Source organism: Aplidium turbinatum, chromosome 7 (genome assembly GCF_918807975.1).
Source record: "Aplidium turbinatum chromosome 7, kaAplTurb1.1, whole genome shotgun sequence".
Taxonomy (NCBI): Eukaryota; Metazoa; Chordata; class Ascidiacea; order Aplousobranchia; family Polyclinidae; genus Aplidium; species Aplidium turbinatum.
This window is the reverse complement of record NC_137478.1, coordinates 31213020-31335107: the sequence shown is the minus strand read 5'-3', so window position 1 is coordinate 31335107 and position 122088 is coordinate 31213020. Positions and strand designations below refer to the sequence as shown.

The following is a 122088-nucleotide window of genomic DNA, read 5'->3' as shown; positions in this document are numbered from 1 at the left end:
AAGGGGGATCATCTTTAACTTTAGATTTTAATTTTAGACAATATTATAGCGTTGGTATCCACGAAAACCGTAGTTGTGGCCATGCGAGCGAAAGAGCCTCGTTTCCAAGTTGATTTCGATTTTTGGTTTTAACATCATTCATTGCTGAAAACGTACATTTGCAAATGTATGTACTTCCAAACATCGAGTGGCCTACAGGTTCAGAACAGCATCTTTTAAAAGGGAAAACTTCTCCTTTGACACTAACTTCCAAAAGCTTGCAGGATTTTCTATTTTCTTTGACAGCAAAAACGAATCGTTCTGAAGTTCACATTTAATTGGAGTTGAAGTTCTGGGGGCTGTGTACTAACTCTCAGGCCCATGGGAAAAAATTTTGAACTTTAAGTGGTATTGTTATGCATCACAAAGAATCATTCACAAATTTTTTTTGTCAATTATATACAATAACAAAGAAACAAAAATTGAAGTGATATTGCTAGATTAAAGCAAAGCTGACTATCAGTTAAGGGCCAAAAAAACGGAGCTCGCGGGCCTGCAGTTGGACCACGCTGGTCTAGATCAGTGGTTCTCAACCTTTTAACAGTGGGAGACCGGTAAAGTTTTTAAAAAATGTTCGCGAACCGGCAACCAAAGATCATGGTGAATAGAAATATAGAATGAATATTTGTAACGTTTTGTTAAAAGTTGTAGTTGCGCACCATAATGCAAGGTTTTAGCATATGATTTGTATTCAGGACAAACATTGGAATAAAACTGCAATCAAATCAAGTCAAACAGAAAAATGTCAACCCATTTGCATACAAAATCAATGTCAGTGGAAAATTTGCTACTGTTACCCTGCCAGCTGGTTTTTTTTTTTCGGTCATTTATCAGTCATTGACCGGTTTTTTAGCAAAATGTCCGAAAAAAATATAGTCAATTTGGTCAAAATGTTCGAAAGAATATATCGACGGTCGAAAACAAGAAAGTCGTATGTGACATTTTGAGAAATTCACTTTTTTGCATTTTCAAAACTTATGCACTTAGGGCTATCTACTACTATTTTACTACTATACCGGTAGTTACAGATAGTAATGCTCAAAGTAAAAGCATTAACAAAATTCAAAAAAAGAAAAAAAAAGTGTTTTTTTTGGCTCTTTACTCCTAAGTGTAAAAATGCCTTACGACTTTTTTGTTTTCGACCGTCGATATAGTCAATTCGGTCAAAATGTCAGAAAAAATATGTACGCACGCAAATCGATTTCAGTGATTGCAAAGAAGCTTCTTGCGCCATTGTCAATCGGAAATACAAGACATAGACTTAGTGTTTGAACGTTGATCCAATGTCTTATTGTATGTGATAACGTAAATACAGAAGTAACATTTCCCGAACGTGAATGACATGGTGCTTTCAAGTGTGACGCAATGTTGCGTTGCCTTGGAAAGGTCAAACCGCTTGGTAGAGATTAATCGGTTCGTTCTATCAATCGGGAAATTTTCTCAGCATGTTGCATATATTATCAGTTTTTGAGGTGGTGGTCAACCCTTTCGAAATATTATTGACCAGACCTTGATAAACAACGAAGTATCCCTTTATACGTTGATCCAATGTCTCATTGCTTGGGATAAACACAAACATGAAAACAACACACTCAACTACACTTCAACTTTCTAGAAATGCCACTGTGTTTTCAAATCTTTCCTTCGAGTCGTGGAAAAAATTGATCTGTCAGTCGGAAAATTATCCTAGCATATTGCATAATGTTGTTAACTTTGGAGCTGGTGATAACCTCTGTGAAATGTTTGACTCTACATCGATAGATAGTGATTTTGTGTGATGGTTTTTGCAACGTCGTACTCCATTGAGTAGACGCAAAAAGCTCTACAAAAATATAACTGTTTATAACTTTTTAATGAGCAGGTGGGAAATCATTTCAATTTAGCTGGAATTTTTTCGTTTTCGGTAAGTATTGAGTAGCTTCAGGGGCGTTTCCTCAATGGAAGCAAGGGAAGCCTCAAACCCTGTCAAAATTGAAAAAAGAGAAGATGATGTTTTTCAGTAAAACGATTTTGTAATTTCTTAACCTGACAATAATACGAATTACAACAGCTTCCAACTCAGGCCTTGACACTGAAGCAGGCCATCGCGAACATGGCCGCGATTAACCTACAAAAACCGACATTTGTCCGCTAGGTCTCGCACTTCCGTCAGCCGCATTTGTCCGCCATGAAGTTCCGAGAAAATTTTACGCAAGCGGTCTTGTAAATAAAGTACTTTGCCACTTATAATCACAAAGGATTAGAAAGCATTCAAAGCACATTATAAATCACAATACACACTGTCTATGCTTAAATTGTTAACATTATTGATTGCGAACCAGGTGACAATTGGCGGAAAGTTTTAACAGTAGCTACGAAGCGTGGCATACATTGACCAAGTTTGGCAGCTATTACTAATGCTTTGCTGACTTTTAATGCAGAGAACGCAACCGTACAACGTGGATTCAGTTTGCTTTCTCAGTTGTGAACTCCAACAAGAAATCGCTTGCGTTGTTTAACTGCAGATACCAGTAACCTTATGTGTTTGAGGTTAAATGCTTGCATCATACAAAAACATTCAATTATGACGCTGTATACGCGCACTGGCACAGTAACGCGAAGCCAGCACGCTATAACGTGAGCGGTGAAATTGTTGAGGAGTTAATTTACTTTGTAATTGCAAACCATTAGAGCGTAATGTGTTTTTTTATTTGGTCATTCTTACTTGTTTTTATTTCTTTCCGTTGTACTGTATTTTTGTTTTGCGTTATTTTTGAACATGTGTTAGTGTGCAATAAAAGATGTCTGCGGCCGGGTGTTGCAAGGTTGAGTTTCGCTGATGAACGTTGAAGAAACGTTTGTCTGTTCTAACTTTTCTCAGATAAAACACGACAACGTTTCTCAGCGAAACTTAATGTTGTAGCTAGTCAGGAAGTGCAATTTTTTTTGTATCAGCTACTTGAAAGGTAGCTGATACGGAAGTATATTCATCAGAAAAAATGACCAAAATAAATAAAAAATGACCGAATTTTTTCAAGTCATTTCGGACAAATGACCGAAAAGTCTCAGCGAAAAAAAAAACCCGGCTGCCAGTAGCCTGTGTGAGGAAAACGAGATATCAAAGAAGTTTCTAAAATACGTAGCTTTGTTTCGGCATCCAGGCGATTTCTTTGCTTTGTTATTAAAGCTAGAGATTAATAAGAATAGTCGTTTCTAAATAGCTAGTTGAAACAATTACCATCAAATTGGTTGTTTTGAAAGTTAGGCACGAATTCGTTTGCAAGACATAACCAGAAGTTTTGACAATGATGTTTTTCGAATCTGGACTGCAAAGTAGAAGCACAACATATGGTAATTCACTCAGACTTTCTTTTTAATGAAGATTAAGGTCACATGTGTTGACATCATCGATGCATGGATTGTTTATCCAAAAGTTTCCATGTCGAGGATCTTCCTGTTACACAAAATGATCGTCAAAATTGTTAGCCAACTCTTTCAAGTGTTGACTCACAATGCTCAGCATTTCTTTTTACTTTTTTCACCACTACATTTCACTAGCATCTTCCACAGCAAATCGGCTTGTCTTCATTCCATTCCGAAGCACTATTTTCCGCATAGTCTTTGAAAAACAAGATCTTTGCTTTCTCAAACTCCGGTTCTGGCAAGTTTCCATTGCAGGCCTGACTTTATCCCGGAACTTCAAATTTATCTTATATCAACTTATCGTCTCCAACAACTTTAAAATTTTTCAAAATCAAGGACAAAATTCCCCATTTGGTTATGTATTTCTGTGTTTCAAAACTTTTTGAAAACTATACGCAATTTGGCACAAAAACATTATCAACGGCACAGAATTAGGTCATCAAAAAGTTTACCTTTATTATCAAACAATTTTACGTGGAGATAGGTTAGTTTTACAGCTGTGCATGTTTCACAGTGTGATCACAATTTTACAATATGCTACCAGTAATGACTCCAGATTAAAATAAGCTTTGCAGAAAGTAAGATCTTCTGCGGACCGGCAAAAAAATTACACGACCCGGCACCGGCAGTTGAGAACCACTGGTCTAGATGACTGCTTATGGTCTTTTGCTGACATCCTGATTGCACCATAATCTAACCAACAGCTATAACATACATTGTTTTGACAATGTCACTTTGCTTGTTTGTTTATATGCGGCGCTATTGAAACAAAAAATTGACTTGACTTGACAGCCGCCCCGATAGCTCAATTGGTTAGCGCGTCACTTCTGGAACAAAGAAGCTTCAAGATCAAGCGGCGCTGGTTCGACTCTCGGGGTGTGCGCTTGAGCAACGCACGTTAAGGACTGCTCTCCATTCAGCGGCATCTAATGAATGGAATAGTTCCCCAGCAACAAGACTTCAACAATCGGAAACTTCACTCTGTCAATCTCGGTGACCGGGCCTGCGTCAGTGATTCAAAGCCTCTACAAGTATGCGAAACTGCCAGGATTAAGCTCTGCAAGAAGCTTTCCCAGTCCGAGGATAAAGATTCAATCAATCAATCCCCTGCACTGCCTACAGTCACTCGACTCAACTCATGCAGTCATGTTGGCAAAAGACTGGCCTAAAACAAGTGTTGCCAGAGGACTGCAAATAAATTGCCCGGATGCCCCCCTGCCCTCAATTCTTCTGTGGATGGGGGGCAGAGGGGAAATGGTGCCCTTTTGAGGCCATGTAAGCTACTGCAAATTTTGCAATATAAAAATTTCTGCTATTCGCTTTCAGCCTAATTATAATCTTTCATTTTTGCTTCATAATAATATTCACGACACAAAATTCTGTATCACAGTAGCTATGTTACATCATTATAACATAGCATGATGCTCTTCTGTGCCATTGTTCTTTGTATATATACCCGACATTTGTATCATTACTTGATAATGAGCTGATAGATCAGCATTATTGCTATATGTTATCCTGAAACTTTAAAAAAATGAGCCTTTCAGCAACAAAAGTGCCAATCTCGGTAACTGGCCCTGTGTCAAGAGCCTCTACCAGTATGCTAAACTACCAGGAATAACCAATCAAGGCTTTGTTAGTCCGAGGATAAAGATTCAATACCAACCAACCAAAAGTGCCCTTTTTTCATAATCTTGCCCCCCCCCCAATCAAAAATCGTTCCGGCGCCCCTGCTTAGACCATGTATTCTGCTAATTTCTAGAGAAATAACAAATGATTTGTGGTAGCCCATTACAAATGTTCAGTTGGTCAAGCGTCTAATTTTACGTAGCCTACGAAGGAACTTCAATCAATCAATCAATGTTTTATTTGTCAGTAATAGGAACATAGGTAGGCCTACATGTTTGAAATATGCAATTAATATACACAATGCAAAAGTTACACAAGTTCCCATACCGACAGGGAGACAACGAGACGACCATACTGTCTACTAGTTAATTGATCAAGTGACGCTGGTTCGACTTTCAAGGTGTGCGCTTAAGCAACGCATTTTAAAAATTGCTGTCTATTCAGTGGTGGCTAAGGGGAAGGGAAGGCAATTTGATACGGAAGGTAATTTGATACACCCCCCTAGAAATGTAAAAAAACGTTTTTTTTTGTTTTTTTAGCGTCTTTTTTTGTTTTTTATCGTTTTTTTTTTGTTTTTTATTCGTTTTTTTGTTTTTTTTACCTATTTTGACATTAAATGTCATAATATGCAGCAATTAGGGTAAACTCATTGCAATAGCGTCTCTTTCAACAAACAAACAGTCTCATAGCTCGTATAACTTACTTCAAATCAGACAATATGTCTGGTATATTTTTTCATTGCAATTTTGTAGATCTCAAGTCTCAACACACGAGCCATAAAGATTTCTCATCGTCTCAAATAGTACGGTAGTAACAGTGTCCTATGGTTGGCACATCTCAAGTATTGTCAGTAATTTGGTCCAGCCAGTTGCTAAATGCAGTACGGTACCACACACGTGTAGCCTACAGTTTTGAAGCTACCTGGGATTTTGGTTGATGGGCATGTTAGGACCAGGTGGTCAGTGTCCTGTTTCTCTGCTTCACAAAGGCTCTTTTGACCAGCACTCCACACCTTTTCCAGTACAACGTTAAGAGGTTATTACAGTTGATGTGCATGTGGTGCAAACTTGATGAAAATCACACAAGCGGTTCTCGGGTTATAAGTGAAATAACATTAGCAACTAGGTGGCTTCATAGATAAGGAGCAATAGAAAAACGGCAATATCTCAAGAACCGCTCAACATATTTGGATAATTTTTAGCTCTACTTTGGGGTGGGCTATCTGTTTATGAACATTAAAACAAGTTTTGGCTACTACTTTTGAGATAAAAATAAATTAACCTCTTTTCGTTACGCACCGATAAAACCATGATGCGCAACTTTAAAAAAAAAACTTTTATTAATTGGATAGAGAAAAGATTGATGAAAAGTTTGGCAAAAGCAGTGTAGTGCTAAAGTCCCAACTTTTAGCCCAAATCACATTAGCAATGTCTTAAATCAAACACTTTGTCGTTTTCTTCAATTCATCAAATAGCCTATTTGCCCCCCCCCTCAAAATTTTTTCTGACTACATCACTGCAGTCTCGGGTAGGCTATGCGTTGCGACAAAGCACGTTAAAGACTGTTCTCCATTCAGCGGTAATTAATGGATGGAATAGTTTCCCGGCAACAACACTTTAATTATCGGAAGTTTTAATCTGTCCATCTCGATGACCGGCCACGCGTTAGTGGTTCGAAGCCTCTACAGTCTACAAGTATTCGAAACTGCCAGGATTAAGCTCTCAAAGAAGTTTTCCCAGTCCGAGGATAAAGATTCAATCAATCAATCACTTCACTCTGTTAATCTCGGTAACCGGCCCAAAAGGCTCTAGATTCTAAAAGTAGGCTATGCCAGGCTGTCAGGAATAATCTATCCAGCCTTGTTCAGTCCAAGGATAAAGATTCAAAACCAACCAAACACAAACACTTCAACAACTAGGGAAAACTTCACTGTCAGTCTCGATGATCTGGCCTGTGCCATTGGTTCAAAACCTCTACAAGAAGTTATGTGAAACTGCCAGCATTAAGCTCTCAAAAAAGCAGGCTTTTCAGTTCGAGAACAAAGTTTCCACAATCAATCGATCATTGTGCTTGGAATTGAAGATTTTATTGAGAGAATGTAAAGAACAATCCACCATTATGGTACTTTTCAGCATGAAACACGTAATCTACTGTGTTTATATGTCATCTGTAACGTAACATTTTGCTAAGAAGATGTTTTGTTTCAATTACGTGAAATTATGTTATCGATGATTGGAAGCTGATCTATATTTTTTTTGCTCACAGAAGTAACTTATAAACTGAAAAGAACCAAACAAGCGCTTTCGTTTTCATCCTTTCGTTAAATTAATAGACTTACCAGTGTTGCCCTTGTAGGTCCTTGTTGATTTCCAGCTTAATTAACTTATCTGCATGTCTTCTTAGTCTAATGTAATTAAAGAAATTCGTTCTCATCACACTACGGTAAACTATGCAAAATTAGCCTACATAGCAAATATATTTTATAGTTGTATTTTTGCACCGCTTCAATGTCACTGCTTTTACTTTTGGATGGTTGTCACTTTCATATGCACGGTTCGAAACCTTAATAGGGTTCCAGTACCCGGCAGGGTCTCAAAATTTTTCCGATGAAGAAATGTAGACTATAGCTGGTGTGTTCTTCAGCACGCCAATTGCATTATTTTACGTTTAGTTACTGCAGATAGTGAATCGAAACTTAACATTTTGCCCAAATTGCAATACTAAGCTTTCAAAATTGTTGATGCCACATTTCATATGGTAGAATGTTGAAAACTTATGGTAAGAATTGATTTGTTCAAATACCGAGATATTTTTGCCCAAATGGATTTTAAAAATAATTACATTAGTAGGATATTGAGAAAAAAAGCAAAAAAACTCATCAAATTACCAGTACCCAGCAGGCTTTTATATCTTACCCGTGAACAAATGCATTATTATTATTTTGTATTAGACTCAAGATGGTCGATATTACAATCAAACATATAAAGCAGAAACAAAGCAGATGCTCAACTGCGAAGAACTGAGTCGTAATGTACCAAATACAAAGATTGATAGTAACAGTCTGTTCGCATTAGTTCATATATCCATTGTTGGAAGACAAGTTACATCGGGTTACATCTTACCTATGTGAAGAAATGCAGCCTACATGTTATTGAATATCAGTTATGAAATTACCTCTGTTCTCCAATTGTGCTCTTTTACACTTATTTTGTGCAGTTGTCGAATCGAAACTTATCATTCAGCCCAAATTGCAATAGCCTATAGGCCTACCACATGCAATAATTTCCAAAATCGATAACACATTTTACATTCATTGGAAAATATTAATGCATCTCATAAATTATAATAATTACGTAAAGTTCCTAATAGTGTGAGCGTAAAATACGAAAATATAGGGCAGCCTGGAATAAATTGCAACCTTAACAAATTTGGTATCGTTGGAAAGCTTAATTCCTCTAGATTAGGATTATCACTCTCCTCCAACCAGGGACTCTTGGCAAAAAACGTTATGGCCGTTTTTTAAGCAGCACCTTGCGCCGCTAGTGGCGCAGCTAATCTAGCTATACTTTCGGCAGAAACATGGTTGAAATTGTAGCAGAATGATTAGGCTAACGGTCAGCAAGCCTTGTAAAATTATGGCAGTCGAAGTTGCTCCGTTGACCACTGACAAGCTTATTAGCCATGAGGTTTGTAAGTAACTAGGGCCACTAGGCAGTACTGAGTAGGTTTGGGACAGCAAAGATTCTTGATCTACCACTCTTGCACTGGCTGCAGTACTAGCCTAAATATCACAGAACTGAGTACCAGGCAAGCCTATAGCCTATCTTTGTACCGTAGGCCCTACCACTTTAATGAAATGACTCTACAATATATAGTAGGTCAACTTAAATTATAAAGTGATCTTGATCTTATTGACTTTCAAGATCACACAAAAAAAGTGATCTTAGATCAAAAACACCGAAGTAAAAGTGATCTTCAAGATCACTTGTGATCTTCAAGGTCAAGTTCACGCCCATCTCTGTCTGCTCTGCAGTCTCGGACGACAATTGTCGTTATACGCACTTAACAGGTTAATGACATAGAACAAGCTCCTTCATCTCTGCAACCTAACTAACTTTTCGATTTTGATATCAAGTTACAAAAAAAGGGTTGTTTAGCATTTAAGTTTGATTTTAATTCGTTTCTTATATTTCTTTTGATAACCACTCAATGACTAAAGTTAAACATATTTTTGTGGTCTGGACGTCCTTATAAGTGTTAATACGCATTTTGGGTATAGTAACTTAAGCAAGAAACCGTTGTGCAAAATTTCATGAGTGGAAGATGCGTATTGAGTTTGAATCGCAATTTTGAGGGTAAAAGAATTCCATTTTTTGGAGATTGTGAAATTTTGCCGTCACCTCAATGATATGCTATTCTGCAAATGCGTGTTATCATTTGTCACTTTTTAAGTAAAAATCCTAAGAACTTCAACCAATAAAACATGGATCTCGTCATTAGAGGGTAGCCTATAACACTTGTACTTATTAGAGATTTGAATACAAAATAGCAAAACAACTCAATCAATAGTTTGAGTTTTTTTGCGTAGTTACTGTATAAACGAAAAGAGTAAAAAACAAGCTTTCCTGTTCATGATTTTGCTTTGTCGAATGGGAGCTCTTATCATTCATTTGTCTCAACCGTTAAGTTTGTGCAAATAATAATTTTCAAAATTTTCCGAGATTCTTGAATAGAATTAAATTTTTCCTGTTTTGCGGGCTCATAAAAATCACGAGGGCGTTGACGAATTCTTCTGGAGTGAAATTAATAACTCTACATTTACCGTGCTGTGCAACTGAAGTTACCACAGCATAGCCTACCTTTTCAGACTGGATAGACGTAGACGTCTATCAAATATCCATCACTTTGTCACACCATTTTTCCAGCATTTTTTAAAAGTCAATTCAAATGCAAGTGTGTATTTTTTGTATATTAAATGGAGGAAATTATCACAAACATAGTTGTTGTGGGCTCAGTCTTCAACATATTGCGCAGTCAGGAGTTACCGGGAGTTACAACGCAGAAGTCTTGATGAAAAGATTCATCCTACTCCTTTCGAAACATGCATCTTTGTTAATCCTTCTTTAAATAAGTTTTTTTTTTTATTTATTTTTTTTTTTTATAAAATGGCATCTGCTTCATGAAGATTTGTCGAAGTACTGAAGTTTTACAAGCTCTTTTGTTTTTTAAAAATTTATCAAACTTTGCGATAGGCCTACGTCAGTGTTACATAGGCCTACGTCAGTGTTACATAGGCCTACGTCAGTGATACATCTTGAAGTTATCTCCAAGTAGCCTACAAGAATTATCTGTAATAAAGTATACTTTGGCCACTGCGTGCGGTTGGCCTAACTTTGTTGGTTGTTTCTTGGGCTAATCTTATATTGTTCCCTGGTTTTATAAAAGTTGCACTTTCTGACACTTTGTCAAACTAGACCAGTGGGAAATTATTGATTTCACTGTTATCGCCTAGAATTCTGCAGAACTGATAACAGAAAAGTTCCTGCATAAAAAAAGCGAAACTAGCATTAACAATTTGATAGGCCAAAAGCTTGCAATGTGCCTTGTTGAAGCTCAGTTAGCCTAAGTAGCTTATTCAACAGCTTGCAAAAGAAGGCAAGTACAATAGCTAACTTACTTGTAAAATTTAGATGATAGTTAGCCTACTGATAATTAAAGTTTTCAACAGTGGCCAGGCACATTCTAATGTTTCAGTGGTTGGTATTATCTTCGTTGTGGGATTTCGTTGAACTTTCTAAAAAAAGGAGTGAGTACTGAGATGTTTAGGACAACTGGAAAACTAGGTTGTCATCATTAAGTTAGCATCAAATTATGTTAAACGAACGTTTAAGTCAATAAAGTTGTTTTCATAAGCACCAACATAACGCCATGCATTGTAAAGATCATTAAACTTGTATGGTTTGCAATCATAATGATCAAGGCTGAATGATTCCAAACGAAATGATTCCAAAGATTCCAAACTGTCTGCAAGATGCGTAGGCTAAGTAGTCTATCTGCCTATCATTATCCGTTTCCAAGAGCTATCCAACTTTTTGTGAATGATTTGATAATCCCTGTGTTTGGAAACAGTCTATATCAGTGCTTCCCAACCGGTGGATCGCAAAGCTGTTTTAGGTGGGTCGCGAAGCATTTCTAATGTTACTGATTGCATTGTCAGCCCCGATAGCTCAGTTGGTTAGCGCGTCACTTCTGGAACGAAGAAGCTTTAAGATCAAGCGGCGCTGGTTCGACTCTCGGGGTGTGCGCTTGAGCAACGCACGTTAAGGACTGCTCTTCATTCAGCGGCATCTAATGGATGGAACAGTACCCCGGCAACAAGACTTCAACAATTGTAAACTTCACTCTGTCAATCTCGGTGACCGGGCCTGCGTCAGTGATTCAAAGCCTCTACAAGTATGCGAAACTGCCAGGATTAAGCTCTGCAAGAAGCTTTCCCAGTCCGAGGATAAAGATTCAATCAATCAATCAATCAATGCTAAATTTTTCTAAAAAATACCGACATTACTATGGATCTCACAAGCCGCAGTTTGGTCTTGAACACTTGAACAGTACTGCGCTTTAGCCATCGCCACTTTTATCTTCATTTCACTTGTTGACTTTCCATTTTTATGAATTGTCACCCTGTTTTCTATTAGATCGGGGAAATTATTGCATTATCATTACGTAATAATTATGCAACAATGTAACAAAATTAAATGTGTTATGTCGCATTAACTATTTCAGTGCGTACGTCAGTAGTAAAGATGCCATAATAATAAAGATGTCATATCTCATTGTAGGTCGCACAATAAAACTTGCATTAAAAATGGGTAGCGAACTGAAAAAGGTTGGGAAGCACTGGTCTAACTCTATATGACACCATTCGCAGAGGATTTCCCGTTAGTCACGAGAGAACATTGAGGTGTGTCAACTTGAAATACGATTCAATAAACTCTTCAAACGGCTTAAAATAAAACACCCTCGGGAATGAAATTGAAACTTTGAAGATATTTTCTTTTGTGTTTGTTTGAGATAACCAGTTATCATATTTTAAATAAATTTTTTTTAGGCTGCTACTTAATTTTATTATTGACTTGATAAAAGTGCTTTCACATTTATTATTTTACAGGTTGTAGCTAAACTTGTTTAGTTGCATCAATTTTCAGTGTAATATTAAAATGAGGGTGTTTGCCGGGGCAGTAGTTTTTATTTTTTTTATCCAAAGTAATGTCATCGGAAAAAGGCTAAAAATAAAGACCATTTTTCGCTGAGGAAACGGAATTTTGAGCGATGACCCAGTACTTGAAGTAGAACCTTTGCCTCCAGATGTAGTCAGAGGAGATTGCACCTGCGTATGCTGTAAACCCCCTCCAAAAAGTAAGCGAAGATGCAGTAAATTAATAAAACGTTTAGCTTTTTCTCCATAAAATCGCAAACTTAAATCTACTGTTAAATAACTTTATTGATAAATTTAGGCTATACAGAATGATTGATAGTGCGGTATGTTTTGTGTGGATTATATGGTTTCTGTGAGGGATTGTAGGCCCACTAAGGGTCACTCTGCTGGTTTCGAGAAGTGTTTGCATCTAGCTGCAAAGCCTAATCAATTTGCTCAGATGAATACAGGAGGTGTGTCTCAAATCAATAAAATCAAGCTTTTGGTAGATTGCTTGACAGTCTGGAAACGCTGAATCACTGTCAAAGGGCTGACGCAGTGGCGTAGCAGCCACTTGGCGGTTCTAGCTCTGCGCCAGGGGCGGCAGGCTGCAAGGGGGCGGCAAAATGAGGCTGCACAGTGCACACAGCACGAGAAATGAAGTAATGCAAAAATAAATAAAAAGTAAAACAAGAAAATGATTTACAAAGAGACAGCTAGCACACCTCAAAGCTCAAAATGATAAAGTCGTATTTACGTTCTACCATGAATGATGTTCGGCTATCAGCTCTATCGATTCTTTCTATAGAAAGGGACTACGTTCAAAAACTTGATTTTAAAGATATTATCGCTGATTTTGCTTCGGCGAAAGCTCGAAAAGTTCAATTTTGAGGCGGCTATTGATCTTTTATTTGCCTAATACATTTGTTGTCCATTTTTTGTCTTTTATTTTTGGCCTTAACGCTGAGACAGTGAGGCTTCTTTCTCAAGCAATATAGAACTTCTGAGACGCGGCACATTTATTTGTAATTATTTTTATTGAAAAGTTTGCTTTGAACATGAAACTATTTCAAAATTTGCTGCAGTCTACTTAGGGCGGCATTTTCAACGAAAACCAGGGGCGGCAGCATATTATGCTCCTACGCCTTTGGGCTGACGTATAGCTGGGTAACTGCCAAAACTGCAACTTGTGTTATTTTGCTTTCTGCCAATTTTGAAAACAATACCCATTTACTGGTAAACAAACAATTAACACTAAGGCAAAGCTTGTCAAGCATTGAGCGTTAATAGTTAATATTTTCTAGGAAATAATAATATATCGATACATTTTTTTTACTTCTTGCACTGAAACAATAACTCCTGTTTTTCAGAGCTTATACAACCAAAATGTGCCAACGATGTCGTCATAGCTGTTGATAGCAGTGCTTGCTTCAGGGATTACCATGGCCGCATGATGAAGTTCTTAAAAAAACTTCTTCGTCGGATTGGACGGACAAATAACATTCAATATGGAGGAGACGAAACGAGACTCGCAGTGATGCAGGTGACTGGAAAGTCAATATGTTCCACCGGATGACGCAATAACCACACATGACTTAAAGAAATTTAGAACATGAGTTTTAAAATAATAATGTGCATCTTTTGCACGTTGTAACTTGAATTTGGTGGCGGTAACTTAAACTAGATGTCAAGGCAGGTATGAATGTATTTGTTGTCTTCATCCACTTCGAGCACATCCTCACCAACTGTTCCTTTAGCCTTTCCTGTGATAACAATGACCGAAAAGACAATACAGACAATGCTCTTATCTGGTGGTTACACTTGTCTAGTGTGACAAGCTATGAATAAATCCACTTCGAGCTAGCCTTGCGCTTCTGAGCTAGCCGTTTGTTTGTCCACATCACACTCCCTGATCTCAGAACGTGCTATACCCTATTTGTTCTTAGTTAATGGAAACAATTTTAACGTCGGAGAGTACTGTAGGTGATTGATCAGCATTGAGGCTTTCATAGGGAGAGGCCAACGCCGGGAAACAGTAAAGTTTTGGAGTTCTTCAGTTTTTCTGCCTCTGCGTGCTCTATAAATGACTCACTCCGTCACTTCCACTTACAATCAGATCTTAGAAATTTTTCGTCATAAGCGGACTTGCTCAGGACCAATGACTGTTTATACAAAAAGGTTTAAATCTTCAAACTTTCTTCTTTTTAAAAAGGTTTAAATAAAAGAAGAAAAATCCTACTAAGCCTTCGATTTTTTTTAATGTGAAACTATATAGACTACCTGTACAGCAAAATTGCTAGTTTCACATTTAACTTGCATATGTCTTTCAGTTGGAGGTTTATCTTTTGCTACGTAAAACAGACTTTGTTGTTAAGTTTACAGCACCAAAGTCTTACTGGAGATATTTTTGGATCTGCTAACGTTAATAATTATGCAAAAGGAGAGTTGGTTATGTAGTAGTTGTGTATATACGTGGATTGCTATTATTTCAGGGCCTAAACTTACGTACGACAAAAAGTAAAAAAAACTCAACGCACACATATATTAAATATACTTCTTTGCAGTTCAGCAGTGATATTATATTTCCTCTTGAACTGTCCTCCTTTGAAGATTATACAAATCCCTCCACAAGAAAAGAGATTATGGATAGGATCAACACAGAACTGGAAAAACTTAAATTTCTTGGAGAAGGAGCATTCCTCAACAAAGGTGACGTTTAACCGGAGTAATGTTTCTCATCATCTTGTTAAACGATTCTTCTATGTTAATGCACTTTTGCAACCAAAAGTGCAATTAAAAAGTACATCGCCTCTTGTGTAACGTACACTGACAGTATCTCGATTGACCAATTTAAAATCATCTTTCGGGGCAGATCTGAATTTCAGACTAAGATCATGGAAGCCTTAACCCTTTGAAGGTTGGGGGGGGGCTGTCAATTCAACTTTTTTGTATCAACAGTTGTATCTCTAAAACCACTGAGGCTGCGACTACGAGATTTCTTGACTTTTCCTAACTTTTATTCACCTCTATTGAGCTGAAATTTTGAGCGAATAAAGGTTATAAATTGAGAGATATAAGGCATTTCTCAGCACATCCTCTGAAATATTTCTAATTCTATTGTTCAAAATTTTCCCACCAGCTTGATGAAAGCAATTAATTTGGCCCATGTCTTGTTAATCAAATGATTTAAATTGAGATTATGTAAAAAAAATTTCATCACAACATTGCAATGCATGTTTTTCATTACTCTATCAAAAAATACCAAATAATTCAAACGTCATAAGTCACATCAACATTTCAACGTATATAAGCAGTTCTAAAATTTGCATAGTTTTAATTTTCGGATATGCTCTGCGTGAATAGTTTTACAAAGTGAATCCCAAATTTTGAAACCGTACCTTAAAAAATAACAGAGATATCACTCCTAAAGCATAAGAAGAATTGACAGCCCCCCCCCCAAACTGAGCAAGACTCCAGGAGCCCAACCGCCTAAGGGTTAAGAATCAAACGTAATAATCCGTCTCTCAACAGGCAGTTATTCGCCTGTGGCTCATCGTTCCTTTTGTGTGTGTTCTGTTTGTTTGTCACATGATTGTAGTTTACACCTCAAGGGATCTGTTTCCCGCTATATAGTTTACTCGCAATCATTCCTGTATCATTTGTTCAGGTTGTGCTTTTCAGTCCGAAGTGTCGTTACAGTTATAGTGCATAGTCAGATTTATTTTATAATTTTCATTTCATGTATATCGGAGATTTAAGTAATTTGTGATGAGGATGCACGTACGTGTCGAAAACGTTTGAGTTGATTTTTTAATTATGTTATATCTCTTTGTAACAAAACATGTTAAACCAGTTAAAGTTACGTTGTTTTGTCTGTCTATGGTTCAACAAAACCAAGTCTCTTCTAAAGCTTTGTTATTTATTTAAGCACCCCAACCGATCATCCTTCACTCGCCATTTGTATTTTTTAAGGAAAAGTAGCCTATCTATGCAAATTTTATAGAAACAGTATGGTCACAATATTTTAACAACAACGACAATTTGATTTGTGTTTTGAAGAGCTTTATTGCTTCTCAAAGACAAAAAGTTACAGTTCATTAATGTTAAATTTCCATTTCAGCAATTAACGCTACTGTGAACCAAATCCAAACTCAACCGAGACCTCAACGTCTTTTAGACGCAATTTCTCCAACAAACCCTCGGCCGGTAAGTCTGTCCTCCTTGTTTCGGTCTTTCAGTTTCTAAACAGTCAAATACAAGTTGGGGTTGCTAACGTTATAGGCTGGTACTTTTTAACTTTTTTTTTACAACTTTCGGCATTTCAAGCTTTGTTTTGCTTTTCAAGCTTTTCGAGCTTCAACACGTGTTTTTTTTCTCTTTTTATGGAAAAAATCAGATAGGGTTAGTTGGTTAGTTGTTGAATCTTTATCCTCAGACTGACAAAGCCTTCACAGGTTATTTCGGTAGTTTCGCATACTTGTAGAGGCTCTTGACGAAGAGCCAGTTACCGAGATTGGCAGAGTGAAGTTTTCGATTGTTGAAGTGTTGTTACCGTGAATTATTCCATCCATTAGATGCTGCTGAATAGAGAGCGGTCCTTAACGTGCGTTGCTCAAGCGCATACCCCAAGAGTCGAAACAGCGAACAGCGTTCACAAAGTCACGCGCTAACCAACTGAGCTAAAGGGGTGAACGATAGGGTATTGAATGTAATTGACAGCTATAATTTCTGATCTTGACAAATTTGAATAATGAGCACATTTTTACTGTAGGCTAACTATGAAGTATAAACATTTGTGCTTAGAGAATAGTCCTGGATTGAAATGTTTGAGAATATTATCTTGTCTTGTGTGCCTTGGAAAATCTTTCAAACAAAAGCAGTTGGTGTTGCTTTCAGTTCTGATAACTATCATTCCAGATCGTAATTGTGATGACGAATGGCAACAGTCATCCAAACGTGACAATGAACGACATCGAATATTCGATTAAGGATCTACGACGAGCGGGAGTCACGGTGATACCTGTCTCTGTCACTAGAGAGTGCCAGTAAGTGACAGGTTTGAGACAATGTGCATATAGGGAGTCGATAGAAAGAAACAATGACGCAGAAAGGAGTTTACATATTTGTCGTGTCTATCTTCTATTATTATGAAGCAATTATTTTGATAAGTTATCGTATTTGTTTAATATTGTTTTGACACCTGAAAACTAATTACAATATGTCATAAGGAATTGATACAAATCTATTGCTTTCAAAGATGTAATTGTTATCATTGAAGAACTAAATGTTTTGAAATTTAAAAACATTGCCGGCCCTTGTCAATAGTCAGGATACTATTAGCAGAGTAGTAGTAGTCCAGTTTTAATCCGGTGATGTCTGCGTTACTGAGGGTGGCCGGATTCATCTCTAAGTTACGCAATCACCTTCACACGCTGCCTCCAGATCGATCTGTCTAACGCGTCCTCTCTTGTCAAGCCCACCTTGCTGCTTTCCTCTTCAACTTGCCTTTTCCACGTTTTCTTAGGTCTTCCTTGTTTTCTACGACCCTCCACTCGTAACTCCAGCGCCCTTCTCAAAACATGCCCATACCAATTCACTCCATTCGCATTCCCATTTCCAACGCAAGCAAATTCATAAGTTTTTCGGTATTCCTTTTTCCATCAGCTTCACATCACACATTGCCCTCACCATCGCTCTCTCAATTCTTCTTAAAAACGCCAACCCGTTTTTCCGTAAGCACCATGTCTCACTTCCGTACAGCATTGCAGACATCTCATGCAATAGTATAAATTCTTCCTTTAATTTTGAACGGAAATCTTCTACCACAACAACTCTCGACATTCTATGAGTTTCACCCATCCAAACATTACTCTTGCGGTCACTGCCGCTTCACAACCACCACTGACATTCAATCTATGTCCTAGATAGCAAAAGGCATTCATTGATTCAACTTTGTCATTCAGTTTTTCTATTGTACCAACCAATCCTTCTTCAATCTTCTTGCATATTTTACATTCAAAACCATCTCCGGATCTACATTTACTCTCTCATCTTTGCACATCTTTCATGCACCCACTTCCTGCATTTCTTACACATAACAGAATTTGTCCCTACTCTTTTTCCACGCTACGAAAGTCGATTTTGCTCATTGTGGGTACCCCTTCCCTTCAATCTTTGTCTTTTTGACATTGACAAGCATAAACAGGGGCGTATCCTCAATGGAAGCAAGGGAAGCATTGCTTCCCCTGTCAAAATTGAAAAAAGAGAAAATTATATTTTTCAGTGAAACGGTTTCGTAATTTCTTTACCTGAATACAAATTAGAACGGTTTCTAACTCATGTCACCGTGTGATTTCAGCTCGGTTTTAATTTTAAAAAAGTTGGAAGCTTACGGAAGCGAAGATTCGTATCGCTTCCCTTGCTCTCGTTTTTGGTACACTAAGAAACAAGTGAGAGACTAAGGAAAAAAAGCAGAGCAAAGTTTGCGCGAGTTACGTTTCTTTTAACTAATCCATGGAAGCAACTTTTCAATCGCTTCCGTGTCGCAGAGTTACCAGATTGGCTAAATTCCTCAAATTAGGCTTTTTTAAAATTAATTCTTCAAAATGCATAATATAATCAATATTTCTCAAATATTGTAACCCTACCAGATGAAACCATGTTCACCATTATTCAATATATGTTCTATACTTGTTTAATACTCGTAATGTGGCGGATTAAAACTCATCCGCTACAGTCCTTTTATACTTGCTACTTTTCGGGCTATACTTGCAAAATTATTTTTGCTACAATTTATTGAAATCCGCTACAAGTCATAAAATGTATGTACATTTTATTATTTTGAATAGAAACAGAAATACATCCATTTGGCCCTTTTGTCTAATATTTTCCTTGTTTTGGCCTATTTTTGTATTATTTTAGCTTTTAGACCTTATCATTGTCTGGCTGGCAACTCTGCTCTGTTGGATGTTGCGTCGTGGGCTAAAAATGAAAAAATTTAAAGCGCTGTTATGGTTATAATATCGGCCTAGTAAGCAAAAGTTTGAGCCAAACGTTGGCTTTACACTGCTATCCTGGCTGGATAAACTTTGGCATAAGACAGGATATGTGAGGTCGAGGCTAAACTTGACTGAAATGAATTCTGGCTCAAGCTACTACCGTACAGCAGTAGGTAACTGTAGCTGAGTTTTTGGTGTTTTCCAATTTTAGCCGTATTTTTAGCCCGTTCGTGCGTAAGAGCTACCATTAATAAGTTAATACAGTAGCTGTTTATCTGCTTATAAATTTCATACAAATTTTACCCTAAAAGTGTTTCCAGAAAGCACTATAATCCATTATTTGAGTGTAATTTTGCAAAAAATTTTCCGGGGGGGGCATGCCCCCGGACCCCCCTAGAAAACACGTGCCTTCGGCACGCTCTGATCCCCCACGAGTTTTATTGCTTCCCTTGCTCAACCAACCAGGATACGCCACTGCTTTACATTGAAGCGACTCCTTCTACTTCTCAAAATTCTCTGTCAGATCCAGTGCTTCCACTTCTGACAATTGATAAATCCTCTTCAATTTCCTTTTTTGTCCTGAAAAATCCCTTTTTTCTCAGTCGGAAATCCTTCAAAATTTCCTTGATAGGCAATGTTATTTTTGACGTTATTTAAGTTAAAAAAGGTGCCAATACAACTTTAAAGTTTTTAATCTCACCTAAGTTACGTTTTAACCTGAAAGAACAGAAAATCAGTGAATTGAAGAAGTGGTACGTACTACGTAGGTTATTCAAATTGCTACAAAAAACAACACCTTGCAGGCAGTAGCATGGCTGATTTAGTTGACAAACCCAATCTAATACCATAAATTTGACATATTAATGTCCAGTGGCATTATGGCAGGAAATATAAATAATACACCACACAAGAAGTATCTCAACACATAGTATAAGCACCACATGATAACATCATAGGAGCACAGTAACACTCAGTTAATACTCTTAACACTCAGACTCAGTTATTAAAAACATTAGCCTACTAATTGTGAACAGTGAACACTGGCACTGCATGTGTAGCTTAAGTGGTGAAAAAAAAGGCAAAATGAGCCAAAATACACTCATTCAGGCTACAGAGGAACAATAGTCATTGGAATAGACTAAATAGGTGATAATCTTGATACAAAATTAAATTTCTAAGACTGACTCTGCATCAGCGTTGCCCTTGCTGTTCATGAAATGTATTACCCACTGGTACTTCAAAAGTATGACCTGAATAAAGGTTGTCATTTTAGTTATTACAAGAAATTACACATATTTCATAACTTTATGAATCAGAACATACTGTTGAGTAGGCCTGCTATAGGATGGAATTTGAGCATCATTTTATTTCAATGTCATTAGATTTAGTGCCATTATTTCTTTCGAACATTGCCGAGACGCCTACAGTGTTTCTTGCCGAATTAAAGTTAGCTTGATGCTTTTCTGTAGCAGCGTACCGAATTAACCCTGTTTTGGTACAGTACACAAAAGTGCCACTTACTTTGCAATATGGTTTGCTGTCTTTATTCAATATCCAGCCTGAAAACCGCTTGTCAGTTTGCCATCCTTTAACAAATTTATTTTTGTATGCAGTTTTGGTTTTATTTGATGCACTAACTTTATCAACTCTACATCTTTTTTCTCTGTCTTCATCAGTAACATATTCACAATCATCTGAAGCTGATGAAAATTCAGGCCTAGGCCTATTCATGCCTATTGTTTATAGCTCAATATGTCGAAGCAACGTTGTTTTACTAGAATAGTAGGCTACACATATTTTACAATAACATGGTTTACTTCCTTTGTTCACTGTCCAGCCAAAAAACTGCTTGTCAGTTAGTCGGTTCTGGGACATTTACCACCTGGAGTCCTGGACATCATTTACCAATTACGGTGCCGGTACCACTCTAATCTTTCCCACCCAGACTCCTAACTTCTCCCTAACACTGAAAATGTACAGGTGGTAAATGTCCAGTAGCCTAACGAATTACCGTATCCAATATCCATCCATTAATCAATTTATTTTTTGTGTCTAGTTTGGTTTTCCTTGATGTGCTAACTTGTTCAACTCTATAGGCTAGGCTATCTCTTTTTTCTCCTTGTCAGTAACATCTTCACAATCATCTGAGACTGATGAAAAACTTTAAGATACTAGGCCTATTCATGATACTGACTCGGTCTGACTGTGTACACTATACATATCGTACACACAGCCTAGCTAGCTCTAGTATTATCACGCCATAATAGATTAGCATAGGCTATAACTAACTTTTCTAAACCGGAAGGATACCACTAGCCTAAGCCTATCATGCCACTGTACGTCGAAGCTCACTAAACTTTGTCATTGCTATTCAAATTCAACCGTAAATCAACGGACTACCAAATTTTAGCTAAAAGAATTAAAACTAACTCACTCACTGAACTTGCGTCTAAACTCCAATTCCCAAAATGCCAAGAATAGAAATCAACCAAGCGAGAAGCGACGGAAAGGCGAGAATGGGTGAAAGAAGCGAGAATGAGAGGGTTTCCGGATGGCGAGTGGCGACGGAAACCAGCTGATCATCGTTACTCCAGACATTTTTAGAACTTTTGAAAGGGAATATGAATAAAATTTTCTTTAAAATTGCTAAAAAGAACAAATCCCTTTTTTAGACAAAATTTCCATGTAAAATTGTTAAAAATCCCTAAAAAATCCTTCTTTTCTTCAAATCCCTTTTTTATCCTTCGAAGCGTTGAAAAATCCCGATTTCGGGATAAAATCCTTCAAAGTGGAAGCACTGGTCAGATCTTTCATGGTGTCACTCAACAAAACCGCATTATCGCGCTATTGTTTGGAAAGTATTTTGAATGCTTCAATACTCTTAAACTGGCTTTTGTTGATAACACACTCATCTTTCCAATGCGGTACTGTTTTATTAACTTTTCAGTTTGTTATGTTTTCAGTTTTATCAACATCAAATGAAATCAAATGCTTTTTACTAAATGACGAGTTTGTCCTTATGTGCTTTAAAGGCTCATACTCGCAATATGGTGGGTCTTCTATTGTGCAATAATATCATTAAAAAACGAGGAATCTTTGACGTTGTTGTAACGGCTGCCAAATCACACGCGATTTTGAACTAAAAGCTTATTTTTTAGAAAAATAAACATAAAACAATAAACGTGATTTTATTGACTTTATGTCTGGCTTTGTTTGGAGAGTTTACCTTTGTAATCAACTGAAGAAAGGACTAAACTTTAACACAGCGGATTTCCATCGTATGGCTGGAACGAGGGGCTGTGCCCAAACACAACTATTCTTAACAAGTTGGCTAAAGTTGGGAGACCTGATACGTCCACTTTTATGGAAATGACTTCCTTCGAAACAATGGCTAACATTATTAATGTCTTGGAGGTAAGCTAACAAAAGCGGCAATCAAAGCAAACGTCAATCGGCTTACTTGTAGAGCCGATTTTGTTGGCAGAAAGACCTTTGCTTTGACTTCCCAGACATCAAATCAACCGTTTTTTTACATTGATTTAACGTATTCAGACGTTGAATTGGGTTGTTTGTGTGTCTAACATTCCCGTAAGATGAAGTAATAGCTCAAATTTTGCTTGATTGAGCTCACTAGTCCAAGGTTCAGCAGCTTCTTGCTCAATGAAGTCCATCAAAAAGAACCAAACTTTTCGCTACAGTTTTGTTAAAGCATTTGTCACGTAACAATGACTTTTGTGAATGATTATGAAAATAGCCTTAATGACTGTCCGTAGATTGATTTTGTTTGGAATTTTTATATGCTAGATTGCATTTGAAAACTAAACTGATAGTAAGACAGCTTCAAATGTGGTTAGTTTTTACATAAAACTGTTTAAAATCGAATTTTTATTTTTCAGGCGGTGAGTCAAGATATCTTTGAAACTTTCTGGGCACACCATTGACAAATTATTGGAAAACGCTCTATAAAGATGCAGAGTGTTAAAGTTGACAATTTTGTTTGTTCATAGTTTGATAAAGCTTCGTTTTGCACCAAAGTTTTGTTGCATCACCTTTGTCTAGTTCTAGAATAATAACTATTTTCAGCTCTCCAGACTTTTAAAAATCAGTCTTTTTGTTGATGTTAACTTTTCGTATTAAGGAATACTATTTTTATAATGATAGTGTTACCCAAAACCTTCTGGAATTACTGGAAATTATTGCAACAATTGCACCTGCTCTTGTGAGGTAAGAAGCATGCTTAACTTGTTTGCAAAGTTGATAGAAATATTATAGAAAGGTTAAGTTATGCTTTTTCAAGCAACTCCATTTTGTAGGCATGTTTGGATGCTTACTGTAGCACTAGAATTCGCACAAAAATACCTTGTAGTTGCGATAATGAACATACATTCATACACGTGTTCATGTTTCATTTTAATGCACTATAAAATGTTGACCAAGCGTTTTGAGTGCCCAGCATTTCTCTTGAAATAAAATTGCAAAGTTTTTAAAATAAAACATTTTTCCGATGTGCTCACTTCAGCTTCCAGTTGGACCACGAGGACCTTCGGGACTTAAAGGACCCCCAGGAAAGTTTATTCAGGTAATGTTAAGTGTTCATAAAGCATTTGAGATGATCATTTTTGTTAGTGTTGTTTTCAAATGATTGTTCCGAGTTCTTTACATAACGTATGGTAGTTTGGAGGCTTTCATGATGAAATTTTACAGCTTGTTTGTCTTTATTGTGTTTTTTACGTTCTTTTGACAAAACTGTACCGTAATCCGTTGTGTTATGTTTTAAATGCTCACTCAATAAATTTATGGGTACAAACAAATGTAAATAAATTATAATATGTCGAAATCCACTGTTTCGACAAGTAACATTTTAATGGCCTTCCTTGTATTATATGTCAAGTTGTATGCATCTGTTGGCCTGATGGAAATAAGTAATCCTTTAATAATAATAACTAATGATTAAAAAATGAGGATTTTCTGGCAGCATCAGGTTAACCTAGCAAGTAAAAGATCACACAGCAGTAGCCTACTAGTGCTCATAGCTAAAAAGCATAATTTTGATGCGTTTTTTTTAACTACGTTATGAGTAGCCTACATATAAAACAACACCATAAGAGAAGTTCCTTATGGCAGAATATATGGTGGTTATTGGAAAATGCAGCATGATATTAGTTTGCTACATTGACTTTTATGTTCAGGGTCCTCAAGGCAAGAAAGGAGAAGTCGGACCAAAAGGCAACCCTGGATTTGACGGTCCACCGGTAAAATTGTTTTTGTTTTTTTGTAAATACATCCAATACAATAAAAACGTACAAATAAGTAGCAACCTTTGTAGGTGGATTTAGCTACTACTGTGGTTCCTAATATTTTTTTTTCCGTTTAGACTGACAATAGATAACAAATATCTTAAAGTAGCTTTTCAAAGTTGTGACGTTGAAAAAAGTGATGTCATTAAGCAGGATTCCATATCAGTTAATGAAGCCATTTGAATATTAAATTTATATCATTAAATGTCAAATTATATCATAACTGAATTTAGATTGACTTGACAACGTAATACGAATTAAGGCAGTTGATCTATAAATGTAAGTAGGTTATAGGTAACAAGTTATGGCACTTAAATGTCAGCACACAAGAAAATCAAACATTCAAACATTAATTATTTGCATCATGAAAAGTTATCCTTGCTCGTTTATTCGATGAACCATTCTTCTTTGTAGAACTAGCTACTAGATCAATAACCTTGCCCGAATGAGACCACGCCAATGTTTCAAACACGTTGGGAACATTCCTGTTTTATTGGGGTGTATAATGGTTTAACTCACTTTGGATCGGTTGGTTAAACGTTTGTGGAGATAAGCTAAGAGAGCGACAAAAACCACGACAATAAAGCAATGTCATCGCTTGGACATAGATCAAACGAAGCGGCAATAATAATAAGAAAATCATTTTCAATTGCTTTCACTGTAGCAACATGTAGCATAACACTGCGAATTATATGCCACACAACAGACAAATGATACCAGCGAAAGGCTGGGCGTCAAGTCAGCTGATCCCAATTTTGACATGCTTGGGTAAGGACCTTGCCAATGCACAGATACGTACTCTCTCGGGCGGAGTCAAACCGCCTTCCTGCGAGTGTCATACAGGCACTCCCACCACGACAAGTCAAGGCAGATGTCGATCAAAATCGAGATCTAGTCTAGAAAATCAATAAATTAATATAAAAACATCTCTTTGTGCAGTAGCACAATTACTTAACTTTACGAAAGAATTTGAAAAGCTTTTGATTTTTGTGTTTTTTACTTTGTTTCAGGGCAATAAAGGAGACAAAGTAAGTAGGATCGTTATGTTTCATATTTTATGACATTCTTTATGTTTGTTTGCTTTGAGCATTTTCATTGCACATTAAAGTTCAAACCGGCGGAAACCAATTGGTTGGATTAATTTAACCATGTCTAGAACGCCGTGACTTCGTGTAGTAGGCTAGACTTTACTTTTGCCAATTTTAGTTCCAATTGCTGCTTTATTATGTTTGCATGAATGTTTATGTCACTCTATAAATTTTTCCCCTGTAGGGTTCCTTTGGAGACAAAGGAAATGTTGGACCGAAGGTGAGTTAAAAACATTCTCTTTTTATTGCATTGTCCTGTAGTTTAGTTTAAGTATAGACAATTGCAAACAAAAAAAGTTCCATAATTATGTTAATCTTTGCTGCTGGAATTAGTTTGAGGTTAGGTTGGTTATGAATAAATTTTACATTCCGGATAATGGATGAATCAAGATATTTGTATTTTAAGTTGATCAGTTAAGCGGATAATACACAAAAGTATCAGACAACCTCTTTCCCTGCATTTACACATAGTATAATAATCGGTTATAAAATCATCTAGCTTTCACACAGTTTATTGTAGCTTATGTCCACACATGCCGTGTTTGTCCGCTCCGTTAGCTCAGCGGTTACGCGCCCGGCTCAACATCACGCAGCGCTGGTTCGACTCTCGGAGTGTGCGCTTGAGCAACGCATTTCAGGACTGCTCTCCATTCAGCGGCACCTAGTGAATGGAATAATTCCCCGCAACAACACTTCAACAATGGGAAAACTTCACTCTGTCAATTTCGGTAACCGGCCCTGCGTCAAGAGCCTCTACAAGTATGCGAAACTACCAGGAATAACCTATCAAGGCTTTGTCAGTCCGAGCCTCCGAGGATAAAGCTTCAAAACCAACCAACCAAACAAAACGAATCTCGCATATGTTGTTGTTGATTACAAAATGGCCACCAATAAGGAAGTTCCTCGGCCACCGATAGAGGACATGCCATGATAATCATGGCAATAGATTGAAACCTAAAATGAATCCAGATCAAACGGACAGGTAAGTATTCGATACACTAGCCAGCCTACCTCTCAGATGGTCTCTACTTTATGTTAAATTAAAACTGAATATCTTCTGCTATGTCTTAATATGAGCTACCGGTAGGCCTACCTTTAAATAGCTTGACATTTTCGACACAAGTCTGTTCAAATACTTTGTGCTGTTTTTTGTGATTCAAGTAAATATTGAAACCAAGTATATGTAGATCAACTTTATGTGTGTTTTTATTTTACCTCAGGGCGATAAAGGCTTCATTGGACCTGAGGGCGGCAAGGTACGACTAACTTTTGTTTCTTTGCGTACATTGTTTTCAAAATTAGGCTACATCGCAGATCATAGATGAAGGCAATGAATATAATTTTAAATTGCAATATGCTCTTTATTATAAGCGATGAATATTTAGCAATCAATCTATCAAGAATATTTTTGGAGGCTATATCTTCACATCGCGGTATATAGTTCATACCAAACAGAGCATATGATACATAACTAGCCTACTGTCAAAAATACTGTTAACTACTTTAACTACTGTTAACTACTGTAAAACTACTGTTAATTACTGTTAACTACTGTTAACTACTGTAAAACTACTGTTAATTACTGTTAACTACTGTTAAACAACATGATGTGAAGTACCGAAATAGCCTTGTGGTTATCTGTGTTTTTCCCAGGAGATTATGTTGTTGTTTTTCTGTGTTGCGGCATTACTGCAGCATTTGCTCAATTTCTGTAGCGTGAAAAATAATAAGTTTCGGTCAACAATTTTCCTTAGGGAATGATTGGACCTAAAGGAAATGTTGGAGATAAAGGAGGATTTGGAGAGCCTGGTTTACCTGGGCCAAGAGGACGGAAAGTAAGTTAAAAGTTAAGTGCCTTGAGATCATGACGCGTTGCAGAAAGAAAGTAGGCCACGTTTTTAATCTACATTTTTGGCGTTTGTTGTATCTCACATTGGAACCAAAACGACCCTACTACATAAAACAATAAGTTGACTCTGCTTATAGTTAGACCAATAGTATTTGGTTTCTATAATGCTTTCCTTAATGCAATGCATAAAGCATCATCATCTTCGTATCTTGGTAGGCTACTTAAACTTTTGAAAGGCAATTTGGAGTCAACAAAATAATGTTATGACTTGTTTCTTTAACAAAAAGTTGTGTAAAAGTTATTGAGTTATAAAATACATTTTTGAATTGTTAAATTTTAAAGGGAGACGATGGAGAAAAAGGAATGATTGGTCCCAAGGGTGAAGTTGGAGACAAAGTAGGATTTACTACGTGGCTGTGTATTAGGGTGCATCATCTGCCCCTCATTTTTTTGTTTGGTTTTCTGCAGTGGATTAAAATGTTCCTTTTTATGATTGTTGAAGATGTGAAACTTTTCAGAAGAATTCATTAACATCTAGGGGTACCACAATTGGATTAAATTATGTCATTTTTTGTTATTTTGGGGTAATTCCATGGCTACTGGTACAGTTGTTGAACCATATGCCGTAGATGTTTATGACATTTCATATGTGGAATCTTAGTGCAATTCTGAGAAAAGTGATACCAATTTTACCAAAATCGGCCCACTACTTTTTGAGATATCGGCGATTGAAAATTGGCCCTTTTCGTGATCGCTCATGCATAAAATTTAACTGCAAATTTTGTTTGACCTATTATGAAGGTGTTTCAAATGGTAACTTGAAAATTCCAATGCATATGAGTTATCCAAAGTAAGGAGATTCTGAAAAGATATATTGTTTGTTTGTTTTTATATCACTATAGGCCACCAAGTGGCTAGTTTCACACATGACTATTTGTGATCAGTCATGCATGACGAAACTTTGATCGCCTATAGCAAAAAACACTCTACTTCGATTTTTCTGCAACTTGGCTTTAATGAAAGGTAATTTTCTTGGCTTTCTACCTTCCAAATATGAAGTGGGATATTTGAGTAGAAATGAGGTAATTTGCTGTAGTAAGTGTACCATGTATTTTATAAAGTGAAGGAAAGATAGGTAGCACAGTTTAAACAACTGACTGAGGGGAGACGGTAAAACCAATTCCGTGACCGGTTACAACGTCTTATACAACAGTTACAACGTTAATTGGGATTCTCATAAATTAGACAAACACAAACTGAATGGGTTCGGGAAGCTCTTCCCAAAACGCACCATTTTGGTCTTAATGTGCAAAATTTTGACAAACCAATCTTCATATCTGGTTGTCTCTTTTTAAACTCCTGATGCAACTCATTTAGTGTCACCAAAACCTCAACCACATTATTGATTCTGTTTTGAAGTTCCATGAAGATGATGAATTTAATAGGTTACTGCCAGGTCAAAAGGATAAAGTGTGTGTGGGCAAAAAATGCTATCAACAAAAAAGATTGGTTTTGGTGACACTAAATGAGTTGTATCAGGAGTTTAAAAAGAGACAACCAGATATGAAGATTGGTTTGTCAAAATTTTGCACATTAAGACCAAAATGGTGCGTTTTGGCAGGAACTTCCGGAACCCATTTAGTTTGTGTTTGTCTAATTCATGAGAATCCTAAATTACTGATAGAGGCGGCAAACTTGGCAGAATCTTTCAAAGACTTGCTTTCTTTAATGGTCTGTGATATTACCTCAAGAGAATGCATGTTTTGCAAGTGTGACCAATGTCCATCTTTAGAAGTTTTGAGAAGCCACCTTAACTCGCTGTTTGAGGATCATTATGAAGACATCACTTTTGAACAGTGGACGACAGTTGATAGAGCAGAAATTGTTACGATGATCAGGAGTGTTTCGGATTTCATAGAAAGCTTGATTGAGATGCTGGTCTAACTTCTTCCACATAGTTATGTGTCCAAAGCACAATCAAAATATTACAAGTCCAGAAAAGAAAATTTGCAAGAAGGTGAAGTTTTGATTGCAATGGACTTTTCAGAGAATTATTTCTTTCATGTGCAAAATGAAATCCAGGGCTTTCACTGGACACACGCCCAAGCAACTATGCATCTAGTAGGCTACTTTGCTATTACAAAAACACCAACTCCGACATGGTTGAACACTTATCCCTTTGCTTTCTATTAGACATACTGGTTCATGACGTGCAAATGGTGTATTACATTCAAATTGCAAAGTTTAAACGTCTTGTCAAGTTTATCTTGTCGTGCTATGGCTGGTACTGGTTTTTAGCACCGTGCCAAACTGCCAAGTCAATGCACCAACAAATGACTTGCGCTTTATTGAAGTCTTACACCAATACAAAGAAGAAGACAAGCTAGTAGCAGAAGTAGCGCTCAAGTATTTCATGCTACACACGTGGTACTTGTCTGGGTTAACTTGCTCCCTTTGCCCTTTTCAGCTTCAAGACACTGCCAGCTGAGAAAGCAGCAATGGCAAGAGCAATATTAAAGAAAATGAAAAGTTTCAGACAGCCATTAAAAAGATTTGGAGAAGGTTTTGGAAAGCCAAGGTTGATTCCAGTGTTGCCAGCCACGAAGTTGGCTGATCTAATCAATGAAGATTCCTGGTTCCTTTTTGCAGCACTAAAGCTTGGCCATTGTACAAGTTTCATGGACGAAGATGTTCTTCAGTGAGACAGATGTCCTTCATATGCAGCTTGCTGCACAGTTGTAAGGCAGCTGAGAGTAGTGAATGATGTAGCTGAACGGGGCGTCAAGCTTGGATGCGACTATCTTTCATCGGCAAAGTCTGAACAGAGATTCCAAACTGTTCTGCAGACTGTTAAAGGCAGCTATCGGCAGTGCCGAATTTACGGAAGAAGGAAATAAACAACAATGATCAATGGATACTGCATATTTAGTTGAACAGGAAACTGTGCCTTTTCGAACTGTGTTATTTCAATTCGGAAAATACAGAATTTTGCAAATTCGGCAAAACAATGTGCATTTATTGGTGTTTTGTGACCAAAACAGTGAATGCTAAAGTTTAGATAAAGTTCAACGAATATTTTTTTGCAATAAAATGATCAAAAGGTGTGCAGTTTAGATAGAAAAACCCTAAAATGAGTGATTTAACGCTTTTGGACTAACGGTACATATGTGTACCACAGACATGCCATCTGAAACTAGGGTTTTCTCATTTTTCGCTTGACGTCTATATGTTAAAAATTCATTCGCAATGTGGTACCCCTAGATTCAAATCATTTCGCATAAAACTTCACAGGTGTGTTTACTTTGACAAAAGGAACACTTCTGACAACTGCAGAACAAAATTTAAACGAAAAAGGGCAGATGATGCACCCTACTGTGTATATATGTGGTTCTAATGTTAATAGCAGCACACATTATTGATGTTTTTCTGTATCTACTGCAATAGAATTTTGTCGACTGCAATATGCGCTACTAAACATATAGCCTATCTTAGCCAAGTAAACTGAAATGACAAGTTCAAGAGACAATGGTTCGAATCCTATGGTGTGTCGGAGAATATCGCTGCAAAAGACATTCTGTCTAAAGTTTCAATTACGGTAAAATAGTTGTTTGCAAACAAAATACACACAACATGACCTAGAATGTGGTTGGTAACAATGTTGTTATGTTGATGATGGCTACCTCACCTCGATATCACAGTAGGCTATTTGGGAAAGGTTTAAAATATAGGCTAAAACAATCCATAAAAAAATGTACAGATGGCAATTGTACAGCTAGGAATTCAAAGCAAAACAAGCGTGTTCAGTAACCTAAGTATTTTATATGGATTAAAGCTTTTTATTTTGTTAAGATAACTCCGTCATTAATCTTATTCATATAAAATCAAATATTCTAACTGTTTTTAATTTTGTAGGGAGAAATCGGATCGAAAGGAAGTCCTGGAGAAAAGGTGAGATTCAGAAATGGCGTAAATTAAAGTCGCCTTTTCAAAGTAGAAATTTTATCAAATCATAACTTCACCTTTCGTTGTTTCAGATATCTTTGTTTATGCTTTGACTTTTTTTTTGTGCTAACTTTGCATCAGTTCAGGCTGTCAACGTTACAGTTTGTCAGGCTCTTGTTTAAGCATGTGTGAGTTTGAAACTGCAACATTTTCGTACAATATCAATGCAATTATAATCTTGTAATGCATGGAAATGTTTGGTTTAGCTGCAGTCAACAATCAATTTATCAAAAACACGAACAATACAAAAGTGATACAAAACTAATTCTCAGGTCAAAGATTTGGTTTTTGTGTTCATGAGTGGATAATAATGAGTTTAGATTGTTTCTTACTGCTTTTCAACATGGTTGGATAACAAGTCGAAAATCCCAACAATATGCTTTATTTTTATTGAAGGGCGATGAAGGAATGATCGGACCTAAGGGAGAAAAGGGGAAAGGAGAAAGGGTAAAATTTTTGGATCTATTTCATATCACTTACTTGGTGTCAATTTAAGAAGAAGAATAATTTTTACACAAAAAATTATTATTGGAATTACTAGATAAAAATACAGAAATAATCGTTTTGCTTAGAGAAGTATATTTATTTTCAAATTTTTGCTCCGAGGTAGGCTATAGCTTACTTTACAGCTCGAAATCATTAAATTTTAGGGAGAATCCGGCGTTCCAGGCCCACAAGGACCAAGTGGTGAACCCGGACGTGAGGGTAAAGGAGGACCAAAGGTATTGCTGATTTTCTCTTTAGTTATTGATTTTCTGTTTCTGTTTTTTTTGTTTTGAAACGTAAAAATAATCCAATGTGTACTACAGTGAGATCTTGCTCATTAAAAGTTGCCGTCATAAACAGAGTGACACATTGTCGTTTCAGATCAGTATTATCGTATTTGTTTTAGTTGTTCATATCGCTAAAGAATCAAAAAGAAATTTAGTTCTTGAGTTACGGTATCGCATTTTTTCAACAGCAACTTTTAAAATGAAAATTCAAAAGGCAAACTGAAATGATATCACGAATAAAAACACTTTATTTACACATATAGTGAACGCTTTTGTTGTTTATGGCTACCCTGCTTGTACGGAGTGTGACAAATCTTCTTGATCTGATTCTTATTTCGTTCTGGCAGTGGTTGCTTTCTTTTTAGCGCTATTGATGCAGACGAAAGTTTGAACACATGATAAGTTTGAGTGGTTGTTTTACTACTTTGCATCATTCAGGGCATGTGTGGGCCTCCTGGATTATGCGGAAAGCCAGGTCCTGCAGGAAAACCGGTTAGTTTATTTCATTTACAGCACTGCTTAGAACATTATATTTTGTTTGCAAGGAAAATGTTTTATAAGACTTTGTTGTGACAGTGCATAAAATCGGTATTTACAACATTAATGTTCTTTAGCAATTTCAGTTATCATAAAATCACAAAAGGTTTTTATACGACCAATGCCATATTTCTTAGGCTGTTAGCGATGAAAAAGAAGTTAAAGTAGCCGTTTAATCATTAATCATTATATTACTTTTTGAAATATAGACTCTTGTTGTAACAGTGCATAAAATCGGAATTTACAACATTAATGTGCTTTAACAATTTCAGTTATCATAAAATCACAAAAGGTTTTTATACGACCAATGCCATATTTCTTTGGCTGTTAGCGATGAAAAAGAAGTTAAAGTAGCCGTTTAATCATTAATCATTATATTACTTTTTGAAATATAGACTCTTGTTGTAACAGTGCATAAAATCGGAATTTACAACATTAATGTGCTTTAACAATTTCAGTTATCATAAAATCACAAAAGGTTTTTATACGACCAAAGCCATATTTCTTAGGCTGTCAGCGATGAAAAAAAAAGTTAAAGTAGCCGTTTAATCATTAATCATTACATTACGTTTTAACCCTATCTGTAGCGACACGGGGCTTTATGAGGACGCCCCACTCTAGTAGTGAAATGTTTCTCAGAAGGAAATATGCTAGAAATGTGAGATTTCTGGACTTTTAGTTTTTGTTCCTTTCGATTTTTCTAAACCTACACTGGTAATTTTTCTACCTTCTTGCTATTCACAATAAGCATTTCGTCTCAGGTGGCTACACATTTTCGTGCAATGCTAGTTATACAAATGTTAATGTTAGTGCAATATAACTGTTAGTGCAATTACTTTGAAATGTAAAAACGCCCAAAAATGCCTTATATTTATGAGCAAAATTAACTTTTTGTTTAGTTTAGCATCACTTTATGTTATACAGTAATTCAAAAATTTTAATTTTGAAGTTATTTTTGGGAAAGTAGAATAAAAACCGACTTTTTGACGTCTTTTCATTTCAAACACTTTATTCCAATAAATTTGTTGGGTAAAAATTAAATTTCTATACGCACAATACACATGGCTATTATCTTGTAAAATATTTTGGCTCTGTGATTTTCATTGCTCCCGTTATTAGCGATTAATTACATAACACGGGGCTAAGATAGCACGTTACGTGCTTTCCGCGTACGAAAACAGCTTGTATTAAGATAGGGTTCATATATATACACAATGCTGCTCATTGCCAGCAATAAATCTCTTTCTTAGATATCACAAAAAGAGTTCCAATAAACAAGCAAATTAAAATTTTGCTAAAGATATATTTCATATTCTTATACTTGTGCAACATTATTCGTTCATTTTGTCTTCACTGGTACAGAATAATCACAGCCTACCATCGCATTCAGGATAACGTTTCCAAAACGAGTTACTAATGTGTGATTACTAGTTATGCCGGTCTGCTGCATAGCCGAGTGGTGAGAGCCCTGGAACGGCAATCGAAAGGGCGCCGGTTCGACACCGCTCAAGAGCATGCGGCTGTGTCTTTGGCAGGACACTTAAAGGCATGCCTGAAGGTAGACACGAAGATTGGCTTCCTTGCCTTCCCGTCCACTTAATCTAAATCTTCAACCACCGGGTGTAAGCCTGGATACGACAAACAAAACAACTAATTATGCTGAAACATATTCCCACCTTTTCTTACCGACATTATTGAAGAGTAGCTCTATATTTTGTTTTCCAGGGTAATGAAGGCATTGGCGGAGTAGACGGAGTCGACGGTCTACCTGTAAGTTTTCCTTACAAGCATGCTTGAATATCTTCCTGTACTGCAACGATGCAAATGGTGAAATTACATAAATCTTTCGCATCCACCGGAGATTAATATCTTTATATCTTTGCAAGATTTCGTTTCATTTGCATTTTTTTTTTTAAACATTTTTTTTTTTAAATCCTTAAGCTTTGTTGGTTTTATGAGAAAATTGTGGAAAGCGTGGTGTTTCACAAGTTTACGATAATAATGATTGCCGTTACTTGTTTTGCTTTGCTTTTCGGAACCCAGTCTTCAAAACGTATCTTTTCAGAAAATTTTGTAGTGCAAAGTAAATTGTTTTAAAATTTTGAAGTCTCCTAAAAACACTTTATTTAATAATTGTTTAGGGACCTCCTGGAATACAAGGCCCAAGAGGAGAGAGAGGAGAAGATGGGGACAAGGTAAAATGTTGCTTAAAATTTACAGATTTTACATGTTTTCAGCGAAGATCAAAGGTTCATAATTTTCTTATTCGACGGTTTGCAAGTTTTTACACTTCTAAGTTGCATTTTGTTTGGTGGGTTATGATTTAGATTTGCTTTATGTTAGACGAGATTTCTTTCAAATTTGATTTAAATGTCTGTAGCAATATCAAAATATTTCTACAACTTGCGTCAGATGATAGTTTCAAATTGTCGTTTGTGTCTTATGCAGGGTGAACGCGGTGATGTCGGTCTTCCAGGAAGCGATGGAAGAAGAGGTTTACCTGGTGAGAGGGGACCTTCCGGGCCCCAGGTCAGTGGTAATTGTAATTAGTTTTTGAAGTTGTTGTAAATTTATTTAAGATATTTTATCAGCTCAACTGTTGCTCACAACCAAACTGCAGTTTCGAAATTTCATTTTTACAAGTTTAATTTTACAATTTTACAGTTTAACTCAACGCAATGCGCAATGTACTGTAATGGTTACCAAACCTGATTGTTTTGTTTACTAATAATAATGTATCATGCATTGATAAACCAGTATTGTGGGTATAGGGTGGAAGAGGAGAGAAAGGAGGAAAGGGGGAACCTTCCAATGAACTCGGACCTCAAGGAAACCCTGGTCAACGGGGTAGGAAGGTAAATTGGGTCAAAAAATATTAAAAAGACATTTCAATCACATTAGACAGATGATTGATGCTTCCGTCTGGTTGTAATAGATCGACATGTCCATTGATTGTAAGAATCTATTGGGTGTAACATTTCAACAGTTTCAATCTTTTTTAGAGCAAAACTATTTATTTAGGGCGAGCGAGGTCGTAACGGAATAAATGGTTTGAACGGCCCAGAAGGGCCTCCAGGACGCCAGGGTCCGAGAGTAAGTAAAACCTCTAACTATTTAGTGAAAAAACGTCACAAAATTATTTCATTGTGTTATTGTTCTGAAGTATTTTAACTCATCAAGTCTTCCGTTTCAGCATGCAGCATAATGTGTTCGCTTTGAATGTTTGCAACTACAGAAATGTGCAACAGTATTTTGTCATGATGGTAGTCCCAGTCATCTTCAATTTCGTTACTGCAGGGTGAACAGGGGCCAAAAGGACCTCCTGGAAAATTTGATGTCGAATATTTACGTCCGGTCATCATTGAAATCATCCGAGAGCTTCTTCCAGGAGGTACGTAGATTAACATAGCCTAATGTATTCTTTGGATGATTTGCTTTGAGTGTTTTGAGATTTGCTTGTGAGATTTGTATGTTGGTCTACTTTCTATGTGGAAAATTTCCGAACATTGGAAAGTCGTCTTTCTGTTAATATTCCTTTAGTTGTGTGCGTCAGCGATCTATTCCAAATTGTTGAAACAATATGCATTTCTTTACTTTCTGACATAAATGTATAGACAGGTATCTAAGTTCTGGCAAGCTATCAGCTTAGTTTAAGCTATTATATTTAGTAAACTAGACGTGTTATTTTTGATGTGTGACGCTGTTAACCAACTTTAGCCGCAACATATTTTATCTACCCTACGTTGTTGGATTTATTGAGTAGAATTGTTTCTGCCATTCTCTTAGGCTTGCTGTTTAGTTCAGTTTGGTTTTATTTTTGACTATCGCAACGAAAAACAATATCCTGTATGCCAACTATAGCAGACAAGGTAAAAAAAAGGAAGAAATAACAAAGTGAAAACGTTAAGACGTGCTTGGGACCGCAACAGGGTAATCAAAATCTATTGTTCTTTTTCAGATTGCGGTGAGTGAAAATTTTACTTACAAGTGTTCAAAAATTGAACACAAAAGTAGAAGAATGAAGGATGGGGTGACATTAGTTACAAAAATTTTAACACTGTTTCAAAAAGATTTTTTTACAATGCTTGTGTGTGTCATAAGATGCATGATGTATTGTTATGAAAGCAGCTGTGCTGTCTACCTCGTCATCAGTTACTTGCACCCTGCAATTAGCTAACACGTCGTGGATGTGAATTTGCTTGTACACTTAGAGTTTTAGTTTGATTCACTCAAGCTAATTCACGCTAGTCAACAAAAAATTAACAAAAGTTTTTGATGGGAAAAATTTTAAAAGAATTTTGAAAACCTGGTTTCAGTAATATCTTTGGTTTTAGTCAAATTGGTGGGCTTTCCACCGAAGACTTACGTTTTTGACATTTATTGTCAGTTTAACCTTTTGAGTTTAACAGTTTAACCTAACCCTAACCCAAATTTTTTTTCCGATTTTGGTCCGTTGAGGTCCAAATTTTTTTTTTTCAAATTTTCAAAATTTCCCAATTTTCAAAAATATCCCACAGAGATGCTTGGACCTTGTTCAGCAAAAATTTGTAGACATCATCCCAGGGGTGACGTTGGACCATATTACATAATTTTATTTTGCATCCCAGGGATCTAACTTGGACCGCAAAAGGTTAATGTCATAGATTTGTTTGCGGTACGAACAACAGTAGGCTATAGTGAAGAAAGGCGTTCTTCCCGGCTATCAGCACAAGGCTGATTACTCACTAGCACAGCGAGCTGCAGTGACGCTTCGCTAACCAGAACGGTGTAGCTTCCACGCCAGCCATTGAGACCTCCAATTAAACGTTTAAGTTATTTTGGCAGCCGATTGTGCTTGTGCTGATAGCCGGGAAGAACGCCTTTCTTCACATTGACCTACCCCTGGCACCTGCTAGTTGTGTTGGCTCTTTCTTTCCACAAAGATAAGAGTTAAACTGACTGGTAAAGCGGCGGTCGATTACTCAAGTGGCAAGAATACGGTGCGATACTGATGAGCCCAGCCTCATGGGCGAAACACGTGTCTATCGCTGTCTATTCGATGCTACAATCGGCTGCCAAAATAACTTAAAAGTAGGCTATAGCTTTCTGCGGCAGCACTGGAAATTTAGGACTTAATTCACTGTCAGGATAACAATCTTGATAAACAATTACCCAAAGTCTATTGGTATCAGATGAAACTTACACCAACAACTTCAGTGTAATTGTCTGCACAGTAAACTTTTCTTCATAAAATATATAAATAAAACCGGGATGAAATGGCGCAGTGGATAAGGAGTTTGTTTTTCAATAATGCAAACTTGGTTCGACACCCTGCTTTAGCTGGTTGTTGAAAAATACCGCTCATCTCTACCCAGGGTGTAATGAATTGGGTGGGCGTAGTTGCTGAAGGAAAAGAAGCCGAAAGGAACTGGCCACTCTACTCTCGTTAGTGCCGAAAGCTTAGTGTAATGTGAACCTCATCTTCTTACTCCCCCAAGCTCAGTAATTGAGTACGAGACCCCCTTTACCTTAATAAATAAAATATATGGCCTATCTACGTAGTTTTTTATTTTTTATTTCACACCCGGTGGTTGTAGATTTAAATTAAATAGACAAGAAGAAAAAAAGTTTCTACCTTTTTTTGGGCATGTCATTAAGTGGCTTGCCAAAGGTACAGCCGCATGCTCTTGAGGGGTGTCGAACTGACGATCTTGTTAGCGTCGAACTGAGGCTCTCACCACTCGGTTGTGCATAAGAAAGTATTTAAAGATGGTGTGACAAGTTATAAAAAAAAAGCTGAAGTTAGATCTGAAATCAGCGTGAAAGATTATTTCAAACTGTTTGCTTTTAGAGTTGGCTAAAAGTGTTTTTTTTTTGACTAGTGTAATTGCTTGTAAGATAGACAGATGAACCTCAAAAATGAACCTGATTACTATCTTCTTTAGATAAACATTTTAACGAATTTTTATTTGAAACCAAAATCCCTTTCTATACTTTGGTAGTTTTCCATTATCGAGGTGATTATCAAATTAGAATTTGTTTATTTCATTTGAAATACACAGTGACTACACTAACATTAAATCTATTGAAGACTTACGATATAGCCTACCAGTGTACAATTTTGCAAATTCACGTATTTTATGGTAGATTACTGTACTCCGTTTTCTGAATGCTGGTCTAAACTTTTACTTGATTGAATTAAAATTAAGCTTTCAATTGCAAATGCACTTCAGTATCTTCAGCACCCTGCACCCCCAATGATCCTCCTAGCTGCCAAGAATCTGGCATCGATCTTGCTTTCCTCATTGACGGATCTGATTCCATCAATCGAGAAGATTTTGATAGGATCAAAAAGTGGATCTTGCTGACAGTTGATGCTTTCCATCCAGCAGTGCGAGAGATTTCTCCATTTGTTTTTGTTGTCCAGTTTTCTGAAAGAAGTGAACTGGAATTGTCTCAAATGGTTTTCAACAATTCGAAAGAAATTTCCAAAAAGGTTAACGCCATCGAACAGATGAGATCGGGCACGATGACGTATAGTGCTCTGCAATTTGTCAATCAAGTGGTTTATCCTACAATGAGAAGCAATGCTATTAAGATTCTCATCACAATGACTGATGGAGATGCCAGTGAAGATAGAAATATTGCTGCTATCAAGGCGGCTCAGAGGAGTTACGACATGATGGTTGCGGTTGGGGTTGGGTCCAAGGTCATTAATGACGAGCTGCAGGATTTCAGCACTCGTGGAAATGTGTTCAATGTCGACAACTTTGGCGTCTTGGAGGGGATCATATCAGAGATAGTGGAGAATATTTGCTCAGGTAGCTTGGGTACGGATAGATTGCCAAGCAGCAATGTTTTACCAGTTTTATCGAATATATTTTATTAATAATTGTAGCCTGGTAGTCAAAACGTGATTGATAACTTAATTTTGTTTTGCAATGAAACGCACTCTTCATGATGCAATAATTAGGCTTAATTCTTATAACTTCAAAAATAGTGAAATTCAACTCGGTTTTCTTTTAACTTTAGTAGAAGTGCTCTATGATTGCCAGCACTTTGAAATGCGTCTTTTAGTAATCTCATTGAAAAAAAAACTATTTAACTACTGTAGATAAAATTGATAACTTAGGCTAAATTTCATATGTCTGTAAATTTTTTGATTGTCGTTAATTTTACACGAGTAGAACAACAATACGATACAATCAGGACACCCCAATTGTAGTATTGATCTAATTTCTTGTGCTTTTTAGACTTAGAAGCATGGGGTTAAGACTTTATGGTCTCAATGTATCTGTCTTTAAAACTGCACTCTTCAATTGTCTTTGTGTATTGCATGCAGCGCAGCCTACACTATTGCATGTCTCTCAATTTCAAGATAAAAATTGTCTTTGATTGGACCTTTGAATCACTGTGCGGTGGTTTGTGATTGCATGATGGAGCAACACAAAAAAAAACAAGACATTGGTGTTGGCCCGTAGGAACAGATTTTGAAAATGGCCAATGAATGTTACAAAACATCTTAATTTTTAAAATCGGAAGAATCAATATTTTCAAAACTACTTACAGTATATTTGGCCTAGAATACATTTTTTCCTGGTCTGAGCAGTTTTAATCTGTGCAACTTATAGTGGTAGCTTGTGTGAAAGTGGATTTACTTATCAAACAAATGATCAGTTAACAAATAAAAAAATTCAAAGTATAATCTTTTTTGGAAATAAAACAATTTGTAGCCTAACAGCGTTAAATTTATCATTTTTAACATTTTCAACTGAATGGTTGCCCTGTAGGCTAATAACGCTGCCACCGAGTAAAAGACCTTTTACATTGTACTTTTTTGATCTTCTCACATCCTTTGCTAGCTGGATTACTTCAAAGATTGGTTGTGCTTTCTCAAATACCTTATGCTTTGTTAATTTTTACTCTCTTTGAAAGATATTTGTTCGAATTTTTTAATTTATTTTTGTACTTTTCAGAAGAACATGAAGAACCGAGCCCACCCGGTAAGTTGTAGTTTTACATTTTTTATGAAATCAAGCCTTGAACATGTCAGGCTGTCGTTGTGAAATACGACATTGATAAAAAAAATACGCCTGGCGCAAACAACTATTTTGTTCGCTTTGTTTATATTTTTTTTTAACTAAATTGTGTGCTTTTCAGGCGAACAGCCTGGGCTGAAAATTTGCACTTAAACCTTAGCGATTACAAACGCGTCAAACAATCAAAACACAATGTTGTTTTAAAGAAGTCCTTTCTGGCACAGTTCTATGATGACGTCGCCAACGTGCAACTGCCTGAAGTGAAAGGAAAACAACGAAAAATACAAAAATTACCCGCAAAAATTTTCCTAGTGTGTAGAATAAATGTGAAACTATTTTTCCAAACGCAACAAAGCTGACTACGGTGCGTCATTCATTTGGTTTCTCTCTGTGAAGCAACTGAGAATGTTCTTTGGCAAAGTCTTTGGGAGTTGGCTGCGATGACGTCACGTGGGGCTGATAGCTAGACCGAAAAAAAAAACGGATTGAATTTTCCCGCAACTCCTCCAAATCCCTTTACTCTTCTTGCAGTCGTCAAGCGTTTGCGGCGTCATCATCATCATCGCTCTGGTCCTCCTCAATAAGCCAATGTTCATCTTCAGCTTCCTCCAAATAACTTACGACACGTTACCACACCAACAAATTTTGGAAGCAAAACATAACACGTTTGCATCAGATAGACAAATTATATGTGATATTGATGCAAAATAAAGTGTTTTGTTGACTAAATTCAACACAGCTCAGTTTTAATTCACAATCACTAGCATGGTTCTAACGCTAAGACTTACAACCCACACGACAAAGTAAATATAGTTTCATTACCTAGACAGAGTGGCAAAAATATTTGCATTCATCAAATGTTTGATGTTTTTACTGGTATCAGCATGCACTTCTCTTCTCTCTGTACCATATTCTCGAAAACAAAAGGTCTGTGTAATTGTTACATCGATTAAATGCCTTACGACGCTGAAATGATGTAAAAACAACTATTGCCAACTGGGTATTGGTTGCCGGGCTAGATGACCACGTGATAGTCGGTACCTTAGCATTGTTCAACTTAGGCCGAGCAAGAAATCTTTGCATTAGATAGAGAATATACGCTATTCCCCTCAACAGTGAACAAACATGTTGTGTTGTTACATAGACTCGTATTTTTTCTTGTTGCCGAAGCTTTTCCAGATTGTGCGTTGTGTGTGTATTTCAAACGACCAGTTTAACTCCCAATGACAAACTGAAGGGGAAATGTAATAGTGTTTCCAAATTGTAAAAGTCATAAGTTAAAGTTTCTGTTCAAAGCAAGATTTGTGTACGTATTTTGATCTTACGGTGAAAAGTTATAAGATCAGTAGAGCGTCACGTTATGTGTATATGAAGTTTCATGCGCGTTTGTAGGCGCTGTTACTTCATGCTTGTCCTTTTGATTTGGTTTGTACGTGCCGTCATTTTCAGCATGCAAATAAATCTTTAGTTGTATGACTTTTTACTTTTCTTGTGGTTTGGTGGAAAGTATACAGACGAAACCAACAACTTACCAATGAAGTTATATTGACACAGTCAATTTGAAAGTTGTTAATTTTACGTCACAGTATCGAAATTCAAAAATTTGCTAGGTTTGACAATTGCATTTTTGTCTCATCGTTTTCTGTTTTTTGTTGACAGATTTTTTCAATGTGCTACAAAAATTTTAAATTTTTTAACGTAAAATTAATGAGGGCCATTTTTTTCTGTTTAAATGGTGTGTATTTGAATCATGATTTGAAGTAAACTTACTATCAAGTCTCATCAGAAACCATTCTTTTTATATCAAAATTAACAACCAAGTGTGCTCAATCTTGGTTTTGTCATCTTTGGAAAGAGGTAGATCAATTGTTGGTTGGTCGTGCGTTATACGCAGGGCCGTGTTAGCAGCTCCTGTGCTCCCTGGCTGGAAAGCCCATGGCTGTTTAGGGGCTCACTCATTTTAGTACGTTTAATGTTTTTTGACCGTAAAAAAGCTGCCACAGAAGCTCGATAACAGTCACTGGCTTAAATCATGCAGAGCCATATTTACTGCTTCCCAACACCCCGGCCGAGGGCTCACCTCCATCTAGGGGCCCACGCATAGTTAGTTGTGATGTTTCCCGGCTTGTAATTTTACATGTAACATTTAATATGTATTTTTTTTCAATTTTAGCAATATGTTCTCGCTCACTTAGCTCGTTCAGCCACATTTTATTCACTATCCAAGCGACCTTTGGCATTCATAATTTCAGAAGTGGATAAAGGGAGTAAAATGTTTTTGTGTCTCACAAAAAACTAATATTGCCAGGGTAATATTGCAAAGTAAACACTGCTAATTCAAATAGCCCTGTTAATTAACATTTAAGCTGATAAATTTCAGTGTTAATGGAAATAGGTTATACAGTGAAACGTGCCGTAAAAATACTATAGTTGAAGCGAAGGTGGGGGCACCTGAGATAGATTTTCGACGTTTTCGAGATTGGCAGAGTGCAGTTTTCCGATAGTTGAAGTGTTGTTGCCGGGGAATTATTCCATTCATTAAGTGCCGCTGAAACGCGTTTCTCAAGTGCACACCGCGAGAGTCGAACCAGCGCCGCGTGATCTTGAGCCAGGCGTGTAAACACTGAGCTACAGGGCGGACAAAAATTTAAACAAGTTTTTTCGAAATTGTAGGCTAACTGTGATTTTAAACCAAACCTTCTATACCCAAATTCAATTTTTGATGAATTTGGTTGCATACAAAGTGTGCAACATCTTGATAAAAAAACATTGTAGCAACTAAGATTGCCTAAAAAGTGACCAAAGAAAAATCACATTTGTTAAAATTTTCCGTGAGGCATGCCGCACCTCTTGTTCAACTCTGCACCCCTTGCCTGACTTTACTTTTTCTGACATTTATCTTATATCATAGATATTGCTTTGTTAAAACATTGGGCCTTCCCTAACATGTTTCGAGATCCGCTACTGCATTGTCGGTAAATTTACTATTTTTTTCTAAAATACCTAATAGTTTGTTACTTTTTGCTAAAATGATGGATGTGAGTTTTTCCTCTGCAAAAGAGTTTACGGCCATAACCTTACGATTTCTTGTCCTATTTTCAGGAGCTATCACTAAACATAGCGGCCCATTAGTGGCTTTCGGAGGGCCCAAGATAGCGCTCACATGGCCCTGGTTATACATTTGCTTATACCGAGAATAATTGTAAACTTACGGCATCAATTTATTTAAAAAAAATATGGTCATAATATTATCTAAGCCTATTTTACAATAGTCTACAACATCATAAGTGCACTTTTTTTCTGTCAAATTATTTTAAAATTATGTACTTTAAATATACAAAGTTGACAAATTTACCATCTGCAACAGCGATTTGAAAACGTTGATGATAGAGTGTTTCCACATATTTTTTTTTTAATTTCAGAAACACCATCCAGAGGCGATACAAAGAAATAAAAAACCAGTGATGGTTCACATAGCAAATCAATTTTTTTCAATTCTTTGTTATTTCGACATCAATTCGCACTGAAAGACACAAAACTGATTTAAATAATTTTATATGTGTGAAATGCAGCATACTTGTGAATTTAATCAGCACATTTTTATTGTAGTTATAGACGTGATAGCATATGTCGTGCGTTATTTGATTGCTGCTGTAGCTTATTCAATTGTACATTCGAAGTAATTGAGTACTATATGAGCGTAGTTAAAAAAACAAAAAGTATCAAAAATGCAAGAAACTGTGACCGATCTACAGAAGAATAAAAATCACTAATTTTTTTTGCATTTTTACGTTTAAAGTTACGTTCTGAAAACATAAGGTGGTAAATATACTGCATGTAAACTGAATTAAAGAAATAGTGTATAATTATGCCTATATTGCACAACCCTCAAATAAAACGCAATTCACTAACAGACGTCGGTGTTGTCGTGCTCTTCATTCTCCAGGAACCAATTGTGTTAACATCCATTTTGAGTTCATTTTTGAAAAATTTCCATTATTTTATTTAAAGTTATGAGAGAGTTTTTAAGTGTGTGATAGAGTTCTCATCGGGTTAGTTAGCTCTATTCAAAGCCATAACAGCGAAATAATTTCAGGATATATCAGGCGATTGGTTCGATTGTATGAAACAAAGGCATTTTAAGCATTTAAAAATAATGTGCAGTTTTTTGTTGGGTACGTTCAGACGACGACTATGGAAACATCTCCCCATCAGTGTCGGGTAAAAATGATGGCGATGACATTTGTTCATAATTTCCGCCGTTTGGAAATTTTGATGAGTCCAGTCAGAACAAATTAATAGAGAAGTACTATTGGAACAAAGCAGGAAAGCCTGTGTGCTCTTTTCCTATAAACAGTGTCCGAGTGGCAATGTCTTTGATACTCAATTTGAATGCGAGATGCGATGTGGAGACTCTTTGAGTAAGTGAAGTTAGATGGAAGCTTTGATGTTGTAGAAAGTCATAGTCTTAACTGTCTGTAGAATGTTGTATATTATGGCAGATATAATTATGTTAAGACTATGACTTTCTGCTCGAGGGTATGAGCATTATGAATAGGACTTTGGTTGTTTTCATGGAATGGCACTCGTGTATGATCTTGCTTGGTGAGAAAAAAAAACGAGCGTTTGGTGCTTGAAACATTACTAAAATGTAAAGGCTTGAAAGGTTAGGTGGAAAGGCTTGAAGCATTACTAAAATTGCAGGTGGTAACATAATATTCAACATGCCTCTGGAGTTTACTCAGCTTGGCATTTTTTTATTATCATTGTTTTAAGCATGCGTCATCATCTTTTCGTGGGTACCTTCAGCAACACCGTAGCCAATCATGAAAATCTTATCACACATTTTCATTGATACTAACACAACAACATAACATGCATCCTTGCCGGTGAGTAAAGTTGGCTTCGTATATTTGCTTTCCGTACAGGATTTCAAGTGAACTTGAGTCAATTATATTTAGCGATGAAGTAAACATTGCTTGATTTGTATTTTTAAATCGTAATGGCATAGGAAAATTCTAAAAGCGAATTTAATCTAAAAATAAATATGAATTGATATATTGCTTTCCTACGGACTATGAAAGTTAAAAAGCTGTGTATAAACACTTTAGTTGTAAGTTTCAATATAAAAAAGTTATAAAAAGGAATTACTTGTGATTTTCACCAGTTGTTCCCACTTCTCGTCCATCTCCAATACTTCCCACAGCCCCTGGATGCTATAGGACAATGACAAATCTTGCGTTTGTGATGGATGGAAGCTCATCGGTTGGTGAAGATGGGTTTGTCTTCCTTCAAAACTTTCTTACAAACGCCATCTCGGAGTTTCAGACTGTAGGAAGCGATGGAGTACAAATTGGAATGATCCAGTACAACGTTGAGCCTAAGTATGACTTGTTCGTTTAAATCTTACTTGAATTTTAAAGCTGGCTAAGTAACAAAAAGCGTCAGTCAATTATTCCGTTTTTGACTTCACTTTCCTTATGATGTTGCCTTCTCAACTTGGACTGGCGTCATGCCGATCATCATCAATTGCCAACAGTCCAATAACAATCTGCAATTATGATTCACCAGTTTATCAAGTTCAACCAGTTTTTTAATATTTGTTTGTGTAGATATTTTGTCCAGGGATTTAAACGTGATTTTTAGTACTTTGTAATGATTTTTTTTTAAAAAAACTGGTTTAAATCTAGCCTTTGCTATGCTAAATGTGGTTTAATGCTGCAATCAAGGTTTCAGAAAGTGCATACGTTTGCCTAGCTATGCTTTGTTTAATACCGGTACTAGCAAAATATCTTAAATTGAACATTATTATTTTAATATTAGGCTATACAGAGGCTCAATGGAGTTTGATAATGTGACATAAACCTTTGCAACGCACGCCAATGTATTGTTCCACGAACGTCACTAAAGATATTTGTTGTTTTGGTTTTAGACTTGAATTGGACTTTGAAGAATGTACCAGCAAGGATGTTGCTCTTGACACGGTAGATAATCTTAAATACCAGAGTGGAAACACTAGAACGGGGCTTGCTTTGGAATTTCTGGGTCAACTTTACGATAACATCAACCAACCCAGTCGACCTAATGCTAAACGAGTGAGTTGGTAAAGTGTCAACTTTTTTATGGTTTCAAAAGTCAAGGAGGTAACTAAGAGGCTGCAGTAGGAAAAAACTAAAAAATAGCGTAGTCTTCTTCGTATGCACCTTCTTTGCAACTCCAGGGGTCAAGAGACTCTGCCTTTTACCTAGTCAAGTTGGCCAGTGCATACACTACTTACTGTTACTCCTGCGAATCGTGAGGTTCTGCTGTGCTAGAGTCAGAGGCATAACTAAAACGAAATCGAAAAGTGCAAACCTTTCATCAGCAAGCTAAATTTAGAAACTAAACCCATCGACATGTGTCGGCTGCTTCGCATCAAAAAAGATGTTTACTTTTAGAAATGGAGCCAATCGCAGCCCTATAGTCACGCGTGATCTTCCTAGCAGAAACATTCAGTTACGTTTCTAACTTGTTCACCTCTTCATCTGCTCCTTTATATTCAGGTGGCGGTGGTTATTACAGATGGAAGGTCCCAGGATGACGTCAAGACTTATGCATTAGATCTCAGAAACAAAGGTAAAGGAAATATCTCAAAAAGTGTTCAGGTTTTAAAATGTCTTTAAAAACAAATACAAAATAAATCAGTAGTGGGGAAACTGTGAAAAGGCCACACACTCGCAATTTTTCAACACAAAGAACAAATAGCAATAATTCTCATTCAGGATACCTATTTTCTCTGCCACAGAAAATATAATTCTGCACAAGATTCCTCATCACGTTTATTGCCTAATGCCTATCCTATAGGAAGTTTGGTGAAGCTGATAGGACACAATTTTTTCTAGGCTATATTGTGGAGTTTATTTTGCATGTTTAGACCTATAAGTAGGCTATTTATGTATTTAACTTGTCTTTATTTTAAATATTGAAAAATGAAATTATACATTACTTTTTCAATGCAACAAAACCTATACACAATAGGTTACTACGTAATCAAACGGCTGCTTTGACGACCATAATGCTTTGAAAATCATAATTTGTATCATAGGAGTCGTTATATTTGCAATTGGAGTTGGGGAGGCAGACTACGTTGAGTTGGTAGAAATTGCGTCAACACCAACCGCAAATTACGTGTACGACGTAGTGGACTACGCAGCTATATCAAGCATAAAAGACAGCTTGGTTGAAAGGATTTGTAAAGATATCGAAGGCATATACAACGGTGAGTTAAAATGACATTAAAGCTCTTTCTATTGAAGTAGGCTAATAGGGTTCACATACCATCCCTAGGTTCACATAAAGGATTTTCAAAGTCAACCAAACGTTTGTCACTGGAAAATCATGGTTCAAATCTCGTTTCATTGATTAGGCCTATTTGAAACCGTTTTTTAAAAAAACAGCAGTGTTTGGTTAATGGTTAGTCATGCACATTACTGCACGCCACTCGGAGTTTGTAAAAAATAAATAAATAAGAATAAACAAATATAACCTGTCGCTAAGTTGTAGGTTACCCTAATTTTGCAAGAATTTGAAGTAGCCTACGTTAGATAGCCTTACACAAGTCTAGAATTCTTCTTTTGTTCCTTAATCTTAACCTTAAAATAGACATGAAATTTTATTTGCAGCCCCAGGAACAGATGCAGAAGAAGGATTACTTCCAGGTAAATAAACCCAAGCCAGGTAAAAAAATCATTTGCCTGCTTGTTCATGCATAGCCCATTAACAGTGCCGGTCGTTGGGGTGTGCAAACCGTGCGATCGCACAGGGCTCGCAAATCAGGAGGCCCGCAATTTACTCAGAAAATGCAGTAATTTTATCATTTTCAATGGAAAAATTCAACAAAGGAATGAGCAACAAAAAACATAGAGACTCAACGGATGCAACCTATTTCGTCTCCTGAACATTTCGTCCCCTGAACATTTCGTACCCTGAAAAGATCGAAAAAAAAAAAACAGAGCCGAAGTCGTTCATCGGAGTTGCCGCAAACATTTCAAAATTTCTCTCGATCTTTTCAGGGGACGAAATGGGTCGAAGTTTGATTTTTTTACTCCGATTTTAGGGTAAGAAATCGGGGTACGAATTTTTCAGGGGACGAAATAGGTTACATCCAGACTCAACATAGAGACATAGCTTTATTTCCGAAAAATGCCAAAGAAAGCATGATCTTATCCCTTTGCTATGCCACCGGACAGCACCATTTTACAGTAATATTCATAAGCAAATTTTTGTTGAACATGCTCTCAGAATGCCCCAAATTCAAAGTAATTTTTCAAAATTTTCTGGGGGAGACCCCCCAGACTTCCCGCCGCTGGGTGTAGCCTTCGGCGATCACACCGTCAGACTTCGCCCGTCAACGGTCAAACCACCCCTTCCCCTTTCAAAATACCTAGCTACGCTACTGAATTGGATCATTGTCATTGGGGCCCGCAAAGCATATTCCGCACAGGGCCCGAAATACCCTAAGACCGGCACTGCCCATTAACCGCACCTTGTGCTTACTGCTTTTCTATGAAGTCAATTTTTATTTTTGCTAACTAACTGACAAATATTTAAACATTTTTTAACAAATGAAACTGCTATAACCTAACTAATAAACGTGCAACTGTGTAAAAGCCTAACTTCGTTCATTTTCTGTCTTTTTGAATTCCTTGTTTCATTTCATACGAAAGCCAAGCACCACGAGAGAATCAATGTATTTCTCAAATAAAAAAATACTTTTAACAACCTCGAAATCACGTTCTTTGGAGAACGACATTTAAGTAGAAGCAATATCTCATTGCTTTTATATACAAGAAATATTGATGAAAGATCTTTTGTTTAGTTGGAGGAGAAGAAAATGAAACGGAGGAAGGCGCAGAGCCTGACGTGTATGACGGAGGATCTGGATCAAACTTTGATGAAGAACTCATTTAGGCTATTCCTCTCCTTTGAACATTATTTTTTAAAGACCTTGAGATGACAATAAATGTTAAGTAATATCCATGCATAACCTGCAGGCGGATCCTATTAATTCTTCATTTTAAGATAGGCTGAGGGTGACCGAATGTATTTAAACCACAATAAAAAATCGCTAGGCCTACTGAGTAAAAAATCTAGCAGAAAAAATGATTCTATTTGAATAAGAATGCTGATGAAGCCGCCTTTACGCTCTAAGTTTTACAAATAATTTTGTTTAGTTGCCAAACCTAATTCTTTTATTTATACGTAGAAAAAGGGAAACTTAATATTTTGCCTTAATCTTTAGCCTATGATTTAATTCACTTTTACGAAGACGCAATCATACAGGTCAAAAAGTATTTGCAAAAACATGCTCACCACTTAGCTCTCGCGATAGCGTACGCCTTTAGCTCAAGTTATACTGTAGAGTGTAGCCTACTATGAAATTTCATCGAGCCACTCTTTATTGAAACTTTCTTTCAAAAGATAACTTAACGAAGTGGCAATTTATTCTTGTTTTTCAAATTCAAAGCGATTAATGGCATTCTTGCTGCCTTGACAGTCACAAACACAGAGCAAGTTATTTTATGGTTATGAAATGTTTTTCTTGTTTTTGTTTCTATTTCTGAACGTACCCAAGAATGATTGCAGAATGCGATTGGAAGAAGACTGGATGCTCACATCGTTATCAGCATATCGTAGCCAAGCCTAGTTGATAAACTTTGCAAGGTAGTTCATAACTATAGTGAACTACATTTTAAATTGTATGAGATCGCCATGGCTATAACTTATCTTTTTAGTTCGTTTATATTCTTTAAAAAGTTGTTGTGCAATTGTTAATGATAAGTGGCGTGGCTAAAGAGTTTCTTATTGAATTTATATTAGATTACGTCTGCTTCATATCATAATTGCTTTCCCTTCCCCGGATTGTCTTCTGTTGCCGCTCGCTATCTTGTTGCGTGATTGCTCTCGAGTATTGCAGTTGATTGAATCTTTACCCTCGGATTGCAAAAGCATCTTGCAGAGCTTAATCCTGACAGTTTCGCATACGTGTAGAACTGTAGACCAGTGGTTTTCAACCTTTTTGGTGGAACGGAACCCAATGAAACATTCCAAAAGCTCGAGGAACCCCTGTTCAATAATTTAATTGCCTTATGCAAAAAACATCATTTGATCAATAAAATAAAATAGAAACTTGAGCCTGGTGTTTCTTGCACAAGTCTTTAATATTGGGTCATGTGTTTGACAAACACACACGAAGTTAAAGTGTAGCAAATTTATTAATAGTGGCAAACCTAGCCAATATTTGATTATATTTAAACAATATGCATATAATAATAAAATAGACTCTCGGATTTGAATGTGAACTTACGGAACCCCTAGACGTACTGGCGAAACCCTGGTGGAGACTGTAGAGGCTTTGAATCACTAATGCAGGCCCAGTCACTGAGATTGGCAGAGTGAAGTTTCCGATTATCGAAGTGTTGTTGCCGGGAAACTATTCCATCCATTAGATGCCGTTGGAGAGCAGTCCTTAATGTGCGTTGCTCAAGCGCACACCCCGAGAGTCGAACCAGCGCCGCTTGATCTTGAAGCTTCTTCGTTTACGCAGTCTCGCGCCAACCAACCTAGCTATTGGGGAGGGCTACCGTTTGTACAATGTACATCCTCATCAGAAGTCAAATGGATCCACTGTTACCTTTCTTGCGTGAGTGTCTGTAGCTCCCACGAGCTGGGCATACATCATTTTTATGTTCTCTGACATCACTCATAATTGATTCTGGAATCTGTGCAACCTTGCAGGCTTATAGTTCATTTCTGCGTTTTCTGCAACCCATAGAATTAAAATTCCACAGAGTGCTTGGTCGCCTTCTCACAATTGTGTTTCGTATACATAGTTTTGCATCCATCTACGTTATCAGTTGTTTGCGTGCCGCTTGTAATGAATAAGTTGTGGCCACGTTTGTAATCTAAGTTCTTCAGCTGGAACGTCCAACGTCTTAACTCTTGATATGTAAGTTTCAGTAAGTTATAGAAGGTGTTCGTTTCAATATGTAAGTTCGGTACATGTTTCAAGAAGTTCTAATATGTAACAACAACAGCGCTACTCAAGCACAGAGTCGAACCACTGTTCTTTGGTCAATGCTGGCAACTAACTTACGACTAAGATGTGCTCAGGTTAGTTGATAGACAACCATCATACCGTCATATAACTGGCCAAAATATTTATTGCAGTTCCCAACAACTTTCAATATCACATAGCAGTGGTGATGTCACAATAACGTATTTATGACATCACAGAGTGATCATGTAAGTTTATGATTTTTAAAGCGTTTTCTTGCAGCCATTGAGTAAAAACATTTACCTTGTTTTGATACAACGACACAACAAACAAGGTAGCTGAGCTCACACTCAGACAGCAAATCTACTGTTTCTACATTGATTCCACGTCTGCAGACGTTAAATCAATGTAAAAAACGGTTGATTTGCTGTCTGGATTAGGGCATACAATCAAGAATTTTGTAAATTAAAAACTTTTTGTTGCTGGAACAAGTGACGTCATTCATAATGAATTAAACTGACGACACCCATGACGTAAGGCACTAAATGAAATAGAATCTTAGACAACCCACATTACTATCGAATATATGACGTCATTGCATCACTGAACAACTCGCGCAATGGTGTTTTGTGACGTCATTGAGTGACTGACGTAGATTGTGAACAAAGTTGACCATTGTGGTCGCAGAAAAGAAAGCTTCATGTCGACGAATTCCGCCATTGACGTTGAATCAACGTCCATAGACGCCAGCGCCTTTGTGCGTCTCTTCAACGTGAAATGATGCAATTTGTTAACAAGTTTTAGAGAAATAAAACACACAGAATTTTCAGACAAAATCCGTCATTTTTACATTGGTTCCACGCCAACTTTTATTCAACGTCTGCGGACGTTGAATCAATGCCAAATAAGAAGCAGTCAACCGATTTGAAAAGTAAATGCAGAATCTAAAATTCAGAAGTGTACTTCGAGTAAAGTTAAAAGTTTAGTTTCTGCATTTTAGATTGCACAATTTTTATTCAATACCATGCTAAAATTTATCGATTTTCTTCAAAGGTGTTCTCGCATACACAAATAATAATCAATTGGCCAACAGAATTCCACTTTCGAGGCCACAATACTTCTTCTCGAATAAGATCTTTAAACGCTTTTGAAAACGTCATCACGGAGAGGTAAGCGGAACACACACTGTTTGCAAACAAACTTAATTGTTAATCACAATTTGGTAAAATTACTAAATAAAGCAAAAAGGCAAAATGCTCACAACGAATGGTTTCATTTACCCAACAAGCAAAAGTCGTCTTTTTACATTCATTCTGGCAACGTTGAAACAATGTAGAAAAGGCGTCTTTTGATAGCTGTGTAGGTTCTATAACTGCTGTTTTACATATCAGCCAAAGCTAGCAGTCTTTAAAGTTCAAAAGTATCATCAATAAAGGCGGCAGCCAAACCCTTCTATTATTTCAGGTTTGCTGTAAAAACCTGGTCAGTAAAACAAAAACGTTGCACTGAAACAGTTGCCATATTAAAGCTTAACCAGCAAGCACTAAGCCACGAAAGGGCGGTATAGCTCTCCTCGAAAGGGTGATATAAGTCCAATAAACAGAAAATGATCTCCAGGACCAACCATGACGTCACACTTTGTACATGACAAACATCCAACTTAACGCCAGCGCGATATACATTAAGCAAATCCTTACAAAAACATACAAATGTACAATATCCGACAAAGATGTTTGCTATTTCCCAAAACTGCATGGAAACAATCTACAAGAGCAAACATCTTTTCTCGGGTGAGCACAGCAGCACAGGTCCTTTTTTTTTACTTAACCGATTTAAATCAAACATTTCGAATATGTAAATGAGGTTTTGTCAGTGGAGATAGTCAAAAATGTCGAAAAATATTCTAAACTTGGCATTGATTCGGCGAGAAATTGGTGTCATTCCAGTGAAATATGTCGTTTATTTAGAGCTCGATAAAAGAAAAATTGACTTGAACACCAGTATAGAATCGAAAAATAGGACTTTACATTTTTGCATAGAAATCCCATTCTGTTTGCTTGACGGCTTGTTGAGCTGTCAACATGCAACACAACTTCTGGTGACATGCCGCCATTGGTTCACAATAGCAGAGGCATGCGCGCCAGTCGTCTGCGAATCGTGAGATGGTTTCCGATTCGTCTGTTTTCTCCAAGTAATTTGTATTTCCTGAGTTTCACCATTAAAACCTAATCTGGCCAATTTGAATTGTAACTTTTGTGCAAACAATTCTTTTTTTGGCAAGGTTTTAAAGATTTTATTAATGTTATATGGAAAACTTTCAGTCTTGGTTTTTGTTTAAATAAAATCGAAAATTTTAAAGGAAAATTAGTTCAAAATCCCAAGTATTGACTAAGAATCAATTGTGATACAACAAAACGTTGTGACTTCAAAACAAGGAAGGTTAGTCTTGAGCCGAAGCACATTTCGAAATCGAATTAACCGCTGAAAAAGTCACCTTCAATTTATTAGACTTGGAAAATGTTTTTCTTTCATCTCGAGATAGAAATTTCAACCGTAACTCACTAATCCACTTCCAATTGACAGCTTTAACCTTTTCACGGGCTCATTGGTGACTTGTTTGCCAACGCTGCAGGGCAACACTACGACAAACAGGATCACTTTGCGATTTCAAGATCATGGGCATTTTGAAACCTTTTACCAACTCAAACCGCTGGTTTATGATTTTATTCGATACAATCCATTACAGAGGAAATTTTAGACTCTAATGTTGTTTTTAAACAATTGATCGTCTGGAAAACGATTAACTTCTCGATTTTTTCAAAAATGGACTGAAATTTTTATGATAGACATGAAAATTTTTGAGCCGTTTTGCATGAGTGACTTTGGTTGCGTGAGAGAAAGCCAAGAACCTTTCCGGTTGAATTAAAATTCAACATAATTTTTTCAGTTCTTGCGCCATAAAGAAAGCTAATTTAAACTTTTAACTTCTAAGCAATGTTTAAATGTTATCAGTCAGCACACTGTTCTTAAGCAAGTACAAAAGGAAAAAGAATACACTGAAAATATGGATGTACTAAAAAGCAAACAAAAGATCTTGACGGCTTGGCTGCATTGTAAGCGTTGAGAAAAGTCCATTAATCGTTTAAGTCAGGCCCAGGGCCCAGGCGTTAGCGATTTTGCTTCTAAGCTTCTATTTTTGAACAGAAGATTAACACATTACAAAATCAAAAATATTATGTAGTTAGGGATTACTTTGAGGAACCGGTTGCCACACTGAAGACTCACACTGGTTGTTAGAGGTACAAGGAAAAACAGTCGAAGATGATCATTATTTTGATTGTGTAAATAAATTATTTTATTGTGGTAAATCAGTGGTCTCAGCAAATCAGTGGTTCCAGCAATGCTCTTTGCAGTGACGCCAAAAATCTAATATCGAAACTTCTCCTTGTTTGGAAGTTAAAAAGTTTATGTTTTTCAAAATGTTTAATGTAAAACTTAATAAATAGTTGTAAGATTGAAGATTGGTCAAGTCGAGTTTGACAGATTTTGTAGTCACGTGGTCTGTTTTGACATTTGCAAAAAATTACGGTTGCAAATTTAAATTTTATCAACTTTGTGTAAAGGTCTGCTACAAATCACTCTTCCATGACCAACGAACTTCAAAATGTTGAAAAAATCATTGTCATTGAGACAGGTTTGGTTTCTTTTCTAAACAATTCCGTCTGATTCCACTGAACAGGATTTCAACGAAAATAAAAATAACAGAGGTTTGGTTTTCAACATTACAAGACGCAATAGTAATGCAAAAACAGCAGTTTAGACAGTAGTGCAGCCACACGTGTGGTCTTCTGTAGCTTTGGCTAAACTTCTCTTTGTATTGTTCGTTTCGGTTGAGCGACCTTAACCTTAGACTCCTTTTGTCAATAACCCATTCTCACAAGTTTTATAACAAAAAATAAGCTTATATTTCAAGCCGAGTAATTGTCGAATTGTAATCGTATAAGCCTCAGACAGATAAGTGACTAGGTTTTCAGCAAACGCGATTATCCTCAAAATTTCGTGCTAAATTTCTATTTTAGACTAAAATGTGTTTACTGCTAAGGTGGTGTGACATTCAATGTTAGGAAGATGAATTTGCAGAAATTTTTGTTTCGTCACTTGTCATCAACTCCGCTGTGCTCTTATGACGTCATAAACGGTTGCAGAGAAGGATTGAAGGCAGTAGTCATTAGTTTCATCAATGCTAAAATCATAGAAATTAAAGTTTCAAAAATCCCATATCGACAAACTGGACAATGATTCCTGAAGCAAGCGCATATTGTTTGCTATGATTGAAGGATGACAGCGTGTCAGCTGCTAACCTAACCACATTTCACGTTGTTGCAACAATGAACAATCGAAGCGAACTCCTTCGATCGACAATTTCAACTTTCTCCAGTGATTTTATCTCAAAACAATTGGTTTCTAGTTTGATTGTGTGATGTCATACAAAACTTATATGACGGCAAAATGAATATCGGTTTCTCCTTGCGCGGAGTACTTCCGATGAGGGTTGGAGTCGCCCTATTAAGAAGAACGACGCCAAGGCGAGGTGCTACTGTGCAGACAATGCAAGCAATACATAATAACCCTTCCAGAGGGTGCGGGAAATAATAGGTTCTGATATAAAACACAAGGCAATCAATGCCAGGCTCAAAAGTAACTTAGAAAAAAAGGCGGACTTTGCGGCAGTGTAGAGTAACATTAAAATCAACAACGACTTAAAGCAGCTTAAGATTCTTTAATAATTTTCTGCTACATGGACACTAAGAATTTGAAATCATTTATCCGAATAAAAAGTAACAAGTTCTCAAGGAATTTGGAATATAAACGTGTCAACAATTCTTCTGCAGAAATGGCAACACTCAACCTAAACTCTCATCTTCTGGCCGGGACCAACGATGACATTGCGTGGAATAACGTCATACTCCAGTTCGTCACAGCTGCTGTTCCCGCTCAAACCGCTGTAGTGATGTAATGGGCTCTCGCTGTGAGCTCTGCAAAGTTGAGAAAATTGCATGAATGCATAAATTGAAGAAACCTGCCCACACAATTGTCTTTCGTTGACTTTAATGTGCGATCACACAAACGTTTGTTGCCAAACATTTACTGTAGATAGCTATCTATCTACAATTGTGATATCAAAGAAAAATCTAGCAAACCTCGGTTGGTGTGATTGGTGTGATCAAACCATGAAAAACTGTGTAAAACGTGTATGTTAGATGGAGCAAGTTTTCTTGTGGCACAGAAACGCTCAAAAAGTTTTTTAAAACAGCAACTCACCTCTCAGGACTAGATGGAATGATGTCAGAGCTACTGCTTCCCGTCTCAGCTTTCATTATATCTCTCTCTCTCTTCTGTTTCCGCCATTTTGCGCGACGATTTTTGAACCAAACCTAAATTGAACATTGAAATTTTCAACGGCGCGTTTTAGAAGCTATGGAGCAAATGAGAGCATTAGGCAACTTTAAGGCAAGAACATGATATATACTTGTTTATGAAACAGCGGTCACACGATAGCGTATGATCGTCAGTGGAAATGACTGCAGATCTACAATTAGCGTCTTGACGACTATATTGTTGGAAAACAACGTTTCAAAAGCCAACCCATTATGACGATAAAATGAGATTTGCATCGCAGCGTACCTCCACTCGTTCTTCTTTAAGCTCAACCTTCTCTGCCAATTGTTCCCTCATCACAACATCCGGGTAATGAGTCTTTTGGAACATACTTTCTAATGCCTCCAGCTGGTCTTCGGTGAAGATGGTTCGGTGTCTTCTCTTCCGTTTGGCTGGAAGTCGGTAGAAGAAACCAGGGGGTGGTGGAGCAACTCCGCCCAAAAATCCGGGGGCCAACAGTTGACCAGGTGATCCGGTTTTGGCGGCTGCAGCGGCGGCAGCGGCGAAGGCGTACGGCGACAATAACGAAGAGGGAACAACTGAAAAAAAGTTCAAATGATTTAAAAAAATGAAAAACAAAAATTTTTTCAACTTGAAGAAAAACTGACAGTTGGCACGGAGATAGAACATTTAATCTAAATCTCCCACATCCAGGCATCAGCCTGGATACGACAATGAAAATAACTGAGTATTAAATTGTAAATTAATTATTTGCTGAATCAATGAAACCCTTGTATTGGCTTGAAACCCAAAGTCAAGAAGAGAAAGGTTTAAAGCAAATAAGGTTTTGTAGCAAAATGCGGGGGATATATTGGACGTTGGTACAGGGATTACATATTTGCGCCATGAAACTGTGTCGGCCATCCCACGCATTTGAAGGGCGATGAGTGTCACTGACGATGAAAAACAAATTAAACCATTTGTCGGACGTAGATATCTCATAAAGGAGAAATTAGTTTTCATTTTCCAAAATATTGTTTTCATAATTACAAATTGTTCCAAGAACAATGTTTATAACTCAATTTCAGAGAAAATTATTTTATCTCTTCCAAGGTTGTATAATATTTTTGATGTCACCCGTGGCATGTGTCACCATACCATTATTTCATTGTTATGCAAGAAAGATCACAATCTGCAATGTTTTTATTCCGTGTGCCCGATCTGGAATCGAATCCTGATCTACTAGCACCTGAGCCAAAGACGACAACCAATAGACCACTAAGCTGGTGAACAAGTAAAAATCATGACAAGCTTCGATGGTTAAACCAAAGAGGAAACGAAATGAGAGCATTGATATTTTGGCGTCTGTGCTGTATCTGGTGCTAAGCTACCGATGGGTTTGGCTAAACATCAGATAAATTAATTCCGCTTTTACCCGACCAAGCTGTGTTACGTCATAATGTGTGTTTTATTTGTGTCGACGCTGTAGCTCGTATCGGCAGCTATGTTGGCAGGCAAGATAATTCGAGTAGGCACTTTGCTGCTTTAGGTTTCTCAATCACTGGTAGAAAGACTTAGGTTTCTTGTGACCAAAGGCTTAAAAAGCGATTAAAGGACCTTTTCCATTATCTATCCCGTCCGTTAAAAGCGTCAGACACATAAATTAACACTTAAAAACGGAATTCTGCACTTTGTCAATAAGCTATGCGTCATTTAGCCGACGACGGGTTGTTGTAAAACCGATATTGGTTGGTCACACAAAACTGCTCAATTTATTGTTATTTTTAAGCTTAGAAGCAAGAATTCCCACAAATTTGACGCATTTAGTCTCAGCTTAGCGGGGGGTCGAATATTACAAATGACAATGATGGATTGAAGACAGCGATTTTCGGTTAGCGAAATTGGTCATTTTTGCATTAATTCAACGTCTGTGGACGCTAAATCAATGCAAAAACGGCCAATTTTGATAATTGAGATGTGTATCATTTCTTAGGGTCTCATCCAAACGTACATATCGACATAGAAAGCGTTTTTAAAACGAAGTCTTCTATGGTGGCTTCACCATTGACAAGTAATTCCAACGCATTTTTGATGTATCAATAAATTACTTTCAAACGGCTTCAAAATACACCAAATCGTCTCTCAACCAAAAGTCGGAAAATTATACTAAGAAAAATAATTTCGAGGATTATATTCGTGTGTCGTAAGCAAGCATTGTAAATTGTAGCTAGAACTTTTCTCACCATAAGACGAATGACCAACATGAGATGAAATAACTTTTTCCTGTGTAGTTTTAACACTTTCACAAAACATTTAGATTACTGCTTGTCATAAGCTGTGTATGTTTATCAAGGTTACCAGATGTTTTTAAAATTTCCAGCCCAATTCATTGCTACTGAAAAGTAAACCAATCGTCACAAGCGATGAAACAAGCTCCAAAGTAGCCAAATATGACAAATTTGCGCAAAATATAGTAAAAACATAAAAAAAAATTTCGGTAAAAAAAAAGGAAATTTGGAACGAAACCAAACGAGAAAAAAACCGCGACTGCTAAAATTTTTCCACAACTCCCGAACAAAAGTATCCCAATCCTGCGAGAAAACCACGGTACTGGCAACTCTGATAGTTTATAAGTTAAGATTATCAAGGCGAGGTTTGAAATCCTTGCAACGTCAAAGAGCTTGGGCCAGATTGAATACTTCGTTATCAAAATAATGCCAACGAGTTCTACCATAAATCTTAAAATTATCTTAATTGTATTTTCTTTTACTCATAATGTCGTAAATGGGACAGCATTTAACCCAGGTAGTTAGTTTACTTTACCGAAGAGATTCCTACCAACATTAAGTCGTATTTAATTACGTAAAGCAAACGGTATTTTGCGTAAAAGCATCAACATTTCAATCATATAAATTTTTTCAACTGCTTATGATCATAACAGTGATGTCACAATTCCGGAAGCGACGGCCGACTTGTTCTGACGAGTATTTGTTGAAGAGTTTTGAGGATTCTTGTGGATTTCTGTGCCGATCAAGCGATAAGCGCTAAATCAATAACTTATGGTTTCCTCAGGATGAGTGATTCCTGGGTTGGCTTTCCAAAATAATCAAACCATATTTCTTAGGCAAAGATAGACATATTTCCACGCTTTTCCCAAATTAAAATTTATTTTTAAGAAGACAGAACAAATACGTGTATTTATTGTATTGCGTATTCAAATAATTATTACCACACTTTTATCAGAAGCAGAATTTGTTTTAAGTCTTTACAGCAAGCCATCTTTTAGTTAGGCATGGAAAAGTTTGCCTTCATGTCTAACGGGTTATTGTAGATAATTTTCTGGCTCAGCTTAGTCCTTAAGCCAACAACAACTTTGGCGTGCGCGGCATTTGCTTTAAAGTCGGGACTAAAATTTAATATAAATCACATTTTGCAAAAGATTTAATCAGCAGATTATGGCGATGATAAACACAGTCCTAGCTATTGTTTATCTTCATTGTATGTTAAACCAGGATTACAGTTTTACTTGGCGCTGCGGTGAAGTAAATATTAAGAATCTGGTTACTTTGCATGTGACATGCTATTCATTGAGCTTACCCGAACGTGACAGAAAAGCAAAATTTCATCTAAAAATAAATTGATAAAAAGCATACGTTTTTCAGACATCTTAGTCACATTGAACTTTCTACATTTTACAAAACCTCATAAACTTTTTTAATTATTGAATTTTAAACTTTCGCAAAAAGCATTTAGTGGTCCGTTTTGATGACGTCATGTAATCGAACAATACTAATCAAATAACATGAAAAGTTTGCATTAATTGTCCAAAGATCGGCGACGCGATGTCTGCAGCGGTCGACAATTGTTTGGAAGGCGATGGAATAGCTTTTGCGATGACGTAATCACTTTGCATATGATGCAATAAAACTTTCAACCGTGTCCAAATTTGGAGCAACATGACCGGATCTTTTCAAATTGAACTGATCTAAAGGCAATTCGTATGGCCAGAAAAGAAAATGGCGTCTCCGATCAGTGATGAACTCCTCCGAAACTACTGCAAGTTATCAACTCAATGGGTTGAAATCATGACTGTTTTTTTACGCAGCCAGCAAATCTTTTTTTTCATTAATTTAGCGTCTAAAGACATTGAATCAATGTGAAAAGAACAGGATTTACTTTGGTCGATAGAAATGCAAATCAATAAAAACTGTGCAACAGTTAAGACTTCTTTTGAAAACTGAAGACACTGAAGAAGCTCTCGAGTTTACGGTAGTGAAAACTTCATCAGTAAAGTATTTTCAAACCTGGAGCTGATTATATTTAGTTATTATGTTTAATCGTTCTGTTGCATCATAAACGAAGGATCCCTGTATAACTTTTCATATTTTATAACATCGAGGAACGGAAGAAAAGATATCAGCGGCTGCTTAATCATTTATTCTGAAAAGGAAATTAATGAAATGGATATTGCAGTAAGTCAATGTTTTTCTATTATGTTTTCTATCAGCTGCTTGGTTCCCAAGTGCTATTATGATTAAGTGCGAGTATAAACAGCTTATTGTAAAATTTCATATAATTTTCTACAATGTATTACGACTCCCTGTAGACGCAAGCAGCCGTTATCACTTGAAGAAATTTTGTGTTTTAGATTGAGCTTTACAACGTTAAGTTTTGTCAGATTAACAATGTAAATTAAATGATTAACAGAATTAAATTGATCAAATTGAATGTAATATTTGAATTGTGTGAAAAGGAAGAAGTGAAAATTGTCCTACCAATATCCTCAATAAACCTACAATCCCTTTGGAGAGTTGAACAGCAATCATCAACCAGCAAGTTAACCGGTTGTTGCCAATTTGTGCAAATCAAATTTCCAGGCTCTATCAGAATTAGCAACACTGTTCTGAAGTAATCCGGGTGATCTATAGGAAACCGATGCGGAAAGGATATGAAATCTTTAAGATACTTTTCGCCGAAATCCGATCGCTCTTTACACTATGACGTAAAAAAGCGAAAACCATGCATACGAAATGAACTGAACTGTTCCAGCGCTTCCAACAGGTTACTATGGTTTTTAAAAGGATGCCACTTCAACTCAACACAAACTTGATCATGCTAGATTTTACCTTTCTTTGTTGATAACATGTCAACATAGTTGCAAACTCAAAAAATTTAAAGATGTTTCGCTAGTCTACGTCGAAAAACAAAGCAACTGGTTGCGCTTCAAGAAACCGAAACAAATCCCCCATGCGAAGTTAGCTTACATTCAGCAAAAGAAAGTGACAAAAATAAAATTGTGGCAATAGTGTCATTATCTGAGGTGACGGTTAGGCTTGGCTTAAGCAATTTAGCTTGAATTACAGAGATGATCTTATCGGAGTCTAATCTACCAAAACACAGAATGCCTTTTAGGAAAAGAATTTCTGTTCAAATTGTTTGGTCAGTTCGCAACCTATGGCAACCTTTCAAGAGCAAAGTTATGTTACAAACTTAAAATTGAAGACCGCTTTTAACTCCAGATAGAAAACCAACGTAATTGTCTGACTCAGCCTTTATCATTTAATTGATGTACAGCAATATGTTAAGCAAATAAACTTCAACTCGGTTTTAGACATATTTGCTCCGAATAAGTAAATAAGCAATCTAGCAAATTTGAAAGTATACCACAGGAACAATCATCCAGTTCTCACTAACCCATGGTGACGTCATAGAAGTTCATAGTGATGTATGAGAGGTTGTTGGTTTTGATGAAGAGCTGAATTGCGCAAATAATGGAAAACGAAAAGTAATGAAGGTAAATGACTAATTTTTAAATCAAAGATGTTTCACCCCAAGTGCTCTCACTGTGTATAAGCGTAAATATTCTCTCAGCTTTTTCACATCCAGCAAACATAACTTGGATAAACAGTGATTTAGTAACATTTATTTAATGTTTGGAAATGAAAAATTGACGTTAAGTAATTTCAAATTTGCAAATGGAAGCATAAATGTTTGCACAAGACTTTGCTCAGGGATTCACAAACAGATCAAGTTTCAAAAACAACACCATTTTTCACTTTAAAAATTAAACCTTTCAGACAGGTAATCACCAAAAGAATGTTGCAATTCATAACCACTCCATCTTTCTCCCTTCACAAACAAACCCATCGCTCAACTATCAGAAGGAATTGCTTATATGACGTCACAATAAGCATAACAGAATTCATAACATTATTTGACGTCACAATAAGCAATAGAATTACTTCAGTACAAGAGTCAGGACGCATTTTGGGAAGAAATCACTCAAAATTTCTGAACTGCTATGCTGTTACTTGTAAAGCATTATGAACAACACGAGAATGCCTGGACTCATCATACTTTATATCAACACTACAATTTGCAGTGCGACTACGCCCGATAAGAATGTTAACCCAGATTTTGGTTTGAAGGATTTTTCTTGTCAAGAATCTGCCATAGACAGGCTAATCGCTCGCAACTTGAGCAATAAATTGAAAGAAGATATAAGCTAAGCCATTGGAAGCAGGTGACATCTTTTACATTTATGCTAGGTATGACAGATATAAAATTTATGTTAACATAACTTTGTACGCTTGGCAACTGTAACTTACGTATTCAAAAACCAATCATCAGAAACACAAAACAAGGGTTGATGGCAATCAAAGCCTGAAATAAAAAAGTTGACAAACTCACCTGTGTTGGAGTACAGACTTGGAGGTGCTGTGACGTATGGATAGAGATAGGAGTAGCATGCAGACAATCCTGAGCTCGGGTAGCTTGAGGCAGCTGCAGCGGCGGCCGCAGTAAGTGAAGCCCGCATGTAGGGGGCCATAGCTTCCGATGCAGGGATGGGCGATGGAATGATTGGGTCGGGAGTAGGTTGGGCGAATTTTCCCGCCAAGATGTTATCAATGCTGAACTGCAAAGCCATTTTAGTTCTAATTTTTTGAAGCAGCACAAAATCAAACACTACTTTTCTGAAAGTCTTCTTCTTGAAAATCCTATTTCTTCCTTCAATGAACTCTTGTCTTCAGTGTTACAATTGTATTGGAGCTAATTCTTCTTTTATGGCAGTTTCTTGATGTGATAAAGATTCAAACAAATAAGTACAAAGTGTAGAAAACAATCCGTATTCTTGTGACCAGCACTTGAATAACGGAAATATAATTTTATACACGAAGAGTCCTGCTCTGTGGTAAAAACGAAAACGACGCTTTTTGCTTCTATCTTCTGCTCATGTCTCAAAGATCTGATGCGAAAACACGAGGTGCTCGTCGCTTTATCGCTACGCGTCTGGTGATGCGTGACGAGCAGTCAACCGTGGCGCTTAGCGAGATCGAAAGAGCCAGGTTATGCGCAGAGTAAATATTTGTAAAGATGTTGTTTTATTGTACAGCAGCGTTAGGTTTGCGTGTTTGCCGGATCATTGACAAACTGGAAAGGCAACTTTCAGTACGGTAGTTTCTTTTTTTAACTCGGATTCTTGCTACTTTATTCATTTCGTCAGTGCTGTGTTTTTATGTTGTGCCATTTGTTGATGAACAGGTTGTTTACCTGTTTCAGCCCCCTTGATAAAGTCAGTCGTACTGATTGACGAAACGTCGGTAATAAAAGCTAGGCATCATCCTTAACATCATGGGGTAACCTTATAGCATATAATCACCAGAAGAACGCAAGTCATTTTATCTACCAAATGTCTGGTGAACAGTTTCACTCTGTTTTTCAGTAGAGAATTAAGTTTTCAACTGAATTCGAAATCCCATGGTCAGCCAAGAAAGCAGTTGGTTCATTACAAAAGTAACCAAATGGGTTATTTTTTACGTTGATTTTACGTATAGGCTAATAACTTTTCTAACTGGATTTCAGTGTAAAGAATCTTGTTTGAGTTTTGTAGAAAATCTGTTTTGCAAAACAATGGTAGTGAAGTGAGAACCAGAGCAAAGATTCAAAATTCCAACCTTGTGTCGAAACCCAGACACCAAATCAGTCGCTTTTTACTCTAATTTAACGTCTACAGACGTTAAATTATTGCAAAAACGACTGATTTGCTGTTTGAGAAACAAAGTAATTATTTCTCGTAAAACCTACCCAGAAATAAAAATAATATTTTCTTCAAACACGTAGCCATAACAAACATAGATCACAATTTGTCATTATCACGTCACCTGCAGTGACGATTTTTTGGCAAAATAAAATGAAATAATGATGTTATTCAGCAGGCGCAAAATTTTGCATAAAATGAACGGACTTTTCCATTTTTAGCGATCTTCGTCGAAGCGTGTTTGAGAAACGCATCCGAACATTTCTCCCGACTAGCTTGTCTGATGGGAAATTTTCTGGCTATCGAGGGCTGAATAGCTCTTTATAACTTAGTGAACTGTGACTTTATACAATCTCACAAAGCGTAGGAGAAATTTAATAACTTTTAGGATAAACTACATGATAGGACGACTCACTTAATCTATCGCTTCAACTCTGTACGATAACCATACAAGAAACATCCAATTACGTTGAAGTTATGTAAACTTTTCGTCTAGTTTTTAGTTTTCAGTAACAAGAATTCTTGAATGCGTCATTCAGATCTGGTAAGTTTAGCTGATGACAATTTATGACTTAACAAAGATATAAGTCTTTTTTAATAGGTTTAACTTAAGTGATGTAATAATAAAGTAAACAAGCGCTATTATGATTAATGAGGTAGGCATCTAACTATCCCGTTCACCTTTCTTTACTCACAATCGTCGGCAAGAATATTGGAAAAGCCATAAGAATAGAAGGCATCTGAAAGTAAACCCATGTAGCTTGGCAGCTTGAAACTACAATTGAATTTCTTCAAGTTCTCAGCGAGACATTTGCTATCAAGTTTTTTTGCAAATCATTTTCATAACCATCCGTCAATGTTTCACGCTGAGAGGTTCAATACGCGAACTATCCATTTGGCAGAGAGTTTGTCTTTACCATAGCCACACAAAGCTGAGTTGGTTGGCAGAGTTATTTATTTTAAAGCCATTACAAATTCTTGTTTCTAGCAGAGGAGTTCATTTTTCGTCACAACAATCTTGTGTTATTACTATGGCCTTTCGAAATGTTGGAACTTTTTCTGGAGCGGAGATCGTTTCGCCGGAAACTTTTTTGATTTTTCTTTATGGTTAAAAAAATCACCTCTCTACCAAAATTCCATCAAATTGAAATAAAGAAAAATCAAAAAAGTTTCCGGCGAAACGATCTCCGCTCCAGAAAGAGTTCCAACATTTCGAAAGGCCATAGTAATAACACAAATACAAATAAAACAAATAAAACCTAACAACCAGACGGTATTTAACATAAAAATAAACTAAAAATTACAAACGTTTTCGGCCATACTCATGTTAGCCCTTTTCAAGTAACCAACTGACTGATGTTCTTCATAAATTGAAATTACAGATCTGATCTACATACACAAAAATCGAAAAAAGAAACGCATAAGAATGAAACGGCAAGGCAGAGGATAGGCAAAATCATGACTATTTGAATTTGAGTTCGTTGTTCATTGAAACATTTCCAGTTCCTTCGAACCAATTTTTGTAGAAAAAAACACCCAAGAATATTTATTCAGGATTACTATACATAACGGTATTTTACCATTCTCGCGAGAAAATTAGCCTTTTTGCATTGATTAACGTCTACAGACATTAAATCAAACGAAAAATTAACCGATTTTCTATCTGAATTGTGTTTTTTTGTGGAAGAAATTTCCTTAACTCAGAGACTTTTACTGCGTCACGTCTTTGACGTAACGTCATAATAATGAAATATTGAAAATCTTTTATGTTCATTACAATATGTTACCTCTATAGGAAAGGTTGTCCCATACAACGTCTAAGTTACTGATCTTCGGGAAATGAGAAGATGAGGTGTAAGAAGATGAGATGAGATAACCAGCTTAAGCCGGGTATCGAACAGTGGCGTACCGTGACCACCTTGACAGGGTGTTCAGTGACGGCAAAGCAACAGCGGGGGGTCTAGGGGGCCTCCCCCAGAAAATTTTTAAAATTAACATTGAATTTGGAGCGTTCTGAGAGCATTTTCAGCACAAATTCTGAACATGAACAGAACTGACAAAAATAATGTTGTCGGAATGGAGAAGAATACAAAATAGATATTTTAAAAGTAATTTGCGTTCTTCTGGTGACTATTTACTAGGTTACCTCCTGATGTTAAAGATGATAACTAGCTTTTGTATTTCCGACGTTTCGTCAGTCAGCACGACTGACTTTATCAAGGTGGCTAAAACAGGTTAACACAACCTGTTCAGCAACGATGGCACAACACAAAAACGTACTGATAAAATGAATAAAGTAAGCAGCAAGAATCAGAATTAAAACACGCAACAAGACACCTAGAGGTTAAACTGAATGCAGTGAATGCCTAAAACCAGTAGGCTGCTTTCCAACAGCGTAAATTTATCTATCTATTGGGCCACCGTCAAGAAACATTGAAAAGTCATCAGACAAGACAGAAACCAAGGGAATTGGCAATAACAATGATAGAGAAGACGCACTGAGAATGGAAAAGGTGAAGTTAAAGTTAAAGTAATTTTTTGTACACAGAGGGAAAATTCTGACCATATAGATATTTATTTGATATATATATAGAAATAGAAATAGATATTTATTTGACAGCGCCTATTGAATGAAAGACTTAATAATATCAAACATTAAGTTGCATTTCTAAAGTCACATAGCATACTTCAGTTCACTTTTTATTTCCGACCATCAAAACGAACAATATTACTTGCCATAACACAGCAGGAGTCTGAAAAAACGCGAAAGTTAAAGCGTGCTCGAGATGGAAATGATTTACTTCATGCAAGGATTAGGCACGGTCGCAACACCTTGAGAAATGTACAAGCGAATTAAAAACAAACAGGTGAAAGTTAAAACAAAAAACAATAGCAAAGCAACTCGATAATAAACAAGAAAAGAAAGTCGATTGCTATGTTGGTCGGCTGTACTTTTATCCGCCGTACTACTTAGTAAAAACGAAAATGTTTAACACCTCGACTACAGAAGGAAAATTCATCTATAGCATAATTCGATTCTTCTTGTTTGTGCAATAAATTTTTGAATTACATCGTCGTAGAAAGCTTGCTTTTGCTTCAGTTCTAGCAAAAGTTCCTTCTCTATTGAAAGCAAGCTGATCGAGCTCAGTCTTTCTTGTCCTTGTGTGGAAATTACAAACCGATTAGATGTGTTGTTTTAGAATGGTGCATCAATGATATTGCCTGTTGCCATAAGCTTTGTTGCAGATTCAGACAAGCTAGTCCTAATTTACTGGCACTTGGTGCATAAAAACATTTTATCTTATCTTGTTTCCAACTCTGATCACCTCAAACTCTAATCCAACAAGCTAAAACTTGCTATTGCCTGGGATTCCCCCAATGACGCGCCAAGGTGTTCAGATCAGCGAGTGCACACCCAGCTTAAAGGTAATGACCGAAAAAAATTAAAGGCAATGACCTCAAACGTTGGAGTATTAAAATTAGAAGAGGACGAGTTTTGCAATTGAAAAGAAAGCAATCAGCATGCAGCAAGATGTTAGAATATCATGAAAGTAAAGAACATCGACAATCGATGGAAATTTCATTTTTTTATGGATTTCTTGGGGTGTTCAGTGCACACCTTGCACACCCTGAATATACGCCACTGGTATCGAACCAAGATTGCATGATTGGAAAATCAACTTCTTTCGTTATAATCGTGTGAATAAGAAAGTAGCAGCAAAAGTTGGCAGGCCAAAAGTTGCAATAAAACAAGTTGTACATGTCTGCTTTCACTTTCTCATTCACCAAATAAACTCAGCCACTACTGCTATTGAGATCATGTGGCAATTCATTTTTGAAGCAATTCATATGCAGTGTATTACACAATAAACACTATCAACACTACAAAAAGTGCTGAATGCCAGGCAAAAAAAAGCAAAGCAAAATATACCAAATGTAGTTACTAACCACTTAAAAACTTTTACAGCCTGTTTTACCATTATTAAGATATTTAGAAGGTTCTTATTCAAGTAGTTCACCGATGGAGAGCACATAATAGGGAGCGCAGCACCACAGTCCACCTAAAAAGCTCAGTGGTTAAGCGCCCGACCCAAGATTACGCAGCGCAGCGCTGGTTCGACTCTCGGGGTGTGCGGTTGAGCAACACATTTCAAGACTGTTCTCCATTCAGCGGAACCTACTGGATGAAATAATTCCTCCACCAACAACGCTTCAACAACAATCGGAAAGTTTCACTCTGCCAATCTCGGTAACCGGCTCTGCCTCAAAAGCCTCTACAAATATGCGAAACTGCCAGGAATAACCTATCAAGGCTTTGTCAGTCCGAGATTCAAAACCAAACCACAGGACGACATAGTAAGAGGCCCCTTCTAACAGAGGTTACATCCATTGTAGTTGTGAAGATCAACAATAAAGTTTCATTGCTTTGGTTATAATTTTTGCCGATTGGTCAATCGCGATGAAAAGAAACCATTCGTCTATCGACATCTTATATATTCAAACAAAGATTGACCCAAGCACGACTTGTCGCTGTCGCTGTTCTCGTAGAAACAAACTTTTGTTTGTCGTCTTGCGTGACGTAACAATCAAAGCCTCCATAGACGCATGCTTGCGCTTGACATTCCAGAACAGAACAACCGAGTCATTGTTGAATCATAGATATCTGCTACAGATCCTTACATGGGCTGGGGACTGATTTGTCACAGGTCGAATTACCAACTTATTTCCCCAATCTAACCCAAGTTTGAATGTATGCAATATGACGTCACAAGGTACCAAAGACAAACCGTTGTTGTTGAATATTCAATTTCACAGTTGAAAGAGAATAAAACTTTAGAATGAATTTTCAACTAAATAATTGTTTAAAGACTTTTGAAATCTTATGAAGCGGGAAGGCGTCAAACTGTGGGGGAAAGGTTAAAGGTCAAGAAATAAAAAAGCCCGAAAAGGTAAATTGCGGCAACAAAAAGGAGCGAGCTACCAAAAGGATTAAGTTTAAATAACCCGAGTTTTGTTTTGATAAAATTTTCAAAACCTTTTAGTCGTTTCCTGAGAAGGATTTTAAGATAAGTAGAAGCTATTGTTTGAAATGGCGATGATATGCAGTTGGGTGATGTTTTTTAGCAAGAAAAATTACCTTTCACAAGTCTTCTATCAACAAGTCTATACTTTTCCACACTGAATAACAAAGTTACACATTTTGTTTTAAAAGGAAATCATCCGTAAGCCTATTAATAAGGGAAAGGAATTTCATAAGTTCAAACACCTTTAAAACTTCGATTGAATGAAAACTTTCTTGAAAATAAGTTTCTCCTCTAGACTGTGGATCTGGTATATTAGTAGCGGTCCCACAGCCCGATCAGGGACGCCGAAAGCGGGGGGGAGAGGTTGCCCCTACCCTCAATTTTTCAGTGGATGGGGGGCAAAGGGAAGCAATGGTGTCTTTTTGAGCTCATGTAAGCTACTGCACATTTTGCAATATAACAATTTATGCTATTCGCTTTTAGCTTAATTATAATGTTTTATTATTGCCTCAAAATAATATTTACCACACAAAATTCTGTATCACAGTAGCCTACATCATTATAACATAGCATGATGCCCTTCCGTGCCATTGTTCTTTGTATACCTGACACTTGTATCATTACTCGGTAATGAGCTGATAGATGAGCATTATCGCTATATGTAATCTTAAAACTTTTAAAAAAATTAGCAATTCAGTCACAAAAGTGCCATTTTTTATAATACTGCCGCCGCAGTCAAAAATTGTTCCAGCGCCCCTGAGCTCGATCTCAGATTGTTAGGTCATAGCTAGCCTACTTTAAGTGGAAAAGTTTGAAATAATGAAAATTGTAAGGACCAACGCAAGACAAAAGTGATTTGCTGCCTGGGCAGTGACAATAGAGGTAAATCTTCCCGAATATTTTCGGACGGGTTTTCAGCTTGCATGTCGATCAACTACGTAACTTAAAACTTTAAGTGTTTTGTGGATGTTCCTTCCCGACGAGGTTCAAGGTTTCGGATCATTTAGAAGCAAAACAGAAGAGTATACAGTGAAGTCAAGCGTGACCATATCAAACCTTGCTTTTGCAAATTTTCAATGTAAAAAGAGGGATCCACATTTTTGTAATAAATTTACTTATTTACCTGTGAGAAAAATTGTGGGACCAAGAGTTGCGGTCATAAGAAAATGAGAAACGAGACAGTTGCTTTCATTATGCAATCACAATTGAAAGGCTAAAATGTGTTGGCAGTTCTTTGGTAGCCGTAGACTTACAACCAGGGTTGCCATACGGCCCTTACTTGTTATTTCTAAGATTTGTCCTTATTTTGAAGGACAATATCTTAGAAAAATTTACTGTCCGTATTTTTAAGAATGGCCTTGTTTTTGACTTGAGTCCTTGTTTTGTCTTATTTTCAAAACTTCTATCTTTTATTGGAATATATCAATGAATAGCATCGATTTGTAATGAAGGATTAGTTGTTCAGTGAGATCTCGACTGTTAATCCTCTGCTCAAGAAGATTCCAGATGATGTGTTCCACAAGTATGAACCTGAGAACAAGTGGATAAAGATCTTTACTGGAAACGACTCTTTTCCGTTGATTTACAAGCTGGTTAGCATCATCTTCTCCTTTTTGGCCAGAAATGCTTTTTGTGGAGGGAGCGAGTGCTCTTTCTTGTTTCGGCTCAGTGGACAAAAGAAAGGAACAGACTTTGTGAAATAACGGTGAAATCCCTGATGCAAGTAAAGGTAAACTTAGACCTGAGCTATCGTGAGATGCACGAAGTATTTCCTAAGAACAAAAAAGTTGCTGGAACAGATTGTTTCTGGCAAAATTTATAGCAAATGCAGTGGCGTAGCCTAATGGGGAGAGGGGTGGGTTTGGGGGTTACAACCTCCTCCTCTTTGGCACTCGTGTGACGTCACGATATTGAGAATGATGCTTTCAGTCTCTATGTCTGTAAAACAAAGTTTAAAAGAGCGACTTTTGCCAATACCAAACATTCAAATATCTCAGCCAGGAATCAGCAACAAGAAAGCACAGAGACTTAGCTTTATTACCGAAAAATGCTCAAGAAAACATGATCTTATCCTTTTGCTATGCCACCGGACAGCACCATTTTACAGTAATATTCATACCCAAATTTTTGTTGAAAATGCTCTCAGAATGCACTAAATTCAAAGTAATTTTTCAAAATTTTTTGGGGGAGGCCCCCCAGACCCCCGTTGTTGGGTGTCGCCTTTGGCGAAGACGACGTCGGGCTTCGCCCACCGGCCGTCAAAAACCCCCCCTTTCAAAATTCCTGGCTACGCTACTGAGCAAATGATATGTCATGGCTCGTATAAATGCAAAGATTTGTTTAAAAAGTTTTTTCCGTTTTATATGAAATTTTAATTTTTCGGTTATCCTTATTTTGGGATCCATGTCGATGGCAACCCTGCTTACAACAAAAGGTAGGTTAGTTTATTGAACGTTTAGTTTACTATAAAATTGGATTGCCATTATGCCTTAATTTAAACTATCTGATTGCAAACCTTGTCTCAGCACGAGGGTCTTGAAAATTGAAAGTACCTTTAAACAACATGTCATGTGAGACTCATTTGCACCATCTTGTGGATAAACAGACCTTTTTGTTCATCCAGTGTGTTGCGCTAAAGACCAATAGTACTAAAGCTCACACAATCAAGACAGAGCATTCTCCAGACGCCATGGCGAACTTGCTGGCCTGTACACGGTCTGTCTACAGTTTGATAAGGCCTAATCTACGAGGCACAAAGGGCGTCCGCTCGCAAATAGCCGATCGGAAAACGTTTCAGTTTCTTTTATTTCACAAAGTTTATAAATAAGTTAACAACTAATTCAAGCTAGAAAGACTATAGGCGTATAGTTTTATAAGTTTTGTCAGAAATCAAACCAACAATTGGAGATCGAATTCGTTTGCAAAGTTAATCATGGAATCTAGAAATAAAAATAAAAATTTCTACACAAAACTTCATGATTTTAGTTGTACAGTAGTTTGAATTAAATTTGTTGCTGAAACATAGTTTTATTTGCATTGATTTAACTTCAGTTTGCGTTGAAACCATGCAACCTTATTACCTCTGCAGAAATCTTATTATTTTCCCTCTCCTAATGCAGTTATGTAGTTTTCGCTTTAGTTTTCTTATGTGATTACGGCTACAGGCAACTGGAAATAAATACAGAAGTATAGGCATTGGGCATGCATATGATCTGCTTCAACTAATGTTAAATAAATTTCTTTTCAATTTTTAAGATGTCAGATTGACTTGATGCCTGGAAAATGAATTTTAATAAAATATTATATTTTTGAAAGTTTTGGCATAACCTGACCAAGACTTAAACCAATGGGTGCCAAAGCAGTGGGAAGGCATTGTCCAATCCAGCAAGAGTACTGGAGTTGAAGTGGGATCAGTGTGATCAATCAAAACAGACATTGAGACATAGAAAGAGAAATGAACCTCAGACAAGGCGTATTCGACATTCTTGCTTTGTCTTGCTACGGGGAGCTGGTGTTTGCGATGAATGGAAGTGACATCTGTGCATGTGTTGAAGGTTTACACCACCACATAGGAACAAGTGGTTCTATCGGACTATATAATATGCACGTATTTCGTATACGTAATTACTAGGGCCATTTTTATATGACCTTAAAAAATCAATAATATGACTTTATTTTTTGGAAAATATGACTTTATATGACTTTATGTGAAAATCGTTTATTTTTTCATACGAACAACGTCACTCACGGAACTAAAGAGTAAAACATACGCAACATAACAGTAATACACATTCATTTTTATTTTAAACCACTGTTGTAGTACAGTTTCATGTAGTGTGGAATGTTAGAGTCTTTGAAGTTACGATTTGGACGTAAAAATGACTTTAGTAAGGAAAATGAGCGCTCCACAGACGCTGATGTGGGTTGACACTTCTGCAGTTTTGCATAAAGCGCTGGTGAAATGTCTTGTCTTTGTAGCTTCATAATTTGTTTCACATCATTTTTGTCCAATCGCTTCTTAATGTAATTTTTGAGCTCAAGCGGATCTTTTCCGAAATCAAGGGCATTTAGATCAGTATGGGCCTCTTTGATTTGCAACACAATGCTTTGCAACACAATGCAATGTGTGACCTCATAAAATATAGGTCTGTGACTGTAAGTGTTATGTAGGCTAATCTTACAGTTTGCTATCGTTCAATTAGAAATTGCCTTACTTTCTTAATGCTTAATTGCTTCACCGCTTAAATTGGTACTTTTTATTTAAAGTATACAACGGTATGACTTTATAACTCAAAAATATGACTATATAACTTAAAAAGCTGATTTATGACCTAACCAGGAAAATATGACTTTATATGACTTCATAACTTTCTTAATATACCTCACAGGGATGCGGTTTTTGCGTTAAAATTGATTTCACGACTTACTGATGCATAGAAAAAAATATGACTTTAATGACTTTAAATGGCCCTAGTAATTACTATGCACGTATTTTCACATGAGTGATTTATGACGTTTTTTACAGTTTTGAAAAGATACTTACGTCTCAATCAACGCTTAATTTTGCAAATTTAACATAAAGGTCAGTTTTTTCAACGTAAGAAAGGTTTTTGAAACAAAAATCACTCTCGACACTGCACATTGTCCTCACATCATTCTGCGGGTTACTATGAATTAATTTCAACAATTGAAGTATTATTATAAAACAAACAAAACAATCCCTTTGATTGTGACGACTCAAAGGCTTCGATGACAGATTCCTCTGAGACGTATTGCTGGTATTGAATTACAGACACTCACTGTGAGGCAGGAAGCTCGAATATGTTTCACTATTTTTAACATTGAAAGTTGGCTATTGTGATGACACAGGTCAAACCAGTTATGGTTACAAAGACAAAGGGGGCAAGAAATTATTGTGCAACAATCACAAAGGCTCATGTCTGTTACAAGAGCATTGTGGCACAATTAAATTTTTAGCTGAGTAAATTCAACAAAGCTACAAACGTTCTGAGATCACAAGAACACACAGGGTAAAAAAATGAAAATGTCTATTTAGTATTTGGCTTACTTGAACTTGATATCCAGAATTATTAACTTCAGTGAGGCATATTGCATGAATGGTGAGAGGTTGGCAGTTATGGAAACTATTAGAAAAATATTCAAAAAGATTATCCGTAACTCAGGGACAGTAGCCTATAGACTGCCTAGGGTTTGTAGGTGAGAAGTTATTTTTGTTTAAAACTATTTCAAAATGTCATATTTCATTTTTTATTTGCTGCGGTTACTTTTTGAATTCGTTTCTTATTAAAGAGTTTTTTGTTGTTTCAATTTGGGTTAGCGCTAGACTACTTGCTGCTGCCAAATCGAAATGAAAAAAAAGTTTTGAACATAAAAAGACCTCAAAAGTTTAAAGTGACCGGACTTGCACTTTGTCAAAGAATTACCATATAGCGTACTATTATTAGGCATAGGATTATTCAAACCAAGTATCACAAATTATTTTTTTGCAAGGATTCCGTTTCATATCGAACTGTCGTCCATGGCGAAAAGTTCTGTTTCGGCAAAAAGATAAGTTTGTGTTCTTGAAGACATTTACGTGGAAGTCTCTAGGAAAGTCCGAAACCAATGCGTTCGTTGGGGAATAGTTTTATCTTATAAACAAATCTCAATTAAGGTACTCCCTAGACAGAAAATCAAGCGTCTTTTACATCGATTGAACGTCTGAAACGACTGATTTGCTGCCTGGGTTGTAACTCAATATGAATTGCTAATGAACCACAGTTAAAAGATGCAGCGACGTACGATTTGTCCAACAAATGACCTATAATTTTTTAATGACGTATAAGCAATCAAATATGGTTGAGGCATTAGAGAGATTCAATGTAGGATATTTAGTTTCTGCATATTTTTTGTTGTTTCGCTGAAGCAAAAATACTAAGTTTAAGTTTTCAAGAAGAAGAAGAAGAAGCTAGTTTTGTAGAGTTTGATCTTTACTTTGTCTGGCTGACATTATTGTTACAGATATTCTTTTGAGTGTGTCTTTTATGAGATTACGTTATTTTCATGAGATTGCGACGCAATATGGAAATCTCACCTTCCCAGTTGTTGCTGCCAGTTGCTGGAATTGTTTGCCTATTTGCGTAAAAGAAGCTGAAAGTTTAAATGAATTCAAAGCTCGCTTGAAAACGTTCTATTTCAATGAACATTATGACTGAAAGTACCATATTTATTATCACTAGGGCAACCAAAAGTCAATAAAGTCAAAATTTTTCTGCCTTGCTCAAAGTTCATAAAACGTCCACAAACTAAATTTCAGGCTGACACGAAGAGAAGTTTCAAAGTTATTAAGTAAAAAAAAAGTCAAAATTCATGGTTAGGTCAAAATTTTCTTTTAATGTAGTTTTTTTTCTCTTTATTGATATTTTATTAAAAGCTACACAGATACTGATTTTTTGTTGCAATTTTTGTTGCTATTCTGACGTAATAATCGATTTGTTGCAATTTCTGAGGTAATAATCTTGTTTCGCCCACTACTGACGATTGAATATTAGCCAACTACCCTGCTGTTGATCAGTTGGTTGCCAGGGTTAAAGCAGTGACCATTAAAAACAGGTCAAGAAGAGCTAGTTTTACTTCCATTGGCCAACCTCCACAGCCAAATGTAACTAGATGGGTTACTTGGTTGAAAGCTGCTTACTATTATTCAAGAAGTCTACCAGAAGTAAGGAATATTGCGGAAGACTTCCATGATGGTAGTGTCTTGCTGCGGCGTGCTTAAGATGCTGTAAAAGCTCCCAACTTAGCTACTCACCTTGTAGAAATAGAGGAGCAGTACAGCGCACTGTTCGATTCAATTCAGAAGATGGAAGACAGCCGATACACCATTCAAGAAGCTTACCAGAAAATGAGGTCCCTTAACTTTGGTGTTGATGACTGCCGAATTGGAAAATATATTCAAGCAAGAATCTCAAGGAATGACATCAAGTGCATTGTGAAAATGGGACGAGATGATATTTCACTACATTTTTATAGCCTACTGAGGAACTCCCAAGCAACTTCTGTAGCCTATTTCTCTATTTTAGGAAAAATTTTGGCGAGAGACAGGTACTTCAAAGGCGATAATGTGAAACATTAGTTGATGTTGAAGTATAATAGTGCAAAACCCTCTCAGTAATTTCGGGATATTTAAAGACACTCCATATTTATCTTTTGCAGTTTTTCGAGTGACTTTCTTTATACCTGTTCGCTGTTCGATAGATGTGGTGTCCTTGAGTCTTCCACATTTTTCTCATATTTCATTAGAAAAGAAAATATCCTTACCTAACGGTTTGATTTCTAATATGCTTTGTATTTCGCATTTGGGTTGCAAACGCAGAAAGCTATTGGTCAAAATTAGGTCAAAATTTGTAAATTATAAAGTCAAAATTTCAAGTTTTTAGGTCAAAAAATTGGTTGCCCTAATTATCACCATTGTCATGTACAGCGCCCAGGAGCATAGTTTGACTGTGGATGTGGCGCTATATAAATATTGTTATTATTATTATTATTTTAACGTAATACCAAGTTAGGTTTTTGCAAAGTATTGAAACTGAATTCCAGAAAAGCGTATTTCGCCATTTTGGTTTCGAACAGCGTCACCAAGGTTGATGTGACGAAACAAAGAGAATTGTGAAGCAACTGAATTCGAAAGGTTAGTTTCTTAAATTTTCTGCCTTCATTTTACAGCAGACTTCGACTATCATGCCATTTCGGCGATAGTGATACTTTTCGAAGATCCCTTCAGCCTTCAGGTGTCATCATAAGCGAGTCCTACCGCACTAACTCACCGTCTTGTGTGACCCAGCCTACCAACAAGTGCAGCAAGTGGGGCTTTTCAATACACAACTCCGTCACACAAGAATGTGTCCATCTGTGGTGTGTTACCCAAATTTAAAAGACTCGATAGAAGAGCGTACTAACAGATTACCAACTTCTTTCCAGACAAACATGAGCGTTAATTTCAAACTGTATGTTGAAAATCCTTGGAGGAACTTATAGGATTTTGCGCAATGATGACACTGTTCTCTTCTTCCATTATTTTCCTCTTTGTTGCTTCTGCCCGTAGCAACGTCATCACAAGGTGAGGCTTTAAACTTTGTTGAGCTGTTATGACTTTCAAAAGAAGAGTGCGTGTAATTTTTATTGTCTTTTTGTTTTTAATCCCAAAAATCTTTGATGACAATATTAGCCCATACGTTGCCGTAACATAACGTTGAAATAGGGCAGAGTCAGTGGCGTACGCAGGATTTTCTGAAGGGGGGGGCCATTGACGGTAGCGTAGCCAGGAATTTTAAAAGGGGGAGGGTTGACGTCCGGCGGGCGAAGCCCGACGGCGTTTAAACCTAAGACGACACCCAGCGGCGGGGGGTCTGGGGGGCCTCCCCTAGAAAATTTTGAAAAATTACTTTGAATTTGGTGCATTCTGAGAGCATTTTCAACAAAAATGTGGGTATAAATATTCCTGTAAAATGGTGCTCTCAAGTGGCATAGCAAAAGAATAAGATCATGTTTTCTTCGGCATGTTTCGGGAATAAATCTAAGTCTCTATGTTTTCTTGTTGCTAATTCTTTGCTGAGTTGTTTGAATGTTTGGTATTGGCAAAACTCGCTCGTTTGATGCAGTTTTGTTTAAAATTAAGCAAGTTTTTTTTAGACTGAAAGCATCATTCCCTAGTATAAAGAGACTGCAAGCATCATTCTCAATATCGTGACGTCACACGCGTGCCAAATGGGGTGTTGTAACCCCCAAACCCCCCTGACTACGCCACTGGCCATTGACATCCCAGACGTCTTCATGATATCCCAGTATGGTTTTAGTTTAGACTTTATCCATTTCTTTTTCACTGTAATAGGCTTACAGAACACTATGCTACATTGGCATTCCTGGGGTGGGGTAGGTGGATTGGGCTATGTATTTCGTATTGGCTTAGTCTATAGAAGAACAACATTGTTAATTGCTCTGACAGTGCAATCCAAAACATATTAAATGCTTTAATCTACGTCGTTAACTACTAAAACATTTTTGAGGGGGGTGGGGCATGGCCCAATGGCCCCCCCCCTGCGTACGCTAGTGGGCAGAGTTGCAATCAACCTCTATATTTTTGGCATAAATCTCCAATCACACCCAGAATTTGCACTTGAAGGGGGCACTTGGCGTGGACGTAGCCATGGGGGGGAGCATGAGAGAACAATCGCCTCACTAAGCTCTATCTTTTCCCCTTAAGAATGTGTTTTTAATGCTATTATAACGCGTTTTAATGGCATGGTATTAATTATTATGGAATGACTTTTCATAAATGTTTGTCTGCATTCAATAGCTAAATTTTTAAACAAACCCTTTATTTCAAACATTAAAATGTTTATCCTCTTAACAGTTGTTTTGGCCTCTCTAAAATTGTCCGTCCAGCTACGTCACCGGCACTTGATTCCCCTCCCCCAAAAAATGTTTTTTCTAAATTTTTGTGAATTTTAGGTCGTTGAAATCCAGGTGCCTTTAAAAGTTTTTTTTTATCCGCTACTGATTGTTTGTCGCAAAAGTCGACTATAGCAGTTATCGTCAAGGCCGCTCTGCATGATACGTAAATACTTGCTTTGGGAATAGCCTTGCAGTCAGTATAGAGTAGACTGCTAATTATTGCTTGAAGTGTAGCTATATATTGCGTTATTATAATACATACGCGTCGTGTATGTATTCACAATTCACATCACTGACTGATGTTGTGGATCGTGTGGCTGAAGTTGTTTGTATTCCAGAAATTTTGCTACAACCGGGTCAGATTTCACATTAACACCTGGAGCTTCTGGTGAAGAAACAACTTCCGGGTGCATACAGAAGTTGGAAAACCTCGGAGTGTTTTCCAATGACTTTGGAATGATGATGCGAGTGGCGAAAGTCGAAAGTGACTTTGGAACCAATTACATCAACAAAGACATCAACAGAGGAATATGGCAGGTTGCAATATGTGCTTGAAGTTTTCAGTGAAGCGTGTCGCTGAAGTTTTCAGCTAAATATGCATTAAACGCACCATATTGGATGATTGGAAGGCGTAGCCGCGTAGCTACCAATTGTTAGTTGTGATGCAGGTTTTAAAACTAATAAAGTTATAAGTAAAGTCTTTAACTAAAACCATGTTTACTAAAACCATGAAAATATCATAGAGTGACATTTTTAACCAGGGGCGGTAAGAAAATAATTTAGGGCCGATACCACTAACATTGTCCGGCCCCATATCAAGACACCTGTAAGAAATAACACGCAATATCCAAACAACCCACGGTAGTTTTTCAAGTTCTTGCTAAAGTTATAGACTAGGGCCTGCTGAGGTTACAGACCTTTAATATCATCCCAGGTCCAGGATTACCCCCTTGATCCCCTTGTTAACACCAACACCCCCCTGTAATCATGATCATGCGCTATCTCTGCTTGAAGCAGATTGCGCATGAACATGGGTAATCTACTAATCTATTTCCACTTTTAATGATGATGGCGTATGAGCGATCTTTCCAGGCTAGATTGGAGGGCAGGAAATCTTCAGCCACTCAGCAGTCTCGTCGTCCAGGATTCTCAGACCATGCGCACCGTGTGGAGGCCGGTGGGTTAGGCAGTGGTGGATGACATGGTCTGCGGTCTGTTCCGTGGCACCACACTCGCATTCTGATGAAGGAGCCAGGCCCCACTTGTGCATGTCCGAACGAAAGCGGCCGACGCCAGTTCGCAGGCGGTTAAGCCTGACCCACGCAAGCCTTGCGAGGGACATCCCTGGTGGACGGGGATCGGCGTCGGGTATGAAGTCACGGAACGTGGAGGTGTGATTTTGCCACTCCGTGTTCCACATGTGGTTCGTCCAGTGTGCCGCACTTAAACCAAATTCTTCGGCGTTCTTAAGGAGTTGTTGTGCGGCAGGCACAAAGGGGCGTCTTGATTTCAACCGCTGCTTTATAGGTGGTGGTCTCTTGAGTGTTGCATGGAGGAGATGGTCGGGGTCCAAAGCGCGGCGAGCGAGAGAAATCGTGGCTCCTTTACGGCGTAGCTCAGCGGGTTGGATGCCTGCTAGGATGGGTAGGCAGTCCGTTGGAGTGGGACGCAGGCATCCAGTCACAGTACGCAGTGCGTCGTTGATGGCGGTATCAATCTGGTGGGTGTGAGAACTACGACACCAGACCGGCGCGCAGTACTCAGCGGTGGAATGAACAAGGGCTAGGGTAGCTGTACGAAGAGTTTTAGCACCAGCTCCCCAGCCGGAACCCGCCAATCGCCTCAAAAGTGCGACGCGTGTAGATAGTTTTTTGCGCAGTGACTTCAAATGCCGGCGGTACGTGAGTGACCTGTCCAGGGTTATGCCGAGGTATGTAGGTTCGGCACAGTAGGGCAGGCGTTCCCCATCAATCTTGATGTTTATCTCACGCTGTGCCTCCCGGTTGTTAAGGTGGAAGGCCGCCGACACTGTCTTTGACTTGCTGAGCTGTAGCTTCCATTTCTGGAGGTATGCTGATAGTGTTTGCATGTCTTGGCTGAGGTTCCTCTCCACTGACTGCCAGTTTCCTGCTGAGTGCAGGAGTGCCAGGTCGTCTGCGTAAGCATATTTCCTGGAGGTGGTGGGGGGCAAGTCGTATGTGTATATGTTGAACAGGAGAGGAGCCAAGACTGAGCCCTGTGGGACGCCGTTTTTAAGTCGGCGTAGTCTGCTTCGACGACCGCTACCGGTTGTGAGGGTAAAACTGCGGTTTTGCACCAGTTCCATCATCATATGGACCATGTGTCTGTCAGGGAGCAGACGGAGTAACTTGCAGGTAAGGCCGCTATGCCATACGGTGTCATAGGCAGCCGTGAGATCAACAAACACGGCGCCAGCCTTCTTCCTAGCCGAGAAGCTGTCCTCAATGTCTTGGGTCATAAGTGTGACCTGATCTACGGTTGATCGTCCGTGTCGGAAACCAGCTTGTTCACGGGGGAGCTGCGGATCTATTATTGGTTCGACACGGGCGTAGATGAGTCTCTCGAGGATCTTGAAGGGGATGCAGAGCAGTGAGATTGGACGGTAACTCTTCGGGTCCCCTGGGGGCTTCTTCGGCTTAGGGACTGCAACCACAAGGGCTCTTCTCCAGATTCTGGGAATTCTCAGGTGGCGCAAACAGCAGGAAAGGAAGTCTTTTAACCAGGACTTTACGGAGGCAGCAGCATGGAGTATCAACTCCGGGCATAGGTGGTCAGGGCCCGGGGCTTTACCTGGCTTTATGTGCTGGAGGGCGGTGGAAAACTCTTCCGGGGTGAACTCACCCGAGATGTTGTCCCCGTCTGGGGTTGTTACCCTCCAGAGGTCCGTCATTTCTTGCAAGACGGATCTATCAGATTCACGGTCTCTCGATTTGTATTTCCCGTTCTCCACAAGTTGTGAGGCGATGGAGTTTGCTGAAACGGGACATTGTTGACGAGAGGCACGTGATCTGCCAGTTAGGTTGTTCAGTGTACTCCATGCTATGCGGCTGGAGTGCGTGAAGTCGATTGATTTAACGGCTTCTGTCCAGCGCTCCTTCCTCTTTAAGTCCAGCCTTGCCAGCAGAGCTGTGGCTGAGCTGTTGGTGTCATTGCCCTGAGGGGCGTGGAGGAAGTCGGAGTAGAGGCTTTCGCACTCCTTATCCCAGCAAGGTATGTAGGTCTTTCGTCGGCCGCGGGGGATGGATTGTTTTGCCGCTGATGTTATTGCATCACAAAAGTCCTGGTAGGCTTCTTCCACGTTGTTGGTGTGAGGGGATGGGAGATACTGTGTGGCTTCATTGGTGAGGAGGCTATAGTACTCCCAGTTAGCCATTCTGAAGTTCCATCGATTAACAGGCTTGCTCGGGACAGGCATTATGAGCGTTGGAGCCGTGATAATCGAGGGTCGATGTTGGGACCTGGGGAACTTCTCTAGCACACGTCTGTCCGGTTGGCAATTATCGGGGTCATCACTTGCGAAAGCCAGATCGGGGTTTGTACCAGTGTTCCAGCGTCCGGAGAAGAAGCTCGCTGCACCCTTGGGATCGTGCAGTAGGGTGAGGTTGTTATTGGCTGACCATGAGGCCAGGCTTTCTCCGTCGGTGTTGGTGGTGTTGTAGCCCCAATCAACGTGCTGGCAATTAAAATCGCCAGCATAGAGGCTGGGTTGGGGGAACACTGGGATGGCTGTTGGTGTTAAGCGTGAGGGTGGTGGCTTATAGACATTGATGATGTGATAGCCTGATATGTCTATGCATAACCACTCTATCTCCGACTGGGCACTGGACTAGTCTATTGGCGTCCAGCTCAGTTGCTCATGGACAAACGTGGCGAGGCCGTGTTTCCTGCTGATGGTTGCGCCTGCGAGTGTGAAGTTGGGTAATACCAACTTATCCACAGATGTGCAGGGGGTCTCCTGGAGGAGAATAACGAGGGCCTGATGTTTTGTGGCCAGATACTCGATGATGCTGAGCTTGCTGGCCGTAATGCCCTCGGTGTTCAGCTGCAGTACGGTGGGTCGTCGGTACTTTTCGACAGAGAAGCTGCCGCGCCCTGAGAAGGGCGTTTCCCTATCCACCCTGGGCTGAACCTGGGCCTGGTTTGCTCGATTGTGACAAGCTTCGTTTCGCATATCTTTTCTCAAAGATATGGTACTGACGGGAGGGACCACGAGAAGGTGCTTGTTCTTCCCCCCCTTTTAATGAGCAGCTTGTTTTCAAAAAGTGTTTGTACTATAGGCCTACTGTAAATACTGTACCTGAAAATATAGCTTGATAGGCCTAACCGCAAACAGAAACACTTAATTGGTAACGATTACATTAGAAAAGAAATAACAAGCTAAACAAATTATTATTTTGTTTATCATTCTTAACTCTTCTTCCATTGCGCAGGTCCCTCCATCTGCTCTCACTCAGATTTCCTCCGTTCCAACTCATTCATCACTGGTTCAGCCCATAGCTGTCATAAGGACGCGTTTTGGAGATTCCTTTGTTGATTTCAACACTTTTGACTTAACGTAAGGACGTTTTGTTGATTGTGAGAATCTTTAGCTTCAGAGAGAAAACTTGTTTTTGAAACTTTAATTCTGGCAGTTTTGTAAACTCAGAAAAATTTTTCGTGTTAACGAAAAGAAGTTTTTGGAGTGCGATGGTTGGAGTGCGACACGCACACTCTCAGAGTTGAACCATCCTTGTCTAATCTTCTTATCTTTTTGCTTACAAAGTTGAGTGCATCCAACGGGGTGTCCGACGTTTTCTTCGTAAACAGTTCTTCGTAAAACAATTCTTTGTAAACAATACTTCGTAAATAATTCTTCGATTCTTCCCAAAGCATTTCTTCGTGCATGCAATTGAGATTTGATGTATACGAAGAAATACTTTAGCCTACAAAGAATTGTTTTACGGATTTCATTTCCCCAACAAGTTTACAAACAATTGTTTTACGAACAACTGTTGAAGAATTGTTTTACGAACAACTGTTTACGAAGAATTTGCCTATAACCATCCAACTGAGTTACAATGGGAGACAAAAACATGCGTCGACCGGGAGTCGAACCCGGAACTAGTGCTTGGAAGGCACCAATGCTAACCGTTACACCATCGACGCTTGCAAACAATAGCAATCAGAAGCAACTTTTGTTTAAACAATAAAATGTACAGCAAAGGACGTAAATTGTCTTTTGCAACGTGTTGTGGTAATTTTTACAGTTTGGAAAAGCACAAACTGGACTGCAGCATCTGATTATGATATGATCACAATTTGAAGATTTTCTTTACTCTTGATAACGCACCATGACGGATCTTTATAGCAAGTGTCCGTTTATAAACATCATTATGGGATAATACAGCTATAGTCTGGATATATGTTGTTGTTTTTATTTTTGTTTGTATCATCTTTTATTTTCTTTTTATCCTAAATTTTTTTGAAGATTTTGCCACCGTGCCATTTTTTTTTTGACGTAATTACTTATTTCAACCTCAAGCGCGATATAACGTTCGCGTTTTGTCGCTTCGACATTTTTCTCTACTTTTGTTATGTTGACGTGTATTGTTTTTGCTGTGATGGTCAGAAATAAAAGGTAATAAATGAAGTGAACTTATTTTATCCCAGAGCCGCTCTAATCAATCGGCCAAGAAATCGACTGGTAATAAAAAAAAACTTTTCTGGTAAATTGTTTTGGTCAGGTCAAACATTTGTTAAACTTTGTAGGATTCCATTGCATTCTGCCGTAGCAGCACGATTGTACATTCAGCTACTTCTCAACACAGGGAATGTCCCTGGTAGCCTGGCCAATCAAGCCACTTGGTGGGCGAGTTATTACAGTCCTGGAGGAGATAGTGCTCTGTTTGTGACAACAATAACGAACTATGAACTAACAAAAGGTAATTCATGATAATTAATGAAGACAATCAAGCAACTTGGGATATTGTGACAGACAAGTTCTGAAGATAGTTTTGTGAGTGATTTGTTCGTCAGTATCCAGTGATGTATAGACACGAAAAATGTTTTAAGGGCAAAAGCAACTGTTGGGAGGGAAAACATTTTAATATTTGAAATAAAGAGTTTGTTTAAAAGTATAGCTACTGAATGCAGTCAAACATTTATGAAACGTTATTTAACATGTAATACAATGTCATTAAAACGTTGTAAATAATAGCATTAAAAGTTAATTTTTGAAGGACAAGATAAAATTGTGGGACGATTGTTTTCCTAAGACTCCTTGTGGCTGTGCCCCTGCCAGTATCTTCTGTAAAATCTTAAATATGTCAATTCACATCTAAACTTTTTGATAGTAACCTACATGAACAACCTAACATCTTATGATAACCTGTTTGAGACGAATTTTATTTGGACTAAACGGAATATTACTCCATGAAAATCCGCTTCAATAAACGTTGATCAAAAAAAAAAAAATACTTCGAAGCGAAATCAAGACAACCCAATTTCACAATTCACATTAACCAAAATTCCGCTAGAAACACGTTTCTAACGTCCACAACCACTAAAAATAATACAAAATGTAAATTTTAAATTCAGCTTGTTCCTCAAAGCCCATCGATCTCTGGATCCTACTTGATGGTTCAAGCAGCATTGGAGCAGAACATTTCAACAGCGCCCTCAACTTCATCAACGACCTATCAAGAAAGTTCATGATTTCTCCAGCCACCCTTCGAGTTGGTCTCTCGGTGTATTCATACGAAGCTGACATCAGCGTTATAAGTGAACTGGATGCAAACGCGAGCAATAGCGCGTTTGAAAGCGCAGTCAACTCAACGGTTTATCAACGAGGTGAAAATGTTTCGTTTTCAATAGAAAGCTATCAACAGATTGTCTAATGACAGCTAATAGTTGTAGGCTCAGGTTGTACAAAAATTACATTCGTTTGTATTACAAGATATGTAACTGAATCGTTCATACCAAGCATTGTTGTGGGTTTGACACCTGTCAGAAGATATTTCATTTTCTTGATAGTTGTAGGCTTGTAGGCTATAGTCTAAGAGGGTCTACAGCAAATATGACGACAAAAGCAATCTGCGGACTTGAAAATTTTGGTCCAACTCATCGTGCCTTTCTTGAAGCATGGGATAGCCTGTTATACAAGCAAACAATATAGGCCTATGGCAAAACAGCAGAACTGGGTATTTTTAGTCCAACTCTTTAGAGCAGCTGACTCGATGGCTATTAAGTCCGGTCGTTGCTGTAGTGTTGTTATCTTGTCTCCCCGGTTGTCTGTTGCGTTGCAGATGTAATCCTGTGTAACCTACTGAACGTTGTTGCAATGATACAAAATAAAGCATTATTTAATTTGCCCCGCTTGTTCATTTATTTCTTTTATGATTTCACAGGAAGAACGTATACTGGAGCGGCCATTAATGACGTAATAGACAATGGGTTTAGCGAAACAAATGGTGCGCGACCGTACGCGGCCGGGATCCCGCGTGTGCTGGTCCTGCTTACGGATGGTTTCAGTTCAGATGATGTCGCCACTCCTGCTGCTCGGGTAAGCGTTAAAGTTTCTTTTCCTCGTTCGTGTTAGGTTGTGTTGTGAAAACATAAAAAGTGGTGCTGCTCATAATTTGAATGTAATGACGTAAGTGATGAAACGACGTTGAGTTTGCCCGTGCGTGGACATTTTTTACTCTCTACTTTTTGTGTTCACTGAGCATTTACCGTTTTTGATTATTGTGTCATTTCAGCATATCGTTTGTTTGTTTCGATTCAATTACCGGTATTTCATTTTACGCGATGTCATTTAAAGGCCTACTAAATGAAAATTTCAAACGGGAATTAAGCATTAAAATGCGTAAACTGAACATTCAAGAATACATTTCAAAAAGAATTACCGAAAAAAACTTGTTTTCAATGGCGCTGGCAAGGCCCAAAGTCCAATGTTTCATGTATTTTCATTTTTTTCAAAATAACCAAAAGTGCAAACACTGCTCGAGAATACGTCACAAAAGACAGCAATAACAAAAGCCACGTTACCACATCTCATGTTTTGAGCAAACTGTCTGATGTTTTGATGTTGAAATCTGATGTTTTGATGTACATACATACATAGCTCGCGATTGTAGATCATCGGGATGCGAAACTTCATCCGCTTTTGACTTATCCGCAACACTAGAAGGGTTACGTTTTTTTGTAATTTACAAAATATTTTACTTTTTATGGGTTATATAAGAAGAGTGAAGTTTGTTTTAAAGTAATGTAAGGTTTTTAGTTGAAAGCAAGCCAGCAGTAAAGCGTAAAAAAATGTCAAATTGGCAATTGACCCCTCTAATGTTGAAGGAACAACGGAGTTGCGCGTCCCGTAATGTACCGTCCCTAATACATAGCCTACAGTCAAATCGCCGGCAGTAACAATTATTGCGAGATTAGCTGATTGCTGGTCTCTAGTGACGCAGACTGTAGTGTACAGTCGCACGCTTCGCTGCTCAAGCCCAATCTTTTTTTGAAAGCTCTGACAAAAGCACGCGCGCAATGATGGTCAGACCGCAATGGGGCAAAATTTTATTGAAAATCGTTTTATGGTAGCATGTTAAACAGAAAAAACGTGGAATATCGCCAAGTCAGGTTTTTCCTTTAGTATCCCTTTAAAAAATGGATGGTTTGAATTGTCAACCTATTTATTAAGTGGTTTCAAGCTCAGAGAGTTTCTTAACTTTGTTTTCAATGTTGTTGTTCTTTTTGTTTAACATCTGGAGACGATATGAAAAAGATCCCATTGTGATTGATAAAGCTTTTCTTTTCTTGATGTCGTTTTCTTCTTCTTTTTCGTATGAGTATTCTTTCTACATTTCACTGAGATCAGATGTCAGGGCATTCATAAGCAGCCACTTGATGGTAGAGTCTTTAAGTATTAAAAGACCGAGTGTCATTTTGATGAAACATGTTTGCGACTGTGCAAATGTAAAATCGTTTTTAACCTTTGCGATACACACTTGTAGGCCTACGTAGGCTACTGTGCACTGTGCAGATCACATTACATTTATTTCTCATCCACAGGCTCATTCTTCTGGCATGACAGTGTTGTCTGTTGGAGTTGGTTTAGGAATTCAAGAAGATGAACTTGCCACAATAGCCAGCTACCCACCCACGAGCTACGTCTACAACGTTCCTGTGTATGAGGATTTGATGAGCACAGTTGGAGAGCAACTGGCGATGCGGTTATGCAACATTCCTGCTGGGATACCGGTATGGGGTTGCATTGGATCTAAGTAGCCTACACTGTGCTAAGTTGGGTCCACCTAGCTTATATTTAGCATTAAAAGTTTGGCAACTATCTATTAGCAATGATTTAAACGGTAGCCACTTTAACAAGTCGAAATTCTGCCACTGCGAATGACTACAATGCAACCGTCAACCAATCAGAACATGTTATAAGAGGCTACCGTCCAATTGTGACCCTTCTAGCACTCATCCAGAGAGTTAATCCTTGTTTTGAACTTTATTTGGTAATTACAGAAGAAAAAGAGCAATAGCAGTGGTGGGAATCGAACCCGCGTCATTGAAATGACTACTTTCTAGCCCTAACCCTAACCCTAAGCCAACCAGCTGACAATAAATCCATCACTTAATTTGCTTTGTATCATCTTCTTTTCGCCATTTTTTATGTCACTTAAACCATAGCTTATGATTGGTTGGCGGTTTCATTTTAGTCAAGTTTAGTGGCAGAATTTCGATTTGTTAAAGTGGCTACCGATTTAAACACCCAAGTTGTTTTGCAGGGATCAATTTTTGAAACAATTTCCTGGTCCTAGAACAGTTTTTAGAATTTCAATTTTTGTCTCCAGCAACCTTGATATTTCTTGGCTAGCAAAACGTATTTATTTAACTAGTGCTAGAAACGATAATTGTCCTGATGAACACCCAAACTTTTCAGTATTCAAAACGTATTTTAAAAGGAACTAAACAAAATTATATCTAAACTCAGTCAAGAATACAAACATTGTCCCAAACTTCAAATCTTTTACAGCACGGGAGCTTGACGTCACTAAGTATTACGCCAGGAACAATACACTATTCTTACGTCATCATTCCGTCATCCGGGCAAGTGACCATGTCATTGTCGGGCAGCGGGTCTGGGATCGTTTACCTCAGCACCTTGCCAAATCCTACTCCGTATCTCCATCTAGCGGCCGTTCAAATCGTACAAGTGAGTAATCGATATAGCTTTGATTTCAGTGTGAATTTAACCTGGCTATTTTCAATCTAGCTGTCTAACTTATTGTTAGACAAACCCAACTAAACATACTTTGCAAGAGTATCTTCCTTTGATATGCTTCCTTGGTTGTGAGACACAGCACTTTTGATATAGTGGACTGCCTGATAACTATCGAAGAATTGCTCAGAGTTGTGTTTTTAGGGACTGTCAGTTACATTAACGATAACGGCCAATCCCCCTACTTCACTCATCAGAGAAGGAATTTTTCAAACTCTTGTTTTGACCGGTCATGACTCCTCAGCCACTGAAATCCCACTTTACCTCAGCACAAGCTCACAGGGAACTCAATCCTTCAGAATGGAAATAACACCAACCTATGTAAGTGGAATACACCGCCTTCAATAATTTAGAGTCTTAGACATTGTTTGTTAAATCTGCTCCGTTACTGAGCGTTGTCTGAATTTACAACAACTTTCAAAGCGTTTTGTAATTTAATGAACTTACCGTAGGCTACCCAGTTAAGTTTATATATTGAAACGAAATTTAGCGTTTAGGTAAAATAAGGCTACCCGTTTAATAAAGTTAGTTTACTTAAAATAAATAATATTAGCCTACAGCAGTGGTTTTCAACCTTTTTGGTGGAACGGAACCCAATGAAACATTCCAAAAGCTCGAGGAACCCCTGTTCAATAGTTTAATTGCCTTATGCAAAAAACATCGTTTGATTAATAAAATTAAATTAAAATACTCATGATCAGATTTATTTATGTAGCCTACAATAAAAATACAAACTGTAAAAAATTACATTTATTCTCATAAAAAATTCAGCGAACGTGTTAAAGTGTAGCAAATTTATGATTATATTTAAACAAATTTAAACAATAGAGACTATGCATATAATAATAAAATAGACTTTCAGGTTTAAATGTAGCCTAAACTTGCGGAACCCCTAAACTTACTGGCGGAACCTAAAGGTTCCGCGGAACTCTGGTTGAAAACCACTGCTATAGGCTATAACACTACGGTGCCGGCAAAGTTAACCTTATTTTGGTTAAGCCAATATTTAGAGAAATTTCCAATTTTTCCATGCACATAGGCTATCAGGCGATGAGTTTTCTTATCTTAGACTGCAGCAGAGACGATTTCGTCGGACCAACATTATTGATTTAACCAATTCTTTCATAGGCTACTGTTCTTATGTGTATTTCGTCGTCTGCATAGCCGAGTGGTGGGAGCTTAGGTACGGTGCTCAAAAGGGCGTCCGTTCGACAACGCTCAAGAATAGGTGTTGCGACCGTGCCATATTTTAAACTGATTGATCTGCTTTGGTATCATGCACGTTATAACGTCCGCGTTTTGTTATAACGTACCTTTTTGTAGACCTCAGCGATGTTTGGTATATAGCCTATTGTTTTTTTCGTTGTGATAGTCGGAAAAAAAATGAAACTGAGTATGCGGCCGTGTCTCTGGCAAAATGTCCGCCCCGATAGCTCAGTTGGTTAGCGCGTCACTTCTGGAACGAAGAAGCTTCAAGATCAAGAGGCGCTGGTTCGACTCTCGGAGTGTGCGCTTGAGCAACGCACGTTAAGGACTGCTCTCCATTCGGCAGCATCTAATGGATGGAATAATTCCCCGGCAACAAGACTTCAACAATCGGAAACTTCACTCTGACAATCTTGGTTACCGGGCCTGCGTCAGTGATTCAAAGCCTCTACAAGTATGCGAAACTGCCTGGATTAAGCTGTGCAAGAAGCTTTCACAGTCCGAGGATAAAGATTCAATCAATCAAAACACTTTATGTCTGAAAGTGAATACAAAGATTGGCTTCCTTGCTTTTCCATCCACTGAAGGGTGTGTCTGGACACGAAATATATATTTTATTGGCTTTTCTTATTTCAGACTGCCTCAGTCACAACAACAACTACCACAACTATTGCCACTACCACTCTCATTCCAGTGGTAAACATTCCTTTGGAAACATGGGAGGTCTTAGTGATCGTCATATGTTCCTCTTTACTGCTCCTCATCATTGCGTCCGCTGTGTTCATAACGATTGGTGTGCTGCGATCCTCGAAGAAACTAAACTGGTCGGAAAACGTCATGTGTAGTTTGTGTTGCTGTGTGCTCTCTAGCGCCGCCTACTAATCGTGGTAGTTTTACGAGTCGTCTCTTGCCAAACTGATTGAAACAATAAGAATCATTCTGAACCACTATCGTTGAATGCAATAGAACCAGCAATAACTCAGTGGCGACATACAAAAATGCCTTTTTATAAGTGAATACCACAGGAGTACTTGTACACCAGGCAACTCGAAGAAAACACAGCACATGTTTTTGAGAAGCATCCCAATGGTACCAAATCGAAATTATTTTCTGGACAACTCATAAACAACCAAAAAAGGACTGTCAAAGAATCAAACCCAACGAAATCTGCCTTGACAATTCCCCGTTCGCGAAGATCATTATGATGCCACAATAACCGCGGTGCTAGCAAACCTAAAGCGCTGACCAACCCTACAAAGTGATAGACGGTTGCGTTTATATCCCAACCAGCTTCATAGGCTATATACAGTCAAATGTGATTCGATCTTGAGTATTGTTTGTAGCCTAGCTAGCCTTTCTTAACTGCACCATGTTCTTATGTACCTTGTACCTGCCAAAAACTGTTATTTTTCTTTTAATTTTATGTTTGCAAAATAAGACTTCATCACACGGTTACCAAGGTGTAGATGTAGTTATTTGATTCATGGGCTTCCGGCTATAGGCGACGTAGATAGTTTCACAGTATTTCGCTTTACAAGCGACAGTTTATTCACCTTGCACGAAAAAGTGACGTTGTGTCTTGTGTGTTAATTAACAATCAAATTATAACTTTAAAAAATCTCCACAATAAGCAATGGCCGATGCTGTCTGACGTCATCACAAAGACACTATCTCCAATCAACCGTAACCAAAACCGACTTTTTTCCTGGACTGTGGTGTAACGAAAATTATACGAATCCGACTCCTCGATTTATAACTGGCCGACTCCGACTCAGGTGTTGCCAGAATTTTTTAAGTTTTTGTTGTTTCTTATTTTTTAAGTTTAATTTCACTTTATCTAGGGTCGACATTGAAGCGTCGACTTTTTAAAACTGACTAGAACAAACATTTCTATTTTGTGATGAAGTTTAAGAGCGCAATAGAGAGAAAAAGAAAAAAAAATATTTTGAAAACAGATTTGTAAATAAAAATTTTATTGTTCATCGTTTTGTATCAAGCCAAGTTTGAGAAGTGTAACTTTATTGTCATCAATTGAACTTTGAAATAAACAATAGATGGCGAGAAAACTTTGATTTCCATAAGATATCGAATTCTAATGAAGCCGAAAAGCAGAGAAGGGACAAATCTCAATAGAAGTCATGAAAGCAAAAGAATGATTTTCCAAAGGCGTTATCTTTTCTAAACATTTGCTGGGTTCTTCTGCGCGATTGAGGCCAGTGGTGTGGATTGGGCCAAAGATGGGTTTGAAAGAATGGCTTGGTCACAGCATCAAGACCAGTAGCGCTGAGCCCATCACAAGATAGGGAAGGATCACATAAATCAAGGAAGTGCTCTGCAAAACAACATACAACGTTCCCAAAGTGCTGATGAGCAAGGGATAATGGACGTATACAAACTAGCTTATAATGTGGTTGAAAACATAACATAAGCTTAATTTAATATAGTCTTAGTAATATTTTGAACCTGGCAAGAAATGCTGTAAAAACTAACTTTACAATAAAAAAATTGCTTCAAAGAAAAAATACATAAACTAAGGATCGAATATGTCCGCCCGGTTAGCTCAGTGGTTACGCGCCCGGCTCAAAATCACGCAGCGCAAGTTCGACTCTCGGAGTGTGCACTTGAGCAACGCATTTTCAGGACTGCTCTCCATTCAGCGGCATCTAGTGAATGGAATAATTTCCCGGCAACAACACTTCAACAATCGGAAAACTTCACTCTGCCAATCTTGGTAACCGGCCCTGTGTCAAGAGCCTCTACAAGTATGCGAAACTACCAGGAATAACCAATCAAGGCTTTGTTAGTCTGAGGATAAACCAACCAACCAGGGGCACCGGAAGCGGGAGGGAAGGGGGGTGGATGTCAATATAAAGTACCATTGCCCCTGCCCTCAATTTTTTTGTGGATGGTGGGGCATGGGGGGCAATGGTGCCATTTTAAGGTCATAAGGTCATGTAAGCTACTGCACAGTTTCAATACGATATAACAATTTCAGCTATTCGCTTTTAGCCTAATTTTAATCTTTCATTTCTGCCTCAAAATAATATTCAGGACACAAAATTCTGTATCACAGTAGGTTAGCCTACATCATTATAACATAGCATGATTTCCTTCCGTGCCATTGTTCTTCGTATACCGGTCACTTGTATCATTACTCGACGACGAGCTGATAGGATGAGTATTATCGCTATATCTTATCTTAAAACTTAAAAATAACTGGCCTTTCAGCAACAAAAGTGCCCTTTTTTCATAATCTTGCCCCCCCCCAGTCAAAAGCCGTTCCGACACCCCTGCAACCAACCAACCAATATCATACCTAATGATATTCGATCCTTAGCCGATAAAAAAGCTCTTGCAGAATCCGAACCTAGCAATGTTTGCTAGAATAAACAAGTTTAACAGCTCTTACTATAAAATACATTTCAAAGCAAACCTTACGTTTTCCTCATGGGTGGGATGGTATTCCGACGCATAACTATCTTCCGTGATCGCACTGTAATAAAAAATGCAATAATGTTTATCTGAGCAAACGGCTTCACAGAAACGCAAAGTCAAAACTACTGTACTTTAAAGTGGCGAGGAGAGAAAAACTTTTATTTTGTCTGTTGCGAGAGAGGTACAGTACAATTATACACAACATGAATAAAATAACACCAAAGCAATCTTGATTCCACAACAAACAGGAAGCAGCGAAAGACTATAGCAGTCATCGAGTCAGCTGCTTCCAGCTGCAAAACTAGAAAATGAAAGCCGACGGACAGAAGTGGATGTTGACCTATAATGCTATAACGTTTAGTTATAAATAAAATAGGTTTTATTTTCTGAAACGTAATATCGCTAGACATGAGAAATGAGTTTGTTTGACCAAAAAAACTTTAATTTGAAATTCTGTGAGCATGGTTTAAACAATCTCACATGGACTAAATTATACACCAGGTCGGTGGAGCAGTCGGGGTCGGTTAGATTGAGCCTAAGTAGGTTGCTATCTTGCAAAAATTTAAAAGTGTAATCGAAGCATTTTCGGTGACTTCACTACCTTGTTTGGAGCTCTGGGGCAAAGTTCTGGATCAGACCAAACTTAAACTTGAAGTAAATCGGGATTTGGGCCTGAATTTTGTAGATTTATTTAGTTTTATTAATTTCTCATCGCTAACTTGGTTTAATCTTAAAAAACTTGGCGATCTTATGAAACGCTTGTCTGAAAGTTTAACCAAAAATGAAACTTACTTTTTTCCAAGTCTTTTTGTTGTTCTCTTTTTCTGGTTACCTATAAGACATCATTTAAAATTTGCACTTATCCCAGTAAGTTAAATTGATTGACAAATAATGCTCACAAATAAACGCAATGAAAGACTAACCCAAACAACAATAAAGCCTTAACACCTTAACTGAAAATTTTCATGCTTTTGCTATATTCTATCAACACATCAATATTCTTAAGCGAGCACGAAACAATCGATTGATAAATTTTGATTTCTGGATCATCTTCTCTTATATTTTTCTGTGTAGGCACACAATACATACCACAGCCTACTGCAAACAAATAATATGTAGCCTATTTTCAAAAAATGAAAGAATATAGTTAAGCATGCATTAACAGAAATACACAATGTAGTTTAAACCAGGGCTTCCCAAACTGGGGGTCGCGACCCCTGCAAGGGGTCGCGTAACGAACTTCAGGGGTGGCACAGAGTGTAACAATTTTACACAAAGTAGGCTACTGCATATTTACACTTCTGTGCAAGTTATTAACTGTATTAAGAGTCGGGCACTCAATGCACGTGTTTTCGAAAATTAATGTGGTAAAGCAAATCGGAATTTAAAACCCCTTTATTGCAATGTGAAATAAGATAGCTTTTAAAAGTTGAAGCTATAAAGTTTATTAGTGTTGAAAATTGAAGTCGTGATTTTTCTAACGAAAAAAAAATGTAGACTTTGCCCACCATTTTGGCAATGACATCTGGTTCTTGAAATTATGGTATTTATCAGATTTGCTTAAAAAAACTGAACGAACTTAAGTTGTCCTCCGTAGAGAAAACATCTATGATTTTACCCTACATTGAAATCTAAAATTAAAGCATTCATCAACACATTAAACGTCTGGAAACAAAAAATAGCAAATGATTCGTTTGAAATGTTCTCATTTACTGAAAAATTTTTGGTTAACAATGATGTAAAATGAAATGCTAAAACCTTTGGTTATTAAACGTTTGTCAAATCTGTTAACGGTTTCAGAAGTAGGCTATTTTCTTCCAGAATTGGACAATACCAAATTATATTGAATCCAAAACATATTTGCACCGAAAAACAAAGTCGCTGGCCTACCGAGCACTTCTCTCAGAAAGAATTTACTGATCTATCTTCTGACCTGAAATTTAAATTTTGTGGAAATTTATAAATTTTTATGCAAAACACCTTTACACTTTTTGGCTTGACGTTACAGCGAAATATCTACCATTACCTGATTCAGCAGTAGGCCTAACCGCACTCCTGTCGTTTGTTTTGACGTATTTGTCTTGAAAATTTCTAGCAAACTGAGGCAAATGCTGGGTACTCGTTGAGAGGATCGTCTCACCAACGACGCAATTACAAAGATCAGTTAAAGTCTCCCTCCACCCAGAAAACATTGATCTAGAATCGTGGAAACAATTTGCCAGTGATAGATCAATCTGGAGGAAGAGAACGAGGGAAGGCATGGAACGGTTCGAAAAAAACAACAGAATAATGTAAAAAAGGTTCAGAAAAAAAAAAAAATAAAAAAAAAGCTAATACAACCACGTTCCCAACTCTCCATACAATGTGACTTTGCCCACGCCTGTTCCACTATAGACTAGGCCTCCAAAGTCACATCCGACTGGAAAATAAAACCAATGGTCGGACACGAGCTGGAGCCTACGACGACAATTTGTGCGAGTTAGCGTTTTCAACGTTGACGAACAACTATCAAAACTACTGTAAGCAGCTTTGAAACCGCCTTGGAACCAGCATTAACCAACTTTGAGTCACGGCTAGGCTTGCTTTGTAGCAAAAAGATGTCACATCCATTACACTCACAACCATCTGAATAAATGTATTTGGTTCTTTATTTTGTTTCCGGTAGGCTGCGTGTAAACTGTAACGTAGCAGTCATTCAGTAGGCTACCGCTTGCTTGTTTTAAGTTTTCATTAGAAAACCTTTACATCAATATCACAAATGTAAGCTATATTTGGCATTATTTATCATTTTAACAGTGAAGGGTTGCGAAAAATTTTAGGAGATTAGAAGGGGTCGCGAGCAAAAAAAGTTTCGGAAGCCCTGGTTTAAACTATCCCCAGGGATATCTACAACTACGGGATTGCTAACTCACGTTTAATGACTCAGCAATTTTGTCATAAGCGGGCCGACGGTATTTTTGAACTTTGAAGTGTTTCCACAATTCCTTTGCAAGTTTGCAGTGTGCTGACCAGAGAATTCATAACTCTGTGCTTATTAGATTGTCACTGCAGAATTAGTTTTGTTTCTTGGTTATGATTTAAGTAAAGGGAGTAAATGTAAAGCTTTGTAGTGATTCTTTGCTTAGATTGGCTGGCTACTAAAATGGTGTGCTAGGCTAGGGGTTCAGCAGAAGCAATATATGCAAGTTAGGATATAAACTTTCCTGCTAACTAGTCAAAAATTTTAAAAACTTGAGTTTAGGCTATTTATAACTATATAGAAACATCTATTTTTGTAATCTGACAATTCAAATAGACTTTCCCCCTTGTCTTTTATGCGGCATTAAATGCCATTAACTTTTTGTATGGTACCGTAGCCTACTACTACAACAATCCTATGCCTGCCCTGCATGTACTAATCGTAGGCTACTCTGCAAAGTTGATGGCAGGTTGCATCAGTACATGCTCACACTATGGGGTTATTAGGCTTACCAGTACCAACATTGTTGCTGATTCTCACCAGCTACGGTACGTTGATAATCAAGTGGCTAGGCAAGTTTCACTGAAGGTGCTGACCTGATCACAAGTTTGATTCATGGCAGTAGGTATCACTTGTTTTTATGAATGAGCAGACAGGAAAGGCCAGTTCAGCTTCTGGAGTAGGCCTGGTTAAACTAGACTTCAAGAATTTTGTGTGGCAGTCACCAGTAAAGTGAAACTGTCACTTTACTAAAATTACCGGAAGCCAGTAAAAATATTTCATGACAGCCTACCTTAAAAATATTTACACTGCTTGTACCATTATCGATCCATGTATATTGCTTTCAGCTAAATTGCAGTGTTAAGTTTCTATCTGTATTTAATGTAAACTGAAAGATGGTGTATAAATGTTGTGTACCAGGTTGTAAAACTGGTTATAAAACGAATGACAGTAAAGAGAAAATTGCTTTATATAGGTTTCCTAAAGAACATGAGCTAAAACAAAAATGGATAAAAGTAATTCCGAGGAAAGATTGGATTGTCACAGAGTCATCCAGAGTATGTTCCCTGCATTTTCATGAGAATGACTTTGTAACGGATTCTTGTGATACAAGAATTGATCGAATGGAAGTACGGGGTTCAAGTACATTGCAAAGAAAGCGATTAAAATCTGTTGCAGTTCCTCGTGTTTTTTTGGCTTTACCCCAGTATCTGACAAAGGCAAGTTCTGTGCCTCGCAAAACTGCATCATCTGCATCTGCCAGGTTGAAAAAAGAAAATTCTGTCATTGAACAACAAAATCAAAATCTGTTCCAACAAGAGGTGATCAAAAATTTTGCTTCATTTAAGACAAATATTCAGAATGAAGTATTACCAAGTGGTTATGTCGTTATTTTCAAAGAATCAAATATCCAGTTTCATTATATTGCCATTTCTGAAGACTTCACATTTGCACCCAAACTTCTATCCTCTGTTGTTGTTACTGATGCTTTGGAAGTTCAAGCATATGTGTGTTCTGCAGTCCTGCCTCGCATAGTTTATAAACATCTCTTCGCTTCTCAATGTTTAACAACCATTTCTGAGCTTACAAATTTACTGGCATTATGTAAATCACTATGCAGCAAGTCATTTGATAGTATAAGTCATACTCAGTTGTTGGAGTTAGCTGCATCATGTCTAGAGCAATGTGCATCCATAGATTTGACCATTTGCAATGAAAACACATGTGTGCCTTTATTAAAATTTATTGTAGAACAAATATCTTTACTCCAAGTACCAAAAAATGCTCGTCGCTATTCCACCAATACTATCACTACTGCATTTTTATGGCAACTGACCAGTTCATCCCTTTATAAAAAACTACGAAATTTTTTTGTATTGCCTTGTCGAAGCCGTCTTCGTCAGCTTTCTACTGGAATGACTGTTGACTTTGCAAAACTGGATTTGGAATATTTAAGATTACGAACATCTGAATTATCTCAACGGGAACGAATTGTCGTTTTAATGATGGACGAAGTGTATACTGCTCAGCGTGTTGAATATACTAGTGGCTCTTTCATTGGTTTAACTGAAGAAGGTCAGCCTGCAAAAACTGTATTGACATTTATGGTCCAATCAATAAGTGGAAAGTACAAAGATGTTGTTTGTCTCATTCCTGTAGAAAAACTTGACACTAATTTGTTGAAGAGTTGGTTTGAACGTGTGATGCTTGCACTCAATGATATCTTTTTTGTAGTTGCTGTATCTGCAGACAATCATGTCTGTAACAGGTAAGATAACATTTTTCTAATTACATCATAGTACCGGTAGTTTGTTTGGGTACTTACTGCGTAAGCTGTTCATATATATAATTGTTTAAATAAAATATTTTATTATGCTTTCATTCTCATATGCTCGATAGTCTCTTAGATCTCAATGAAATAAAAACTCAAACTTTTGCCTGTTGCATTTGCAACTTTTTATAAACATTGTTTAAAAACAAAGTGACATCTATTGCTGTATATACCATTTTCACCACTTTAAGCTGTACTTTTTGTTTTATAGGAAATTGTTTGTTGATCTGTGTGGTGGAAAGCTTTCGCACAGCATAGAGCATCCATTGAGAAAAGAGGAAAAACTGTTTTTATTTTTTGATTTTACTCATAACCTGAAGAATATTTACAACAATTTTGTAAAAAGGAAAAGGATGCATCTCCCTTGTACTGGCCATGAGCACCTGCTTGGTCAGTCATGTATTGCAGAATTTCATCATTTGTCTCGCCTGTATGCTATGGAAGAAGACAAGGCATTAAAGGTTGCTCACAAACTGAAGAAATCCTCATTAAATCCAAGCAGCATTTCACGGACATCTCCACTACATGCTCTCAGTAGGTGTTTGGTTAGTGTTCTTATAAATGCATTATTGTACAAATGTACAACTTGGTAGAAAATGCATTCAATGTAACTTCTTCAAAAACTTGAAGAACATGTAATCAAGTGCAAATTGTATAATAGTGTTGACCAGATATAGCATTTTAAGATCCTGAGACGAATTGGTAATTTTAAACGTTGATTGGTTAAAATATTTTTTCTTTTTTCCAAATGTAGTTCTTGCAATTTCTATCCGTCTCAAAATTCCATGGTCACATCTCCCATCTTCAGTTATTAAATGTCCAAGATAGGAAAAAGATTTTACTTTTTGTATAATTTCATTGTCAATTATAATTTGGAGTACTGGAGTGTCTGATGATTTTGAGATTATTATTGATTTGGTCTTTTTAGCGTTAATTTTCATATTAAATTCTTTACCAATTGGCAATTGAGTTAACATTGTCCACTATTTCTTGAAGATCTTCTTGTGATTCAGCCAACAGAACAGTATCATCAGCATAGCGTAAATTTGTTATGTTCAAGCTATAGCTATATAGCTGGTAATAAATTTTATGTATTTATGTGCAAGGTGTGTGTTTGTGTTCATGCCAATGCTTTACTAGTATTTTTGTGTGACTATTGACTAGTTATTTTTTGGCATGCAGGTGTTTTCAATGAATCAACTGTTCGTGGCTTGGATCATTACAGCACAGCTTGTTCAGCATTTTCAGAAACTGCTCGATATATCAATTTTGTCACCAACATTTGGAAAGTAATGTCTGTTAAAACTTGTTTTAAAGGTATGTACAGTCTATGGAGGTCAAAGAAACAAGCACTATAGTGCAGATAAGCTGAGCCTATGTATAACCCTATAAAATTTTGGTACTTTGTTTAGGAGAGAAGAAAAGAGATCCTATGTTCATTCCATTAAGCATCAGCCATGAGACAAATCATGTTGGGTTGCTTTTTCTGAATAAAGCAACAAAAATTTTTGAAGAATGGCGTGTTTGTGGAACGGCTGGGCTTTCCAACGAGACATTCACAGCTTGCATTCAGTCCATGGGAGCAGTAGTTGAACTTGCCACCTACCTTCAAACCAATCATGGTTTTGATTATCTGCTTTCAGGCAAGGTTATGTCGGATCCTATTGAAGGCCGCTTTGGCTGGTATAGGCAGGTCAGTTTATATTATTCTGTACTAGTATTATTAGAGATCACTGTATGGTTTGCTAAGGATTCGCTGGTGTTGCTTTTAGTGCGTTACATATATTGAGTTTCATTTTTTGTATACAGGTCAATGGCGGCAATTTCTTTATTTCCGTCAAGCAGCTGCTTTTGGCTGAAAAGAAAATACGTTGCTTAAGTTTGCTACAGCAGCAAACTCTGTTGGCAGCCTCAAGAATTTCTGACATTTTTTCTAATGATGACGATGGTAGTGAAGTTAATGAAGAGCAGGTTTGGCTTGCAGACTTTTTTCTTGGTATTGTATTAGAGGATATGTCAGAATCGGATGCTGCTATTGCCTACTATGTCAGCGGATACATTGCACGCAGCATTGTACGCCGCACGAAGTGCTGTGCTTGCAAGGAGTTGCTAATAAAGGGAGATGATGAGCCTGATTTGAAGAGCTCCATCCCAAATGAGCATAAGCATCTGTTTGAAATGGCTAACCGAGGAGGTTTATGTGAACCGTCTGAATTTTGCTTTGGGACAACTGTACTGGCTGCTCAGTGTTATCAGGCCATCATTAATGATCCTTCTATGATGAGAAAGTTTTTATCTTTAAACAGTCATCAGCGTGCCTTTGTTGATGCAATCAAAAAGATGCTTTGCTCATCAAAGATTCTTGTTAGTTTACTAAATACAAAATGTTCTACTGGGCATTGTAATTTTGACTTAATTGTGCAATGTGCTTTTAATTGTTTTTCAAAAAATCAGCTTAAACGTTTTAACAGTCAACCAACTGTTGATACACCACAACCTAAACTGCTTCGAAAAATCAGAAAACTAACATCAAAAGCTTCTAGTAACAGCTAATTTTAAGTTGTAGGAAATATGCTTACATATCTTCACATGTCATTTGTATTGAACTTGTATTTTTCATTTTTTTCACACTATATGTATTATGCGTATGATTGTCACCAGACTTCTATCCAGTATTATTTGTGCATAATGTTATAATTCATTGCGATTAAAGGTGGGAAGTACTTTTCCGATACCGCTACTGGTACCAACAATACATTTTGAGCCAAGTATGGAGTACTGAAGTACTTTTCAAAGCTGATTTCAGTCGATGCCGGTACTTTTTCGGCTCTTGCTTAGCTAGCATTATATCCACATTAGCGAGAATGCTTTCAGGTGTTTGGCTCATGAAAGTTGGAATTTACGCAATATTATCACACCTTTCAGGCTCCTCGGTTATCAGTAGTCTGCAGACGAGCTAGTCACTGTCAACGCTTATTTTGGCACTAATGTCTGTGTGTGCTTGGTTATTATACGTCTTTACTGTATTCGCTATTCCAACCACGCCACTGCTCTATTGTGTTTTAGGGTAGTATTTTTATGCTTTATTTTGTGTAACTAAAAGAAAACTATCTGTTTTATTGCTTCATATCTACTGCACACGTTTTAATTTGAATTTATGACTCCTGTTACGATGCATACCCATTTTGTTTTCTCTTATTGCTTACCGTATTCATAATTAACGTTTGTGGTAGAGCTTTCTTTAGCCTGATGGCTACATGCCGACGCAAGTTGAATATTCCATAAATATACGGTTAGTTACATGGTACACTTTTGTACTTGTACATAGATGACTGAGTGCAGTGGCGTTGCCAAAGGGGGTTTAGGGGGTTACAACCCCCCCTTTGGCACGCGTGTGACGTCACAAGAGCGAGTTTTGCCAATACCAAACATTCAAATATCTCAGCCAGGAATTAACAAGGAAAAAACATAGAGACTTAGCTTTATTACCGAAAAATGCCCAAGAAAACATGATCTTATCCTTTTGCTATGCCACTGGACAGCACCATTTTACAGGAATATTTATACCAACATTTTTGTTGAAAATGCTCTCAGAACGCACCAAATTCAAAGTAATTTTTCAAATTTTTCTGGGGGAGTTCCCCCAGACCCCCCGCCGCTGGGTGTCGCCTTTCGCGAAGACAACGTCGGGCTTCGCCCGCCGGCCGTCAACCCCCCCCCCCCCCTTTCAAAATTCCTGGCTACGCCACTGACTGAGTGCCTCCTGATTGCATCGTATCTTCACAATGTGGTGATTTTGACGTCGGCCCGCTCCTGTCATAGATATTTTCTAGTTAGCAATCCCGTAGTTGTAGATATCCCTGACTATCCCTAACATATACAAAGCATTATTAGAAGTAATGATTTAAAAGCGTTTTCATTTATCATTATTATTTGTTTGTCTGGTGTGGCATAAACTTGCCAAAAATATAGTGATTTTTTACATATAATCAAAATTAGGCAAGCAAATGATAAATACCTTTCTTGGCAGATTCTTGAATGTGGTGGCTTGCACCACAACAACATCTACACATAAAGCTTTAAAAAACCTCAATTGTTATGATGTTTCATATTTCAACAACATTGCTTGATTTATGTTACTAGGGATGGAATTATTTTCCGCCAACAACACTTCAACAATCGAAAACTTCACTTTGTCAATCACTGTAACCGGTATTGCGTCAAGAGCCTCTACAAGTATGCAAAACTACCAGGAATAACCTGTCAAGGCTTTGTCAGTCCGAGGATAAAGATTCAAAACCAACCAAACAACCATGTTGTTATGACATATAATAAAATTTCCAAACTATACAGACATGTTAGTTTTCACACTAAGATAAGTAGTCTCGTCTTCAGCAATTATCACTTGGCCTATAGGCAATTTTACATTTTACAAGCACAGGTTCTTAAAGGTGTCTTCAATATACAAGAGAATGTGACGATTAGATTTTGCGTTGTTTGCAGTCAAGGACAAAAAGATGTAACCACACTGGAAAAACTGGTATTTTAAATCTCTGCACTACATATATTTGACTAAAATACAGTTGCCATGTTGAAAAGAAACGATCTTCCTGGCATCAGCACTACATGACTACTCACTGTGGAACTAATCGTACAAACTCCTTTATCAGGTTTGTGTCAGCTCTTTTTTTAGTTTTATAGCAACTAAATGTGGTTCATAAAAGGTTGGCCACAACAAATACTAATTTGGTTTAGGAATAGCATATTGCGACAGATAAACATTAGTGACTGCTAGGTGTAAAACATGGAAAATCTTACCTGTTGGAATGTTGACATGACAAAGACTTGATGTCTTGGCTGAAAATCTTCTTATTTGCACATGAATTTTCATGGCCAGGCAGTTTGTTACAATTTGCGTTTTTTTGTGCATTTGCTTCTGATGCATGCAAAGAGCTTGAGCTCAGGAGATTACAAGATTTTCTTGAGGTAAAATTTGCATATCTCTCTTTCAAGTAGTTGTTTAAATTGGACAAAGAGGTTTTCAGTTCAATAAAAGATTTTGGCTTAGACTTCAAGGAATATTGTCTGTGAGATGAAAGTAGTTGTCCAAGAGGGGAGCATGGACCTGTAGGTAATTCACAATCATAATCTTGTTGTAAACCTATAGCAGGTGATAATTCAAGTGGATTATGTACAGGAATAGTTACAGTTGACAAAGCTGGTGAAATATTTGGATACCAATACAGATCTTCTTGTGACATAGCTGGTGATATATTCCTTTGTTGACTTGGTAAGTCTGTGCTGTTCAACCCACAACAGGGAACAGTAATATCTCTAGTTGGTGCAAATGAATTATCAAAAATATAAATGTTCTTGTCAGCCATCATTCCCTAAACTTCAAATTAAGCCTAGTTTCTATAATACAGTAGCTAAAAGTACTACCTAGCCCATTCTGAAGTAAAATGTACCATACGGTAACTGTCAAAAATACCAGTGCTTAATCTTTGAATCTTCAGGTGCTTTTCCACCAAACATAAGCTAACCATAACTATTTACTGTTTGAATGTATCCTAGTAATATTACGGTATTTATTAGTTATTAATTATTAGTATTATTCTAGTAATATTACGGTACAGTGTACGAAAGTAGGCTATCTCTTCAGCACTGCTTGTCCTAGCCTGCTACATTTGGTGGCAGCTGACCTTGCTGTGCAATTATTTGTGTTTTGATTAACGATTTCAACAAATATCTATTAATTAATCTGATTCATCACTGTCCTCACACCCCTTTTACTGCGCCACATAACGAAAATAATAATTGCTATTTTACAAATCATAGGCAATGTAGCACACCCGCCAGCAAAACCCATGCAGTTTTGTATTTATGCTGTCTGCTTGTCTAAGACTGGCTATAGTAGGTAATGGTAACAGAGTTGCCAGGCAAACAAACAACAGATTGCCAAACAAATTTCCTCATAGCCACCTTAAAAATTTCCCAACTTCATCGGTGTTTTATTAATGTTAATGTAGTGCACCTTTTAAAAATCAGACTAAGTGTCCGCTCTAGCCTTTATTCGTACAGCACTTTAACATTTTTCTTTCCAAAATTTCGTTCACTCAGCGCCCTGCAAATTCACTAAATTTTTTCACGTTGAAGTAAAAAATTTTTAATTTAGCAACCTGAGATGGTTGTCTGCAATGCAGTATTGCTAGGCCAGACTCTTACTATAGAATTTCTCAAATAATGCTTAAAAATTTTCCCATCTAGGCTAACTGTGGGCTACCTCAAATTTTTTCCAACTTTCACGTTATAAAGATAACTTAGCCTAGATTGAACACAATCAAGGATATCTTATTAAGATGTTGACTTGTTACAGATGGAGATGTAAGACTGTGACGACTGTAATGGTGCAAGACTGTGACGGCATTTTTATTCAAAAAATGTTTATTACTAAAAAGGGTAGAATAAAGCAGTGTATACCTGTGCAAAAAGAGAAGGAGATACCTGTGTAGGTGATGTATTCTCAAAATTTATTTCATTGATTTTGCAGCCTGCGGCTCCTTATTTTTCAAAACCATTATTGTGTATTGAAACAAAATGAATTGACTTGAGTTGACATTCAATTTTTCAAGTTGCAATTCTATTTTTCCATCGATCTTCATCATGGCATTACTTTACTTGGCAACAACTTTCTTAAACGGAAAAGTATGCCTATAAAAAAATAAAATAAAGAAAAAGCGGAAAGTACCTAGGCTAGTTATTATTTATGACCATTTTGGTTTCATAGAAAGTAACCCAAACTTACTTCTTACCATTTAGTGGAAAACGGACATACAGTTCAATCAGTATTCCAACGCCCGAGACACAAGAAAAAGTCGTTCTCTCTTTATTAGTCGTGAAAATAAAACTTTTTATTCCGATCCGGAGATCATTGATTGATTGAATCTTTATCCTCGGACTGGGAAAGCTTCTTGCACAGCTTAATCCTGGCAGTTTCGCATACTTGTAGAGGCTTTGAATCACTGACGCAGGCCCGGTCACCGAAATTGACAGAGTGAAGTTTCCGATTGTTGAAGTCTTGTTGCCGGGGAACTATTCCATCCATTATATGCCACTGAATGGAGAGCAGTCCTTAACGTGCGTTGCTCAAGCGCACACCCCGAGAGTCGAACCAGCGCCTCTTGATCTTGAATCTTCTTCGTTCCAGAAGTGACGCGCTAACCAATTGAGCTATCGGGGCGGATGGCATCGATGGGCATCTTCCCTTGCGTCAGTAGAGATATGTCAGCAGATTCAAGATCGGTGTTGCATGTGAAAAACAAAGTTATCTTCAGTCTTTATTCTATTTTCCAATTTTCGTTTGTCAAAGTTATAATTTTTTTGGTTTTTTAAATGTTCAGTTCAGTTTGTTTTTTTATTTTTGACCATCACAACCAAAAACAATAGGCTATATTATACCAAATATAGCACAGGTCTACAAAAATGTAAAAGCGACAAACTGTATTGAACAGAACTTGACAGCTGGCACAAATGCAAGTGTTACGGAGGTACTGAAAAACGGGGTAGGCCTACTGGAAAACTTTAGACTTCAGAGCCCGTCGACACTCCTTTTGTTACCCTTCGCTGATTTTTAAAATTTTCTATCCCTTGTAATGATCAGAAGCAACATTAGTTTAATTGAACAACAAGATTATTAATTGATAAATGCAGAGAACATCACCATCATCGACAAATTCGAAAAGTTAGTTCGTTTATTGTTTATCATCATTAAGTTCCTTCCTCTCGTCGAGGGTTGGAGGCAATGAGACGCCAAGTTTCTCTGTTGTGAGATTTTTTTACTGCAGTTTTGTAATTAAGTCCTGACCAGTCTTCAATACCATTAGTCCAAATTCTTGGTGGTCTGCCCCAATTTCGTTTGCCGTTCATTTTTTCTTCTAGTAGTTGTCTTTGAATAGAATTATTGCGAATCATGTGGCTAAAATATTTCAATTTTCTTGATTTAATTGTTTGTAGAATTTCCATGTTGGTTTTTGCATTCTGGATAGTACATCTTTGTTTGTGATTTTATCCTTCCATGAAATTTTAAGCATTCTTCTATAAATCCACATTTCAAATGCCTCAAGTCGTTTAACCATTTGTGATGACAGTGTCCATGTTTTTGCATTGTAAAGTAACGTAGTCCATATATAGCCTATAGCATTTCATAATTCAGAGAACGTAACACTAGATGGATAAAGTTTCACCGCGCAAGTGTGGTTTCGTCAGTAGGCTACATATCATTCTTTTCAAAGAATAGAATTTAAAGCTTAGCCTACAGTTTTAAAAGAAACCTTTTTTTGCTGTCAAACTTTTTAATGTTGCAGATAAAAATTTTATAAAAAAGAATCACATGACCAGAACCGTAAAAATTGCCTCTCTTTTTTCAGTAAGGGAGAAAGATCGTTTAAGGGCCAATAAATTTTGGTTTGTTCATGCAGAGATTTTCAACCGTTTTTGCTTCGCCACCCCCTCAGAGCAATCAACGTAGCTTTGCAACCCCATAAAAATACTCAACAAAAGTAACGTATATTTGATAAAGCTTTCGTAGAGAATTTGCATTTTTGAACCATAGACAAGCAAAATATTATTAAATATTATTAGATATTAAATAGCTTACATCATGCAAGGCAGGATTAACATATTCCCCAGTGGCAGCTTGGGGGGTTCGCCTACTTTTAATCTGTCCAGCGGTTATCGGTTATTTGCAATGAAATAGGTGACAATGTTATAACAAAGGCTCGATATTAAATAGCTTATATTACGTCATAGAGTTTTGAATTGTTGATTTTCATTTGATATGAATCTTTCAAATCAGCGAAACTATTAAATTTTGTCAGAGTTTATAGAAGAAAAAATAATAGTGTAAAAAATAATTTGATAAGCCTACTCTTACATTAAAAAAATATATATTTCAATTGTTGATGGAATAGGCCTTTTGCAACGTCAAACGCCCCAAATCGCAAAGATGTTGGAAATTTATAGCAAGTAGTGACAACTTGATATAAGCTGCACAGTGCACAGGCTATAATTTTGGACTGGGCATGACATTTTGTCGAGCCCAATTAATTTTTAGGAGGTTTGCAGCCGGAAGGAAAGCTCGGAAAGTCGCGTTTTTTGAAGCTTATTATTTTGAAGTAGCGTTTTTAGATCTACACAGAGTCTTTATTCTTTAAAAGAAAAACAATATGTCACTAATATTTTCTTTGTCTTTAGTTGCATTTGCTGTTCAAAGGTGCTGCAATATTGTAAGTTAAAGGGCTGGCCCATTTTTATTGATACCAGACCCAGATTATTCTCTGAAAACAATTTTGTTGACAGTGTTCTGCATTAACCAGAAAATATTATGACGCCTAAGTGCATTGCACCAACGCGAAGAGCAACTGCTTTGTGACATCATGTTACATCATTAATGCTACTTCTTCGCTCAATTTTCAATTAAACCAAAGGCAATAAATCATTATCAACTTTCTCGTCAAAAATTTTGAAAGTAGCCTATTGTTTTGAAGAAAAAGTCTTTTCTAGTTTGACTCATAGCATCAGGTATATTTCTTCTCAATTAATTCCGACTAACGGTTACTCTCATGGTCTATGACTCAATCCTCTTTACAACTTCTGAGTCTCGATGATTTGCAATTTCCTTGTAATTTCTTTCCAAATTACTTTCACGGTATTGTTTTATAAACGGACTTCAGCTCACACACTTTACTTCCAGATGACAAAGATTGATGAACTGTGGAAATTTTTATCTTCGGACTGAGGAAGCTTATTGAGAACTTCATCCTGGCAGTTTTGTATATTGTAGGGGCCACTGACGCCCGGTCACCGAGTTTCTCAGAGTGAAGTTTTCTTTTGTTGGTGGTGTTATCTGTGAATTGTTCCATCTACTTGGTGCCGCTGAATGGAAAGCTATACCCTTGAAAATGTGTTACTTTAATGCATACCCGGAGAGCCGATCCTGTGCCTCTTGATCTTGCAGTTCTTTCTAGCGAAAGGCCGGGAATTTAACCAACTGAGCTATTGGGGTGGACTATTCCAGGACAGAGATGTTTATTCCTAAGTTTATTTTTTTCAATTGCTAAAAGTTACCCTGTTCAGTTTCAAACAGAATCTCTTTGTTCATATTTGGTTTAGTCCAATGCCACTACAAAAACTTCCTAGCAAGGTGAGGAAACAGCTCAATTCAAAATTTAATCTCAATGAACATTTACTAGATAAACCACTCGACCTCAGACACTAGGCTACTATAAAAACATAAAATCAGTTTTATTTAAAAAAGTAGTTGAGCAAAGCATAAGTGAAAGCCAAAACTTCAAACAGATTACAGTCTTATAAAATCGCAACGCTGTAAGAGTGGAATAGCAGACACAGCGCAGGGCCTTTTGACGCATTTTAAAATTCGTTTTTTTTCTTAGTGAGGTTTTCATTGCTACTAAAGATTTCTTCAGATCCCTCCTCAATTGGAGAAAGCACAGCGATATGAGACTTGGATTGAAGCGGGAATTTTCTTTTAATTACAGTCTTGAAGTTACGGGAACACATTGGATAAGAATAGGTTCGTTTGCGGCTGTGTTTTTGGCAAGGTTGGATAAGAGGTTTGATCCATGAATAATGATGGAAAGCTTGGTGTTTGGAAAACGGCTCTGGAAAATTTTGAGATTTTGAGATATTTGAAACTTCAGGTAATGCTGCCTCATTTGAAGCTTGCTCATCTTCAAGCTGCGTGGGATGTTTCGGGAACGATACTTGTGGTTGAGCGTGGGCTCTCAAGTGATCAGCAACAACTGAAAATGGAGCAGACTCAAACGAGAACATTTCATCATGAGAAATCAAACTTGGAAAATTCATAGTTGGATCTGCAGAGCTTGGGAAAGCAGGATCAGGAGAAGGTGTTTGCAAACAAAAAGTTTGTGACAAAAAGCTTAAGGGATTGTGACCAGTTTTGTTTTCCACATCCTTGAAAGGTAACTGATTTTGTGCTGGTGAAAATTCTTCTGAAAACATGTTTGATGGAAGAGAGGAGCCAACAATATTGACTGTGGAAGGTCTTACAGTTTCTCCAGAAGTATGACTTTGAAAAGAAAGATCATCAGATTCAAAAGTATTGACTTCTTTTGATGTCTCTGGTCCTGAAGAGGTTTTATTAGTTGCTCCATCAACGTCCCGCATGGTGATGATCTGTGTTGGAAGTAAATCTTGCTCTGGAACAGACAAGTCGCTTTCAGGAATATCTTCCATGCTTAACATAGATGAAATATCTATTTTTTCACTAAGTCTCTGGTGCTGATCTTCTAAATCCATTTCAGGAGAAAAACTAAAGGTGCTAGCTTTCTTCCGCGTGAGACTCGGCCGATGAATTGTTTTTTCCAGATCTTCATCACTATCTGAAAAATTATCGTGTGGCATAATATTTTTAAAAAGTGTTTCGTTAATCGACATGTACGAGTCTTTTTTTGGAGGAAATATTTTTTTTAATCGATGCTTTCCTTCCTTTTCAAAAGATGCAGTTTCGTTTGTTTCTGTCGCGGGAAGCAAACTCTTCTGAACACTCTTACATTCCTCAAATGATGCAAAAGGTTCGCTACTCTGCGGACTTGACAAAAACCTTCGTCTGCTGTACGTTGATGGAAGAAACCGCTCCCCTCCGGACATTTCAACAGGAAACGTTTCTGGCATTCTTGGTGAAGATTGAGCACAAGGTGCAAAGTCGGAACTTCTTGAAGGAAGAGAAACGTGATCTGAACCTTTCATATCTGCAGGCGATCTTTGTTGACTTTGGCTAATGTTGCTTTGTAAGTTGGCGGATTCTTGGCTTTCGCGCCATTTTCTGACATTCTCTGCAATTTGTCCCGAGAATTTCGACGAAATAATTGACTGAAACAGGCTTTGCATTTTTGGATTGGCATTGTTGTCGTCATCCACATTTTCAAACAAACTATTAGATTCCTGTTCAATCTTCAAATGAGGAAATTCTTTAAGTTCTTGCTGTTGTTCACTGCAGGATAATATTGCATCAAGCCATTCACTTACTTTTTCTGTCAAGTCTGTATATTGTATGTTCTTTGGTAAATTACTGCTTGTGAGGAAACTATAATCTAGATCTTGCAAGTCTTGCGATGAAAGTAATGATTCATCTAAGGCATTAAATGCGAATTCTCCTTCCTGTACTTCTTGCATCTTCCTGGAGTATTGCAGCAATTTCAATTCAGCTTGTAAGCTCTCAGAAAGAAGCATAGCAGGTTCTTGTTTCTTTGTGTTATGTGCAAGGTGGTGGGTTTCTTCTGGAAGAAGTGAATCTGTGGAAGATCTTGACTTGTCAATTGCTATGAACTTAGCATCTTCTGCCACACCTAGAGGCTGCTGCACTGGATCTAGAGCTCCAAAATATTCAGACACATGGTAAAGAGAATTGGTAGATTGCTTGCGCCTCAATTCATTTAGAAAGATTACTTGTGCTTGTAACGAACGATTAAACATAGATTGCTTCGTATCCACACACGGGGAAGATTTACAACTATGTGAATGGATTGATTTTGCTGGAGATTTTTCAGGTAACATTCTTTGTGATGAAGATGTACTAGCTTTATCTAAATCGTGCAGAGATCTTTCTTCAGGATTTCCGGTGCTTCGGGAAGTTGGCTGCTGTGATGAAAAAAAATAATTTCGAAAATCTTTGTTGAAGCCACAAAGAAAGCATATTCCGATGACCGTGGCAGAGCCAAGAACTGCACACACGATGATGGTAGTTTGGGGGTTGGGAGCTATTTTGTTTTCCTGAAAATGTGAAAAATGAAGCTTGTAGTTTAGTGAACCAGTAAACAAATTATATGCGGTGGATTAAGTAACCAGATGTTGAAACTACATTTTTTTTGTTTGTTAAAAAAGAGACAAGAAATATAATTAAATTGATAAATAAATCATTGCACTGATTTACGAAAACATGTTTGTAACGTTTAGAATAATTTTGGCTGAAATTGGTTTTTGGAAAAAAATTTTTTAATGAAAATTTAAAACCTAAAAATGTCAACACTCTACCCTTGGACGTAGACCCCAACTGACAACCTAATTCTTTAAGAGTACTACTCTTACGTTTCGACCAAAAATTTTGCTTTGTGAGTCTCAGTTTATTACATTAAAATGTGTAGAGAACTTTAGTACAATGTTGTAAAAGGTTATAGGCGAGTTCTTCTTAAACAGTTGTTTGTAAAACAATTCTTCGTAAACAGTTGTTCGTAAAACAATTCTTCGTAAACAGTTGTTCGTAAAACAATTCTTCGTAAACAGTTGTTCGTAAAACAATTCTTCGTAAACAGTTGTTGGTGAAATGAAATCCGTAAAACAATTCTTCGTAAAGCATTTCTTCATATACATCAAATCTCCATTGCATGCACGAAGAAATGCTTTGGAAAGAATTGTTTTACAAAGAATTAATTTTACGAAAAATTATTTACGAAGAATTGTTTACGAAGAACTGTTTACGAAGAAAACGTCGGACACCGGTGTAAAAAGCACCAACTTAACCCAGACAGCAAATGAGTTGTTTTTTGCAGTGATTCTACATCTGCCAGTGTTGCAAACGTGATATCAACGTAATCAATGCCTGACTTGCTGACTGATGGGAAACTTCTAATACACAAAAAAAAGATAATCATTTATTTGTTAAGACAAGGTGATAGACCTAATGAAAAGATAACTCAGTTGTCTGCACCAATAGCTCAGTTGGGCGCCTGACTTTACGAACTAAGGAACAGCAAGACCAAGAAACTCTGGTTTGACTCTCGGGGTAGGCACTTAAGCAAAGCATTTCAGGACTGCTCTCCATACGGCCGCTACAAGCTCTTGTTATAATTCAAGGGCAATCAATCACACTTCAAGAATCGGAAACTTCACTCTGTCAAACTCGATAACCTGGCTTGCGTGAGTGATTTAAAACCTTCACAAGCATGCGAAACTTCCAGATTATGCTCTTGAAGAAGCTTTCTCTGTTCTAGGATAATGGTTCGATCAATCAAATAAGCCAAAGTTTGATCTTAAACAGCACGGGATACTGCAGTAGCCCAGTGTTGGAGATCGCTCTTGAAGAACACAGGATTGCTCATAAAGACATCGCACTGGTCTTACCTCGAGGAAGTTATTTGATCGCCATTGATTTCTTGTTTGGTTTTCTGGATGCACCAAAACGTTGGTAACAAACTTTCTGAAAAAAAGAAGCCTGTGTTAGAATTTGCTTAAACCTGGTATAAGGAATGCTGCGTCGCAGATGAATCAGTTTTGTTGGCTTCTTGCCATATTGAAAGAAAAATGTTCAATTTAGGAGCAAAATAGTTGGAACACCTGGCTAACTTAATCAAAAATAATGCACATACCAAACTTATGTTTAGCAAACGTTTTGAAATAAATGTGATTTATAATGAAATGAAAGTAAAGTAAAATACATTTATAGCACTGAAGATGAACGATTTAGTTTTCGAAACGTTTGCTAAACATGAGTTTGGTATCTACATTTTAGCTCCTCTATTATTGATATGTTTAATTATCCTGGAAAATACAATTTAAGTTAAAAATCATATGTCTTAAACCTAATCCAACAAAACCTTGTGAAAGTTTTAAATCGAGGCAGTAGTGAATGTTTCTGTCAAGACTGCTTCTAGTGTCAAACTTTTTAAAGTCTGCAACAATTTTTTCTAAGCTTTAGATTTAAGGCAGTATAGGCCTAATTCAAAAAGATGCTTGCAGGCTGTAAAACGGGGGTTGCAAATACTCTCGTTGTAAACGCCCAAAAGCAACTTACGTATTTGGAGGTGGAGGGGCTTGATAAAGTTTTTGTGCGTTCCAACTGTTTATGGAAAAGCACCAAATTACAGCACACACAACAATACGGAATGCGATTGAATATGTCATTCCGGCAAATTATCTGGAACAAGACGTACATGTGACGTTTAATCTCAAAATATCAAGAAAATCTAAAGAGCCGTTCCATTGCTGACGGATAACAAGATATTTGTAGTTTGTAGTTGCAATTTGTAGTGGTAATGGGCCTTGTAAAACGAATAAAGAATAACACATGGCTTCAAAATAACCACAAAGTGAATACCAAGAAATGCGATAACAACAAGAGACCAAAAAGAAGATGGAGGAATGACATTAATGCAAAGATCCAGCAGTGACATGGCCGGTTGATGTAACAATGAGTAATAAAATGTTTCTGAAGACTTCATCAGTTTTGGCTTCTCGGTGTTTTGGGAATTGCAAATCATAAATTATTTGTAGGATCCTTGTAAAAGGATTCAACCAAACGTATAAAATCAGTAAAAAAGCAACCAAGTTTGGTAACTACAAATATTTTATTAGTAGAGCTTTCGCCGCCGTTAAGGCGGCTTCATCAGCACTCATTTTCAAATATTTGTAGTTACCAAACCTGGTTACTTTTTTACTGATATAATAATGATAATAAATGGAGAGCTGTGAAGCATTACCACCGACATAACTCAGTGATGGTAACATGCGAAGTCGAGCGAAAATATACGACTACAACTCCTCGGTTTATAAATGGCCGACTCCGGACACATCAAAATCCCTCCGACTCCATTGCCCTGAATAAATGATCTAAAGCAACCAAACAACCCTCAATTCCAAGCTTCCTCCATCGATTTTATTTAAGGCTGCATCACCTGTGACGTATAAGAAAGCTTTAACAAAATAAAGTGAAACAAAACAAAATTTGAATCTTGATAAAATTAGCTAGAATCTAACTTCGGCGTTTTATTTGTACTGTACCCTCATGATCGCCCCCAAATAGAAACATTCCTGATCTCAACTAAAACAATCAATCACACCGGTTGCTGCTTTTGCTCTCTGGCTGAAAATAATGTATGATTCACCGCAAATTGATCTACCATCAGTTTAAACAGTGACCACTTGCTCGAAAAACTTGCTTCTAATTTTTTTAGCAATTTTGCAAAGCACTCACCTTCGCTGTTTGATTGGAAAGTCGCCAAAACTCTTTTTACTTAATCTATCGGCAATCATTAAAGTGATGAGTGCAGGCATAGATTTAATTAAAAGTGGCATTTGCTTCTATTTTGCCTTTTGGGCGTCCATGCAACTCAATTTCTCTTCTCGAGTGCTTGGCGTGATTCTTTAGCTTGTTTGTTTCGTTAGTTCAAATATAGTTTTACTTATGAAAGAAGTTATTCAGTTGTTTCGTTTTATGAAATTAGGCTTTTTTTCATCATCTTTTTGCCAATTTATTGCGTAGTTGTGAGATGGCAATTTAATGAAATGTTTTTACCCTGTTAGACTTCTACTATTTATGACGGGTATTGATTGTGTCGTTAAACTTGCTTTAAAATGTTTAAGTTAAAGTAGAAAAGTCCCTTGGACAAAACAAGCGTCCCCCCTAGTTAGTCGGTCTGCTGGTCTTATGCAATTATTCGTCAATCAATAACTCTGTGTAATGAAACAAATCCCGCTATGACATCATCAAATCGTCATATTGAAATTGCACATACTGAATCAATAAGCGAAATGTATTGTTCTTATTTCAGATTTCGTTCAGTTGCATTTTTCGTAATTATCATGTTCGAAAGCAAACAGAAAGTGTTAGTTCCAATATGACAGCACTATTCAAACGACGATGACGCATGAATGACGTATTGCTTAGCAACAAACAACACCCTGGCCGCTTGTAGGACAATCACTTCAGATTCTTCAGTTTCGTTCAGTTGACTTTTATTTCTGAATATCAGAGCAAAAGCAACACTTCTGGTAGGCCACTAACAGATCGTTGCTTTCTAATAGAGCTCTTATTGATATGCAATGATACCTTTGTGAAACAATCGACAATGGTTTAGAAACATCTGGCATTTAATAATTATTTTTTGTTGAAAGAAATTCCATTCACTCAAAACTTTTAAGTCTTAAATTATTCTGGCTTTGCCACTTTAATTTACAAGTCAGATTCACCAGTTAGTTATCATTTTTTTTTGTCTGAAATGGCAAACTTATTATTTCTGTAAGGTGACAGCTGGCAATTGGCTAGTAGACCGTATGGTCGTTTCGTTGTCTCCCTGTCAACATGGGAACTGTGCTACATTTGTGGTGTATATACAACTTGTATATTTCAAACATGTACTATTCCCGGTAGGGGCTCGTTCTAATAGGCCGCAATCAGGGCCGTGTGAGCACCATCTTGTCCCCTCCGAAATTCACCAGTTGGCCTCTTTGGTTAGTGATGGCTTAGATAAGACAAGAAAGCCTTAGATTATGGCCGCAAAATTTTTCAATGCAGGAAAACAACTGACATTCATCATTTCAGCAAAGAGTAAACAAGTTTAAGATTTTTTGAAATTATAGTAAAACTGCCGACAATGCAGTCCCCAATCTGAAAAAAAGTTGGAAAAACGGATCTGAAAAAAGTTGTGGAAAAGACCAGAGTTTTAACAAAGCAAAATTTATAAGATGAATGGACAATACAAAACTTAATGTCCTAAAAAGTGAAGTTGGGTAGGGGATATAGAAGGCTTGACCCTCGAGAATTTTTGACACATATAATCTTGTGTTGGTCACATTTTTAGGCATTTTGGTGCAATAATATTTTTATCAAAATACTCCCTTTGTAGGCTATGCAATTATATTTTGTACGTAAGCAAATTCATCAAATTGAATTTGGATTTAGATAAAAGTTTCGGTATAAAATTTAAGATTAACCACTACTTTAAAAAAATTCATTAACTTCCACAGAAGGATTTCAATAATTTAGTTCTTGAAAGTTTGTATACCTAGCCTAGCATGGCGTAGCTTTTCAGCAGACTAAACTTCGAAAATCTATTTGAGATGTCTTCACCGCGGCTTCACTTACTTTAAAGTATTTCCAGGGCACATTTGACTTTATAACTCTATTGTATTTCATCAATTTAATTGTAGTTTAACTAAGCTATTTGAGTAGGCAGTGTTTCCTTCGAAATATTACATTATTTTGTTAGTTTCTTGTGGGTCACATCAACTTTTTACTCCCTTAATCCACTTGCTGAAACTATGCATACCCAAGATCTCTGGGTATATGAATAAAACTTGGTTGAGCAAGGAAAGCTAGCGAGAAAATTTTGCAAAATGGAAAAAATACATATCATTAAATGCTATAACATTACAAGCCAAAAAACGCTGCACGAACTAAACATTTGTAGGCCCTTACACGAAGGTAGGCCCTCAGCCGGGGATTTGGGAAACAGTACGACCTTGCATGATTTAAGCTCTTGATTATTGTGCTTTTGTTACAAGTTTTTTTTTAAACAGTCAAAAAACATTTCACAGACTAAAATAAGTGGGCCCCTAACCAACCGTGCTCAACCGTGAAAATGGTTAAAGATGGAACGAATATTGAGCTTTCCTGCCCATTCACGCAATTTCTAACCATAGGAAATAACACGCCTATGGTATAATAACATAAACATATTAAGCCTATAAAAAATATTTAATTTTATTAATTTAGAACGATGATTCACGCCACTATAGAACATTTGCTTTTTGTGACTAGGTAGGCCTACGACCAGTGGCGTACGCAGGGGCAGGGGGCTATTTGGTAAGTTTTTAACCATATTGTTATTTGCCATGACAGTACTATCCAAAACATACTGAATGGCGTAATCTACTTCGTTAAATTACGGTACTGAAAATTTTCTTCAAAGTGTGAGGTAAAGCCCAATAGCCTTCGTCCCTCTACCTACAACTAGTTGGTTGTTTGATTTTGAATCTTTATCATCGGACCGACAAAGCCTTGATTGGTTATTCCTGGTACTTTCGCATACTTGTAGAGGCTCTTGGCGCAGGCCGGTTATCGAGATTGGCAGAGTGAAGTTTTCCGATTGTTGAATTGTTGCTGCCGGGGAATTATTCCATTCACTAGGTGCCGCTGAATGGAAAGCAGTCCTGAAATGCGTTGCTCAAGCGCACACCCCGAGAGTCGAACCAGCGCCGCGCGATCTTGAACAGGGTGCATAACCACTGAGCTAACGGAGCGGACTACCCTCTGACTGTCCACTGCGCAGGCACAACCACTACAATAAATTTTTATTAGAGATATTGTAAAGGTTCGGGAAGACATTGTTTGGTTTGGAAGCAGAGTGGAGATCTAAAACGGTTTATTACTAAAATTACCAAAACTCTCTACAAAAATCGCAATGCGTTTCTCGGCAGTCGAGTGTAGCAAGAATTGACAGGGATAGACACGTGTTGCGCGCATGAGGCTATGGGTTCATCAGTATCGCGCCACTAATTCATGTCACATAGTTCTCAACCGCTGCTTTTGTCACTCAGTTGAATTCTTACCTTTGTGAAAAATCACAATGTTAAATTTTATATTTTATCGACTTAGATTTTTGTTTACCAAACGAAGTATCACAGATACAAGTTGGCGAGGTTCATAAAACTTGAATTTCAAATGCGTTATAGTAAGGCCAACGGTTGTAGTAATATCTCTCAATGAAGAGCAAGAAATCCTCAAAACAATTTCTGCTGCTGTGTCACAATCCGTATCATGTTCTGCCTGAGCTTGTTTATTTAAATTGTGAACAAAATCTCTAAAATATGACACAGCACACGTCACAAAGGAAAGGTTGAAACGCTTCGAAAACTGAAAAAGTCGCTTGATATTTTAATAGCAAAGGTAGTTGCATGTAAGTAGTCCACGTTCCACAACACTTTTGTTGTTATTGGTCTCCATGTGCAGCACGATTCAAAGTTTTCAGAACAATTAAATGAAGATTAACGTTAATTTTGCCAACAATTGTATGTAAGTTCATTTTTATCATTACTTTTAATGACAACGACGCATTCGAAAAATTAGTTGTAAGTAGTAAAATCACTTTATGTTATTATATTGAAAGAAAATGAAACTACAGACAATAGTTCTTCACGATTCATTGGCTGCGGCATTTTAGCACCAAACAAATACTGAAATTTTGACACCACTGGTTCCGGAAAAGTCGCTTGCATTGCTTGATGACGTCAAATGCGTTTGCGCTGAACGTTGGATATTATTCCTTGTGGTTGAGAAAATCAAATTGTCTTCTCAATTTGATAGAAATGTATCGCTTGGAGGCGTGTCTGGAGGCGTGCCTAGAGGCGTGCCCAGAGGCGTGCCCTGAGGCGTGCCCAGAGGCGAGACTAAAGGCGTGCCAAGAGGCGAGACTGGAGGCGAGACTGGAGGCGAGACTTGAGGCGTGCCTGGAGGCGTGCCTGGAGGCGTGCCTGGAGGCGTGCCTGGAGGCGTGCCTGGAGGCGTGCCCGGAGGCGTGCCTGGAGGCGTGCCCGGAGGTGTCCCTCGAGGCGTGCTTACAGGGGTCGTTGGAGGTGTGCCTGGAGAGGTCTTTGGAGTCCTGGAATCAATATTGAGATCATCTTTAAATGGGAATTCGTCTTCTTTAAGTGATGCCAGTGAAGAATCACGATTTCGTCTCAAGTGAAGCATTGGATTTACATATCCTGGAGGTCGTCGTGGAGGAAAAACTTTCTTCAATTTCTTCTTAGGGATGGTGTCTTTGCTTTGGGAGCTATTCGGTTCTTGTTCTTGGGAGGGAAAAGCTCCTGATTCTCTGGAGTCTTTAGAACCAGTTTTGCATTGAAGATTAGGATCCCCATCTTTCTGATCGTTATTTGGTGAAAGTGGAGTTGACGTTGTTGCACAAGAACGACCTTTCACCTGGGTAAAAAGTAAAAGGTTTTCTTTTTCAGTAGACTCCATGGTTTCCGTTTTGATACGAGAAAGGCTTACAACTGTTGACAAGCGATTAGAAATGTCATCGACCTCACCCTGCAAGGAATTGACGTTTAAAATTTGGCAAATTGAGCTGTTACCTTGCCTTTGCTGCAAAAATTTTGTTTTTTGCTTCTTTGAAATTTATTTTTGAAACAAACTTACAAACTGTTGAGTCATTCACATTATTTGAAATGTTTTTTAAACGTTGTTTAAATCTTACTTGCAGTATATTTCAACAGTGCCAAAATTGTTCGATTTTTTCACATGCAAAATTAAGTTACTTATCTTGATAAATTTATCCAACTTTATTTAATTTTTGAAGAACTTATATTAACAAAGTTTCTTCCAATAACGAAATCTTTTGATCAAAACTTACAGATGGTTGCGTAGGCGCGGATGGATATTCAAGATGGCTAGTTGATGATTGAGGTTGGAAAGCGGGAACGGATTCATCAAAACAAATCTCAAAGTCTTCCAGTGAAAAACCTCCCGGTTCTTCAGAAGGCAAAACGAAGTTGGAATTTGTACCCATTTCATTTGCAACAATTCTGGACGGTGGCTCCTTCGCTGTACAATAATCTCGCAGTTTGCCGACGATAGTTTCGATCGGTGCTAAAGTTGTTGCAGAAACATTAACGTCGCGTTGAATTTGACATTCAGAACCACTTGAAAAGGTTGAAGCTGCAAATTCAGAGTCAGGTCTAAGGGATGAACAATGCTGGATGCCATGCGCAAGATTTTCAATCCTGTCCAACTGGGCGAAGCATTGTTCGAGATAACATTGTTGGGGATTGGCCAAGTTTTGAGATTCTCTGGCCCTATCCAGTTGACTTGGTGAAAATTGTGCATGAGTTAAATTGCTAGTTTTAGTTGGGAATTGATATTTAGTATCAAAATCTTCAATTGTAAACACTCCATCGTTGCTAGAAGAATCTGACTCTGCCGCCACTTCATCTGCATCAACTACCATTGATGACGAACATGAAACTCTTCTTTCCAGATCAACTGAAATAGTCTGAAGATGACTTGAACTCGTTTCATCCGTGACGTCACAAAGCTCTTCACTGCTATCACACTGCAACAAAATATTTGAGTGGAGATGACAATTTTTTTTTTGTACGCATCAAGACCTGCACAAAAGGTTAGAAATCCACACATACACATATATACTGAAACGCTGGAACCTAGACCACAACAAACACAAAATAATGTGCATATCAAACAAAATGTGTTCTTTGCAAAGTCTTCTCTCGCCTACTTTCTCCTTGATTGTAGAGTATTTATCCTGGGCCTGAGAAAGCCTCTTTGGAAGTTTAATCTGATTGGT

At 37.5% G+C, this 122088-nt stretch overlaps 6 protein-coding genes and 1 non-coding gene across 10 annotated transcripts; 4 read left to right on the top strand and 3 right to left on the bottom strand.

Annotated features, from left to right (window-relative positions):
- The first annotated feature begins 11935 nt into the window (after positions 1 to 11935).
- On the top strand, positions 11936 to 26914 carry LOC145773934 (uncharacterized). The gene is made up of 14 exons (XM_082585057.1): positions 11936 to 11939; positions 12382 to 12486; positions 13636 to 13808; positions 14830 to 14974; positions 16386 to 16471; positions 17183 to 17310; positions 22530 to 22677; positions 23160 to 23162; positions 23783 to 23842; positions 24453 to 24515; positions 25267 to 25328; positions 25571 to 25588; positions 25833 to 25868; positions 26869 to 26914. The coding sequence occupies exons 1-14, from the start codon at positions 11936 to 11938 to the stop codon at positions 26912 to 26914; spliced, it is 1077 nt and encodes a 358-aa protein (XP_082441183.1).
- LOC145774029 (matrilin-1-like) lies at positions 23430 to 51383 on the top strand. The gene is made up of 26 exons (XM_082585162.1): positions 23430 to 23487; positions 23783 to 23842; positions 24453 to 24515; positions 25571 to 25588; positions 25833 to 25868; positions 26869 to 26904; positions 27403 to 27483; positions 27840 to 27893; positions 31410 to 31445; positions 31896 to 31946; positions 32150 to 32221; positions 32711 to 32764; positions 34535 to 34579; positions 34951 to 35004; positions 35258 to 35338; positions 35581 to 35664; positions 35831 to 35902; positions 36107 to 36200; positions 39022 to 39609; positions 40765 to 40791; positions 45995 to 46211; positions 46760 to 46922; positions 47370 to 47442; positions 47912 to 48085; positions 48489 to 48524; positions 49685 to 51383. Exons 7-26 carry the CDS (start codon positions 27406 to 27408, stop codon positions 49774 to 49776), a joined length of 2145 nt encoding a protein of 714 aa, XP_082441288.1. The 5' UTR covers positions 23430 to 23487; positions 23783 to 23842; positions 24453 to 24515; positions 25571 to 25588; positions 25833 to 25868; positions 26869 to 26904; positions 27403 to 27405; the 3' UTR covers positions 49777 to 51383.
- A 633-nt stretch (positions 51384 to 52016) lies between these two features.
- On the bottom strand, positions 52017 to 64471 carry LOC145774033 (uncharacterized). The gene is made up of 4 exons (XM_082585166.1): positions 63932 to 64471; positions 57548 to 57840; positions 57185 to 57297; positions 52017 to 56898 (listed from the first exon to the last, which is right to left on the bottom strand). The coding sequence occupies exons 1-4, from the start codon at positions 64167 to 64169 to the stop codon at positions 56772 to 56774; spliced, it is 771 nt and encodes a 256-aa protein (XP_082441292.1). The 5' UTR covers positions 64170 to 64471; the 3' UTR covers positions 52017 to 56771.
- Positions 64472 to 70123: 5652 nt separating this feature from the next.
- On the top strand, positions 70124 to 93297 carry LOC145774714 (uncharacterized). Of its 2 annotated transcripts, none has more exons than XM_082586007.1 (11): positions 70124 to 70228; positions 78284 to 78422; positions 80095 to 80293; positions 84208 to 84332; positions 85526 to 85698; positions 86354 to 86605; positions 87163 to 87317; positions 88823 to 89011; positions 89793 to 89972; positions 90183 to 90359; positions 91881 to 93297. In XM_082586007.1, the coding sequence occupies exons 2-11, from the start codon at positions 78352 to 78354 to the stop codon at positions 92124 to 92126; spliced, it is 1767 nt and encodes a 588-aa protein (XP_082442133.1). In that variant the 5' UTR covers positions 70124 to 70228; positions 78284 to 78351; the 3' UTR covers positions 92127 to 93297. The 2 variants fall into 2 exon arrangements, with proteins under 2 accessions (XP_082442133.1, XP_082442131.1); XM_082586005.1 differs by lacking the exon at positions 70124 to 70228 and adding an exon at positions 77826 to 77993.
- On the bottom strand, positions 84851 to 84922 carry Trnag-ucc (transfer RNA glycine (anticodon UCC)). Its single transcript has one exon. It is a non-coding gene; the product is annotated as a tRNA-Gly (tRNA).
- Positions 93298 to 93434: 137 nt separating the features above from the next.
- On the bottom strand, positions 93435 to 105504 carry LOC145774715 (uncharacterized). Of its 3 annotated transcripts, none has more exons than XM_082586008.1 (5): positions 104789 to 105504; positions 96706 to 96875; positions 95472 to 95511; positions 94683 to 94737; positions 93435 to 93576 (listed from the first exon to the last, which is right to left on the bottom strand). In XM_082586008.1, the coding sequence occupies exons 1-5, from the start codon at positions 105355 to 105357 to the stop codon at positions 93505 to 93507; spliced, it is 906 nt and encodes a 301-aa protein (XP_082442134.1). In that variant the 5' UTR covers positions 105358 to 105504; the 3' UTR covers positions 93435 to 93504. The 3 variants fall into 3 exon arrangements, with proteins under 3 accessions (XP_082442134.1, XP_082442135.1, XP_082442136.1); XM_082586009.1 differs by lacking the exon at positions 96706 to 96875 and adding an exon at positions 103989 to 104047 and having other exon boundaries at positions 104789 to 105481; XM_082586010.1 differs by lacking the exon at positions 96706 to 96875 and adding an exon at positions 103989 to 104035 and having other exon boundaries at positions 104789 to 105476.
- LOC145774440 (uncharacterized) lies at positions 98505 to 102523 on the top strand. The gene is made up of 5 exons (XM_082585691.1): positions 98505 to 99907; positions 100182 to 100504; positions 101153 to 101287; positions 101383 to 101663; positions 101780 to 102523. The coding sequence occupies exons 1-5, from the start codon at positions 98535 to 98537 to the stop codon at positions 102521 to 102523; spliced, it is 2856 nt and encodes a 951-aa protein (XP_082441817.1). The 5' UTR covers positions 98505 to 98534.
- Positions 105505 to 122088: the final 16584 nt, after the last annotated feature.

Coding starts and splice junctions, on each gene's coding strand:
- LOC145774714 (XM_082586007.1), top strand. CDS start 78,352: ATGATGACACTGTTCTCTTCTTCCATTATTTTCCTCTTTGTTGCTTCT. Junction 89,012..89,792: donor ACATTCCTGCTGGGATACCG/GTATGGGGTTGC, acceptor AATCTTTTACAG/CACGGGAGCTTGACGTCACT. Junction 89,973..90,182: donor CGGCCGTTCAAATCGTACAA/GTGAGTAATCGA, acceptor TTGTGTTTTTAG/GGACTGTCAGTTACATTAAC.
- LOC145774715 (XM_082586008.1), bottom strand. CDS start 105,357: ATGATGGCTGACAAGAACATTTATATTTTTGATAATTCATTTGCACCA. Junction 96,876..104,788: donor TCATGTCAACATTCCAACAG/GTAAGATTTTCC, acceptor CCACGATTCTAG/ATCAATGTTTTCTGGGTGGA. Junction 94,738..95,471: donor ACAAAAAGACTTGGAAAAAA/GTAAGTTTCATT, acceptor TTTTTATTACAG/TGCGATCACGGAAGATAGTT.
- LOC145774033 (XM_082585166.1), bottom strand. CDS start 64,169: ATGGCTTTGCAGTTCAGCATTGATAACATCTTGGCGGGAAAATTCGCC. Junction 57,841..63,931: donor AAGTCTGTACTCCAACACAG/GTGAGTTTGTCA, acceptor ACTTTTTTTCAG/TTGTTCCCTCTTCGTTATTG. Junction 56,899..57,184: donor ATTCCATCTAGTCCTGAGAG/GTGAGTTGCTGT, acceptor TCAACTTTGCAG/AGCTCACAGCGAGAGCCCAT.
- LOC145773934 (XM_082585057.1), top strand. Junction 13,809..14,829: donor CGAGACTCGCAGTGATGCAG/GTGACTGGAAAG, acceptor ACTTCTTTGCAG/TTCAGCAGTGATATTATATT. Junction 23,843..24,452: donor CCCCAGGAAAGTTTATTCAG/GTAATGTTAAGT, acceptor TTTTATGTTCAG/GGTCCTCAAGGCAAGAAAGG.
- LOC145774440 (XM_082585691.1), top strand. CDS start 98,535: ATGGTGTATAAATGTTGTGTACCAGGTTGTAAAACTGGTTATAAAACG. Junction 100,505..101,152: donor ATCTCCACTACATGCTCTCA/GTAGGTGTTTGG, acceptor TTTGGCATGCAG/GTGTTTTCAATGAATCAACT. Junction 101,288..101,382: donor TGTTAAAACTTGTTTTAAAG/GTATGTACAGTC, acceptor TACTTTGTTTAG/GAGAGAAGAAAAGAGATCCT.
- LOC145774029 (XM_082585162.1), top strand. CDS start 27,406: ATGATTGGACCTAAAGGAAATGTTGGAGATAAAGGAGGATTTGGAGAG. Junction 35,339..35,580: donor GGGGACCTTCCGGGCCCCAG/GTCAGTGGTAAT, acceptor TTGTGGGTATAG/GGTGGAAGAGGAGAGAAAGG. Junction 35,665..35,830: donor CTGGTCAACGGGGTAGGAAG/GTAAATTGGGTC, acceptor CTATTTATTTAG/GGCGAGCGAGGTCGTAACGG.